We start from the raw sequence: 114,857 nt of genomic DNA, 5'->3' as shown, positions 1-114,857 counted from the left end.
ACCCTGTTGAGTTCTGAGGGATCGGAGGGACTGGGGGTGGCCGGGCTGATAATTTTAATTCCTGGTTGTGTGGAATTGGGCAGGAAAAATGCGGTCATGGTCAATAAAAACCTTCTCGATCAGATGCACAAAAATAGGGTTTGTTGAAGGCACAGAAAGAGTTTCAGAATGGAATCTTCTCCTCACGGAGCTGGTCTGAGAACTGAGTAATAATCATGGACGTGAGAGTTTGTATTTAATTAACCTCATTAGCATACACAAGATGTGTGTTTAAATATTGAAATAAACTTCAATGAGGCAAGAGTTATTTTTTATTTAGGTGATAACAGAGGTAAAGCTCTGCCTGCCCTCCCAGAGGACACTGGGACACGATGGGTGCTTTGGGGACAGCCAGCGTCGTTTGTCGCAGGGACTGGAACCGCGGGCATTGACAGGAGCCAGACCTTCCCTGCAAGGACTCGCGGCTGCCTTTGATCCTTTGATCTGCCGAGGGGACCGCGGTGACAAATTGGGCGCCGTGGGATGACACAGAGGCCAACACGCGTCCCTCCGGAGAGCGGTGGCACCCGCGGGGGGGACACCGGCCCTTCTGTGCGTGATGCAGCGAGTGCCACCTCTCTGCAGGGCAAGTGCGACAGGAGCAGAGCTGGTCACACCCCCAGGGACCCGGGATGAAGCTGAGGAGGAGGAGGCGGAGGAAGAGGAGGAGGAGGAGGCAGCGCTTCCCTGCCAAGGAGCGGTTCGGGATCCCGTTTCTCCTCGGGGTGATGAGCTCAGCACCGGCCGCTGCCGCGCTCGGTTTGCTGCGGGCTTGGCTGCTGACAGCTGTTCCTTCCAGAGCTGCTGTCCCTTCCAGAGCTGCTGTCCCTTCCAGAGCTGCTGTCCCTCCCAAAGCTGCTGTCCTCTCCCAAAGCTGCTATCCCCTCCAGGGCTGCTGTCCCCTCCAGGGCTGCTGTCCCTCCCAAAGCTGCTGTCCCCTCACCCAAATCTGCCACCTCCGGCCACCCCTTTCCAAGGAAATCTCCCTGCCATGGAGGTCCCGCTGCCGCTGTGGGTGCAGGACCCCCGAGGGACCCCCGGAGCAGGGCAAGGCGCTCCTGGTGAAGGTTCTGGAGTCACCTCCTGCAGCCAGCGCCACCAAGGTCCCATTCCCTCGGGGATCAGCTCTGCCTCTTCTCCGCTCTGCTCCATCTCCGCAGGACCTGGCACCACTGGAGGGGTTTGGTCCCAGCTCTGGCGAGCCCTCGGCATCCTCATCCTTCCTTCCTCGCCTCCGGAGCTGCGGAGCCGAGCCCTGCCCCGTCGCCCTCCGTGTTCCTCCTCGGCCGTGCCCGAGCTCCGGGCGGCGCCGCTCGAGTCACTCCCAGCTCGGGGACAGCTCGGGGTGGCTTTGGGGCATAGCAGCCCCCAACCCCCTGCTCGGGGTTCCCCCTGCCGGGCTGTCCCAGGCGCTGTTTTGTCCCAGCGAGCCGTGCCAGGACTTCATTGCCCTGGGATGAGGCCAAGCCTCCGGCTGGAGCAGATGCTGCACAGCCCTCCCCGCTCCCCCGCTGTCACCGCTGTCACCTCTGCCACCAGCGCTCCCCCCACCGCGACAATGCCACCCCTGCCACCCCCGAGCCCGCTGTCCCCAGCTCTGCCTGTCCCAGTCTGGCTCCCGTGCTCACAATGGATGAATCCTCCCCTCCACGGTGTCCCCCCGGTATCCCCCACCCACGGAGCCAAACCGGGGCTTTGTCCCGGTCCCTGTGTCCCAGTGAGGGGTCCTGGCTGTCCCTGGTGCCACAGCCCCTGTCCCCAGCCCCGCAGCCCTGCAGCTGCATTCCAAGCCTGCAAAACTTACTGGAAATCCTGTGGATGCAAATCCTGCCAGGAACTCGAGCTGCAGTCCCGAGAGGGCAGCAGGCTCCAAGCACAGAGGCCTCCCCCTCGCCATTCCCGGCCTCTGGAATCCTCTTTAAAGTCCCCTCAGTGCTGGGGACACGAGTGGCTCTGTGGGACCCCCAAAACCAGGCAGGTGTGGGGTAAAATCAGCAAACCCTGGGATGCCTTCCCAAAACCTCCCCCCATCTGAAGGATGGGTTGGTGCCATGTTGATTCAGACTGCCTGGCTCCATCCCAAAACCTCCCCAGCTCCCAGATCCATGGAGATTCCCAGGCTCTGGGCAGGTGACAAGGTGAGAATGCCGCCTGCCCACTGCCTGTGGTGACCCCCAGCCCCAGGAATATCCCAATTCCCACCTGCCCCTGGAACAACCAAGTCCTTTCCAGGTCACCTCAACCCTGCCCCCTCCGCAGCCCCGAGGTTTTAATCAATCCCAGGTGAAACTTAAACCTCCAGCGAGGGGAATGTGCTGCTCCAAAGGCAGCGGGATGAAGGTCAGGGTGCTCCTGCTGGAGCAGGGCCAGACCAGCTGGGGATGCTCTGGGATGCACTTTTTGGGGGTGATGCAGGAGTTAGGGATGCATGGAGGGGAGAATTTCCTTTGGATTTCCAGCGTTTCACCCTTATCCTGTCTGCCTGGGGTTTTTGTGGCATCCTTGGGGGGGAATTGTGGGTTTAACAGCACCATTTCCTCCAAGCCAATAAAATTGTCTATTTATTGTGTGCGATTGCCCAGAGCTCCCAAATCCCGCAGTGCTCACGAGGGCCCCGTGCTGTGCCAGGATCTCTGACTGCCACTAAATAATTCACTGCCCAAAGCCCTGAACTCCATCTCTGCTCCAGGAGGAGCTGGAGGGGTGGGGCGGGGGCGCTCGGATTCCCCAAAGGTGCGGGAGCACACGGACCCAGCTGGGATCCAGCTTGGAAAGGGAATTCCCAGTCCCCACCTCAGTTCCCCGCTGTGTTGGGGTGGAAGAGGAAAGGGTTGAACTTGGGGAACACTTGGAGCCCGGCTCGAGGCTGAGTCTGTGGAGGGTGGGAGGGGATGGGATGCTCCATCTCCTTCAGAGATGCTCCATCTCCTCCAGGGATGCCCCATCTCCTCCAAGGATGCTCCATCTCCTCCAGTGATGCTCCATCTCCTCCAAGGATGCTCCATCTTCTTCGGGGATGCTCCATCTCCTCCAAGGATGCTCCATCTCCTCCAGGGATGCTCCATCTCCTCCAGGGATGCTCCATCTCCTCAGTGATGCTCCATCTCCTCCAAGGATGCTCCAATTTCTCCTCCAGCGATGCTCCATCTCCTTCAGGGATGCTCTATTTCCTCCAAGGATGCTCCATTTCCTCCAGCGATGCTCCATCTCCTCCAGCGATGCTCCATCTCCTTCAGGGATGCTCCATTTCCTCCAGGGATGCTCCATTTCCTCCGGGGATGCTCCACACCCTCTGTTTGGGATGTGCTGTGGGATCCAGTTTGGGATGCAATTCGGGATGCAGTTTAGGAGGCAGTGACGTGGTTTGGGACGCGATTCGATTTGGGATGCGGTGCGGGGTGAAGCTGGGATGCGGTTTGGGATGTGACTCGGTGCAGGGCGCAGTTTGGGACGAGCTGCGGGATGTGGGTTGGGATGCGGCGCCCCAGGATGCCCCAGGGACTCTCCCCATGCCCAGCAGCGTCCCGGACCCACCGCGGCGGTGACAGCCGCCCACCCCCCGCCCCGCACGGCGCTTTCCCCGCCCGCCCCGTCCGGCGGAGCCCCGGGGGCGGGGGCCAGGTACGGCGGGCGGCCGGCCCGGCGGGGCGGCGGCGGGGGAGGCCCGCGGGCGGCGGCGGGCAGCTAAAGGCAGGTGCTGGCCCCGGGAGCGGCCCCGGGCTGGCTCGGGGGTCCCGCGGCGGCCGGGGCCATGCGGCGGGCGGCGGCCTGAGCGGGGCGGCCATGGCGGGGGCGGGCGGGGAGCGGCGGGCGGCGCTGACGGCGGTGCGGACCGAGGGCTCGGCGGGGACCCCCGGCCCGGGCAGCAGGACCCCCCGCCGCCGCCGCCGCCGCCGCCCCCCCCGCCGCCGGGGGCTGCTGGCGGGGCCGCGCCCCGGGGCCGCCCCCCGCCCCGCCGGGGCCCCGCGCTGCTGCCGCCGCCGCCTCCAGAACTGCCTCTACAACGTGCTGGAGCGGCCCCGCGGCTGGGCGTTCATCTACCACGTCTTCATGTGAGTACCGGGCACCGGGAGGGGGGCACGGGGAACCGCAGCCCAGGAGCACCGGGGGTACCGGGAGAGCCCCCCCCCGCTTCCACCGGGAAGTTTCTGCGGTGCCGCTCCTGCCCCGGAGCCGGTGCCGGGTCGGTGGCGGAGGGTCCCGGGCGAGGAGCTGAGCGCGGCCCCGGGGTGGCCCAGAGTCCCTTCCCGATGTCACCGCGTCACCGTCCCGCTCTGCCGGGGTCTCTGGGCGTGGGGGGACCCTCAAAGGCAGGGGGGTGACAGCTCTGGGTGGCAGCGGGGACACTGTGCTGTCCTGTACCTGTAGCACTGCTGGGACAAGGCAGAAGTGCCACCCTTGGGCTGCCATGGGGACAGCGGGGGTGATCCTGTCCCTGCTGTACCCCGAAAGCTGCGCCCATTCCTGGCTCACCGTGGATCCCCAGCACTGGAAATCTCTCTCCAGGGCCAGAGGGATGTTCTCGGGAGCGCACCTGCTCCTTCCCCTGCTCCGGGTGTTTTCCTGAGCTCTGCTCCAGCTTCCCTCGCTGGATCCGAGCATCCCACGGCTCCTGGCATGCGGGCTCAGCTCAGGGCTCAGAACAGCTTCACCCCTCGGGTTTGTTGCCCCGGGGGGTCTGGGACAGGGAGCTGGGGGGTCCCCAGCACACCCGGAGGCTGCAGAGACAGAGGGGGCTCCATTTTGGGAATTGTCCCAAGCCAGGAGCTGGTGGCACTGCTGGGGACAGTGCTGGGGACAGTGCCGGGACATCACAGCTGCAGCCCTGGGGCAGGACGTGTTTTCCCTCCTTGCCTGGCGTGTGCCAGGTGTGGGCACGGACCTTCTGTGAGGCCATGAGGGAAAATTTTGCCTCTTTCCCTCTCACCTGGAGCGGTGCCGCGGGGCTGCGTCGTTCCTGGGGTGCTGCGGGAGCCGGAGCTCGTTAAGAGGCAGGAAAATGGGTCTTGCCTAAGTTAGCACATCGAGCTGGCAGCGGGGATTTGTCACTGGAGGAAAGGGCACCTGGAGCTCCCCAGGGAGCCGGGACACGAGCCCGGGGCCCATTTGGAAACCACACCTCCAGAGCGGGCTCCCGCAGCCAGAATCCCTGCGTGGAAAATCCCACCTTGGGAAAAGCTTTTCCAGCAGGGAAAAGCAGCCAAAGCCCCTGCCAGGGCAGGCAGTGGGGATGGTTCGCACACACACCCCCATGGGATGCAGAAGAACTGCGCCCCTGCTCATCTCCCAGCTGGGACATCCACCCCTGAGCATCCTCCACCGGTCTGAGCCTGTTTTACCCCAAAAACAACCACGCGGGACAAGCGGCCCCGTTTGCAGAGCCCCCCCAAAGCCCCCCAGTGCCTCCCCTGCCACCCCAGCGTGCCTGGCCCCAGCTCCCCGGTGCTGGGCTTTGTTCCACAAGCTGTGCAGCCGCCGGCAGCAGCAGCCAAACGTCTCCAGCCTTTGCTGGGGAGGCTTTTTGTTCACTTGCTCGCTTAATTTTAGGCAGCTGCAGGGCAGAGTCCTGCCAGGGACCCCCCGAATCCTGTGGGAAGACGCCGCGGTGGGTGCAAGGTGCAGACATCTGTTCTGTGAAGCCTCTCCCGTAATGCTGCTCATTTCTGGCTCCTTCCAAGTTTTTTTTTGTTGGTTTTTTTCTCTCTCTCTCTCTCGCAGCAGATGGGAGCTGCGAAGCTGTTGCAGCGGCTCCGAAGTTGTCGGGGATGATTTGTGTGCCGCAATCCCCGGGTTTTAACAAAAGAGGAGGAAGGTGTTACCCCCTCCTCTTCCTCCCCAGAGGCACGGGAGGGGACGGAGCCCCCGGCCCGAGGTCGGGGCGGCGCTGGTGGCACAAACCGGTCCCCAGCGCTGCCTCCCCCGAGCGGGCTGGCTCCGGGACAGGGCTGGAAGCTGCTAAAATGGAAATACCCGCTGAGAAGTGACGCGCTTCCCTCCCGGAGCGGGGCCGAGCCCGTGGCGTTTATTGACCGACTTCAGCCTCTTTCTGTCTCGGCGAATTGATCCCAAATCTTATCCCAGCGCCTGCTCTGGGCTCAATGGTTTGGTGACTGAATCATTCCTGCAGCAGCTCTGTCCTGGCGGGCTGGGAGGGCTTGGAGGCGCTTTTGGGGTCTGGTGGATGTCCCCAAAGCCCCCCATGCTCCGGGAGGGGGGTGCTGAGGACATGGGAGCCCGTGCAGGTGGAAATGCGAGTCCCGAGGTGTCCCCCAGCCCCTCCAGCCCCTCCAGCCCCTCGCTGGCCATGCAGGGACGCTCTGGCCGGCCTCACCAAGCCGAGCCTCGCCCGCTTGGAATGAGAACTCCCAGCCCTGGAGCTTACGGAGCAAATCCGGGAGGGAGCCCAGAGCATTAAGCCAGAGAGGCTTTAGAGCCAGGAGGCAAAATAAGAACTTCCTTTTTGCAATCTCCTCCTCGTTAGCGGGCGGCAAGGCTCTTCCCTGCTCCCGGCAAAGCTGCTGCAGGCTTGGCACGGGCGCTGCTGCGTGCCCGTGGGCAGGGGCTGCCCTGCCAGGGGGTTTCTGCACCCTGGAGCTGCTCCATGTGGTTTTCCAGGTGCCCAATTCCATCTATTCCCATCGTGGTTTGTCCCTGCCCACCCTCCAGCGCCCCAAATTCCCGGCGGCTCCCGGGGTCTGCCGGTGCCCACGGTTATGAAACGGCTGCTGGGTGCACCAGCAGCTGGGCTCAGCACTTTTGCCGCTCCTGGAGGAGCAGTTCCATGCAGAACAGTTTCACCTGGAGCAAATTAGGGAAGCCTGAGCCAGCAGCAAGCACCAGGAACAGCCGCAATCCCCCGCCTGGAGCAGCATCCCCTGCGCCAGGCCCAGCTCCCTGCGCTGCTGGTGGGGCTCATTTCCCACCTGGGAGAGGAATTTCCCTGCTTGTTGGGGTTTATTTCCTATCTGGGAGAGGAGTTTCCCTGAGGGGACAGACGGGAGCCTTGTCCCTGCTGGGTATTTGGTGTCATTGTGGTGGCAGAGTCACAGGGCAGGCCTGGCACGGGGTGAGGGATGCCAGGCACGGGCTGTCCCTGCTCAGGATTGGCCTCCAGTGGGAAATCCCGGCTGGCTTGGGATGGTGGCAGTGGGATGCGTCCCCCTCCGGCCAGGGGACAGGGTGGTGGCAGTCTGTCCATCCCAAAGCATCCCTGAGCCTGGCTCCTGTTCCAGCCAGGTGTGGAGAGCAGGATGGGGCTGTCACTTCCCGACTGTGTCACGTCCCTCCTGCACTGTTGGAGAGCCAGAAAACCCCCCCAGTGCCACCACAACCAGTGCCCAGCCCTTGCCACCACCCCCAGGGCAATTCCTAGGCCTGGAGGCCGGGATGGATTGCAGGAAAATCCTTCCATCCCCGCTCAGCACTGACTCTCCACCGCTTGCTTGGAAAAACCTCTTGAATTTAACTCTTCAACCTCTCTCAAATTCTTGAGTTTGAATTTAACTCTTCAACCTCTCTCAAACTCTTGAGTTTGAATTTAACTCTTCAACCTCTCTCAAACTCCTGCATTCAACTCTCAACCCTTCCACCTCTTTGAATTTAGCTCGTTGGAGGTTTTTCACCTCTTGAATTTAACTCTTCAACCTCTCTCAAACTCTTGCATTTAACTCTCGACCCTTCCACCTCTGAATTTAGCTCGTTGGAGGTTTTTAGCTCCCTGTCACCGGTGTGTCCCCCAGCTGGCTGGTGGCATGGCCACACCACAGGGGCTCAGGCTGTGCCCTTCCAGCAGGGGTTGTGCCCCCAGGGCCACCTTCAGCCCGGGGCTGAAACGGGAGCTGCTCCAGGGGCAGTGCCAGCGGCAAGAGAAGCCGGCACAGCACTTTCCCCAGCCCCATGTGGTGTCACCGGGGCATAAAATTAAGCGACTTCGGCGCAACGTGAAACTGTGCATTGATTTTTCCTTCTGGTTTTTTTTTCCTTTTTCCCTCTTCCCGCTCCTGCCAGACCCCCCAGGTTGGCACAGGAGGTGCCAGTTTGGGTGTCCCAGTGGGTGATGCTGGGGAGTTTTTGCTTCTTTGTCCCCCTCAGTTCGATCCCAAACCTCCCCTCCACTCCTTGAGGGTCCCAGCTTTGGGGCCACTCACACCCCTGTGCCCCAAGTGTCCCCCCAGGCGCTGGCAGAGGGTGACAGCCCCGATCTCTCTCTCTGTGCTGGGGTGCCTCAGAAAACACTCTGGCTCCTTCCCCCCCTCTCCAGCCCGTTCCTTGCCAGATGATCCAAGAGCAAAACTATCCCGGCTGCTCCGTGTGAGCGCCTTGGCACGGCCGCAGGAGCCTTGTGACCGCGGGCACGGGGGGTGCTGCCTGCCCACGGGGGTGCCACCGGCAACGCTCTCCTCCCCAGACACCGAGATTTTAGGGCTTGCGTGCTCTGTGGGGTGTCACCCTGTGCGTGCTGCCGTGGGGTGGGGGAGAGGATTTGCATCCTGGGTCTGCTTCCAGCCTTCGCCAGGCTGCTGGGGACATCCCGTGCTCCCTCTTCCCTGGGGCTCTGAGAGAATCGTCCTCCTGATAACATCTCGGGGGACATCCCGTGCTCCCTCTCCTCTGGGGCTCTGAGAGCAGTACCTTCCTGATAACAGCTCTGATAACATCCCGTGCTGCCTTTTCCCTGGGGTTTTGGGAGCATCACCCTCCTGATAACAGCTCTGATAACATCCCGTGCTCCCTCTCCTCTGGGGCTGTGGGGCTCTGAGAGCAGCACCCTCCTGATAACATCTCGGGGGTCATCCCGTGCTCCCTCTTCCCTGGGGCTCTGGGAGCAGCACCCTCCTGATAACAGCTCTGATAACGCCTCGGGGCCGGGCTCTGAGCGTGTGCCGGGCTTTGCCGTGCCTCTGCCCGTGGGGAAACACTCCCGGAGCTTTTCTGCTTCTCTTCTGGGCGGCGTGGGACGCTCCGTGCCATGGTTACGGGCGCAAACAGGGCAGCCACAGCCCGGTTATTTATATCCCCCCGCTCCACCTCTCCTGGAGGGCTGCGGGGCCGAGGGACGGGGATTTGTGCCTTGTGCTGTTTATACAGCTGCACACCGAGCTGAACCTCACGGCCTGGGGAGCCGGGAGGGTGAAACGCCATCCCCATCCCCGCTGGAGCTGTGCGCGGGCAGTTTTGGGCCAAATCCCGGATTTCCAGCGGTGGCACAGCTGGAGGGTGCGGTTTAGGCGCTGTGATGGTGCCAGGGAAGGGATCGGTGCCTTCCCGAGCCGGTTTGCTCGCTCATCGCGCGGCGGAGCTGTTTGGGATGGTGTTTGCCTTGCGCTGAGTTATCGCTGCCTGTGCCCGTGCCCGGGGCATCCCCGCGGGGCGAAGGCAAAGCGGGACCGGGACAGGGCTGGTGCCACCCCCGTGCCAGTCACAGGGAGAAGGCAAAGTGGGACCAGGACAGCCCTGCCAGGGTCGGTGCCACCCCTGTGCCAGCCCCGGCGGTTTGGGGATGAATCCTGCCAGGGCTGAGCTGTCCCATCCCCATCCCACCCCACAAACCCCGAGGATCCCGCTCCTTTGTCTCGCCCCAGGCTGTTTTGGGGTGCAGCCCCTTTGCCCAGGGGTGTCTGGGGGGCACTGGGAGCCAAGTGGTGCCCGCCTGCCCATGCAGGGAGGCCGACTTGGCCCTGCTTCCCCCTGAGCTCAGCAGCTTTCCCGGCTCACCTGTTCCCGGGCCAGCCCGGGCAGCAGCAGATGGCAATGCCCACCTTAATGAAGATTAATTGAGGAGATTTCGCCTTCCCCGCCGGGTTTTCATTATTGTTTTGGGGAGGTTTCACTGCTGGGGCCGGGCTCTGCTCCCTGCTGGGTCCTGTCCCTGTGTCCGTGCTGGGAAAAAGGGGGGGGATCCTGCAGGGATGGGAAGTTTATTTGGGGAGGTGAAGAACCAGATCAGCCTTGCTCTGGGGATGCTCTGGAACTCCTGTTCCCCTCTCTCTGCCCCTTCCCATTCCCCTGCCAGCATTCCTGGGTTTTTCAGCTCCTCTGGAAAGGTGGGAAGAGCAGCAAACTGGGATGGGAGCCTGGCACTGCCGGTCCCACGGGGGGTTTGGGAAAGTGGGGACCAGGACAGCCCTGCCAGGGCCGGTGTCCCCCCAGGGATTTGGGAAACTGGGGACCAGGACAGCCCTGCCAGGGCCGGTGTCACCCCCAGGGATTTGGGAAACTGGGGACCAGGACAGCCCTGCCAGTGTCGGTGCAGGGCTGAGGGTGTAAAACCCCCCTGGGTGTTTGGTGGAGCGGAATTCCTGCCCGGCAGGGACGGGGGATGCCGGTTCCTGGCTCCCCTCGCTGCCTTCAGGCACCTGACCCTTCCCTAAGCCGCTTAAGCACCACCGGCAGCCGGGCCGGGGCGTTTGCCCAGGCTTTGCGAGTTAATTCCTAGCAGGTGACGCGTTCCCAGAAAGTTCCCTTCCCAGCCAGCCCCGTGGGGCCTCTCCTGCCTGTATCCTTCCCCAGATCCTACGGGATGCTGCCTGGGAGGTTTCCCCACCCCATCCCCGTGGTGCTCCAGAGCCAGGGACACCCACAGCAAAGTCCCCACGTGTGCCCAGGCTCTCTGCGTGAGGCGAGGGGCACAGATCTTTGCAGAAGGGGCACAGATCTTTGCAGCCTGGGAGGTTTCTGCCTTCTCCTCTGCTTCGTGCTTTGCTGCCCGTGTAATTGCCTGCTAAATCCTGCCTGGCTAGTCTTTTATTGCTGATGATGCACGAAGCCCTGAGCTCTGCCCTGGGCCGTGTTTTGCTCCTCAGCTCAGAGCCTGGCACCTCCTGCCCGTGCCACAGGGGTGCTGCCGTTCCCTGTGGGGTGTTCACTCCAGAATTGCTGTGCTGGAGGAAAAAAAACACCCAATTAATAATTCAGAGGGAGAAGGAGCTGGCTCCAACCTTCTGCCTTGCCTGGGAGAGCAGCAGCGCAGGGGGGACAGGGTGGTGACACGGCTGTGACACCCCTGGCTCCTGCTGTCCCTCCTCCCTGCTCTGCATCCAGCCCTTCTCCCATTCCCGAGGGTTTTTTGTTGTTAGTCCCACCTCCAGCAGCATTTTGGGGAAAAGGAGCCAGAAGAGGTCCCCTTTGGTGCCACCCTCATGGCCCTCATGCCAGGGCTGGGTTTGGGAGCCCCCAGTCCCACACGGGGCGGTGGGGTCAGTGGGGAGGGATCCCGGATGGTCCCACTGAGGGACAGAGCAATGAGCCCTCTCTGCTGTGTCCCCTGGTGCCTTCCCAGTGCCACTGGGACAGCTGGGACAGGAGTCACCCCTCTGATGGCCCAGGCAGCTGGTTCTGCCCAAAAATCCCACATCAACAACACAAAGAGGTGGGGACGTCCTCCTGGGGGAGGGGGCTGAGCCCCCCACAGCCCCTGGATGAGTTGAGGAGATTTCTCCTTCCCCACTTGGTTTTCGCTGTTGTTTTGGGGCGGTTCCATCCACCCCTGGTGGCCCCTGGGCATTGTCACCATGAGAACACAGCCATGGGGCTGAGATGGGGGCCACCAAGGTGCCAGGGCCACCAGGGCTCGGTGCCAGTGCCACCCAATGTGGTGTGCCCACGGTCCCCGGTGCCACCCAGCATGGTGTGCCCATGGTCCCCAGTGCCACCCAGCATGGTGTGCTCACTGTCCCCAGTGCCACCCAGCCTGGTGTGCCCAGGATCCCCAGTGCCATCCTGGAGTGGCAGTGACAGAGCAGCGAGTGGCCCTTTGTGTCACGTGGGCCGGTGGCACAAGCCCTCCGCTTTCCTTTTTTAGAATCGCTGGATCAGGGGAAAAAAATGTATTTTTGGAGGTTTCATTTGCTTCAGCTTCAGAGTCTACTTTCTTTTTTTCCTTTTCTTTTTCTTCTTTTTCTTTTCTTTTTTTTTAATTCCCCTCCTTACTTTAAATGGGCCAAAACCCCTCGTGCCTCAGAGCTGTTCCTGGGGACTTTTCCCCTGGGTTGACACTTTCCCAGGTGTAGCTGGCAGGTCCCCACGGTGGCAGCGATGCTGGGGACAGTCCTGGGGAGCTCTGGTGCCCTTCCTGCAGCACCAGAACCCTGCACAGCGCCGGGCCCACCGTGTCCCTCCGTGCCTTTAATGAAGAAGCTGCAGGGCTGCGCCAGAGCTGGCACCGAGCCCCACGGCAGCTCCTGGGCTCCCCAAAGGCTCCATGCCACCATCTAGAGGCAAAACGTGTCCCCAGTGGTCAGGCTGTGACCGGGGGTGGCACTGCGGGCTGGGGTCCCCTGGCTGTCCCTGTGCCCCCGCTGACACTTTGTCCTTCCAGATTCCTCCTTGTCTTCAGCTGCCTGGTGCTGTCGGTCTTCTCCACCATCCAGGAGCACCAGAAACTGGCCAACGAGTGCCTCTTCATCCTGGTGAGTGATGCAGGAGCGGGGCTGCTGCTGGGATCTCTTTTCCCCACTTTATATCCTAAAATAATTGGGCAAGAGCACGGACAGAACCCCTGTGACCTCATCACCAGTCACTGATGGCCCGATGGCACCGCGGGGGTGGCCTGGCCGTGGGTGTCACCAGGGCCCATCCCACCATTGTCTCTCCATCCCACCATTGTCCCCTCCGTGCGAAAACCGCTGGAACAGGCAGGGCACGAGGGGCTAAAAAAGGCAACTTTCCCCCAAACTGTCAGAAAGAGCTGACGCAGGGACTTCTCGCGAGTGACGGAGACTAAATTGGGAAGGTCCTTGTGACTTTCCTGCGAGTAAGCAGAACGGGGGCTTGTTTGTGCGAGAGGTAGGAGGACAATGCTGACAGAGGAGGAAAAGGACCCAGCTCGGGGTGAGGAGGAGAGCAGCAATTCCCTCAGAGCCCCGACAGCTCCGTCCCATCACCCTCATCTCCTGGGTGTTGCCGTGGCCACCCCGCGCCGCGCTCAGCCCAATTCACTTTTCCCCCATCAAATCTGAGCCCCTCTACTCTCCCTCCCCCCGTTTTTTCCCCCGGCAGGAGTTTGTGATGATCGTGGTGTTCGGCATGGAGTACATCATCCGCGTGTGGGCCGCCGGCTGCTGCTGCCGCTACCGCGGCTGGCGCGGGCGCTTCCGCTTCGCCAGGAAACCCTTCTGCGTGATAGGTACGGGCTGGCACGGGAAAACGACTCATTTCCATTGGGCTTGGGGGTCAGATTAAAGGTGGCACTTGGGCCTCTAAGGACTTGCAGGGCTCTAGTTCCTGGCAGCTTTAGTTTTGGAGAAATCCGGGAAAGTTGGCAACCTTCTAGCTTATTACCACATGGTCTGCCAGTGCGAGTGGCCACAAACAGAGGCCATTTTCCATGGGAAAAAGTGATTTCCCCAGGGTCTGGGTATCAGATTAAAATGTGGCCTTTGGGGCTCTAAGGACTTGCCGGGTCCTGGTTGCTGGCAGTTTTAGATTTGGAGAAATCCAGCAAAGTTTGCAGCTTTCTAGCTTGGCACCACACGGTCAGCCAGTGCAAGTAGCCACAAACAGAGGCCATTTCCCATGGGAAAAAGAAGTGATTTCCCCACAGTCTGGGTATCAGTTTGAAGATGACTTTTGGGGCTCTAAGGACTTGAAGGGCCCTGGTTGCTGGCAGCTTTAGTTTTGGAGAAATCCAGCAAAGTTTGCCAATTTCGAGCTTGGCACCGCACTGTCTTCCAGGGCAAGTAGCCACAAACAGAGGCCATTTTCCATGGGAAAAAGAAGTCATTTCCCCAGGATCTGGGTATCAGTTTGAAGATGACTTTTGGGGCTCTAAGGGCTTGCAGGGTCCTAGTTCCTGGCAGCTTTAGTTTTGGAGAAATCCAGCAAAGTTTGCAACTTTCTAGCTTGGCACCGCACTGTCTGCCAGTGCGACCAGCTCTCTCTGCTGCGGTATGGCAGGGTGGGAGAAATGCTGCAACTTTCTTTGAAGAGTCTCGTTCAGAAGCTGCTCAGGGTCAGGCCACCAGAACAGCCATTGCACACGCACACAGCATGGATAGCTCAGCAGAGGAAGGACAGGAAGGGTCTTTGTATGATGTATTCCAGTGAAGATTTATTCCAAAGCATGCTGAAGGGATCAGGGACAAAGAGAAAACCGTCTCTAATAATTAGCATTGACTCCATGATTCTCAGCAGGCTGATCAATCACTTTAATATACTATATTTATTGAAAACCCATCGCCCTTACAGACAGTCTGATACAGTTTTGATCTAATTGGTCCTTGAATCCAAACACCATCACCACTGGCCAATTAAGAAATCACCCTTTGGTGAACAAATCATAACACATTCCTCATGTGCACAACACCAGGTGCAGCAGGTTAGGATGAGAATTGTTCCTCGTTCTTTTCTCTGAGCTTCTCACAGCATTTCCCCTTGATCCTTCGCTGGTTGCCTGGGAAAAGAGATGGACTCCTGTGTCCTCACATTTCTTTTCAGCCAGTGGCAGAGTGCTAAGATCACCCCTGAACCTCCTTTTTTCCAGGCTACACAACCCCACCTCCCTCAGCTTCTCCTCACAGGACTTATGCTCAAACCCTTTACCAGCTAACACAACGACAAATTAACAATATAACGTATTAGTACAACATGACAAATTCACAATAATAAATTAACAATACAACACATTAGTACAGCACGACAACTTTGATTTTTATGGGCCGAATTCGGGACAACCCGCTTCACCAGCCAACACAACAATAAATTAACAACATAACACATTACTACAACATGACAATTTCACAGAGATAAAATAACAACGCAACACATTACTACACCATGACAACCTTGATTTTTATGGTGTGGGAATTCAGGATAACCCACGCTCCCCTGATCCTCTTTGTCCCCTCAGATTTCATCGTCTTCATCGCCTCGGTGGCCGTCATCGCCGCGGGCACGCAGGGCAACATCTTCGCCACGTCGGCGCTGCGCAGCATGCGCTTCCTGCAGATCCTGCGCATGGTGCGCATGGACCGCCGCGGCGGCACCTGGAAGCTGCTGGGCTCCGTCGTCTACGCCCACAGCAAGGTGAGAAAAGTTGTGAGATATTGTTGTTACCAATATTGTGGATGGGACGTGCCTTGGCTTGCCTGGCCCCTGTGTCTGAACCAAACAGCGGCACTGTGGTGTTTCACCCCACAGACACTTTTGGCCGGCCTGGGTGTGTGGTGTTTCACCCCACAGACACTTTGGGCTGGCTGGTGTGTGGTGTTTCACCCCACAGACACTTTGGGCTGGCTGGTGTGTGGTGTTTCACCCCACAGACACTTTGGGCTGCCTGGTGTGTGGTGTTTCACCCCACAGACACTTTTGGCTCTATGGGTGTGTGGTGTTTCACCCCACAGACACTTTGGGCTCTATGGGTGTGTGGTGTTTCACCCCACAGACACTTTGGGCTGGCTGGTGTGTGGTGTTTCACCCCACAGACACTTTGGGCTCTATGGGTGTGTGGTGTTTCACCCCACAGACACTTTGGGCTGGCTGGGTGCTGCTCTGAGCACTGCAGACAAGTCCAGGCCTGCAGGAGCTCTGGTGGTGCTGGGATGGAGCTTCCCCCCATACCAGGGGCTGCTCCTCAGGTTTCCCTGTGGCAGAGAAGCTTTAAGGCGATGGTGAAGGAAAGGAGTCGGTTCTGATGGGGGGTTTGGATCCAGAGCTTTATTCTGGCCCACAGGCCTCTGAATGCAGCACCAGCTCCAACAGAACTCCCTGAGCCCGTGGCTGCTGCTCCTTTGAACCCCGGGGAGAGGGGCAGGGAAGGGGCAGGGAGCCACCAAGCAGGGACAGGAGGGGAGGGACAAAGGGACAAAGGACACCTGGATGGCCCAATGCCCCCAGGGGTAGAGGGCATCCTTTGGATCTGCCAATCACTCCCTTCTGGAATTCCAGGATTGACAGACAGTGCTGGGAGGGGAAAGGAGAGGTGACTGACACGGCTGTGATATAACATAAACTTATAAACATAACAGAAAATTCAGTGCAATATAAAGACCGCTCAGCGCAAACCTCCAATCGCCCAGTGCAAAACAAAGAACCAAGTAACTATTTAGCACAATACAACAAAAACCCACCCAGGGACACCCCCTGAGCCTCACCATGCCCCGCAGGAGCTCATCACCGCCTGGTACATCGGCTTCCTGGTGCTCATCTTCGCCTCCTTCCTCGTCTACCTGGCCGAGAAGGACGCCAACGTGCAGTTCGCCACCTACGCCGATTCCCTGTGGTGGGGCACGGTAAGCTCGGTCCCCGCGGCTCCCCAGGGACAGGAGGGGACGGGGCCGTGCTGGGGGAGCGCCCTGCAGGCCCCCCGCTGCTGTGCCCCCGGGCAGGTCACCCTGACCACCATCGGCTACGGGGACAAGGCGCCGCAGACGTGGCTGGGCCGGACGCTGGCGGCCGGATTCGCCCTGCTCGGCATCTCCTTCTTCGCCCTGCCCGCCGTGAGTAGGGCTGGGAGAGCTTAAAATAGGGGGGGAAAGAGGTACAGCCCCCTCTGTGCGGGGTCCAGTCTGTGCTGGCACCCATGGCTCCGTCCCCTCCTGTCCCCAGGGGATCCTGGGCTCCGGTTTCGCCCTCAAGGTGCAGGAGCAGCATCGGCAGAAGCACTTTGAGAAGAGGAGGACTCCAGCAGCCAACCTGATCCAGGTGAGGCAGGGCTGGCCTGTCCCACCCGAGCGCTTCCCAGGAATGCTCTGCTGTCCCCTCCTCTGCTCTGCCCATCCAAACTCCCGGCCCCACATCCAGCACTGTGACCGTGTTCACGGGGGTCCGAGGATGAGGGAAGAGACGAGGATCTGACTCCATGTTTCAGAAGGCTTTTATTATTTATTATTTTATATTTTATATTTTATTATAAAAAATTTTTAATTATGTTATTATTTATTTATGTTTAATTATTTTATTATTTATTTATTTTATTATTTTATTATTTTATTATTTTATTATTTTATTATTATTTTATTATTTTATTATTTTATTATTTATTATTTTATTATTTATTTATTATTTTATTGTTTATTTATTTTAATTATTTTATTATTTATTTTATTATTTATTTATTATTTTATTATTTATTTCTTTTTAATATTTTTTTTATTTAGGGATTTATTTATTTTATGATATATATTATATTAAAAACTATACTAAAAGAATAGAAGAAAGGATTTCATCAGGAGGCTGGCTAAGAATAGAAAAAGAAGGAATGATAACAAAGGCTTGTGGCTCGGACAGAGAGTCTGAGACAGTTGGACTGTGATTGGCCATTAATTAGAAACAACCACATGAGACCAATCACAGATGCACCTGTTGCATTCCACAGCAGCAGATAATCATTGTTTACATTTTGTTCCTGAGGCCTCTCAGCTTCTCAGGAGGAAAAATCCTAAGGAAAGGATTTTTCAGAAACCACGTCTATGACTGAGCACCGACATCCTGTGGGTCGGTCGCTGCCACCTGCGGGGGCCAGGATGGATGGAGGGGTCTGGGAGGGTTCTCCCATCCCGAAGCATCCCGATTGCCGGGAATCTCTCTCCCTGCAGGCTGCCTGGCGCCTGTACTCCACGGATGCCAGCCGGGGGTACCTGACGGCCACCTGGTGTTACTACGACAGCCTCCTGCCCGCCTTCAGGTAGGCGGGAGGGGGTGAGTGAGGGCTGGGCAGCTCCCGGGGGTCCCCGTGGGGATGAACAGCCCGGGGAACCGGGAGGGACCTTGTGGAACCCCCAGGAGCTCGGTGGGGTCGAGCAGCGCCGACGCCTTCCCAGGATGGGAGTCTGCAGAAGGAGCCTCCTTCATCCTCGTCATCCTCACAGCGCCCATCCCATCCCCTCTCACTCCATCCATAGCGTTCCTCCAGCAGCACAGGGAATGGGGTGGTGCCTCGGGGACCCCACGGTTGTGGTGGTGGAGCTGCAGCCGGACAGGAGCTGGTTCCAGGTGTGGACACGAGGGGATCCAGTGGGAGCCCCATGTCCTGTTCCTTCATCGTGTCCCTCCTGTGATCCCTGGGATTTTGCCACTGTGTGTGGATCAAAGGCTTCCCAAAGGTTTTCCAGACCTCTTTTCCAGATCCTGAGGGTTTGCCACATCCCTGTGAGCAATCCCTGCCCTCCTGCCTGCCCTGCTCTGGCCGTGTGACAAATCCATCCCTCTGTCCCACTCTCAATTTTCCCAAAGGCAGAGCTTTCAACAGCCACAGCCCCGAGTCCCAGCTTCCCGAGCATCACTCCGGATCCTGGCAATCTCTGGGGGCTCTGCTGCCCCTCCAGCTGAGCCAGGAGCCGTGTTCCCCGCAGTGGAACTCACACAGAGCCAGATTCCACCCCTGCTGGGTCTGAGCTTTCCCCTTCTGGCTGGAGCCCAGCATCTGATGGTGACAGGTCCCCACGTCCCCACCCTGTCCCAGGTTTGTCCTTGCCTCATCCATCCCCCTCAGCACGTCCAACCCTTCCTTCTATAGAATCCTGCCCCAGGACCCTTCCCCAGCCCCACCACCCCCGGTTAAGAATCCATCTTTTGAACAAAAATGCTGATTTTTTTGTTTTGTTTTGCTGTGGTTTTGCTTTGGTTTGCACTCAGGACGACCCAGCGCTGCTCAGCCTCGCTTTGCTGGTTTTTGTTTGCTTTGGAAATTTTAATTTCTCCCCGTTTTTATTCCACCCCGACCTCAGAGAGCTGGTCCTTATGTTTGAGCATTTGCACCGGGTCCGCAACGGAGGATTTAGGAACTCAGAGGTGAAAAAATGGCCTGACAGAGCCCCACCACCCTATCACTGCTTCACCCCCGCCCAGAAAAGCTTCAGCCTGGCCGTGTGTTCAGGGGAAAGGTAGGAGGGGGCAGCCCCCGTGTTCTCCCTGCTCTCTGCTCTGTCTGCTCCTCTGTGCCCTCCTGAGCTGTCACTGTCACTGTCACTGCCAGGCCAGACCCGAGTGCCACCACCCCAAAGTGTCCCTGCTCCCCACTGGTGCTGGGCCAGCCCTGCTGCTCCTGCTGCTGCTCCCAGCCCTCGGGTTGTTGGTTGTTAATTGCTGCCCCGAGATGGGCAGGATGTCTCTGCTTCGAGAGACAAGAGTCTGGACTCTTCACTTTTCGGTCTTGAGGTTGTTTATTAATTTTATATAAAATTTTATATAAAATCTATAAAATTTTTTAAATCTATAAAATTTTCTTTCTGCCCAGCCGAGGTCTGCTCAGCAGGGCAGCCACAGGCACTCTGACCACCCCCGAGGTGGTGTCGTCCTTTTATCCTACAAACTACGTAGAACATATTTACACTTAATTCCCAATACCTATCACCTATGTTAGACAGTGCACTTCTACTCTAAACCAATCCCAAAGTGCCAGCATCACTGCAGAAAATGGAGATCAAGAAGAAGAAGAAGAAAGGCTGGACATGCACAAGTTCCTCCATCTTGTCCCCATAACCCCCATACCAAAAATCCTAAAATCTACATTTTCACCCTGTGATCATTTTATTATCACACTACTCAAACCTCTGTGACTTTCATGTCCTCATACAAAGCTGGTAACTTGCTCCAGGGGTCATAATCAAACCCCCAGGTGTCCTGGGCTGTGTGCCAGGGTCTCTGAGCCCCCTGACAGGGTCCTTGGCAGCTCTGGACACCCAGAGGGATGCACTGAGTTCTGACACCCAGCTCCATTCCAGCTCCAGAAGGGGCAGATTTGATCCCAGGGCACCCTCTGGGCTGTTGTACCTTCGTGAGGTCACCTCGCCGCCCTCTTCACGTGGCTGTGACCCCGGGATGCGGCACAGGAGTGGCAGGAACCCCCTTGGCAGGGGCAGTGCTGCCACCCCGGCAGCATGGAGCAGGATGAAGCCGCGGGGCCGCATTCCAGAGCCCGGGAAGGAGCAGATCCCAGAGCCTGGGGCTGGGAAGGGCTCCCGGAGCCCATGAGGAGAGAAGCGAGGGCTTGAGGCTGCCCTGCTGCTGCTGCTGCTGGCGGCCGCTCTGCGCCGTGCCCCTTGTCCCCTGTGCCTGAAGAGGAGACCCCAGCGTGCCACCAGCGCTGGCCACCCCCCAGGACAGCACCAGGGTTAGGTGGGGAGAGGCCCCGTGCCTCAGTTTCCCCCACATCAGCAGGGCTGAGCGTGCAGGTGTGGGGAGGAGCGGCACCTGCTCCCCCAGGTGAGTTGGGGGCTTGGGGGGCTCCTCCCTGGGCTCAGTGACCGACCAGGAACCGGCAGGGGAAGCACCGAACCCCCCTCGGGGGTCTGAGCCCGCCCATCTCCCCCCGCCAGCATCGCCTCTCATAACATCTCATCTTCTCTCTCTCCTCCCTCTCCCTCTCACCTTCCTCCTCCTCCTCCTCCTCCTCTCCATCCCTCCGCCCTCCCTCAAGCTGGAATGAGGAGGACGCGCAGCCCCACAGGTGTTTACGGCTCAGGTAACGCTCGCCCCCGGCCGCGGGCAGCCCCCACCGCGGTCCCTCTGCTCGGGGACTGTCCCCAAACCCTTCTGACGGCGCCCAGGTGTTTATGCAGGACCTACACAAGCATCCTGCCCTCGCAGCGGTGGCACCAGCGGTGGCACCGCGGGGACAGGCGGGCGGTGGCCCCGGGGCTGATTCTCTTTTCTCCTGTGTCTCTGCCCTGCCCCTCCAGCCCCATCTTTAGTGGTAAGAGGAGGCTCTTGCAGACGTGGGGCACGTGGAGAAGGAGGTACCGTGTGCTGCTGAGAGCCTCGGGATGCACGGGTGCACCCTCGGGATGCACGGATGCACCCCCTGCCTGCGTGCCTGCGGCATGGACGGGGCTGGGACCGAGGCACAGGGGGTGGAGGCTGGACTGGGGGGCCCTCTGAGGGCGGGGAGGTTGTGCATGGCCTGGGCTGAGCTGTGCCGCTGTCCCTCACTGCCTCAGTTTCCCCGTTGTAATGTGGATGAGAACGGGATGGTGCCAACCATCCCTTGGATAAATCCCATAAATCCCATAAATCCCAGCTGTGTGCTGCAGGCTGATTGCTGGGACACAGCCCTTCCCAGCCTGGGAATGTGTGGGATGTGTGGCAGCTCCCCCTGCCAGCACGGGGAAGGGCTGTGAGTCCTGTGCCCTGCCAGGACCCTGCCTGTTTCCCTGCCTGTATCTCTGCCAGGACCCTGCCTGTATCCCTGCCTGAATCCCTGCCTGTATCCCTGCCAGGACCTTGCCTGTATCCCTGCCTTGCCCTGCCTGTATCCCTGCCAGGACCTTGCCTGTATCCCTGCCTTGCCCTGCCTGTATCCCTGCCAGGACCTTGCCTGTATCCCTGCCTTGCCCTGCCTGAATCCCTGCCTGAGGAAATCCAGGAACGTCCCCAAACACCCGGGTTTCGCGGATCCTGTCCTGCAGAGGGTGTGGGATTCACTCCGTGCCCTCCCCACCTTTAGGGTCCTTCCCTGTGCGTCCCCTTGAGCTGCATTTGGGGTCTCTCATCGTGTAAAATATGGGGGTTTCGAGTAGGTCCTGCATAAACAATGCCTGGTGTTTCCCCCAACCCGAAATTGCAGCTGGGTTTGGGAGCAGAACTCGCGGTAGGGCAGGAGCAGAGCCTGGAGGAGGAGGAGGAGGAGGATGAAGCAGTTTGCCCGGGTTTGGAGGGATGGAGCAGAGCTCTGCTCAGCTCCGTGGTGGCTCTGCCGCGTGTCCCCTGCTGCTACGCCCATCTGTCCCCTCTCTGCCTGTCTGTCACCTCCTTTCTCTGCTCTTGGGACCCAAAAAAAGGGATTTAAAGAACAACCCCAGACCTGCCCCTGCAGGAACCACCTGGCTCCTGGCGCCCATCACCTGCCGGGGGCTCTCTGCGAGCTCACCACGGCCACCCCCACCTCAGACAGGGTCGCTGTCCCTGTCCCCACGGCCCTGACACCGCTGTCCCCGCGCAGCAACAAGATGGGCATCAAGGAGCGGATCCGGCTGAGCAGCTCGCAGCGCCAGGGCGGCCGCAGCCGGCAGCAGCAGCAGCACCTGGGGCCGCCCCTGCACCGCTCCCCCAGCCCCGAGGACACCCCCGAAGCCTCCAGCCCCACCAAGGTGCAGAAAAGCTGGAGCTTCAATGACCGCACCCGGTTCCGAGCATCGCTGAGGCTCAAACCGCGGACGCCCACCGAGGGTGAGTGTCTTGGTTTGGAAAAGCCAGGAGGCTGCTAAGGAAGGCAGGAGCCTCCCCTGAAATGGAGAATGTAAACCCTCCCCACCCCTCCGAATTGCTATAAATTTGAAATTAAGGGGCTCTCAGGCAAAAAAAAAGGGGAGCAGGAAATTACAGTTCTTTAATATGGAAGAAAATAAAATGATAAAATAAACAATGCAGTGAACTAAACCAACACTGGCAGAGTCAGAACCCAAGCTGACACCCTGTGGGTCAGGGTGCTGGCAGCAGTCCCATTGGAATTGTGGCTCAGCCCTCCTGCAGTGTCAGGGGTGGTTCTGCTGGAGCAGGGATCCTGGAGAAAGGTGCAGTCTCTGCCTCTGGAGATCCAGGGCAAGAGGCAGCTGCTGTTCCTCTGGGCAATCCAGTGCAGGAGCCGTGCTGGTGTTCCAGAATCTCCAGATTCTATCCGGGTAGGAATGCTTGGCTCCTCCCTCTGGGCTCCCATCTCCCAATGGGATGCTGTAGTTCTTATCAGCCATGCAGGGACATTCAATGGCTGTTATCAGATGTCCCCTCCTGAGGCAGGAGTTATTGTGGTCACTCAAAGAGGGAGATAAGGCAAACTGCCCACTTGACAAAGGTCATCTGCCATACAGAGGGTAATAGAACACATCTTGCATTGCAATCTTCAACAGTGAGCCCCTGGGGGGCTGCAGGGTTGGGGACAGCCCTGGGGCTCTGCCATCCTCCCCCTCTTGTCACCCACAGCTGACTGCCCAGCAGAGGACAGCGGCGAGGAGAGGAGCTCCCCCTGCGAGCTGACCTTCGAGGACGTCATGCCGGCAGTGAAGACCCTGATCCGGGCTGTCAGGTGGGACTGTCCCCTCCCGTGTCCCCCAGCGTGCTCAGAGCCCCCCACCCCGGGCACCCCCATTCGTGCCTCCAGCCCCGCTGTCCCTGCAGGATCCTGAAGTTCCTGGTGGCCAAGAGGAAGTTCAAGGAGACCTTGCGTCCCTACGACGTCAAGGATGTCATCGAGCAGTACTCGGCCGGACACCTGGACATGCTGGGCAGGATCAAGAGCCTGCAGACGCGGTGAGGGGCCCTGCAGGTGGCCCTGGGGCATTCCCTGGTGGGGTTCCAAGCCCTCGGGAGTGATGGGTGGGCTCTGCCACTTCCTTCCCGACCCTGGGGCATCCTCTGGTGCCATGGATGGGCTCTGCCCCCTCCTTCCCGATTTTGGGGCATTCCCTGGTGGAGTCTCGAGCCCTCAGGAGTGATGGGTGGGCTCTGCCACTTCCTTCACGACCCTGGCACATTCCCTGGTGGGGTCTCGGGAGCAATGGTTGGGTTCTGTCCCTTCCTTCCCGACCCTGGGGCATTCCCCCTGAGCCCTTGGGAGTGATGGGTGGGCTCTGCCCCTTCCTTCCCTCCCTGCCAGCGTGGACCAGATCGTGGGCAGGGATCGGGCGCTCCCGGCGGACAAGAAGGTTCGGGAGAAGGGGGAGAAGCTGGCGCTGGAGGCGGAGCTGGTGGACGAGCTCAGCATGATGGGGCGCGTGGTCAAAGTGGAGCGGCAGGTCAGGAGGGGACACCCGGCAGTGTCACCGTCCCTTGGGAGGGACAGCTGAGCCTCCCGCAGGGGTGGGCCCGGCTGAGCCGGGGGTCACTGAGGGGCTTCTGTAATCACAAACCTGTTCTAAGCCATCCCCTACACTGCACAAACACTAGTCGAATGAGCCTGAGGTGGGTTCTCTGTCGACAACCCTACACTAACTCGATTCTTTGCCCTTCATTTCCCCCTCCCATTCGTCATCGTAGGCCTCACACTCGTCCATCTCACCTTCCTCCACGAAACAGGCTCAAATAACCCACTAGGCATCCCCTCACACTGCAACAAAATCCCCTTCCACCCGTACTACACCATTAAAAACATTCTAGGGTTCATACTGAGAATTTCCCTACTCGTCTCCCTGGCCCTATTCTCCCCCAGCCTCTTGGGTCACCCAGCAAACTTTACACCAGCTAACCCACCGGTCACTCCTCCACACATCAAACCCGAATGATACTTCCCATTTGCCATCCTCCAATCCATTCCTGTCGCTATAGGACACGAGAGAACACAAGCTCACACCGCTGTTCTCAAGGTAAAAAGAAGGGAAGTTTATTTTTCTGACTCCAACATTTATAGTTTTCCAAGAGTGACAGTGGATTGGAGGGTGACAGCGCCACCTCTCCAATGACACTGGACAAACCAACAGTCCATCAACATTCTCCTCCTCTATAAAGGAATGCAAAACAATAAGTTATTTAGAGAAAGTGTGTGAGAAAGTTCACTACGAGAATGTCAACATCAGAAGGCTTAGAAAATCTTAAAAAACCAAGGTAACGATTCCAAACGAACCAGGAGGCGTGCTAGCCCTAGCTGCCTCACTCCTCATTCCTGCAGGTGCAATCCATCGAGCACAAGCTGGACCTGCTGCTCGGCCTCTACTCCCAGTGCCTGCGCAAGGGCTCCAGCAACTCCTTCAGCCTGGCCGCGGTGCGCGCGCCGCCCGGCGAGCCCGACGTCACCTCGGACTACCACAGCCCCGCAGAGCACGAGGACATCTCCGCGTCCGCACAGACCCTCAGCAGCTCCAGGTCGGCCAGCGCCAACATGGACTGAGCAGGAGGCAGCGGGATGGACCCGGGGCCATGGGGGAGGCGGGGCGCTGTCCCCTCGCTGTCCCCTCGCTGTCATTCACGGTGTTACTTGAACCGAGTCTTCCTCTGAGGGGACACGGCTGCAGCAGGGTGCCTGTGGCACTGTGGCACGGCCAGCCCAGGCTCCTGGGGTGCTCCTGGGATGTTCCTGGGACGTTCCTGGGACGTTCCTGGGGATGCTCCTGGGGATGTTCCTTAGATGTTCCTGGGATGTTTCTGAGATATTCCTGGGATGTTCCTGGGGACATTCCTGGGACGTTCCTGGGGTGCTCCTGGGACGTTCCTGGGATGCTCCTGGGATGCTCCTAGAATATTCCTGGGATGTTCCTGGAGCATCCTGGGGTGCTCCTGGCTTCCTGTAGGATGACGCCCCCCCAGCTCTGGGGTCCTGGGTGCTCCCCAGCCGTGGTGGGGATGCTCTGGGCTGGCCCCATTCCCTGGGGTTTGGGTTGAACCCCATCCCCAGCCCTCAGGACAGGTCCTGCCTGGTCCCCCAGAGCTGAGCCGGGGCCACCACCAGCTATGCAAGGTCCTATCTCACTTTTGTCACCAGTGCAGGAGTGTGGGGGCACGACCCAGGGTGGTTTTACCCGTGTCACTGGGGGTCCCCAGTGTGGGGAGCAGGGGACTGTCCCCCCCTGCCCAGGCTGCACCTCTCCAGAAGCACAGCAGAGCCTTCTGCCTGCCCGTGCATGCTCCCAGGGCAATATATATATAGATATTATATATATATATATATTTATGCAATAATGTCTTAATATGCAACACCCCTGGGAAGAGCAACCCGAGGGGCCATAGGCAATAAGAAACCCCCTGCCAGCTCCCAGGGCTGGACTGTGCTGCCCTGGAGGCCCTGAGGGCTCAGGCCAGGGGGAAATCTCCACCCCAGGGTGGCCCTGGAGCCAGGAAGCTGAGCAGGGGCTGTGGGGACAGCGCTGTCCCCAAGGTTTGTCCCCCTCCCTGTGTCCCAGCCCCTGCTTAGGGGATTCCCTCCCGGCTGGGTCCTGCGGTGCTCAGTTTGTCCCTGTCCCTGTCTCTGTCCCCTCTGTGGTCCGGGGAGCACGGGCCAGGCCTGGAGGGGACCTGCCACAGGGTGGTGTCCTTGCATGTCACCTACCGCAGCGCCACCGCGGCTCCCGCGCTGTCCCAGCCCCGGTAACGCTGAGGCTGTGCCAAAGCGGCCCCAGGGGGGCTCGGTGGTGACCCCACAGTGCCAGGATCTGTCCTGGGCTGCTCCCCCCGCTCCCCCTCTCTGGGTTTGGCACCGTGGGATTCGCTCCCCGTTCTCCCGTGCTCTGCTGCGGGCACTGGGGACCCCCGACCCCGCTCGTTCCCTCTCCCCATCAGCGCATGTGGCCAGCGCGGGCCGTGCCAGGGCTGCTCGAACCCCCCCGTGCCGGGGGTGCCCGGGCGGTGCCACAGCACGGGTGCATGTGACAGCTTTGCCCGCAGCTGCACGCAGGAATTTTAACCCTTTAGAACCCCCCCGTGCCGGGGCTGGCTGGTACCCGCAGATCCCCCAGAGCCAGCGGTAGTTACCTCACTTGATTAATTTATTAATTTATTTGTTTCATTAAAATTTGGAGTAGAGGCTGCCCGCCTGCTGCCGTCTGTCTCCCGAGAGGTGGCACTCGAGCCCTGTCACCGAGCCGCGGCCAGGGGACACAAATGTCCGGACAGGGACACAACACAAATGTCCGGACGGGGACACAAATGACCGGCTGGGGACACAAATGTCCAGCCAGGGATACAAATGTCCGGACGGGGACACAAATGACCGGCAGGGGACACAAATGTCCGGTCAGGGACACAAATGCCCAGCATGGAACACCAATGACTGGCAGGGGACACAAATGTCCAGCCAGGGATACAAATGTCCAGCAGGGGACACAAATGTCCAGCAGGGGACACAAATGACCGGCAGGGGACACAAATGTCCGGATGACCCCCTGACCCCTTAAAGCCACCGAGATGGGACGGAGAGCGCAGCTCCAGCTCCATCCTGTGCGTGGAGGAGTGCAGGGTTGGTGTCGCTGCAGAAGGACCCGTGCGCTGCTTTTTTGTCACCTCGCAGGGAAGGGTCGCAGCCTCGGGAAGGGCTCTGCCCCCCCGCCTGTTCAGTGTGTCCCCCCCAAATCGAGTGGCTGCGATGTCCCCAATGCCATCCCAGGGAGGTGAGGGTGCAGCCCGCTTCCCCAGGAGCCCCCAGACCCCTGTGGGGACAGCAGAGCTTCACCCTGGCAGTGAGCTGGCACCCCCGGGGGACAGCACGTCCTGCAGCGATGTCGGGGGGTTGAGGCGGCTCCTTCCCGTGCCGCTGGCCGGGGAGGAAGCCGGGGCCGGCCGCGGCTCAGTCCCTGCCTTTCCTGGCTGCCTCCTGCCAAGAAATTCTCTCCAGGATGGCCTCGGAGCCGAGCCCTGCAGGGGCAGCGCCGCTCACTGTGCCCGGGGGTGGAGCTCGGGGGGGCTCCAGCACCCCGGTTCTGCCCAGTGCCCGATGTGTGGGGTGCGATCCGTAGTGGGCTGGCTTTGGGGGGCACTGTACCGCCCACCAGAGGGGTGGGCGGCTTTCCCGGGTGGGTTTGGAGGGATTCATCCCTGCAGCAGTGGGATCTTCGCAGAGATCTTCACAGCCAGCCCGTTGTGGGGTCGGGGCTGCTGGCAGCTTGTCCCATCCGCAGCACGGCCGGGCACGGTGGCACAGGCCGGGCAGGAGGTGTGTGCCAGCCCTCGGCTCTGCCTCCCGCCCTCACACGGGCCCAAGGTGCCCCGGCAGGACTTTGTCCCCTTCCACCTTGGCTGCCCCACGTGTGCCGAGGCTGCCACTCCCCGCAGAGGGGACACACGGAGCGACACAGAGAGGGAGCTGTGACCTGGCAGGGCCAGCTGGCCGCGTCCCGCCGGAGCCCAGCCGCAGGAACGGGGTGAGGGGATGCTCCAAACACTTGGCCTGCGGCCGCTGCCGCCTCCGCGCAGCGCCGCTTTCTTATCAGCTGGCAGGGGGACAGGGTTGTGACGGGAACGCTCAGCTGCTCCCGCAGCACCCGCGGCGTCTCTGAGCTGTCAGCGAGCTGGCGGGGGCACAAGGACACAGAGCAGCGGCCGGGGATGTCCTTTGTGCCAGTGGCTTTGCTTTGTTCTCTGGGGGTCTTGGGGGAATTCGTGACTCACTGTGGATTCCTGCGAGTCCAGTCATGCTGGAGACGGACTGGGCTGGACTCAGTTCCTTCCTGCGCCGCTCCAGCTCCGCGTTGCGTGCGCTGCCCAAGGACGCGCTCACAGGAAAAGGCCCTTCCAAGAGCGCTTGGAGCGGGGGCTCCCTGCCCAGGGGGCTCCACAGGACCCTGGTTCAGGCACCCAGAGCACCCCGGGGAGCAGGCAGCCCCCGTGCCCGGCGGGATTTGGTGCTCCCCGTTTGCCCGGCATGAAGCCCACCCTGGCCGCGGCAACCCCGCCGTGGGCTCAGCCAGGAGCCCCTGGCCCACGCGTGGCCCGTGGCCGCCCAGGGAACGCCGCGGTGCTCCCGTCCTGGCTGCCGTGAGGCATCCTCGAGGAATCCTTTGGAGATGCTCCCGGCCGGGCGGGGACAGCAGGAGCCCCGCGTGGGCGGCCGAGCTCCCGCAGCAGGTGCTGGAGCCTGGGGGGCGGCCAGCACCCCCCTGTTGCGGTCCCTGAGTGCGTGGCTGGGCGCTGACAGCCGGGCTGGGTCCGAGCGACACCAACTCCGTGCCCTGGGCTGGCCTGGGGTGTCCCTGTCTGAGCTGGACCCCTGGAAGGGGCAGGAATGCAGCCCCCTCCCCTCCTCTCCGCGCACCTGGGCGATGGGGAAGCCCCCCAGGATGGGTCCCCCTGCATGGGGCAGGGGGTCCTGCCCCGATAGCCGGGACCCCCCATTTGGCGAGGGCAGCGCCGGGGGGCACCGGGAGGGGATCAGAAGCCGGGGACACCGCGGCCCCGCGGGGTCACAAGTTCGGGGCTCCTCTCTCCAGCCCCAGGCCCGACCCCCGCCCCGCCGCGCTCCGCCCCGGGCCGGTCGCGGCCGTCTCGGCGCCTCCCCGCGCCCCCCCGGCCGGGGCGCGGCTATAAGGAGCGGCGGGGCCGGCGGCGGGCGCGGGGCGGCGGAGCGGCGGGCGCGGCAGGTACGGCTCGGGCTCCGGGGGGACCGGGTGGGGCTGCGGGGGGGTGCCAGGCAGGAGGAGAAACGGGGGGTCCCGCCCCGTGAGCTCCGTGAGGGATCCCAGCACCGGACCCTCCGCTCCTCTCCAGGGGTCTCTGCGCGGCGGGCGCGGCAGGTACGGCCGGGAACGGGGAGGGGTCGCGCCCTTGGGATCCCCGTGGATTCTTGGGTCACCCTCCCCGCTTTATCGGGGTCCCGGGAGCCCCCACGCTGCAGGCGGGGTGGGCACGGCCGCGGGAGGGAGGCGGCAGGAGGGGCTCCTTCCCCGTGTACCCCCGGATTGTCCCCACCGGCCCTTTTTGGGGTCCCCATCACCCCCCTGGGCCCCGCGGGCTGAGACCTGGCAGCTCATGGCACTGCCCGCCGTGGGGACTGGGGGTTGCTCCCGTGCAGCCCCCCGAGTGTCCCGGGGAGCCCCTTCCCGTGGGGGTTTGGTTTTGGAGCCGGTGGCGAAGGGGTGAGCGGGCACGGGGCCCCTCCGAGGCCGGGATGTGTGGAGCTGGTGGGAAAAGGGTGTTTTGGAAAAGGGTGTTTTGGAAAAGGGTGTTTTGGAGCTTGAGCCGCGCGGTCACAAGGGCAGTTACAAAACCGGAATGTTCTGAGGAGCCTGGGGAGGGCAGGGTGGGAGCAGCGCCCACCCCGCCGTGCGCCCGGCGCGCCCTCACCGCCCTCCCTCCGCAGGTGTGGGGACATGGCCGGGGACATGCGGGCCCTGCTGTGCCTCTGGCTGGTGGCCCAGGTGGCCCGCGTGGCCGTGTCCTCGCGGGTCCGCACCCGCCGGGAGCTGGGTCCCGGGTTGTACCAGCACGGCGTCTACGACGCGGGCGGCTCCTACTGCCAGCGGGGGGACGTGTGCTGCCACGGCCGCGACGACGGCTGCACCGTGCCCTACCACGACACCCTCTGCTACTGCGACCTCTTCTGCAACCGCACCGTGTCCGACTGCTGCCCCGACTTCTGGGAGTACTGCCTGGGAATTCCAGCGCCCTTCCCCAAAGCCCCAGGTGAGCGCGCCCAGGTGCTGGGGTTCAGCCCTGGGGTGCCGCTGCTGCTCCTCGGGGTGATGGATGTGGCGCCCCACGGTGCTGCCCTCACTGCAGAGCTGCTCCGGACCCCTCAAAGCTGTGGGGATTCCTACAGAGTGTCCAGGGTGGGGATGGACTCCCTCAAAAAGAGGTGTGGGAGCAGCCTGTGACCCCAGAGCCCGTTCCCATCAGCGCCTGCAGGCAGAGCAAGGACGCGAGGGGACATGAGGGGACGCCATCCCAGCTTGCCCGGTCACGTCTGGGGCAGGCAGATGCTGGCCCTGGCTTAACCCTGGCGGCAGCTGGGGGCACGGGCAGCCCCCAGCTCGCAGCACAAGGCTCTCTCAGAAGTCCCAGCGGAGCAGAGCCAGCTCCCGGGCACAACTGGCCCCTTTATCCCTGTCCCGCCAGGCTGAGCACATTTAACCCTCCCGGCGCCGAGCCAGGCTCTCACCCTGCACCCACTGACCCCCAGCAGAAATTTGGGGGTGCCAAGGTGCAGCCTGGATTTAAGAACAGCTTTGATTTTCCCTTTGGTTTGCACTCCGAGAATTTGGAGGGCTGGTGGGACCCCAAACACTCACCAGGGGCTCTCCCATTCCCCTACAGGCTGTGCCCGTGCCGGACACAATTATCCCACGGGAGCCACGTACCGGGAGAACTGCAACTTGTGGTGAGTGCGGGCACCTGTGGCATGTCACCAGCATGTCACCAGAGGAAGGTGTCATGCTCCTGTAAACCTCAGAGAGCGAGGCCCGAGCTGGGTGGTGGGAGCTGCTGCCAAAATGCCTTTGCTCCAACAAATTCGGAGCCAAAAAGGGCCTTGAGCCTCTCCCAAGTTTCAGCGCATGCCTGCGTGGGAGCCGGCGCTGCCCAGGGGCGTTTTGGCCACGCTGGTCCCAGCCCAGCTTGCCCAAGCCTGACGGCGGTTCCGTGCCAGCTGTGCCTCCTGCTGGGCACTCGCGGAGCTCGGGGTTAACTGGGAATCCTGGTGTTCCTGTACTGGTATTGCTGGCATGCGGAGGTGGGGGACTGGGAGACGAGCATCGCAGCCCGAGGGGCGATGCTGCAGATAAGCGGAAATCAAAGGCAGCGCCTGGGGCGTGTGCGAGGGCAGGGGCACGTGTGGGAACATGTGTGAGCGCCGGGGCTGCAGGTGAAAAGCCAGCCCGAGCCTCCCCGCAGCTCTGGGGCAGCCCCGAGTTTCTGTGGGAGCACTCAGGGAGCGTGGAGGGTGTCCCCGTTCAATGTCAGTGTCCCCAAGTCATGCAGGTGGATGTCACCTATCTGCTGCTGGGGGAGCATCTCCGACCCATCTCTTCCCTTCCAAACCCTTCCAAACCCTCCTCCCCCACACTTGGTGCCTGGAGAAGAGGAATTTCTGCAGTGTCACCCCCACCTCTGTCCCTGGTGGGGTCCTGCTGAGGGGGTGGCAGGGGACAAAACCCATGGCGAGGTGGCACAAGGTGTGGGCACCCACCTGGTGGCACCCTGAGGTGCTCCCGAGTCCCCAGGTGTCGCACAGAGCGCCGGGAGAGCTCAGGGATGGATGGGGGAAGGCTGGAATCCAGGTGCTGCCGGCCGGGATTGGGATGGGGGTGTGTGGCGGGACACGGCCTCGCTCAGCTCCATAAAAGGGAAATGTGCCGGGATCTGAGCATGCCAAGCATTGCTCACTGCACGGGGGGAGCATGGTCCCGGGGCTCCCCAGGGGACCCACCACCCCCCAGAGCCCCCCCCTTGGCCCAAGTGTCCCCATGGAGTGCCCTGGTCACTGTGGGTCACCCATGGGGACAGCCAGCCCTGACCCCCAGCCCCGGGCCGCTGTCCAAGCCCCTCTCTGATGTCTGCAGCCCTGGCAGCTTTTCAGCTGATTTTCTGTCCCATGGCCTGCCTGCCCTCGGGGCTCTTGTGGGGGCTGGGGCAGGGGGGGACAGCTCCCAGGGCCACCCAGAGGCCACTCGGGGTCACCCAAAGGCCACTCGGGGTCACGCAAAGGCCACTCGGGGTCACCCAGAGGGCTGCCCATGGATTCATCCCGCTGCGAGGTGCCAAGCTCTGGTGACCCCTAACAAAAGTAGCCAGTCTGGGAGGGGCAGCGCCCGCTCAGTGTCCCCCTGGTCACCCTGGGGACATCACTTCTCACCGACTGTCCCCTCTGCAGCACCTGCGGGCCCGGCGGGCAGTGGCAGTGCGAGGACCACGCCTGCCTGATGGATGGGGAGCTCATCGATGCCATCAACAGGGGCAATTACGGGTAAGGGCCGGGCACAGGGATGCCGCACCCCTCGCTGCTTTTTGGGGTGACCCCTGAGCCGTGTCCCCTGTCCCCACGCAGCTGGAGAGCCGCCAACTACAGCCAGTTCTGGGGGATGACCCTGGAGGACGGGATCCGGCACCGCCTGGGCACCTTCCGTCCCTCTCCCACCGTCATGAACATGAACGAGATGCACGTGAGTGCCCCCGGGGAGGGAAACTGAGGCACGCCCGTGGCTGGGAAGGGGCTCCCAGAGCAGGGGGCAGGCAGGCCAGCCCTGGTGTTTGGAAGACAGCAGCTCAGCAAATTCCCCCGGACAATCCCCGGGCTGCCAGTGTTGTTTTTTCCCCCTCTCCTCCGCGCTGGTTTCCCATCGGAACGCCGGCCCCGCCGCTGCTGACTCAGCAGAGCTGCCTCTCTTTGCCTCTGCCCGCACCCAAACCCGGGCTGGGCATCCCCGGGGGTCCCTGGGGTGCTGGCAGGGCTCGGTGCGCCCCCAGCCCAGCGCTCCGGAGCACGAGGTTTAATTTTAGAGACGTTTCCTGCGGGAACTTGTGGCCGTGGCCTCCCCAGGAAGGCCGGGGCGGGGGCACGGTCCCTGCTCCAGGGAGGAAAGGCAGGGCCAGAGGCCACCCCGAGGGGCTGTGTCACCCTGGGCTGTCCCCTCGGGGCGGCCACCGAGGGCCTGGCTGGGCTCTGGGATGGGACACTCGGTGCTGGTGTGCTCTAAGGAGCTGCTGGGGCTGTGGAGCCCAAATTTAGGGGAAATTGAGGGGTTTGGCCTTTCTGGGATAATGAGGAACCCAAATCTTTGTCGCTCAGGGTGATGTCCCTGTCCTGAGGGGTCCCACAGTGGAGCTGGGGACACTAAAGCTGGTTGGGGACCATCTCAGAGGATGGCTGGGGTGGCAGGAGGAGGACATGGGGTACCACAGTGGGGCTGGGGGACACTAAATCTGGCTGGGGACCATCTCAGAGGATGACTGGGGTGGCAGGAGGAGCTGGGGGGGTCCCGCTGTGCTGAGCCCCCCCACCTCTGCCCCACAGATGAACATGGACTCCAACGAGGTGCTGCCGCGTCACTTCGATGCCGCCGAGAAGTGGCCCGGGATGATCCACGAGCCCCTGGACCAGGGAACTGGCCGCTCCCCCCTCGGGCCGTGAGGGGAACTGCAGGGACGGACCGGCTCCTGGGCCTTCTCCACGGGACGGGACCGCCTCCCCGTGAGCTGCGGGGACAGAGGGGACAGCGGGGACAGGGATGGGACCGCCTCCCCCTGGGAAAGAGGGGACAGGGATGGGACACTGGGATGCGGGGACAGAGGGGACAGCGGGGACAGGGACGGAGCCGCCTCCCCGCCCTGAGCCGCGGCCCCTCCCCAGCCGTGGCCTCGGACCGCATCTCCATCCACTCCATGGGCCACATGACCCCCGCGCTGTCCCCGCAAAACCTCCTGTCCTGTGACACCCGCAACCAGCGCGGCTGCAGCGGGGGGCGCCTGGACGGAGCCTGGTGGTACCTGCGCAGGAGGGGGTGAGTGGGAGAGTGGGGTAACGGGATAATGGGATAATGGGATGGGAATAGGAGAGAATAAGAGGGGATGGTACAGGATGGGATGGGGCAGGAGGGGATGGCACCAAACAGGATGGAATGGGTTAGGATGGGATAGGAAAGCTGTGGGATGGGATGGGAAGGGAGTGGGACGGGACAGGACAGGATAGGATGGGGCAGGGTGTTTTGGGACAAGATGAAATGGGAATGGGATGGGATAGGGATGGGATGGAATGGGACAGGATGGGATGGAATGGGATGGGACAAGATGAAATGGGGATGGAAGAGAATTGGATGGGGTGGAACACAAAGGGATGGGATGGGGTTGGGGGGGTGGAGGACAGGGGCTGCTCTGGGATAAAGGAGGTTTGGGGCTGTGGTCATCTGGGGAGGGCCCAAGAGATCCCCGTGCTCATCCTGTGCCTTGGACAGCTGGGGAATGAGGGCAGGATGGACAGTAGGGTTTGGGATTGGGATGGGGCTGGAGATGGGAGTGGGGTTTGGAGTGAAGATGGAAGTGGGGATTGGGATGGGGATGAGAGTGGGTTTTGGGGTGGAAATGGAAGAGGGATTTGGTGTGAGGATGAAGAGTAGGATTGCTACGGGGATGGGATTGGGATGGGACTGGAAGTTCGGTTTGGGATGGGGATGGCAGTGGGGTTTGGGATGGGGATGGAGCCGGTCCTTCCCCTCCTGCATCCCAGCGTGGTGACAGACGAGTGCTACCCGTTCACGAGCCAGCAGAGCCAGCCCGCGGCTCCGCCCTGCATGATGCACAGCCGCTCCACGGGCCGGGGCAAGCGACAGGCGACAGCGCGCTGCCCCAACCCCCAGACCCACTCCAACGAGATCTACCAGTCCACGCCCGCCTACCGCCTCTCCTCCAGCGTGAGCGCCGGGCCCGGGGGCGGAGCGGGAGCCCTCGGGAGCGGGAGGGGGCTTGGCTGGGGCTGCTTTACCTGGGAAAACCGAGGTCGGGAATGCGGCTGGGAAAACCCCGCTTGGGGAGCGGCTCCTCCACAGCGAACGCCTGTGGGTGCTGGAGCTGCTCTGCTGCATCCCTGCGGGTGGGGAGGGCAGTGCCGGGGGTCCCGGCCTCGCTGCCACCGGTGCCACCCGGTGCCACCCTGTTCTGTGCTTGCAGGAGAAGGAGATCATGAAGGAGCTGCTGGAGAACGGTCCCGTGCAAGGTACGGGGGAGGCAGGGGAGCCCCTCTGTGCACCCCAAAAGGTTGGGGGAACAAAATAGGGGAGGGAAAACCTCTCTGTCGGGGCTGGGGGAGCTGTTTTGGCAGCCAGAACCCCCCTGAGCTGCTCCCCCTGCGTGCCCGGGCAGTGCTGCCCCAGTGCCCGTCACGCTGCCCACCCCAGCGGGCACTGGGTTGCTCATTAACTCCTGAGATTTAATCACCGCCTTGGCATGGCAGCTGCGTTTGTTTAACTTTATTTGTGCTTTTTGAAACCTCCCGGGAGTGTTGTTGCAATGCCCCAGGGAGGCTCCGGCTGCTGCCTCCCAATCCCGTTTGGAATTCGATGCCCCCGCGCCCCTCTGTGCCCAAATCCCCCACCCAGGGGGACACAGATCCCTTCCCTCGGGACAGTGGCAGTGTCCCCAAGCCCTCTGGCCATCCCCACAGCCATCCTGGAGGTGCATGAGGATTTCTTCATGTACAAGAGCGGGATCTATCGGCACACGCCCGTGGCCGAGGGGAAGGGGCCGAAGCACCAGAGGCACGGGACGCACTCGGTGAAAATCACTGGGTAGGTCTGGGGGTGGCCTGGGGGGGCTCACAGGGGGGGGAGCCATCCCATCCCATCCTCACTCCTTTGTGTTCCACCCCATCCAATTCTCTTCCATTCCCATTTCATCTTGTCCCATATCGTCCCACCCCATCCTGTCCAATTCTGTCCCATTCCTGTTTCATCTTGTCCCAAAACACCCTGCCCCATCCCATCCTGTCCTGTCCCATCCCACCCCACAACTTTCCCATCCCATCCTATCCCATTCCCCATCCCATTCAGGGTGGCAAAACTGTTCCCTTTGGGTGTCCCCGAGCTGGGAAAGGAGGCAGGGAGGGGATTGGTGGCACAAGTGACACGAGTGCGGTGCTCTGCACCCTGGAAGAGGGGGGCTTTGGAGGTGCAGACCCCCGGGGTGGGGATGGATCTGCCCTGTGTCCGTGTTTCCTTCCTCCTGCCGTGGCTAAATATTCCTGCCCCTATTCCTGGAGCGGATGTCCCAACCTCAGCCTGGCCCTGGGGAGGTGCCGGGGGCAGGAAATGAGCAGGGTCAGCCCCCCGTGCCCCAATCCCACCACGGTGCTGGGTGGGGGGACCCCACGGTCTGGGGTGATTGGGGGGACCTCAAAGTCTGGGGGTGCTTGGGGACCCCACGGTCTGGGGGTGCTTGGGGGGACCCCCCCTCACCCTCCTGTCCCTCTGCAGGTGGGGAGAGGAGCAGCTGCCCGATGGCCAGACCCAAAAATACTGGGTGAGTTTGGGGAGGGGGGCTCAGCCATGGGGTGCTGCCGTTTCCCTGCACCCATGTGGGATCCGGCTTGGCTTTTTTGGGGGGTGGGGGGGTCACCGCGCTGAGCGTGCGCCCTCATCCCCTCTGCAGACGGCGGCCAACTCGTGGGGCACGGCGTGGGGCGAGGGCGGCCGCTTTCGCATCGCCCGCGGCGTCAACGAGTGCGAGGTGGAGACTTTCGTCGTGGGGGTTTGGGGCCGCGTCAGCATGGAGGACATGCCCCACAAGTGAGCCCCGCCATGTCCCCGATGTCCCCAGCGCGGCCCCGCCCTGCTCACAGCGTGCTGGGCAGGGGGCTGTCCCCCGTGTCCCCTGGAGGAGGCTGGCGCTGTCCTTTGGAAGGGGCTGGCGCTGTCCCCCGTGTCCCCTGGGGAGGGGGCTGGCGCTGTCCCCCTGTCCCCTGGAGGGGGCTGCGTGTCCCCGCAGTGCTGACACAGCGGCTGGGGGCAGCGGGGCGTGCGAGGGGGTTGCCCCGGGGGCTGCTCCCGTCTCCCATGGGATTTACCCGCTAATCCCCCCTGCCCCGGGGCTCGGCTGGGCTGCGGTGGTGGCGGGGGGCTCTTCAAAGGCAGCTGCACCCCACCAAATCCCGGCTGGGGCTGTGGGATTTCTCCTCCCTTTTCTCTCCCATATTCCTGCCCCTCCCGTCCTGGCCCCAGCAGCTCCACTCCTCCCAGCAGGGCAGCGCTGGAGTTTGGGGGAAAAATAACCCAGCAAGGGGATCCCCTGAGCCCCCAGGGCTGGGTGTCGCCAGGATGGGGTCCCCACCATCCCCCCAGCCCGTCCCTATGGTGCTATGGCCCTGCCACCCCCCTGGGGGACAGCAGGGACAAGGGAGGGCTCAGCCCCGTGGTGTCCCCGTGTCCTGGGGGGGGCCACGCAGCCAGCACAGCCCGGGACCTCCCCCCTTCCACCCCAAACCAAGGGCTGTACTTTTAAGACATTTTTTTGTATTTATTTTGCTTTTTATTGTTTGTAAATAAAGTTATGGAAGCCTCATTGCCCAGAGGGTGCGCTCAGTGCTCCGAGGGGGACACGTGGCCCCTGTCACCCCCGTCTGGGGGGCCCAGCGTGGCCTCGGGAAGGGCTGGGGGGGTGAGATAAGGCCCCGCTCATTGTTCACCTTCCGGCCCCGCCGCTCCGGTCACCGCGGCCAGCGCTGGCCACGCCGCGGGCACGCGCAGCCACTCGGGCCACCGCGGCCACCTATGTCACCGCGGCCACCTGTGCCACCACGGCCACCTGTGCCACCGCACCCAGCTGTGCCACCACGGCCGGGTATTGCCACCACGGCCACCGTGCACAGCTGGGTGTGCCACCGCGGCCAAATGTGCCACCCCAAGTGCCACCACAGTGAGATGTGCCACCACATCCACGCTGTCCCCAGAGCCTCCGTGTCCCCGCGGCCACCCCGCGCCATGCCTGGGGTGGCGCTGGGGCTGTTGTCGCCTTTTCCAGAGGCCTGCGTTGCTGGCGGTCCCTGTCCCTGTCCGTGTCCCCTCCCTCGGTCACCCCCGGGTCCCCCCGCAGGGGACACGCACAGGGTGGAGGGCGGTGCCACCTGGTGGTGGCTGCGTGCAACTGCAGGATGGGTGCGAATATATTTATATATTTTAGAAATATGTAAAAATATCTCTATTACGTATAGGTAGAGATATAGATGTGTCTGTATATATATCTATACAGGTGCCTGTTTGTGTTCAGACGTGAACACCCCCCCTTAGATCGATTATCTATCTATCTATCTATCTATCTATCTATCTATCTATCTATCTATCTATATATATATATATATATATATACTATGTATATACATCTTTCTCCGTGTATATATACCTGTATATTTATATATATGCAAAAAAACACCCTGTATATATTTTTATATGTGTATATATGTACATGTAACCACACCCATATAATATATAATATATAATATATAATATATAATATATAATATATAATATATAATATATAATATATAATATATATAATATATAATATATAATATATAATATATAATTAATATATAATATATATTATGTATATACTATATACTATATAATATATACTATATAATATATAATATATAATATATAATATATAATATATAATATATAATATATATAACATATATAGTATGTAGTATATAATATATATAATGTATATTATATAAGATATAAAATTACATATATATTATATGTAATTTATAATATATACAATATATTATATATAAAACATGTGAGTGTCTATGTATTTACATATACACATGTGTATATATATAAACACATGCCTTTATATAGATTTACATGTGTATACATACAAATAAACAGGTTTTTATATGTTTATGTGTATCTATATATGTACATGTATATATATTTTTTAAAAGTCTGTATATATATTTATATGTGAAAATATGCATGTACACACACCTATTTATATATATATATATGTACACCAGTGTATATATACATATGTACCTATACACCTGTATGTGTGTATATATGTAAATATATATACATATATAACATGCAGGTATGTATTTTTAAATATATTTATATGTATTTTATATATTTTTACATATATGTATTTTATATATGTATATATAGCATATAAAATATATTAAAATACATATATGCATGTATAAAAGATGTATGATACATCTATGAAATTGTAGATTTATATTTTTATAAATGTATGTGTACGTATAAATATATTTATATGTATTTACAACCCCTCTGCCTCAAGCCCAAGCAGGGCTGAGCTCTGACTCAAGAGAAATATTGGAAATGCTCAGGGGAAAATATCCTTGGAATGCTCAGGGATGGTTGGGAACAGCCAGTCCTGCCCGGGGCTGGAAAACACCGAGGTCACAGAAAACCCCGAGCCTGGGCTCTTCCTGCTCATCTCAGACCTTTGAACCTTTTATTCCCTAAGAATTCCTCCAAATCTCTTGGAGATTCCTCAGGGTAAATTCCAGGCTCATCACACGGGAAGAAAACTCCGGCATTGATGGGATTTTTCTGTGCCTCAGGAGCTCCCCCCTCCCAGTTCTTTATTTTCCATATTTGGACATGAAATTCCTAAGAATTGATTTTAGGGAATGGTGTCCAACCCTGGGATGTGTCCCCTGCTGCCACCACAGGGGACAGGAGGCACCTGACATCCCCTGGAGCCCCCCCTGGACACAGAGACCACAGAGCAGCCGGAGCACAACACATTTTATTCCAAAGCTGGAAAAACTGGGCTCTGAACCTTGTCTGGATTTGGCTTCAGGATTGGCAACAGCGAGGGAACGATCCCATGGGGCTGCAGCAGCACATCCCATTCCAGCAGCCCCTGGGGAAAACAGGGATGAGACCCCCAGGGAAGCATTCCCAGGGTGGGACGTGCTCCCAGGACACTCAGGGAGGGAAGGAAGGAGCTTTGTCCTCACTTTTCCCCTTTCCTGCTTCTTCCAAACCCAAGGCTCAGCTTTTCCTCCCCGAACCGGGGATGTTCTGCTGCAGGCACCTCGGGATGAAGCTGGAATTTGGGGCTGGCACGGGATCTAAGCTGCTTTGGCTCTCCCAGTTTGGCATGGGATTCACCCTGACTCCCAAAAAATGGCCACAAGGAATCCAAGCCAGGAAAACCCCAGCAGGATTTGGGGTGGATCAAGCTGGAAATTTGGCCCCAGGGGGGGAACTCTCAGAGAGGCTCAGCATCATCCAACAGGGAAGATGAGGATGGCTGAAGCTTCTGAAGAGTTCCAGCCTTTGGAGTGGGGATGTCAGAGCATCCGTGTCACCACCATGGTGAGGAAATCCTCGTAGCCGAGCCGAACATTCCCCGCCATGGCCGTGTCCTTCTCCCGGAAGGCGTCGGTGAGGCTCTGCAGCTGCATGCAGATGTGGATGAACCGGTCCAGCTGGATACTGGGATTGGGATTGGGGGAACGCTGCGCGTACCGGGCCAGCAGCAGCTGGCTGAACTGGGGGCTCAGGTTGTAACCCATCTGGGAGAAAGCTGGGAGGAAGGAAAACTCGGATTGAACCTTCCCAAATGGAGGGGGAGCGGCTGTGTCCTCATCCCCCATGCCCCGCACACCCCATCTCCCACTCCCACCACCCTTCCCACACTTCCCACTCAGGGTGTGCACGGGCAGGGCTCTCCAGAGGAATCAACCCACAAATTCCAGGCATTTTTCCCTTTTACACACACCCAAGAGCTCCTCCCCAAAAACCAGGCTCCGGCCACTCATCGTTGAGGGGGAATTCTGAGCTTCCTGAAGGAACTTTTTGCCCCACCCCTGCTGCAGCTCATCACCTCCTGTTCCCTGAGAACCTCCTGCTTTATCCCATGGACAATCCCCAAGGAAACCTCCCAGGAGCTCAGAGCCCTCCAGCCCGGCCGCGGGGACCACTCCAGCAGGAATTCCAGTTTCCAGCTGGGAACAGAGCCTGGCAGTGGTTATAGAGGGGGTCAGGATGGGCCAGGCTGGTGGCTGTGGCCCTCACCCACCTTGCTGGAGCTCGCTGAAGCTGATGGAGCCGGACTGGTCCCGGTCATACTGCTGGAAGAGGCTCCTCCACTGCTGGATGAAGCGCAGCAGGGCTGAGAAGCCGTAGACGTCGATGCGCCCCGACCGCGTCTTGTCAAACATGTCTGGGCAGGGAGGAGCAGGAACAGGGCAGGGAGGAAGGAGTGGAAAAGCTGCAGAAACTTCCAGGGAGCTCAGGATCCACGCCGTGGCTCCCTGGAATCCTGCTCTGATCCCAAAAATCCCCCTCGCCAGGACTGAGATCCACTGGGACCATTCAACCCCCACGGCTGGTAAGAAATGGCACCAAAAGCTGAGTTTGGGGCGAGCTTTGGGCGAATCTCTGCATTTTTGGGGCTTTCCTCCCTTTCCTCCCTGTTTTTCTGGGATCTGGGGTTTGTGCAGAGCTGGGATTTCCTTTCCCAAGGAGGATTTTGGGTCCTTCACCTGTGTCCTGCATCACTGGGAGCTGCTTGGTTTGCCCAGGGAAAAGGGGAATTCTGCCAGGATGGGCTTCACCCCAAATCCAACCAAACCCGATGAGAAGAGGGGAAGGAGATCCCAAACTCACTGATCATGAGCAGACAGGTCTCATCGTTGAACGAGGACCAGTTGTTGTTGACCAGAGCCTGTTTCAGCTCCTTGACGGAGATGAACCCGCTGTGATCCGTATCCACCGACTGGAACCAGGAAAACGCCTCGGGATCCACCCCTGGGGGGGCACTCCCTGCGTGGGGAGAGGCCATCGGAGCTGTCACCTTCCCCTCGGACAGGCCACGGGCTGGGCTGGCCGCGGGGGTGGCTCCCAGGGCCGGGCAGAGCTTCTCCTCCCCCTCCCACGGGATTTCCAGCCCGGTAAAATCCCGGGAGAACGGAGCAGGACGGGCTGGGATGGGCACGGAGCGGCTGGAGCCGGGAATGGGCTGGGAACCGGAGCCTGGTGGAGCTCTGGGGTGGAGAGGGAGCCACGGTGCTGCCCCACAAAGCCGGCAGCACCGGGAGACGGGTGTGGGGTGAAAGTTTTAGGGCTGCCTGGCACTTCCTCTTCCTCCCCTTTCTCTTTTTCCTCCTCCTCTTTCTCCTCTCCCTCCTCCTCTTCCTTCTCCTCCCTCTCCTCCTCCTCCTCCTCCAGGATTTCAAAATAATAAACCGGGACACCCAATTTCATCCTCGTGGTGGCTTCTGCTGAGCTGGGGACACCCTAAACCCCCACCCGGCCACCGGATTGGGGACTCCCCAGCCCCGCGACCCCGCACCGGGCTGGGGACCCCATCGCTCCCCGCCTTGTCCCGGGTACCGCGGCCGGGAGACCCCCGGACTCACCTCCCGGGGCCGGCCCGCCGTAGGGACCGGGCTGGGGGCTGCCGTAGGGGCCGCCGTAGGGACCCCCGGGCGGGGGATGCCCGTAGGGCCCCGGGGGTGGCCCCCCGCCGTACGGAGCCCCCGGTGGGGGCTGCCCGTAGGGTCCCGGGGGTGGCCCCCCGCCGTACGGAGCCCCGGGGTAGGCCCCACCGGGGGGGGCTGTCCTGCGCCGGGGTAGCCCTGGGGAGGGGACAGAGCCGGTGTGAGGCACCGGGCACCGGGATGGGCACGGGGACGGAGCTGGTGTCGCTCACCCTGGAGCCCCTGCGCGCCTCCCGTGGCCCCGACCCCCGGACCGGTTCGACCCCCGCGCCGGTCACACCCCGATCCCGGTCACATCCCGATCCCCGTCACGGTCTGGATCCCGGTCACGGTCCCGATCCCCGTCACAGTCACGGTCCCGATCCCGGTCACGGTCACAGTCCCCATCCCGGTCATAGTCCCGCTCCCGGTCACGGTCCCGATCCCGGTCATAGTTCCGCTCCCGGCCCCTGGTCCCCAGCGCCGCTCCGGGTTCCGATCCCGCTCCCCGGTCCCACTCTCCGCTGCCTCTCCAGTTCCCCTCCCCGGTTTCCAGGCCCCGCCCCCCGGTCCCGGTAAGGCTCCCTGCCGCCCCTCCCATTCCGGTCCCGGTCCCGGTCCCGATTTCGATCCCGCACCTGCCCCGGGTACGCCATAGCGGGTTTTCCGCCCCGGCCACGCCCCGATGACGTCACAGAAACGACCTGCACTCATTGGCTATGCTGGCAGTGACCACGCCCCTGGGCGGGGCGGAGGCAGAGCGGTGACGCGCGGGAAGCGCGCGCCCGAGGGAGGCCTTAAAGCGGCAACGGCGCCTGGGCGGTGTGGGGTCCACCGGGCGGTATAGCGCCAGGAGCTCCCCGGGAGCGGGGCCGGAATTCCCCGGGAGCTCAGCCGGGATCTGCCCAGGAATGGGGCTGGCGACCCCACAAAATGAGGGCTGGGATTCCCCTGGCAGCAAGACCGAGGTCACTCCAGGAGCAGGGCTGGGATGGCGGTCTGGGATTCCCAGGAATTCCAGGCACGATCCAAGAGCGGGATCTCTCCAGGAACCGCGCTGGGACACCCCCAAATCACAGCTGGGATTGCCCTGAGACAGCGCCAGGATCCCCTGGCATCAGGACTGGCACTCCCCCATCCATCCCAGGGAGCTCAGGGTCACCGTGTCCCCAACAAGAGTGAGCTCAGAACCAGCCTGAGCAGCATCCCTCGGTGACAGGATGGGGACAGGACTGGGGACAGGCAGGGGAGGACACACAGACCCACCCGTGTCCACTCACAGGTGTATTTTTGGGGCAGGATCCACCTGCCATTGCCACGGAGCTGTACAAACGCCCTGAGCCCCCCGCCCTGGGCACGGCCCCGGCACAGCGGGGGAACAACAGGAACAATATTAACAGCAAATCTGGGGGGGCTCGGGGGGCACGGGGGGCTCAGCCAAAGGGACCCTTGACGTTCTTGGGCTGGAAGAGCGGCTGCTCCATGGGCATGGCCCCCAGGCAGTCGGCAGGGCTGCAGTGCCCCGTCTTGCCCGGCTGCCCCGTGGCACCGGGAGGGCCGGGATGCCGGGGATGCCCTGCTGCCCCACGGGGCCCGGGGGACCCATCTTGCCGTAGCCTGGTGGCCCTTGGGGACCTGGAAGAGATGGAGTGAAAGAAAAGCGGGGTGACATGGTGAGGGGGTGGCGGCAAAGGTCAGGGTGGGGCTGGGGGCCAGGCAGAGGGGAGGGGGCTCACCTGGGGGTCCCGGGGGGCCGCTGTCCCCCATCAGCCCCACTCCTTTCTCGCCTTTCTCTCCTTTGGCGCCCGGCTCACCTGGGGCAGAGGTGCAGGGAGAGGAGGGGTGAGAACCTGGCACAGCCACAGCATCCCGGTGCCAGGGACACTGGGAACGAACTGGGGACACTGGGAATGAACTGGGGACACTGGGAACAGCCCAGGGACACTGGGCATGAACTGGGGACACTGGGAATGAACTGGGGACACTGGGCATGAACTGGGGACACTGGGAATGTCCTGGGGACACTGGGAACATCCTGGGGACACAGGGAATGAACTGGGAACACTGGGAATGAACTGGGGACACTGGGAATGAACTGGGAACACTGTGAGCAGCCCTGGGACACCAGGAACATCCCGGGGACACCAGGAACACTGCAGGGACACCGGGAACATCCCGAGGACACCGGGAACACCCCAGGGACACCAGGAACATCCTGGGGACACCAGGAACATCCTGGGGACACTGGGAACATCCTGGGGACACCAGGAACACTGCAGGGACACCGGGAACATCCCAGGGACACCAGGAACACCCCAGGGACACCAAGAACATCCTGGGGACACCAGGAACACTGCAGGGACACTGGCAACGTCCTGGGGACACTGGGAACATCCCGGGGACACCGGGAACATCCTAGGGACACCGAGAACACCCTGGGGATCCCGGTTACGCCCCGGGGAGCAGCAGCACGTACCCCGCATGCCCGGCACGCCCTGCCGCCCCTCTCTGCCGATCTGGCCCGGCAGCCCCGGGGAGCCGGGGGGGCCCGGCCGGCCGGGCAGCCCGTCCTTGCCGGGGGGACCGGGCCTGCCCGGGGACGCCACCATCTCCAGCGGGAAGTGCAGCCGGGAGGTGTAATACGCCATCCGCTCTGCGGGGACACGGGGACAAAAACGGAGCTCAGCCGGCGGGGACAGGGTGGGGACACGGGGAGGGTCCCCAGGCCTTGTCACCACGCTCAGTTACCGTCGAACATCTTGTTCAGCTCCTGGCGGATGAAGCGCTTGATCTCGTCGTAATTCACCACATCTCCCTGTGGGGACACGAGGGCACACAGGAGGGACACAGGAGGGGACACGGAGGGGACACGGAGGGGACACACAAGGGACACGCAGGGGACATGAGGGGACACACGAGAGGACACACGAAGGGACACAGGAGGGGACACCCAAGGGGACACACGATTGGACACTCGAGGGGACACGGCCACCACAAGGACATCATCCTGCCCCCCGCCAGGGCCACCCACTGTCCTTACCACCATGCCCGGGGGTCCCGGCAGGCCGGGGCTGCCCGCGGGGCCGGGCGAGCCCGGGGGTCCCCTCTCTCCTGCGGGGCCCCGCGGCCCCACCAGCCCCATGGAGCCGCTTTTGCCCGGCCCGCCCGGCATCCCAGCTCTGCCCTTCTCGCCGGGGTAGCCGCGCTCGCCGGGGGCTCCAGCGTCACCCTGTGGATGGGAAAGGTCAGCCCTGGTGTGCTGGGACAGCGTGGTGGCCGTGGTGGCACTGGCAGCTGGCACAGCCTCACCTTCTGTCCGGCCGGGCCCGCAATGCCCGGTTTTCCTGGGGGTCCCTGGAAAACAGGAGCAGTGTGACAGGGATGTCGCCCCACCCAGGCCAGGGCGTGACAAAATCTGCGTCCAGCAGGGCAGGAAAGCTCCGGAGAACCCTGCTCACCTCCTTCCCAACGGGTCCGTCCGGTCCCTGCTCTCCCTATGGGGACAAAAGGGACAGTGTGAGGTGGTGACACCACGGGGCCACCCCCGAGGTCCCCACGCTCCGGGGTGCAGGGTCCTGCTGTGCTCACCGGTGGTCCTGGGTGTCCTGGGGGTCCCGGCTGTCCTGGCATTCCCGGCAGACCCCGCTCGCCCACGGAGCCACGCTCACCCTTCAGCCCCTGCGGGGAGAAGGGACCGGGAGCACCGGGAGCACCGGGATCAGGGGATCCCAAATCCCCAAATCCTCACCCCAAAGCCCCTGTGGGGATGAGGAACTGGGAGCACTGGGAGCACCGGGATCAGGCCATCCCAAATCCCCAAATCCCCACCCCAAAGCCCCTGCGGGGAGGAGGGACTGGGAGCACCGGGAGCACCAGGATCAGGCGATCCCAAACCCCCAAATCCCCAAATTCCCACCCCAAATCCTCACCCCAAAGCCCCTGTGGGGATGAGGAACTGGGAGCACTGGGAGCACTGGGAGCACCGGGATCAGGCGATCCCAAACCCCCAAATCCCCACCCCAAAGCCCCTGCAGGGAGGAGGAACCAGGAGCACCGGGAGCATCAGGATCAGGTGATCCCAAACCCCCAAACCCCAAATCCCCACTCCAAAGCCCCTGTGGGGAGGAGGGACCGGGAGCACCGGGATCAGGGGATCCCAAACCCCCAAATCCCCACCCCAAAGCCCCAGCCCTGGCAGTACTCACCACCCCAGCCAGGCCAGCAGGGCCTGGCTGTCCTGGGCTGCCAGGGGGACCCTGGGGACAGAGACAGGGCGGTCAGCTGGGGAGTCAACGCTGGTGTCCCCACCCCCTGCCCCCAAGGGATCCCCACTGGGATCCCCCCGTTGTGGGGGCAGCAACTCACGATGAGCCCTGGGGGTCCCTGCCGGCCTTGGGGTCCCATGGGTCCGGGGTCACCCTGAGGAAGGCAAGGTGAGGAGGAGGAGGATGAGGAAGGCAGGGTGGTGACGAGGGGGTGCCCAGGGGTCACCCAGCCCTCGCTCACCTCAGCTCCTGGCCGGCCCGTGCTGCCCGGGGGGCCGGGTTTGCCACAGTCGCCCTAAAAGGAGGAAGGGACAGTGAGGGGAGTCCTGGCCAGGCCCTGGGGATGTCACCAGGCAGTGTCACCACGGCTCACCTTCGGTCCTGGCAGCCCTGGGTGTCCTGTCTTGCCCTTGAAGCCCTGGGGAGAGAAAAGAGCTGGGTGGGGGTCCCGGGGTGATGCCAGGTGACCCTGACCCTGCAGTGCTGGTCCAGGGCCACCACCCTCAGCTCGGTGTCACCAGGAGCGCGTGAGGGGACAGTCCTGGCTCAGGGGAGCCCGGCTTGGCTGCCAGGCACAGAGCACGAGGGAGGGGTGACAAGGAGGGCTGGCACTCACCGGAGGACCCATCATCCCTGGTGGCCCGGGGGGACCGGGGTCACCCTGGGGACAGAGAGAGACAGGGCTTGGGGGTGTCCTGGGGGGTGCAGGGTGGCTGCCCCCCGCCAAAATCCAGCCTCACCCTCAGCCCTGGCTTGCCGTCCTTGCCATCCAGTCCTTCCAAGCCAGCAGGGCCCTGCGGGGACAAGGTGACAGTGACAGAGGGAGGGCGGCATTGGGGAGCACTGGGGGTGCCTGAGGGACTTGCTCAGGGCACCCCAGACCATGGGAACAGATCCTTGAGAATGGGAACAGATCCCTGGGAATGGGGAACGGGTCCTTGGGAATGGGAACAGACCCCAGGGGATGGGAACAGATCATTGGGAATGGGAACAGATCCCTGCAAATGGGAACAGATCATTGGGAATGGGAACAGACCCCAGGGGATGGGAACAGCCAGTGGAGCTCCCAGGAGCACCCAAGGGTGACACGTGGCGGGTCATACCTGGATTCCGGGGGGTCCAGGGGGCCCGGGGGGCCCTGGCATCCCCGTGGGGCCCCGCATGCCCTCACTGCCCTGCAAGAGCCACAGGAGGTGACACACACGGCAGGGCCACCAGACCCGGCCTCAGCCCGGGGGACAGGCAGGCACAGCGCGGAGCCACTGCCCCGTGGCACCGGTGGCACTCACCTTCTCTGAAGGTGGCACTCACCTTCTCTGCCACGGGCCCTGGCGGCCCGGCTGGACCAACCTTTCCTGGGAAACCAGGAGGGCCCTAAAGAGGAGAGGGGTGCTGAGTGAAGGGGGATCCCAGCCCATAAATCCCACTCTTTCCCAGCTTGGTTTAATGGGATTGATCCAGGGCTGCTCCCTGCTCCTCACCCCACTCGTGTCCCCCTTGTGGAACCCCCTGTCCTGTGGGGACATGGGCACACAGAGCCAGGAATGGGGTCCAGCTCCCAGGGTGCTGGAATTCCCGGTGGGATTTACTCAGAATTCCCAGTGGGTTTTAGTCAGAATTCCCAGCAGGATGTACTCAGAATTCCCAGTGGGATTTACTTGGAATTCCCAGTGGGATTTATTCAGAATTCCCAGTGGGATTTACTCAGAATTCCTGGTGGAATTTAATCAGAATTCCCGGTGGAATTTACTCAGAATTCCCAGTGGGATTTACTCAGACTTCCCGGTGGAATTTAATCAGAATTTCTAATGGGTTTAATCAGAATTCCCGGTGGGTTTTACTCAGAATTCCCGGTGGGATTTACTCACCGGTGGTCCCGGGAAGCCAGGCTGGCCCTGGAAACCCTGAGGAGAGACAGGAGCTGAGCTGGACCCCACAGCCCATGGGATGGGGGGTCCTGGGGGTCCTGTCCCCTTTGGGGACACTCACCTGGTCCCCCTTCTCTCCGGCGCTTCCCGGGAGCCCACGCTCGCCCCTGGGACCCTGCAGAGAGACGGAACGGGGTGGTGGGAGCACCCCAAACCCCCCCAGCCACCCCCTCCCTCCCCACAGCCCCCAGGGTGGGCACCTACCGCTGGCCCCATGGGGCCGGGCAGCCCGTCCACGCCGGGGGGACCCTGGGAAGGACAGAATAGGGTCAGGTGGAGGCGGATGGACGGTGCCAGCCCCGGTGCCCATGGAGAGGGGGCACCTGGGGCAGCCCCCAGCCCCACTGCCCCCGGAGCGGGGCTCTGAGGGACTCACCAGCTCCCCTTTCTCTCCGGGGGGACCCACGTAGCCTCGCTCGCCTTTGATGCCCTGGGGAGGGAGGGACAGGGTGGGGATGTGGGGCACGGGTGGGATTTGGGGCAGGGATGGGATATGGGGCACGGGTGGGATTGGGGCATGGGTGGGATATGGGGCAGGGATGGGATTTGGGGCACAGGTGGGATTTGGGCACGGGGGGATTTGGGGCATGGGTAGGATTTGGGGCAGGAATGGGATTTGGGGCAGTGATGGGATTTGGGGCAGGAATGGGATTTGGGGCAGGGATGGGATTTAGGGTACGGGTCGGACAGGGGGCATTGGATGGGATATGGGGAATGGGTGGGATATAGGGAATGGATGAGATTTGGGGCATGGGGATGGAATTTGGGGTACAGGTGGGATATGAGGTACAGGTGGGATATGGGGTACAGGTGGGATATGGGGTACAGGTGGGATTTGGAGCATGGGTAAGATTCAGGGTACAGGTGGCATATGGGGCATTGGATGGGTTATGGGGCAGGAATGGGATTTGGGGCAGGGATGGGATTTGGGGTATGGGTAGGACATGGGGTATGGGTAGGACTTGGCACAGGGCTGGGATTTGGGGCATGGGTGGGACATAGGGCATGGATAGGACATGGCACAGGGCTGGGATTTGGGGCAGGGATGGGATTTGGGGGCTGGGTAGGGGCTAGCCTGGGCCCCAGGGCTGGGATTTGGGGCAGGGATGGGATTTGGGGGCTCGGTGGGACATGGGGTATGGAGGGTCTCCTGGCCAGGGCTGGGATTTGGGTCAGGGAGGGATTGGTGCCATTTGGGGCCAGCTGCAGGGGGGCTGGCAGGGGCTGCCTGGTTCCCCCCAGTACTCACAGGAAGGCCGGGGGGCCCCGTGGCCCCGGGGTATCCAGGTTGTCCTGGGGGTCCCTGTGTGTGAGGATGATACCATTGAACCACCTGCAGCGCCCCAGCCAGGTGCCACCCGCACGGGCCACCAGCCTCCCCTGTCCCCTGGTCCCACAGCACTCACCGGCTCCCCCCTTGCAGACCCTTGGTGGGGCGACGCCCCTGCAGACCCTTGTGGGAGAAGAGGAGATGCAGGAGGGACCCCCAGAGCCCGTCGCGGGGCTGTGCCCACCTGGCAGCAGGAGCTGGGCACAGCCTGTGGGCTCTGTGAGCTCTGCCAGCCCGCTGGGACCTGCCCGGGCTCCCTGCACCCCTGCAGGCGCCGGGGTCGGTGCCCAGGCCTGGTGGGGGTGATCAAACCCTGGTGCCACGGAAATGCCAGCCCTGCGGGGGCGGCGTGGGGTGCCCAGCTCTGGCACCCTCAGCTCCAGCCTGGTGCCCCCCGTCCTCCCAGGGCGACACGGGGACAGCCTGGAGCGCCACGCGGCGGGTTAGTGGGGCGATGTGGCACCGAGGTGACAGAGAAGGACAGGACACGCTGGCACACCGCAGAGCACGGCCCACAGAGAGCCCCAGAGAGCCCCAGAGAGGCCCTGGGGGTGACGGTGACATTAGTGGATGAGGGGACACGAGCAGGAGCGCGGGATCCTCCGGGAGGCGCCGGCACAGCCCCACCACCAGCTCCTGTGGGGAGCGAGCAGGGGGCAGCAGGAGGGTGGAGATGGAGGTGGAGGTGAGGATGAGGATGGAGATGGAGGTGGAGATGGAGATGGAGATGGAGGTGGAAATGGAGATGGAGATGGAGATGGAGATGGAGATGGAGATGGAGGTGAGGATGAAGATGGAGATGAAGATGGAGATGGAGGTGAGGATGAAGATGGAGATGGTGGTGGAGATGGGGGTGGAGGTGAGGATGAAGATGGAGATGGAGGTGAGGATGAAGATGGAGATGGTGGTGGAGATGGGGGTGGAGGTGAGGATGAAGATGGAGATGGAGGTGAGGATGAAGATGGAGATGGTGGTGGAGGTGAGGATGAAGACGGAGATGAAGTTGGAGATGGAGGTGGAGGTGAGGATGAGGATGAAGATGCAGGTGGAGATGGAGGTGAGATGAAGATGGAGGATGAAGATGGAGATGAAGATGGAGGTGAGGATGAAGATGGAGATGAAGATGGAGATGGAGGTGAGGATGAAGATGGAGATGAAGATGGAGGTGCAGGTGAGGATGAAGATGGAGATGAAGATGGAGGTGAGGATGAAGATGGAGATGAGGATGAAGATGGCTCCCTGGAGCCACACCAGCTCCCGCGGCACCAAGGGGACCCAGCAGGTGGCGAGTGCCACCACCAGGCCCCCGAGCTGAGGAAGATCATCCCCAAATAAATCTGGGTCCGCTGGGACCCCCTGCTTTGGGATGGAGGAGCGAGAATGGTGGGATGGAGATGGAATGGAAGGGTCGGGGCTGCTGTGCTGGGCTGTCCCCAGCAGGGACAGGGACAGGGGACACAGCCAAACCAAGCGGCAGCGACACAAGGGGCACAGAGCGGAGCCGTGCTGGGTTCTTACGGGCAGTCCGGGGGCGCCCGGCGTTCCAGGGAAGCCTGGGGGGCCCTGAGGGGAGAAACAGGGAGGTCACAGCTTGGAAAAGGCGCTGGGGAGCCTGGCCTGAGCCCTGGGGGTGCCACAGAGCTCCTGCTCCGCCTCCGGGCTGGCAGCGGCGTCACCTCCTTCTCCAGCCTCCCTGGGGACATCCGTGGGGACATCCATGGGGACATCCGTGCCACATCACACCTGTGCCTCAGCATGGCCCTCTGCCCATCACCACAGCCTCAGGACAGGGCGCCAGGCCGCTTTGGCAACCTGCTTTGAGGGGCTGCGAGCCCCCCAGACCCCCCCAGCCCGGGCAGGGGTACTCACGATGGGTCCGGGTGGTCCTGGGGGTCCGCGCAGCCCTGGGGAGCCCTGGGAGGGGGATGGAGGTGCCAGGTGTGACCCCCGAGGTGCAGACAGCACCACGGTGCCCAGCAAGGGCTGGGGTGGCAGGGTTGGATGGGTTGGGGCTCGCCCACCTGCTCTCCTGGCATCCCCGGCGCTCCCGGCAGCCCGGGCTGCCCCGCGCAGTCAGGGCTGTCACCCTGCGGGCAGTGGGGACACATCAGGACACCGAGGTGGCACTGCCACCCACGCGGAGCCATGCCAAGCCTCCCCAAAGCCCCCGCAGTCCCGGGTGCCCAGCAGGGGCCATCCCTGGGCGCCAGGACGGTGCGTCACTCACCCGAGCCTCCTCCGCTCGCGGGAACTGCGCAAGGCACTGCAAGAGAGCCCCGGAGTCACCCAGCTGTGACAAAGGACCAACTGTCCCACCCTGGGATCCCCACTGGGGCTGTGACTGCATTCCCAGAGGGGCCAGTGTCCCCAGAGGGTGGCACTTCCCCCAAATCCCACCCAATCCAATTCCCCGGTGTTGCAGACATGTTTTACGAAAAATCTTTTTGCGGGGATTTTTTATTCCTGAGAAGCTGAGAGGCCTCAGGAACAAAATGTAAACATTGATTATCTGCTGCTGTGGAATGCAACAGGTGCATCTGTGATTGGTCTCATGTGGTTGTTTCTAATTAATGGCCAATCACAGTCCGGCTGGCTTGGACTCTCTGGTCAGTCACAAGATTTTATTATCATTCCTTTCCATTCCTTGCCAGCCTTCTGATGAAATCCTTTCTTGTATTCTTTTAGTATAGTTTTAATATAACATATATCATAAAATAATAAATCAGCCTTCTGAAACATGGAGTCAAGATTCTCGTCTCTTCCCTCATCCTGGGACCCCTGAGAACACCACCACACCCCGGGACTGGGGAGAGACTCGGGAGCACCTCAATCCCATCCCTGCATGTCCAGGGAGTGTTGGGCACCCAAATCCCCACCCAGAGCTGTGGGAAAACTCACCCTGGCACAGCTCTCGCTGCCAGGGGCGCCTGGCATGCCCCCATCCTCCTTCTCCCCCTCCACTCCCTCGGGAGCTTCCAGGGCTGCCTGCAGCTGGGCACAGTCCCCGCAGAGAGTCTGGAAAATGGGGGGAAAGGGGAGTCAGGGGTGTCCTGAGGGGTCCCCAGGGCCGGAGGGTGACCCCATCCCCACCCTCTCACCTTCAGCACCTCGATGTTCCTCTCAGCCATGACGGCCAGAGGTCCCTGGAAGAGAGGGAGGAATGGAGGGAGGGATTGTCCCCTCCATGGGGACAGGGGACATTGCCACGGGAATTGGCACCACCTACCAGGTCTCCAGCTGGTCCAGGCAGTCCGGGCAGGCCGTTGTGTCCTGGCATTCCCTAAATCCCAGAGGAAAATTCAAACCCTGCCCTGAAAGCTCAGGATGGGACACCTCCCCTCTCCTAGCGCTCACCTGGCGACCGGGGGCACCGGGCGGCCCAGGGGGACCAGGAGCTCCAGGGGGACCCTGAAAGACCCCAAAACACAATCAGAGAGGGGTGAGGGTGAGGGTGAGGGGGTGACAGGGGTGGCACCGACCTGTGGGCCAGGCTGGGGCTGCCAGGACATCCCAGTCCATAATCCTGGTGCTCCCTGGGGGTGAGAGAACCCCAGAGGGTAGAACAGGGCTGGGGGTGCCCATGAGGGTGGCACAGTGCCAGGGGGGTGACACTCACCGGCATGCCGTTGTAGCTGGGGTCCTGGCGGGGGCTGGAGGGGCAGGAGCACTCGCCAGGGTCTCCCTGTGGGCACAGGGGGTGAGGGCAGGGCGGGTTTGGTGTGGCACGGGGGGCACGGCTCCACCCGGACACCCCCACTCACCTTCTCTCCCTGGGCACCCTTCTCGCCCTGCCGGAGGAAAACAGAGATGGGTGTTAGGGCACTCCCAGCGCCCTGCTGTCGCAGATGCGTTTTATGAAAAATCCTTTCCTTAGGATTTTTCCTCCTGAGAAGCTGAGAGGCCTCAGGAACAAAATGTAAACAATGATTATCTGCTGCTGTGGAATGCAACAGGTGCATCTGTGATCGGTCTCATGTGGTTGTTTCTAATTGATGGCCAACCACAGTCCAGCTGGCTCGGACTCTGAGACACAAGCCTTTGTTATCATTCTTTCTTTTTCTATTCTTAGCCAGCCTTCTGATGAAATCCTTTCTTCTATTCTTTTAGTATAGTTTTAATATAATATATTATATAATTTTTAATATATAAAAATATATATTATTTATATATTATAATACATTATTTATGTTTTATATAAATATATTATCTATATATTATAATATATTTATACATTATAATACATTATTTATAATATATTATATATTTAATATAATATATTAAATATGTATTATATCTATAAATTATATATAATATATATAATTATATAATATTACTATATAATTATATATATTATTTTATGTATATTATAATATATATTATATATTATACTTAATATATTAATATATATTATATAATATGTTATATATAATATATTATATATATTAGATATTTAATGTATTTATATATAATATATATTAGATATATTATATAATATATTATATATAAAATATTATATATCTATTTAATATAATATATATCATAAAATAATAAATCAAGCCTTCTGAAACACGGAGTCAGATCCTCGTCTCTTCCCTCATCCTCGGACCCCTGTGAACACCGTCACACCCCCCACCCACTGAGTGCCCCCCACACCCCTGGCACCCCCTCCTGGCACCCCCCTCACCTACCGGCTGCCCGCTGGAGCCGGGGAGCCCCCGCTGCCCCTCGGGGCCCTGCGAGGAAGAGGAGGGTGAGGGAAGTGCCTGGTTCCACCAGGATCAAGGTGCCAGCAGGGTGGCACTGCCCACCCACCAGGGCAGGACCTACCGGTGGCCCTGTGACGCTGCTCCCTGGTGGCCCAGGGGGTCCCGTGGCTCCTTTGGGGCCCGGAGAGCCCTGCAGAGGAAGGACAGCAGGAATGGGGAGCACGGGTGTTGAAGGTTGCAATGCAAGATGTGTTGTATTACCATCTGAATGGCAGATGACCTTTGTCAAGTGGGCAGTTTGCCTTATTTCCCTCTTTGAGTGACCACAGTCACACCTCCCTAGGAGGGGACACTGCTGATAACAGCCATTGAATGTCCCTGCATGGCTGATAAGAACTACAGCATCCCACTGGGAGATGTGAGCCCAGAGGGAGGAGCCAAGCATTCCTACCCGGATAGAATCTGGAGATTCTGGAACACCAGCACGGCTCCTGCACTGGATTGCCCAGAGGAACAGCAGCTGCCTCTTGCCCTGGATCTCCAGAGGCAGAGACTGCACCTTTCTCCAGGATCCCTGCTCCAGCAGAACCACCCCTGACACTGCAGGAGGGCTGAGCCACAATTCCAATGGGACTGCTGCCAGCACCCTGACCCACAGGGTGTCAGCTTGGGTTCTGACTCTGCCAGTGTTGGTTTCATTCACTGCATTGTTTATTTTATCATTTTATTTTCTTCCCTATTAAAGAGCTGTAAATTCCTGCTCCCATATTTTTTTTGCCTGAGAGCCCCTTAATTTCAAATTTATAGCAATTCAGAGGGGTGGGGAGGGTTTACATTCTCCCTTTCAGGGGAGGCTCCTGCCTTCCTTAGCAGCCTCCTGGCTTTTCCAAACCAAGACAACGTGGCACACCGAGGGCTGGGGGACGCTCCCTTACCTTGGCACCTTTCTCTGCTGCCATCCCCGGCGGTCCCTGTGGTCCTGGGGGGCCCTGGGGGCAGGACAGGGTGTTGGTTCCCCCCCAAAGAGGGGACAGTGCTGTCCCCAGAGCCACCACAGAGGGCTGGCAGGGGTGTGACCCCATCAGCCATGGCTGGGCGCCCCAAAAGCTCACCCCAAACCCTACTCACAGGGGGTCCGGGGGGTCCGGGGCTCCCGGGGTCTCCCTGGGGAAAGCAGAGGGTGTGAACGGCACCAGAGCCACCTGGCAGGGGACAGCAGGGGACAACACAGGCACCCCAAAACCCACCTGTGGTCCTGGCTGGCCGATCCCCCGTGGTCCTGGCTCACCCTATGGACACAGAGGGGCAGGGAGGTGTCCCAAGGACCCCACTGGGGACACAGAGGGGCACTGAGCTGTCCCCAGGACCCCACACCCCACTCACCTGCAGCCCCTTGGGCCCGGCAGGACCCCGCACCCCCGGCAGCCCCGGCTTGCCCTGAAACACAGCAGGGTCACCCCGAGGGCACAGTGCCAGCGGGGCTGTGGCCTTGGGGAGGGGGCACTCACCGCTCTGCCAGGCTGCCCGATGCCCGGCGGGCCCTGCTCCCCTTTGGGCCCAGCTTTTCCCGGGATGCCCACGGCTTTTCCCGGGATGCCCTCGGTGTCTGGGAGGTGCCCGAGCATGGCGGGGTGAGGCTCACACGGCTCTCCCTGCACGGAGGGGATGGACAGGTGGGTGACGCTGCAGGGACAGGGTTCAGCTGCCCAGAATGTGGGGCTGTCCTCACCTTGTCACCTTTGGGGCCGGCTGGTCCCCTGATGCCAGGCTCACCCGCCAGCCCCGGACACCGGCCATGCCCGGCGTGCCAGGGTCCCCCGGGCTGCCAGCGTCGCCCTGGCAAAGAGAGGGCACAAAGGTGGCACAGGGAGGGAGGGGACACACGGCACAGAGAGGTCACAGTGCCCTCTGTCGCCACTGAGCCACCCCGAGCCCCTCTGCTCACCTTCTGTCCCTTGTCACCAGCCTCGCCGGGTCTGCCCTGGGGAAACGCAGCAAGGGGTCAGGGTGGGGCATCCCTCCCAAAACAGGCACGGGGGGCACGGGGGGCACTCACCGCTCTGCCCGGGGGGCCAGCAGGACCCCTCTCACCCGATGGCCCCGGCACTGCCACCACTGTCGCTGTCCCTTGGAGGGCTTGAGGGGTGGGAGGGCACTGCCCACACTGGTCACCCTGCGGGGGGACATCCCGGCTGGGAGGTGGCTTTGGGGACCTGGACATGGCCCCCTGACCTCCTCAGCCCAGATCTCAGCAGGGACAGGGCAGGGACAGGGCAGGGACAGGGCAGGGGACAAGGCAGGGACAGGGCAGGGACAGGAGTGTCCCCAGTGCTGCACCCACCTTCTCTCCCTTGAGCCCCCTCACACCTGGGTCTCCCTTCTCTCCCGGCACTCCCTGCACGGAGAATCCACAACGCAGGTGACACCACGGTCCCCAAAAATCGTCTCTGGACCCCCCTGAGCCCCCAGACCCCCCCTCACAGTGTCCCCACTCACCGGTCTGCCCGTGGGTCCCACATGGCCAGTGTCCCCCTGAAACAGAGCAGCGCCAGGATCAGAATTAGGCTCAGGGTCAGCCAAGCCTGGGATGTCCAGATGGGACAGGGGTCACTCACCTTGTCACCCTTGATCCCGGCCAGCTCGGACAGCCCCTCCTGGCCCTGCTGGACACACCTGTGGTCACTGTCCCGGCACTCAGAGCATCCCAGGGTGTCACCCCGCCCCGGTACAGGGGGTCCCGCCCCGCCACTCACCGGCAGCCCCGGCTCCCCCTCGAGGCGCAGCGCGGCGAGGACGCGGAGATGATCGCAGGGCTGGCACGAGTCCCCCTGGTGGGGACAGCAGGGGACCGCTCAGGGGCTGCAGGGGCTGAGCGAGGGGTGGCATGGAGGGTCACACACTCACCTTGTCGCCTTTCATCCCCTGGATGCCGGGATCGCCCTGGCAGGGAAAAGCAGGAGGTGAGCGCTGCTCGGGGTCCCCCAGCTGGAGATGGGGACAAGCCAGCCCGGGCCGTGTCACCTACCCTGTCCCCTTTGGGTCCTGCGGGGCCGGGTGTGTCCTGGGAAGGGGGAAACAGAGCGAACATCAGGGATGCTGAGGTGACACCGCTCTGACCCCCATCCCCGGGTTCAGACTCACCGAGATCCCGTCCCTGCCGGGCGCTCCGGGCTCCCCCCGCGGCCCCGGCTGGCCGGGAATTCCGGGAATTCCGATGGCACCGAGCGTCCCCTGGGTGGGACACGCCTGGCACGGCTCGCCCTGCCCGGTGACAGCAGTGACACAGAGCCTGGGCTCTGTGTGGTGGCCCCCAGGATGTCCCAGGGCCGGGGGATGTGACCATGGCCACTCCAGGCCACCGTGTCACCGCACCCACCGTGTCACTGCACCCACCTTGTCTCCTTTCGGCCCCAGCACTCCAGGGAGACCCTGCGGGGGCAAAGTGGGGACGGGGCTGCTTCAGGGAGGCCACGCTGTGCCCCAGCAGTGCCACCCAGCACCCTCAGCTGGCCACCAGCCCCGTCACAGGGTGATCCCAGCCCTGAGCGATGCTCCCGCTTTTCCAAAGCTCCCGGCTTTTCCCAAAGCCCTCTCAGCTCCTCTTTTCCCAAATCCCTCTCAGCTCCCGGGCTCGGATCCCGGCCCCTCTCCGGCCAAGCAGCCCCGACCCCGAGCCAAAAACCCGGCCCTGACCCCGGCTTTGGCTCCTGCCTCTGCTACTCACGGGTGTCCCAGGCGATCCTCCGGGTCCAGGAGCTCCCGGGCTGCCCTGGAGCCAGAGATGGGAAACCCTGAGCTCAGCCAGGGGGACACCACAGCCCTGGGTGTGACACCCCTGTCCCCCCGGGGATGACACCACAGCCCTGGGTGTGACACCCCTGTCCCCCTGGGGGTGTCCTGCCCCCCAGGCCAGCTCCTTGGGCCACCCAGAGTGGCTGAGGCTGCAGCTCAGCCCCGGCGGATCCAGCTCTGGATGGGGTTCCCAGCACTGGGGGGCACCTGGGACCCCTCTCCCTGCACTCACCTTCTCTCCCTTCGCACCTGGCGGGCCACCAGGGTCACCCTGGAAGGGACAAAAGGCTCTGCTGTTAACCCTGCTGGGGTGCCCTGGCCAGCCAGCTCTGGCTGTGGGGTGGCACCTTGCCCCTGCCACGGCAATGCCCACCGTGGGGACACCACCTTGGCACAGGGCTCCTCACCGGCTTCCCTGGCATGCCAACCCCTGGAGAGCCCGGCTTGCCCGGGGGTCCTGGTTCACCGGCCAAGCCCTCCGGTCCCACGGGGCCGGGGTCACCCTGGAGGACAATGAGGGGAGGGTGGCAGCGCTGGCAGTGCCACCAGGTGCCCCATGTGCCACCTGTCACCCCCAAGCCCCCCAGGTACCTTCTGTCCCTTGGGTCCCACCACGCAGATCTCTCCAGGCCGGCCCTGCCAGGAGGGGAGGGGGTGTGAAGGTTCCTGTGGCCAGACCCCCCTGGCCTGGGGGGTGCCCAGGGGGTGCCCAGGGGGTGCCCAGGGACCCCCCAGCACTACTCACATCACGCCCAGGGCGCCCTGGCTTGCCCTGCAGGCCCCCATCGCCCTTCTCACCCTTCTGGCCCTGCAGCACAGACAGATGTCACCTGTGGTGTCACTCGTGGTGTCACCCAAGGTTGGTACAGGCAGGTCCTGGCGCCTCTGCCACCATCCCAGGTGTCCCTGCTGCCGTGCCAGGTGGGCTGGACTCACCTTCTGCCCTTCAGTGCCAGCTGGGCCCGGGAGTCCCTGCACGGGAAAAAGGGGACAAAGAGGGTGCCCAGGTGGGCTCATGAGGGTGCCCAGGTGAGCTTGTGAGGGTGCCCAGGTGGGCTTGGGTGGGTGCCCAGATGGGCTCATGCAGGGTCCCTAATTGGGCTCATGCAGGTGCCCAGGTGGGCTCGTGCAGAGTCACCTCCTGCTCCTTTCATGCCCACACAGACCTGGACCTGCAGAGCTGGACCCCCCACCCCAGCCCAGGGCAGGGGGACCCCCTCAGTGTCCCCACAGTGTCCCCAAAGTGTCACTTACCACCTGCCCACGCTGCCCCTTCTCACCCCGCGTCCCCTTGGCACACTGGGAGGAAGAGGAGGAGGAGGTGAGAGGGGAGGCAGGGATGGGGAGGGGGCTTTGGGGAGGGTTTGGGGGGTCTCACCTGCACGGGGCCATCGGGGTGGGTGCGCACACAGTCCATGCCCTGCGGAGGGGGAGGTGGCTCAGGAACAGGGGGGGTTTGGGGGGGACAGGGGCACCCCCAGGACATCCCTGGGTGCCAGGGAGCCAGCAGGAGGGGACGGGCAGGGCAGGGACACCAGGGACACTCACACGGTCACCCTTCTCCCCTTTGCCACCCGCCATGCCAGGGAGGCCCCGCTCGCCCTTGGCGCCCTGCAAGAGAGGGAGGGAGGGTGAAAAACGGGCACGGGGAGGGTGAAAAACGGGCACGGGGAGGGGGAAAAATTGGCACAGGGTGGGTGAAAAACGGGCACAGGGTGGGTGACAAATGGGCACAAGGTGGGGGACAAACGGACACAGGGACAGTGACAAGTGGGCACAGGGCGGGTTAAAAATGGGCACAGGGAGGGGGACAAACAGGTACAGAATGGGTGACAAATGGGCACAGGGAGGGTGACAAGTGGGCACAGGGTGGGCGGCAAAGGGACACAAGGTGGGTGACAGACAAAGGTTGGGTGAAAAACGGGCACAGCGTGGGTTAAAAATGGGCACAGGGTGGGTGACAAATGGGCGCAGGGTGGGTGACAAATGGGCAGAGAATGGGTGACAAATGGGCACAGGATGGGTGACAGACACAGGGTGAGTGAAAAAGAGACACAGAGTGGGTGACAAACGGGCACAGGGAGGGTGACAGACACAGGGTGTCCCCACGTCCCCATGTGTGCCCACAGCTCCAGCACAGCATTCCCACATTCCTGCTGGAGCTCTGCGTGTCCTGGGGGGTGACAAACCAACCTTTGGACCTTGGGGACCGAGGGTGACCTGTGGACACAGGACAAAGGTGTCCCCCAAGGTGGCAGCAGCAGAGCCCTGAGCCCACCACAGTCCCCAGTGTCCCAGCACTCTGTCCCCAAGCGCCACCATGGGGCATGAGGTGTCCCAATGGCTGCCGCCCCCCTGACATCCCCCCACACACCCCAGCCAGCTGTTGCTGTAGGAATGGGGCCACATCTGGAAAAGATCAAGGCCCTTCCAGATGTTGCAGGGCCAGGAGGAACTGTGGGGTCGTGGGGGGTTGGTGACAGCGCCCCGGTGGCTTTTGGCACCCCCAGGTCACAGCCCAGCCCGGCCAGCTCGGGGTGCCCATGCCCGGTGCCACACTCACATTTCCTGATGCCGCCTGGGGAGAGCAGGGAGGGCACTGGAAGAGATGGGGGTGGGAGCTTGGAGCAGCTGCACGCACTGCCCGTGGCACCCCAAACACCGGGGCACCCAAAAACCCCACAGCACCCAAAAGCCCCACAACAATCCAAACCCCACATCACCTCCAAACCCAGAGCACCCCAAACACCACAGCACCCAAAACCCCACAGCGCTCCCAAATCCCACAGAACCCAAAATCCCAGAGCACCCAAAACCCCACAGCATCCAAAACATCACAGCACCCCCAAACTCCACAGCACCCAAACCCAGAGCACCCCAAACCCCACAATGCCCCAAACCCCCGAGCATCCAAAAACCCAGAGCACCCCTAAGCCCCACAGCACTCCAAACCCCACAGCACCCCCAAACCCCACAGCACTCCCCAAACCCCTGAGCACCAAAGGGGCTTATTGCTTTTGTGAGGTGTTTCACCAGGAGCAAGAACCTTTTGCACCTGGCTGGGTTTTTCTCTGTAAAGAATTTTGCCATTTTGCCTTTTACTAAAACCCTTTTGTTTCCGCCACTGAAACAGAAGCCACCCTGCTGATTTTACACCTTCTAAGGCAGCTGAGCTATCTTGGGTGTGATATAAATCTCCAAGAGGTTATGAGACCATGTATCACCCCCCACCCCAATCTGCACCCCAGGACATCCCCGTGGTGGGATGAGGGATCCCAGAAACATTCAGGGATGAGGAACAGGAGCTCTGGAGATCCGCACCCACCCCAATCTGCACCCTGGGACACCCCCGTGGCGGGATGAGGGATCCCAGAGATGTTCAGGGATGAGGAACAGGAGCTCTGGAGACATTTCCCAGCTCTGGCAGCGCTCCGGAGCCGCTCGGAGGGAACAAAGAGGCCCTTGGCCAGGGCTGGGATGGCTCCAGCAGCAGCACGGAGCCAGTGAGGCCTCAATCCCTGCTCAGGGGAGCAGAGCAGCCGCTCCTGCAGCGCTGGGAGATCCCAAATTGGCAGGGACAGAGGCAGCCGGGGTGTGGGGCAGTGTTGGCACCCTGGGGTGGCACTGGAAGGGGAGCAGGGATGGCACACGCTCACCTTGTCCTTTGGATCATCCCTCAAGCTGGTCCTTCCCGAGGTTCTGCCCGGCTCCTGCAGGGAGGGAGGAGCTGGTGGGAAGAACCTGGAGCATCCCAGCCCTGGGTGCTCCCTGTCCCTGAATCCTGGGCTGGTCCTGTCCGGGCACCCAGGGAGGAGGAGGAAGAGGCAGCGGTGGCACCTTCCTGTCCCTCATCATCCCCTTGGGTCACAGACACCGCCCTGCCCAGGTGCGACCTCCCTGCCCAGGTGGGACCTTCCTGCCCAGGTGGGACCTTCCTGTCCCTCGTCCCCTCGGGTCACAGACGCTACCCTGCCCAGGTGGGACCTTCCTGCCCAGGTGGGACCTTCCTGTCCCTCATCATCCCCTCGGGTCAGAGACACTACCCTGCCCAGGTGGGACCTTCCTGCCCAGGTGGGACCTTCCTGTCCCTCATCATCCCCTTGGGTCACAGACACTACCCTGCCCAGGTGGGACCTTCCTGTCCCTCGTCCCCTTGGGTCACAGACACCTCCCTCTCTCCTGAGCCTCATACTGGGTGGAAAAAGTGAGGAAGGGATTTTCCAGGGGCTGGAGCAAAGTGCACCAGGCCAGGTATGGGATGGGACTGGGATGGGATGGGGATGGGGATGGGGATGGGATGGGATGGGATGGGATGGGATGGGATGGGATGGGATGGGATGGGGATGGGGATGGGAATGGGATGGGATGGGATGGGATGGGATGGGATGGGATGGGATGGGATGGGATGGGATGGGATGGGATGGGATGGGATGGGATGGGATGGGATGGACTGGGATGGGGATGGGGACTGGGATGGGGACTGGGATGAGAATGGGGATGGAGATGAAGATGGGCTCAGGGACAGGCACAGGATGGGGATCCAGGATGGGGATGGAGATGGGAACAGGGACTGGCACAGTGTGGGGATGGAGACGGGGACGGGGCCGGGCTGGGGCAGCACTGCCGGAGCTCACGGTGCCCAGCGGCTCCTCCAGGCAGAAGCAGCGGGTGAACACCCTGCCCTTGGGCTGCGGCACCATCTCGATCAGGTTGCTGCTCTGCATCAGCTCCGCTTGCCGGCGGGTCTTGGGCGTTTCCGTCTGGCACTGCAGGGAGACAGCGGGGTCAAGGGGAGGCTGCCAGGGGACAGCCGGGGCCGTGGGGACGGGCAACACAAGGCAGTGACACAAAGGGGACAGACCTGCCCTCACTGTGCCTCAGTTTCCCCTGGGGGGAAAATCCTGATAGTGCACAGGGCGGTTCCAGGGTCCGGGGTTGGGGTGGGGGCACTCAGGGGCACTCAGGGCACTCACCCCGCTGGCCGAGATCTCGCAGCACCCCTCCTGCCTGGCCAGCTCGGCGTCGCAGTAGATCTGAGCTTGCTGGATGTCAAACTGCAGTGGGACACGGGTGACAGGTCAGGGGTGGCCCTGACACCGCAGGCAGAGCCAGGGGCACCCATTGGCACTCATTGGCACTCAGGGGCACTCACTGGCACTCAGGGGCACTCATTGGCACTCACTGGCACTCATTGGCACTCATTGGCACTCAGGGGCACTCATTGGCACTCAGGGACACTCACTAGCACTCAGGGGCACTCAGTGACACTCAGGGGCACCCATTGGCACTCACTGGCACTCACTGGCACTCACTGGCACGGACCCCTCCGACTCACCCTGACCGGGGTGCCACGCACAGCGTCCAGCCCCAGGAAGGCGTTGCCCTCGGGCGCCAGCGCCCGGCGCGGCCCCAGCGGCTTGGAGGAGATGGAGGCGCAGTCCAGGTGCACGGACACGGCGTGGCCCTGCACGGCCACCACCACCTTGTGCCAACGCCCGTCGAACAGCGACGCCACCGCCCTGCCCGCGAAGGTGGCGCTGGAGAAGGTGGCACCCGGTGCCCGCGCCTGGAACTCCAGGCTTCTCTCGGGGCCGTGCACGGACAGGGAGAGCTGGGCACACAGGGGACAGCGGCACGCTCAGGGACGGCTCCTGGACGTTCCTGGGGTGTCCCCACCACGTCCCCGGGGTGTACCTGGGGGTATCCCTGGCGGTCGGTGACCTGGAAGAGGTACCAGTGCTCCCCGGTGCTGTTCTTCTTCAGCAGCAAGGTGAGGACCAGGGTGAAGGTGGGGGGCAGCCCTCGGGGGAACACCTGCCTGTGGGGACAGCTCTTGGGGTGCTCTGGGGATGGAGCTGGCACCGAGGAGGGTGGCATCCATCCATAGGGGTGGCTGGGGCCTATAGGGTGCTCTGGGGATGGAGCTGGCACTGAGGAGGGTGGCACCCATCCGTAGGACACTTTCAGGTGGCAGCACCACCCCAACAACCCCCAATGGGTCCTGCCATGAGCTGTCCCCACTGGTGGCACCCCGGGTGGCATCACAGTGGGTTCTGCCCCACACTGTCACCCCTGCTGGTGTGGCTGCAGCTCTTATCCCAGAATTTTGTCCCAGGGCAGCCAGGAAATGCATCCATCATCCCCAGGGAGGCTCCGGCAGCCTTTCCCAGCTCACCCACAGCCCATTCAAGCACTGGAAATATTCGCTCCGGGCTCTGCTCCGCTCCCAGCCTTGGCTCCACACCCGCGGCTTTCCAAGCCACTGCTCTGGAGCTGGACCAAGGGATGGGCACTGGGACAAGGCCAGCGGTGCCCTCTGCCCTCCGTGGGGCACAGGGACACCCTGACAGGGCGCTGAGTTGGGTGGGCACCCATAGGACCTCACAGCCTGGGCTGTGCCCATCTCCAGACTCCCCAAAGCTGAATTTGGGGTGCCCCAGCCAAGAGCAACACCAGCCTGGATTCTCCACCATCCATCCCAAAACCATCCAAGGATTTGGCTGCCCAGGCTGGCTCTCCCGGCCCTCTGGAGAGCCCCATGCCCAGCACAGCTCCGTGCCAGCCCCGGGGCGATGTGGGGACACGCCGCAGCCATTTCCTGCAGGACGTGGATCTGCTCCCACCCTGCCACGCTGCAGTGTCCCTGCCAGCCCTGGAACTGTGGGCACTGAGGGGACAAGGGCCAGGCCCCGTGTGCCCCCCAGCAGCCCCCCACACACCCAGCAGTGCCTCTGGAGCTCGTCTGGACCCCGCGGGCTCTGCCAAGAGCAGCCACAGAGCTCTGCTTGCGCAAGGTTTGGCCACCAGCCAGCAGAGCTGAGCCAGCCTTTCGAGGAGAAAGGTGTTGGGGCAGCCACAGGGTCCCCAGTGTCCCCACAGGTGACACGGAGCTGCCTGGCATCCCTGGCAAAGCCCACCCAGTGTCACGGATATGTTTTATGAAAAATCCTTTCCTTTAGGATTTTTCCTCCTGAGAAGCTGAGAGGCCTCAGGAACAAAATGTAAACATTGATTATCTGCTGCTGTGGAATGCAACAGGTGCATCTGTGATTGGTCTCATGTGGTTGTTTCTAATTAATGGCCAATCACAGCCCAGATGGCTCAGACTCTCTGTCCAAGACACAAGCCTTTGTTATTCATTCCTTCTTTTTCTATTCTTAGCTAGTCTTCTGATGAAATCCTTTCTTCTATTCTTTTAGTATAGTTTTAATATAATATATATCATAAAATAATAAATCAGCCTTCTGAAACACGGAGTCAGATCCTCGTCTCTTCCCTCATCCCCCTGCAAACACCATCACAACCCAGCTGCACCCAGAGCCCAAATTTACACCCTGGAGGAGCTTTGGGTCACCTGAGGGTCACTCAGGGCCACCTCACAGGTCACCCAAGGCCACCTCAGAGGTCACCCAGGGTCACTCACTGCGTGGGCTGGACCAGGGGCACGGTGCCCAGGCGCAGCACCACCGGCCCCCGCGCGCTGCGGATCTTCTTGACCGACGAGATCTTGAGCAGGTCGAACCTTTTAACCAGGTTAAAACCTGCAGGGCAGAGCAGGGCGCATGAGACCCGGCCCTGCGACAGGTGGCAGTCCCCAGGCAGGTCACAGAGCCCATCCTGGGGTGTCAGGGGATCCCTGAGAGGGTCTTTCCTTGCCTGTGACATTCTCGTACTTGTCCCCAAGCAGATCCTCGTCCCAGAGCCGCGGGCACAGCTCCCCTGTGGGGCAAACCAGCACATCACTGTCACTGCGGTGTCCCCAGGCGCGGTGGGACACTCAGGGGGGCACCACACAGAGCTCCCCAAGCCCAGGAGGGTCTGGGGGTGCTGCCAGGAGCCAGCCCCAGCCCCCCGAGGCAGCGCAGACCAAGCAAACCCCACTTCAGAGGGGACAGAGCTTTGGAAGGGACAGAGATTGGGAAGGGGACAGAGCTTCAGAGGGGACAGATTGGGAGGGGACAGAGCTTAGGAGGGGACAGAGCTTAGGAGGGGATAGAGATTGGGAGGGGACAGAGATTGGGAGGGGACAGAGCTTGGGAGGGGACAGAGCTTTGGAAGGGACAGAGCTTAGGAGGGGACAGAGATTGGGAGGGGACAGAGCTTGGGAGGGGACAGAGGTTGGGAGGGGACAGAGCTGGCGCTGCTGCCTCCCGCAGGTGAAATGCTCTCCCAGCTCTGGCTGCTTTCCCTGCAGACAGCCCCGCGGCTGCCATCAGCATCAGGAGACCGGGACGGCTGCCAGGGACACCCACAGCGCCACGGACATCTGTCCCTTCCTGGCCCTTCCCGAGCCGGTGGCGCTCGGGGACAGGCGTGAGGGTCCAGCCCGAGGCCGAGGAGCAGGAAATGCCGTGTCAGGAGCGGTCACGGGGGTGCTGCTGCTGCTTGCAGGGATAAATCACAGCCCCGGCAGCACCGAGCCACCTCCAGATGCGCCAGATGTTGGGAGGTGCGAGATAAAGGAGTAAACAAGAGGGGAGGGAGGGATTGGTTTCGTCTCCGTGCAAAGCGGCCCTGGAGCAGGAGGGGCACCAAAAGATTCTCCCACCCCTTCCCTGGATGTTCCTGGGGGTCTCTGCCCCTCCAGACCCTCCCCACCTCTGTCAAGAGCTTGGCACCACCGTGTTTGTGGAGTGGGGACATGCCTGGGCCAATGTCACAGCCGTAAATGTCACAGCCAGGACAGTGTCCCCTACCCTCAGCAGGGCAGGGGGCACCAGGGAGCATAAATCACCCCAGTGCCATCCCTCTGGAGCCTCTCCCAGCCCTGGGAAGGGAAAATCCCGCCTGTCCAACCCTCAGTCCCTTAGGAAAGGCCGGGACACACGAGGCCATGCGGTGCTGGGCAGCGGGAGCAGGTGACAGTGACAGTGACAGTGACAGGGTCCCCTCCCGGACAAACCCCCCAGGCCGAGCCACCACTCCACCCCCACCGAGCCTGATGCAACCCCGGTGTCGCTTCCAGCGGCTCCTCCTCCGGGGCCCGGGGCTCATCCCACACCGGGACCCATCTCTGTTCCCCGTCCCTGTTCCTTATCCCTGTCCCCATCCCTGTTCCCCCATCTCTTTTCCCAATCCTCATTTCCCCATCCCTGTTCCTCCATCCCTGTTTCCTGTTCCCTGTTCCCATCTCTGTTCCCCGTCCCTGTTCCTTGTCCCTGTCCCCATCCGTGTTCCCATCCTCAGCCATTGTCCCCGTGTCCCCAGCTGCACCAGGACACCCCCAGCTCTCCACCATGGTGTGGGTCATGGCCAAACCTCTTTCCGACTCGCAGCTGGAGGCCAAACCTCCCCCGGGAGCTCCGTGCATCTTCACCCTGCCCTGTCCTGGCTCACCTGCCCCGCCCGGACCCGGCCCAGCTGCGCTGTCCCGGCTGTCACCAAATGTCCCCAAACCCCATGGGTCCCTATGCCAGGGGGCGGTGTCGGGGTGTCCCGGCCTCGCTCGGCTCTGCTCTCCCTGGCGCCCTGCCCGCGGGGGATGCTGAGCAAAGCCCTGGAGCTCACTCTGGAGCCGCCACTCCGGTGCTGGCACAGCTCACTGCGGTCACCCTGTGTCACCCCGGGGCTGACCCAGCTGTGACAGGGACAGAGGGAGGTGGCTCCCAAGCCCCTGGTGCTCCTTACCTTCTGCTGGCAGCAGCTCCCTGCCCTGGCAGGCGCTGATGAGCCCGGCAAGCAGCAGGGCCCAGAGACCCCTCATGGTGCCCGTGGCAGAGGCTCAGGGCCCTCACGGCCACCTGCAAGGGAGACCACCCGAGATGGGCACCTGGTGGCCCATGAGGTTGCCCACACCAGGAAAGCCACCAGCATGGAGTGGCACTGACCCTCCTGGCCTCGGCTCGGTGATGTTTTGGGGGGTCAGTGTGGCCCCCATCCATCTGCTCCACACCCACCCCAAGCCTCAGCATCCCAGCATCCCTGGGTGTCAAAGGCCAGCACCAGAATTTACACCAAACATTTGGAAATGCAATGATCGGAGTTCCCCAGAGTGGCACTGGGCACCTCCTGCGTGCACCCGCCCGGGAAGGTCTCAGCACCTCCCGTTCCATCTCCCGGTCCCGTGTGGATCCCGGGGAGATGAAACCAGGTCGGGGTGTCCCCGCAGGTCACCCCGACCTGGCCTCCCTCCTGCTTCCTGCCACGAGGCAAGCTGGGGCTGCCGGCAGGGCCGGGAGCCGGCACAGACAGACGGACACGCTCGGCTCCGGGGCTGCTGCCAGAGCGGGACATCCTTCTGTCCTTCTACCCCCGCACAGCCAGCACACCCCAGCTCTTCTTCCCAACCCCTCTGTCCCCCCACAGCCCCTTCACGGGTTGTCCCCTGCGCTGCCACCCGGCTCCTCTGGCCCGTGCCGCCCCTTCTGCCACCCCCGCGCCCCGCGCAGCTCCCCCCGCCCGCTCCCCGCCTTCCCCGCGCCGCACCCTGCGCACCGGCGGGTCCCCGCGGCCCCGGGGCGTGATTAACGCCGGGGATTAACGGGGAATCCCCTCGTCCCGTCCCGTCCCGTCCCGTCCCGCCGCAGGGCCGCGCTCCGCCGCTGCGGGGCTGCCCGGGGCTCACCTGCGCGGGGCTCGGCGGGGACAGGGGGTGCGGGACACCGGGACACCGGGAACTCCGCCGCGGGACACCGGGAGCCGCCGCGCCGCCCCCGCCGCCTTCCCCGCCTCCCTCCGGGGGGGGCCCGAGCCGCCCCCCAAGCGCTGCCCGCCCCCCGCACCACCCCCCCCCCCAACCCGGGGGGAGCCGCCTTCGCATCCCCGCCCTCCTCCTCCTCCTCCTCCTCCTCCTCCTCCTCCTCCTCCTCCGGGCGCCTCCTCCGGCAGCGCCTCCGCTCCCTCCCCATCCTCCTTCCCCTCTCCGGGCCAAACGAGGGGAACTCCAATCCCGGGTGGGGGGGATCCCATTCCCTGTCTGCCCCCGCTGTGGAGCGGCTCTTCCTCCCACAGGGAGCTGGTGGCACCGCTGGTGGCACCGCTGGCCAGAATCTGTCCCCAAGGAAGGACGGTGTCCCTCTAGGGTGCGACTCCACGGGCTCCCCGAGGCTCGGGGACAGCCCAGGCCGCTGTGTGACACGGAGCTGCTGTCTGTCCCCTCCCTGCGCCTCGGGGGTGCCTTGGGGACAGTCTGGCTCAGGGTGAGGTGCCCGGGGTCAGGCGATGAGACGGGACGGCTGCCACCATCCCTGCCGCTGGCACCGCCGCCGCTCCTGCGTCCTGCTGATTTCCCAGAGCCCTGCCAAGCCCTGGAGGGATCCGCGCCCATCCCAGCCGGGGTGTGCCAGCCTGGAATGCTGCCCCGGGGCCTGGCTGTTCCATCCTCCCGTTCTTGTGTATGCCAGGCCGCCCTGAACTCCCCAAACCAGGCAGGGAACGAGCCCAGCTCGTGTAATTTTAGGTCTGGAGGGTGCAAAGCATCACCATGGCTGTGGATGGGGTGGCACAGGGACCCTCAGGATGGCCCAGCTGCGTTTTCTCCCAAATTGTGATGGATCTATTCAGGCTGCAGCTTTAGAGACGCGTGAGGGACGCATGGATCTCAATAAAGTCGCTAATTAACAACTGCTGCTTGTGCAGAGGCAGTAAATAAGCTGTCGCGGGCAACCCCGGCCAGTCCCGGCGTGGTGACAACGCTCCCGCGAGGTGCCTGCTGAGGTAATTAAGGGTAATTAAAGCAAGTGGGAACGAAAACACAGCGAATTTTCCTCGTTCTCTCGTTTGGGATGATTGTTCTCCTCGAGCTGTTCTTTGTTTGGGGACACCCGGCAGCGATGAACTCGGGTTTGTGCGTCCTGTGGGTGCGGGGCACGGCCCCAAAACTGGGCCCACATCCCACCCCAACCCCAGAGCAGAGCAGGGATGAAGGGCAGCCTCGTCCCACCCTCTGCATCTCCCAGGACCCTCAATTCATCCGCAAAACACTTCGGAGGGTGTACAATTGAGTTTCCCTCACTTCCCCTGGGTTCGTTGTCCCCAACCCAGCAACACAAAGCGACCCCGACATCCCCAAAGGTGGCAGCATGGAAATCCCCGCTCCGTGCAGCTCCTGCTTCCCTTTGCTGTTCCAGAACACGGGATCGGCATTTCCAGAGGGAGAAAGAAGCCGGATCCCGCCTCCCCAGAACTCTGGCTTGGAGCGGCGCCCAGCGGGGGGATGGAAAGCAGGATCCTGCAGCAGCCCACCCTCCATCCCATCATGGAAAAAGCAGAGGCACGCTGTGCTTCCAAGAAACTGCCGCGCCGCCTGCCAAAAAACACGAGCCGGAGCAGAGCCCGATAATTTTGGGGCTGGAGACAATTTTGCCTCCGAGCAACGCGGCGCTTGTGTTACCCTGGGGCTCCCCACGTCTCATCCCTCCCCCCAAAAGGCTCCCCAAATCCAGGGAATCAGGGTTGGGATGACGCCGGCTGGACCACGCTGGCTCAGAGGCCGCTGGACAAGGCACAGGAGGGAATTCCTGCGGTGAGGATTTCAGCGGCTCAGCATTAATTTCTGCTCCAATCCAGGCAAAATTCCCCCCTTCCCCTCCCCGCCTAATTCCAGCCAGGAAGGAAAGCGCCTGCAGGAATTCTTTCCAGCTTCCCTGGGCCGTTTGTAGCCGCCGTGCTAGAACAGCACTTTTTGCCTCTTTTTGGTGAAGTTTCTTTCGCGGGGAGCGGAGAGAGAAGCTCCGATGGGAGCTCCCGTTCCCCGCGCAGCCTCGGAGCCGCTCCTCCATCATTTCCGCCCCCCCAAAATTCACATTTTTGGCACTGGGGGGACTCAGCCTGGCTCCGATGGGAGCTGCAGATGGAAAACGGCTCCAGAGCTCTGGGATCTGCTCTGAACCACCCCGTACCCCCCGTCTGGCAGGACTGGGGGCTGTCCCTTGTCCCCTTATGCTGGGACACTCCACGAGCCTGTGCCTCTGGCCCGGGCTCCGTTCCCTCGCCCCATCTGGCGTCTCCATGAGTAATAAAAGCTGCTAATTGCCAACAGATGCCCCAGGAAAGCCTGACGCTGCCTCTCGCCGCTGTGTTTGGCTGGGAAAAGAGAGGAGGGGAGCTGGAGCAGGCCCCGGATCCCCCAGAGCAGGGAGGGCGGGGGGGATCCCAGTGCGTGGCAGCTCCGAGAAACCAGAGCTGGAGGATGTGGCTGCAGAATTCCAGCAGAATTTTCCAGCAGAATTAGGGACCAGCGGGGGGACACCTCAAGGAGGGGATGGTGCTCCTGACCCACACCCTCCATGGGGCTGGGAGCCCCATGGCAGCCCCTGGTTGTGCCAGGATCTGTCACCCACGGTCCTGACCCCTGGCATCGGCAGCCAAAACCCTTGTGCTCATCCTGCTGAGCTGGATCCCCCTTAGGAGGTGGCAATGGAATAATTTGGCTCCTTCCACCCCCTCCTCGTCACTCCCATCACCACGCTGGAGCACAAATGGCTTCTTCCAGTGCCCCAAACCTGAACTGGGCGCTGCTGGGATGAACTGGGCTATGAAATTGGGACTTCCATTCCCTGGGGGGGCTGGGGAGAGGCTCCCCCACTCCGAGGATCGCATCCTGTCCCGGTGTCCCAGTGCTGGGGCTGGGAGCAGCATCGCCTGTCCTGTCCGAACTGGGCAGGGGCCACCAGCCCAAGCTGGGCCGTGTCCTTTGCTCTTCCCAAGCCTGTCCTGTCCAAGGGAAGCCCTCAGGAAGCTCAGGAGGCTTTTCCCAGAGGGAAAAGGATCTGCTCCCACCACGGCACAGCCACGGCACTCACAGCAGGAGGGTTTTGGTGCCGCGATCCCACCATGGATCCAAATCTCTCATCCCAGATGTGCCCAGAGCCACCAGCAGAGATGCCCTCTCCTCCAGCACCGCTGTCCTGACCCAGCTCCTGCTCTGGGCGTTCCTACCCACAGCTGCTGCTCCTGCTGCCCCACCTCCATCTCTGGAGACCACATCCCCCATTTCTGGATGCCGGGATGCTCCGGCAGTGTCGGGCAGCCCACGTGGTGATGACCTCCAAGATTCCTAATTTACTCACAGATTAATTACTCTATAATTACCTTTCCTGGCTCCCGCGATCAGATGCTCATTGGCAGCGTGTGGGTGCAGGATCAGCCCTGCTCGGGGGGATTTTTGGGCAGGGGGGTGCAGGATGTGACACTGAGTGACACTGGTGACAGCCACCCCCAGGCCAAGCACGAGGCGGCGGCCGCGGCCCCACGGCACCACAGAGAGTGAACTTTTATTTCCAACAACGACAGCACCTGCCCCGTGGGGTGGGGAACGGTGGGGAGGGCTGGGAGGGGGCGGCCGCGGGGCTCCCGGGGTTTTTTGGGGGGGGTCCCGGGGGGCGGCCGCGCGCGTGCACACGGTGCACGGCGTGAAGAAACATCCCGGTAGAAAAGAACAAAGGTCTGAGGGCCTCCACGGGCCGGTCCTGCCCCGGGGGTTGGGGTGCAGGCGTGAGCGTGGGTGAGCATTTTGGGGAGAGGGGGTGGAGACGGCGCGGGTCCCCTCCACACCCGCGTCCTGGGGGTGGCAGGAGGAGGAACCGCGCGAGGACGAGCGGGAGGCGGCTCTCCCGGGGGACAGGGACCCCCCGGCTGCCCCGGAGCTCGGAGCAAACCCAGCGGGGCCGCCGTGCACGGGGCGGCGGCGGCGGCGGCGGGCGCGGGGCTCACACCTCCGGGGCTCACACCTCCGTCTGGAAATCGCCGTCGGCAGCGTCCAGGCCGGCGCAGGGGCTGTCCCAGTCTGCCCTGCACAGCTCCAGCCGGTCCCGCTGGGCGCTGGGCAGCGAGCCCAGCGTCATCGCCTTGAACGTGCTCCATGGCTTGGGCGGTGCGGCCGGAGCCTTCGGCCGCTGCTCCTCGGGGCTGGTCACATCCTGCAGGGTGAGCGGCAGCGGTGGGCAGGCTCTGTCCCACAGCCACCTCCTGCCCTCTCCACAACACCCCCAGGGGGAGTCAGCACTTACGTTGGCCGTGCTCTTGTCCCCGCCGCCCGAGGAGACGCTCCACCGCTTTTCTCGCTGCGGAAAAACCCCAGCGCTCAGCCCCGGCGGCGCCCCTGGGTGCCCTGAGTCTCCCCGGGGTGCCACAGTCCATGCAGGAGGAGGAAAAGGCTGGCAGGGTGCACACCAGGGCAGGACGGGGCCTCCAGGACCTCACCTTGGAGGAGCCGGTGGACGGAGCCCGGTACCGGTCCAGCGTGTGGAATTTCTGGTTGAGCTCGTGGTAGAGCTCGGAGTGGCGTTTCCGTGTGTGCATCACCTTCTGCGGGGGCAGAGCAGGGCCTGTGGCCATCGGCTCTGCCCGCTGTCCCTCGGCACTGTCCCCAGCCCTGTCCCCAGCCCTGTCCCCATCCCTGCCTTCCTGGGGCATCCCAGACCCACAGAGCCCACTCCACGCTCATCATCGGTGTTTTAACCCAGAGCCAACGCTTGGTACTGCCTGGTCTAAACCCCTCAGAGCTCAGGAGCTGCCAGCAGGGCAAAGGGAGTGGGGACAACCTGGATCAGTCCCCCACGATGGCACCGGTGCCACCTCCATGGCAGGGCTTACCTCGAAGTCCAGGTCAGAGTACCGCAACCTCTTCCTCTGGCAGGGGGACGGGCAGGAGCAGGGGAGGAGATGGAGAAGAAAAGGGAAAGTTCTTTGCGGGGCCAGGATGAGGGGGAACAGGGTTTAGGGGCTCATGCCAGCCCTAATCCATGCCCAGCTGGGGACAAGGAGCTCATCCCGTCCAGGCTGGGATGGCCAGGGGGGAACACGGGGGGAATTCATGCAACCCTACAAGTGCACTCGTGTCCTGGGCACACAGATCCCTCCCCACACAGGCACCAGCCCCCCGCTCACCTCCAGGGACCCCACTTTCATGGCAGAGCCGGGCACGGTGCGGGGCATGGTGCGGCTGCGCTCCGACAGCTCCGAGGCCAGGATCTGCCTCACTGTGGGGTGCTGCTTGAACTGGAGGCCGTAGGGCGCCTTCACCGTGGCGTAGGGCTGGTTGAGGTTCACATTGACGTGATCCACGGCCACAAAGCCGGGGTAGGCTTCCCCTTCGGCCGCCGGGCGCCCCGTCCCGCCGGGCACCGCCTCCTCCGCGCCAGGACCGAGCGTTCCCTCCTCCCGGGGCTTGAAGGGCTTGAGGCTGCCGGTGCGCCGGGGCAGCATCATGTAATCGCTCTCTCGGGGGGGCTCGGGAGCCCGGATCCAGCCGTATTCCAGGGGCCTCAGGCTGCTCTCGGTGCACAGGTAAACGGGACCCGGCGCCTCCAGGCTGAGCTGCTGTGCCGGCGGCTCGCCCAGCTCGGTCAGACCCGCCACCACATTCGGTGTCATCTTGGGCACCTGCACCAGGATGCTGGCGGGCGGGATGTTCCCGGGCAGGCTGGAGAAGCCCAGGCCGCCCTCCGAGCTGGTGTTGAGCTTGGGGTCTTCGTCTCCGTCCAGGGAGATGCGGGACAAGGTGCCCGTGATGGTGGCGGGGTTGCAGGTGTTCACCTCTTTGAACAGCACTGTGGGCAGGGAGCGGGGTCAGAGCCGGCCCTGAGGGTCCCACCGAGGGTGGGGGACACAGGAGAGACCCCCCCTGGCTCGTGCTGCCTGTCCCCCCCAGGTGTGGCGCGGTGGCAACAGAGCTCACCTGTCTGACATGCCAGGTCAACGTCCTTTTCAAAATCTGTCTATAAAAATCCAGAAAGAAGGGAGAGAGCGAGACAGAGAGGAGAGAAAGAGAAGGGAGAGACACGGGGAAATGAAGCACCATGGCCGGGCACGGGCAGCGGCGGGGGTCTCCAGGGGGGGACCCACTCACCAGGATCTGCACCTGCCCGTTCTTGCAGGAGTCGGGCGAGTTCTCATTCTCCTCGCTCCTGCACCCCCCCATCTGACACTTGACCACGTCCTGGACCTGCGGGGACAGAGCCGGTCACGGCCCCGCGGCCAGGGCTGTCCCCCGGCGCCCCTCCGGCGCCGCCCCCACCTCTCGGCGCAGGAAGCCGTGCACGGTGATGATGACGAAGCCCTGGACGGAGTTGAAGACGGCGAAGAGGACCTGGAAGAGGATGGAGCGCCGGTCGGTCATGGCGAGCACGGCCGACATCCAGGTCAGCGCCAGCAGAGGCAGGACCACGCAGGAGCTCCACAGCGATGCCCTGGCGCAGGGAGAGAGGGGCCGGGGTGAGCCCGCGGGGTGGGGCTGCCCCGGGACAGCCCCCCGAGCATCGCCCGCCTCCCCACAGCAGCCCCCCGAGCTCTGCCCCGCGCCCCACAAGCACGGCCGGGGCTGTGTGACACAGCTGTCCCCTCCTCCTCGGCGTCCCCAAGCCAGCGCTGGCTGGGAACTGAGGCCTGAGGGGACCTGTGGGCTCCAGCCCCCCAGGTGTGTCCCTGTCCCCACACAGCCACAAGGTGCTGGGGGGACGCGGGGACACCGCCACCCTCCCACGGCCACCGGAACAGCAGAGAGGGGATTTTTTGGATTTTTCTCTTTTTATTTTAGCAGCGAATTTTGGGGCTGCCTCTGTTGCGACCAAACCCCCATGAGCGGGGACCTCGGCAGCCACACTCCAGGAGGAGGATCCCGAGGGTCCCCCTCCCGAGGCCAGACGAGCCCCCCAACCCCAGCGATGAGGTGACCTGCCATGGGAAGCCATGCCATGCAGACGTGATGGGACACCCCGCCCCGAGCACACAGCGTCACCCTTCCTTCCTTCCTTCCCCTCGGGGACCCCCAGCCCACCCCATAAGATGCCCAGAGCCCCCTCCCCGGGCTGTGCTCAGGGCGGGGGGCGCGGGACGGGCACTAACATGGCACTGCTGGCGGTGGCGGAGGTCATGGCCGCGCTGGACACCACGCCGCACTTGGTGCATTTCAGCAGCAGGCTGCCGCACGGGGGGGGCTTGGAGCTACGAGCCCAGCGCCCCCCCGGCGCCCCGCGGCCAGGACCGGGCCACGCGGGGTGGGCAGGGGGATGCAGGCACGGGGAGAGGGCAGGGAGCAAGGCAGGAGGGCGGGGAGGATGGACAGATGGATGGAGGGATGGATGGATGGGTGGACGGACACAGGCAAGAAGCAAATGGGAGGAGGAGAAGAAAGAGAGAGAGAGAGAGAGAGAGAAAGAGAGCGTCGGGTTAGTCGAGGGCGGCGGCTGTTAATGGCGAGGGGGGGTGGCCAAGCGGCAGGGGAGGGGGCGGGCACGGAGGGGGGCTGCGGCCTGCGGACCCCCCTTTCCCGGGGGGGCTGCCCCCCAAATTCTGCCCCTCCAGCGGCCCCCAACGAGGGGCTGTGCTCACCCCCGGCTTGGCCCCCGCCGCCCACTGATGCAGTGAAATCTGCCCCACCCCGAGCCCGCTGCTTGGGCACCCCGTGCCCAGCCCCCGGCAGGGTGTGGGGGTCGGGGGGCAGCCCCGGGGACCCCCCCACGGGGCGCAGGGCACTTACCCAGCTCGCTGCTTTTTGGACTTATCTGAAATGCCGTCGCGGGACATGAGCTTGTTGAAGACGATGATGCCCACCAGCATGTTCACCTGCGGGAGGGTGGGCTCAGCGCTGGCACCGAGCCCCCTGCCCGCGGCAGCAGCTGCCACCAGCCCCCCCAGCGCGGGGTTTGGGGGGTGCAGGGCTCACCAGCACGATGACAGCAGCGGGTCCCACGAAGGCGTAGAGCAAACCGCCCTCCAGCGAGAGCCAGCAGCTGCAGGGGACACAGGGTGGCAGGTCAGGGGACAGCCCTGTGGTTGTCCCCTGCTCCCAGCCAGCTGGCAGCAGCCACCGTACCCCGCCCCGTGTCCCCTGTGCCCACCGCCCCGTGTCCCCTGTCCCCACGTACTAGCTCGCTGTCCCGTAGCCTTTGGTCCGTGTGAAGCCAACGGAGACGGCGACCACGAGCGCTGGCAACCCTGGAGAGGGGACACGGCGCTGGAGGAGCTGGAGGAAGGTGGCACTGTCCCCCTCCCGTGCCAGCTCCAGGGGTGGGGACAGCGATGGAGCTCCTCTGACAGCTCCCCACGGCCACCACCGAGACACCTGGGTCTGCTTTCCTCTGCTGTGCCTCAGTTTCCCCTCTGATGTGTCGCAGACATGTTTTAGGAAAAATCCTTTCCTTAGGATTTTTCCTCCTGCAGAAGCTGAGAGGCCTCAGGAACAAAATGTAAACATTGATTATCTGCTGCTGTGGAATGCAACAGGGGGATCTGCGATCGGTCTCATGTGGTTGTTTCTAATTAATGGCCAATCACAGCCCAGCTGGCTCGGACTCTCTGAGACACAAACCTTTGTTATCATTCTTTCTTTTTATATTCTTAGCCAGCCTTCTGATGAAATCCTTTCTTCTATTCTTTTAGTCTAGTTTTAATATAATATAGATCATAAAATAACAAATCAAGCCTTCTGAAACACCAAGTCAGAGCCTCGTCTCTTCCCTCACCCTCAGACCCCTGTGAGCACCCCTGTCACACTGATGAGCCTGGGGGGTACCAGGGAAGGGGGAGGGGTGCCCCCCTGCCAGCCAGGCCGGGCTCTTACCCCATCCCAAGCACAGGAAGCGTTTCCTGACCAGGCGTGTCCGGATCCGGCCGATCACCGCCAGGTAGGACTGCCAGGCCTCGGTCAGCACCCAGCAGAAGGACGAGAGGAAGAAGAAGTGGAGGAAGGCGGCGGTCATGGTGCACACGCCCTGCGGGGGACACGGGGACATCACGGGGACATCAGCGTCTGGCACCGTGGTGGTTAAACCCCCACGCCCGGCGAGGTTTGTGTCAAAGCCAGGGGCGGGCGCGGGGGATTTAATCCCGGGATCGAGTTAATCCAAATCCAATCTGCAGCTGGGAGCCAGCAGGGGACCAGGCGAGTGGCCGAGGGTGGCAGGGTGGTGGCAGGGTGGTGGCAGGGTGGTGGCACCCACCTTGCTGAGCATCTGGGACTGGCCCACGAGGATGAGGATGTTGGAAGCCAGGATGGAGACGCAGAAGTTGAGCAGGATGATGGAGCGCTCCGACTTGATGAACCTGCGGCAGGAGTGGCGTGGGACCAGCCTGTCCCTTGTCCTATGTCCCCGTCCCTGTCCCTGTCCCATGTCCTTGTCCCTGTCCCTGTCCCTGTCCCCCATCCCCTGTCCCTGTTCCTGTCCCATGTCCCCTGTCCCATGTCCCTGTCTCATGTCCCTGTCCCTGTCCCATGTCCCCATCCCCTGTCCCTTGCTGCCACAGGATGGGCATTCTCCTGTGGTGGGGACAGCCCCTGGCATCTTCTCCCACCCAGGTTTTCCATTCCCATTAATCCAATTGATGTTGAGCCTTCCCCAGTGCCCTGTCCCCCTTTGTCACCCCCTCCCCACACAGCCCCACGCCCCAGGAGCCCCCCATGTCCCCATGTCCCCTGGGGTCACCTCCAGAAGGCGGCGTAGATCACCAGCAGGGTCAGCAGGGCCATGCAGGACACGGCGCAGCCGATCATCAGTGGCACCGACGGTGTCCCCGAGGGGTCCATGGCCTGGGGGGACACCGGGGGGACAGGCTGAGCCCAGCCCCCTCCCCACTGCTCCCTGACAGCCTCTCTGGGCCCTCCAGGTGCCAGAAGGGGTCGGTGGCAGAGGTGGCACAGCCAAAGGGGACTCTGTGCCAACAGGGAATGGCAATGGGGTGCCCCCGCCCCTCCTGGCACACTGCAGCCCCTGTATTGAGCTCTAGGGACCATGGCAGCCCCTGCCCACACAAACCCACCCTGCTGGGGGTGCTGGGGGTGCCAGGGGGTGCTGGGGGTGCTGGGACCCTTCCCCTGGCTGCTGGGGACACCCCAAGCCTCCAGTGCCCACCTCACCCTAGAGATGTTCCGTGCCCATCTGGTGCCCACCTCATCCTAGAGATGCTCCATACCCACCCAGTGCCCACCTCATCCCAGAAATGCTCCATACCCCACCTCACCAGAGCCCCCCCCCCCAGTGCCCACCTCATCCCAGAAACGCTCCGTGCCCATCCAGTGCCCACCTCATCCTAGAGATGCTCCATACCCATCCAGTGCCCACCTCATCCCGGAAATGCTCCGTGCCCATCCAGTGCCCACCTCATCCCAGAAATGCTCCGTGCCCATCCAGTGCCCACCTCATCCTAGAAATGCTCCATACCCATCCAGTGCCCACCTCATCCTGGAAATGCTCCGTGCCCATCCAGTGCCCACCTCATCCTGGAAATGCTCCAGCCCACCTCATCCTGGAAATGCTCCATGCCCATCCCCACCTTCCCTCAGGACCGCCCCTGCCCAGCCCGGGGCTCACCCCTCACCCCCATCCCGTGTCCCCAGCGGGCTGGTGGCTGTCCCCAGGCTGTCCCTGTCCCCTACCAGGTCTCTGGGCAGCTGGGCAAGCACGGCGAAGGTGGCGAGCTGGCGGCACTGGCACTTGGTGTGCGCCGGGAGGGTCTCCAGGGTTTGGCAGCTCTCCGTGTCCCAGTTTCCCAAGCCAGCATCCCTGATTAATGGCAAGAGAGAGCGGAGGGAGAGCAATTTGAAATGATCAAACACGCGGCAGCCCCTCACGCCTCTCTGGAGTTAACCCCTTCCTGGCCTTGCCCGGTGGGAGGCACAAAGGGGGCACTGCCAGGGGAGCCCCCCGAGTCTGGGGACAGGGGTGAAGCCATCCCTGCACTGGAAGGCCTCGGGTTTAATCATCCCACAGAGATTTGGGAGGCAAGAAACACCACGGAGAGGGGCAGGGCAGTGCCAGGACAGGCAGGAACAGCCCCAAGAGCCCCCTGGCCCCTGTGTCCCCTCCCAGGGGGGTGCAATGATTCCCTCTCTCCATGGGGTCCTCATTATGAGAACCCCTCTGTCCCTCATTATGGGGACCCCTCTGTCCCTCATTATGGGGACCCCTCTGTCTTCGGGATCCCTCATTATGAGGAGCCCTCATTATGGGGACCCCTCTGTCCTTGGAACCCCTCTTGCCCTTGGGGAGCCCTCCCGCCCTTGGGGATCCTTCTGTCATGGGGCCTCTCCTGTTAGAAGGATCTCTCCACCATGGGGACCCCTCCTTTTATGGGAACCCCCCTTTTACGGGCACCCACCCCCTTGGGGACCCTCCTGCCATGGGGACCCTTTGTATTAAAGGGATTTCCCCACCCTGGGGACCCTTCCTGTCACAGGGACCCCTCCTGCCAGGGGATGCCCCCAGTGAGGGGGCAGAGAGTGGGGTGGCACTGCCACGCCCAGGGAGAGCAGCCAGAGCCCCCAGCGCATCAGGAAAACCGGGAACTGGGTCTGTGGGACAGCTGGGGACTGTCCCTGGGGCAGGGCTGAGACCTGCCATGCTCATCACAGCCAACACCTCCCCCCGGTTTGGGGGATGAATGGAACCAGTGACCCCAAACCGGGGGGTTCCCGCGGCTACCTGGGCAGGGGGGTTGGCAGTGCCCACCCCAGCCCGCAGTGCTGCCCGCCCCCCTTCCTGCCCTACTTTCCCTCGTTCCTGCCAGCGCTAACAAATCACATCTGGCAGCCTGGCAGCGGCTCCGGGGCCGCATCGATCCCGGGGGAGCTCAATTCACCCGTGCCAGTGGGGCTGGCATGTGGGAAGGGATGGTCCTGGCTCCTCATCCCTGTTCCCATTCCTGCTCCACCCCAGCCCTCCCATCCCTGTTCCCATCCCTGTTCCCATATCCCTGTTCCCCCATCTCTGTTCCATCCCAGCCCTCCCACCCCTGTTCCCTGTCTCTGCTCCCATGCCTGTTCCCTGTTCCCTGTCCCCATCCCTGTCCCCATCCCTGTCCCCATCCCTGTCCCCATCCCTGCTCCCTGTCCCTGTTCCCTGTCCCTGTTTCCATCCCTGTTCCCCCATCCCTGTTCCTTGTCCCTGTCCCCCATCCCTGTCCCCACCCCTGCTCCACTCCCCTCCAGCAGCTCCCTGGCACTGCCAGCCCCACCCCATCACCAGAGTGTCCCCGTGTCCCCGTGCCCCTGCCCCTCACTCACGTCCTCGAGTAGTCCCAGGTGACACACTGCGGGTGGGACGTGCCCTGCGGACACAGGGACAGGTTAGAGCTGCCCCCAGCCCTGTCCCCACCCCACGAGGGACGTGCCACCCCTTGGGGACATTCCCCGGGTGTCCCAGGGGTGGCACGTCCCCATGGTGGGCACAGGGACCATGCCATGAATTGGGAACTGCTGGTGACAGGGACCCACATGGGACTGGGAGGGGACACGGTGATGGGACAGTGATGGGACAGCGGGGTGACACATGGGTGGCGTGGGAGGGGACACTCATGGTGGGGATGAAGGAACTCATTGATGACACAGGAGGGTTGACGATGAGGAAGGGCAACGCCACGGGAGGGGACAGTCACGATGACAATGTGGGACAAGGGACACTTGTGGATGACACAGAGGGGGACGCTCACAGTGACGTGGGAAGGGGACACAGTGATGATGAGGGACATGAACAGTCACGTAGACATGGCAGGGGGGACACAGGCTGGTGACACAGGGAGGGGACACTGATGACATTGGAGGGGGACACAGGTTGATGTCATGGGAGGAGACACATTGGCGATGTGGGAAGGGACATTCATGGTGACACAGGAGAGGGACACACACTGGTGACATGGGAAGGGGCACATTCATGTTGATGACGTGGGAAGGGACATTCACAGTGACATGGGAAAGGGACACTCACTCTGGTGACATGGGAAGGGACATTGCTGATGCCAAGGGAGGGGACACTCAAGGGAGGGGACACTCACATTGATAATGTGGGAAGGGACATCCCCGGTGACATGGGAGGGGACACTCACGTTGATGATGTGGGACAGCTCCACCAGCACGAGCGGCTCCGCGGGCCGGGTGGGCGGGCGCACCGTCACCGTCAGCACCTTGGAGGTGACGGCCAGGGGGCTCCTGCGGGAAGGGACACGGGCTGTGACAGGCCGGGGGACAGCGGGGGACACGGCGGGCGGCGCCACTCACCTGGGCGGGGGCAGGATGAGCCCCAGCGTGCGGTACAGCACCGCCCCGATGACAAAGTGTGACGATTCCTCGGCTTCTGCAGAGAGAGAGAGGCACGGGCTGGGTGACACAAAGTGGGGGACATGCAGGGCAGGCCAGATGTGTGCCCAGATGTGTGGGGCACACTGCTCAAGGGCGCACGTGGTCACCTGCACACGCCTGCAGGGTGCTGCTCACGTGTGTGTGAATGGGAGCCAGATGTGAGCCCACATCTGTAACAGGTGTGCGCTCGTGGACAACTCCAGATGGGCACGCTCATGTGTGTACACACCTGTACAGTCCCAGATGTGCAGGCTCACACATGTGTGCATGTCCAGATGTGCAGGAGCATGTTCACATTCACACCTGTTTGCACACACCTGCACGCTCCCAGATGTGCACGCTCCCAGCGTGCACACCTCCAGATGTGCAGGCTCACACACGTGTGCACATCCAGATGTGCACTCACATGTGCATGTTCACACCTGTGTGCACACCTGCACACTCCCAACATGCACAGCTCCAGATGTGCAGGCTCACACACCTGCGCACACCCAGATGTTCACGTTCACACCCGTGCACACACCTGCACGCTCCCAGATGTGCACACTCATTGATCTCCAGATGTGCAAGCACACACCAGTGCGCTATCCCAGACATGCAGCAACATTCAGGCGGACACACGCCCACCTCCAGCTGTGCACACCCCCGCCAGATGTGCCCACAGCTGGGCTCTCCCCGCTCACCTGCCGAGGCGAGGCTCAGCACCTCCCTGGGGATGAAGAGCTTGTCCTCGGAGCTGCGGGCCCAGTCCTTCATGCCCCGCCGGCCCCGCATGGGGAAGTTGATGTCGCTGGACACGGCGGACACGGGCTCCCGCTGGATGCTGGTCACTGTCAGGGGACACCGGTGTCACCTCCCCGCTCCTGGGTGCCCTCAGGTCCCCACACTCGTGTGGTGGTGGTCCCAGGATGAGGGAAGAGATAAGAATGTTGACTCCATGTTTCAGAAGGCTTGATTTATTATTTTTATATATATATATAATATATACATTATATATATAAAATATATACATTATATATATAATATATACATTATATATATAATATATTATATTATATCTATTTGATTTATATACATAAATTAAATTTATAATATATTATATATTTTATATATTATATATAATATATTATATATAATATATTATCTATTTATTATACAAATATATATAAGTCTATAAAATATATAAATATATAAATATATAAATGTTATATAAATATATATATTTATTATTTTATTATATATATTATATTAAAACTATACTAAAAGAATAGAAGAAAGGATTTCATCATAAGGCTGGCTAAGAATAGAAAAGACTGATAATAAAATCTTGTGACTGACCAGACAGTCCAAGGCAGCTGGGCTGTGATTGGCCATTAATTAGAAACAACCACATGAGACCCATCACAGATGCACCTGTTGCATTCCACAGCAGCAGATAATCATTGTTTAGATTTTGTTCCCGAACTTCTCAAGAAAAATAATCCTAAGGAAAGGATTTTTCATAAAATATCATGGCTCCACACTCGCCCTGCTGTCGCAGACATCTTTTATAAAAAATCTTTTCCTTAGGATTTTTCCTCCTGAGAAGCTGAGAGGCCTCAGGAACAAAATGTAAACAATGATTTTCTGCTGCTGTGGAATGCAACAGGTGCATCTGTGATTGGTCTCGTGTGGTTGTTTCTAATTAATGGCCAATCACAGCCCAGCTGCCTTGGACAGAGAGTCCAAGACACAAGCCTTTGTTATTCATTCCTTCTTTTTCTATTCTTAGCCAGCCTTCTGATGAAATCCTTTCTTCTATTCTTTTAGTATAGTTTTAATATAATATATATCATAAAATAAGAAATCAAGCCTTCTGAAACATGGAGTCAGATCCTCGTCTCTTCCCTCTTCCTCAGACCCCTGTGAACCCGGTCACACTCTGCCACTCACCCAGGTTGTCAGTGACAATGAGGGAGCTCTGGAAAGCCTTCAGCGCGTTCCCCACCAGGTGGATGAAGTCTTCCACCACCTTCATCAGGTGCACGGAGCCGGGAGAGACCTGTGGGACATGGGAGCAGCTCCGGAACCGCCGGGATTTGTCACCACAGTGGGGACACCCGCAGGGTGGGGACACCCCAGCTGCCACCACCACACCCCCCGCGCCACTCACCTGCTGGGCATCCTCCCACTTCTCACGATTCTCAGCGTCCACCATGTAGCTCACCACCTGGAAGAAGCGCTGCGGGGACGGGGCTCAGCGGGGCTGGGGACAAGACCGACGGACAAACCGCCACCTCCCCGGGGATTGGGGGACCCTCTCCATCCCCCTGGCCGCTACCTGCACGTCCTCGGAGGACGGGATGTAGGTGGCCCTCTTGAAGGTGTCGGTGACGTTGCGCAGGATGTCCACGGAGAAGAGCAGGTCCCCGCTGTAGTAGCTCTTGCGGGCCATGAGCTCCAGCAGGCTCCGCACCACCTGGGACATGCCCTCCCCTGCCAGCACCCGCTGGCCCTTGGCCAGGTGCTCCCGCAGCTGGCACGGGGAGGGGACAGCCGTGTCACCTCGCTGCCACCACCCCACAGCGGTGCTGAGCGCCCCTTATTGCCCCCAGAGCCCAGGGGACACCGCGGAGTTAATTAAGGCAGATGCGGGATGAGGGAGTCCGCAGGGGTTTGGGGACATCCAGGGTGGTCTGGGGACATTCACAGGGGTTTGGGGACATCCAGGGTGGTCTGGGGACATCCAGTGGGTCTGGGGTCATCCTCCACATCCCAAAAGCCTTTTCCCAAACACTGGGAACGCAACTCAAACACGCCAGCTCTGGGATTGGGATATTTTTCCAGGCACACAGAGGTCTGTGGGTGGTCACAGGACTCTGGGGACATCCAGAGAGGTCTGGGGACATCCAGGGAGGTCAGGGGACATCCATGGGGGTCAGGGGGCATCCTGTCCATCCCAGAAACCTCTTCCCAAACACACAGGAACACAACTCCAACCAGAACCCCCCCTCCAGCTCTGGGATGGGATCCCTCTTCCCACCCCACAGGGGATTCCATGGGGGATCTTCCCATCCCAAGAGCCATTTCCCCCTTTTCCCGCCCACCCACGGACCCGTGCCTCAGTTTCCCCATGCCAACGAGGTCAAGGATGGGACAGAGCCCCAGGGACAGGGACAGGGGACAGAAGGGGCCGTGCCAGAGCGGGCACCTACTGAGAGATGCAAGTATCTGTACTCGTGGGACACGCAGCGGGCGAAGCTGGGCACGCCCCAATAGGCGACCCCATGAGGGCTCAGCAGGCACCGGCGGCTGGCAGTCCCTGTGACGGAGATTTGGGGTTGGGGCTGGCGCTGCCATCCCTTCCTGGCACCCCCATGCCACCCACAGCCCCCTGTGCAACTCCAGGGCCAGGGGATTTAGGGGCGCTTGACCCCAATATCACCAACAGACCCCTGTGCAACTCCAGGGCCAGGGAATTTAGGGGCGCTTGACCCCAATATCACCCGCAGACCCCTGTGCAACTCCAGGGCCAGGGGATTTAGGGGTGCTTGACCCCAATGTCACCTACCTCCCCCTGCCCTGCTCCAGATGCCATGACCCCAATGCCACCCCCTGCCCCCAGATCTTTGGGGTGGCTCAACCCAAATGCCACCCACACCCTCTACTCCAGGTCAGAGGGGTTTGGGCCAATTATCCCTCATGCCACCCACTGCCCTTGGGGTTTGGGGTGGTCAATCCTCCACCACTCCCTGCCCTGCTCCAGATGCCTTGACCCCAATGCCACCCCTGTCTCTTTGGGGTGGCTTTGGGGTGGTTCAACCCAAATGCCACCCACACCCTCTACCCTGCTCCAGCCCACAGAAGTTTGGGCCGTTTGTCCCTCATCCCACCCACTGCCTTTGGGGTTTGGGGTGCCCAACCAGCCACCACCACCCTGCCCTGTGCCAGCCCCGGGGACATCTGGGGTCACCTGTGGCGTTGGGGGGACATTTGTTGTAGATGATCTCCCCTGCAGCCGTCTTCTTCCAGGTCATCAGCATCACGTACTCGTCCTTGCACATCTCGTGGTAGGCTGGGTGGGGAAGGGGGGATCAGCAAGGCCCAGATTTGGGGGCGAGGGGCGCTGTGGGGTGGGGGGCACCCCATACCTGGGCATTTCTTCTCGTTGCAGGTCTTCACCTCCTCGCCGGTGCCCTCGCAGGGGTAGCCCTGCATGCCCGAGCCCTCGCACATGCGGAAGCGCCGCTGCCAGCCGGTGTCGCAGGTCTTGGAGCAGAGGCTCCAGTGGTTCCAAGGGCCCCACTTGCTGTCTGCTGTGGGGATGGGGACACTGTGGGACACCTGGCTCTGTGCACGGACAGTGACACCCGCGGGGACGGGGACAGGCCACCCTCGGCGCTGCCCCGCGCGCTGTGAGCCGAAACGCCACAGGGTGTGAAATGCGTGGGTCGGTGATTGAAATCTCTTTTAGAGCAGACTGACATCCTGCTGTGGATGCCATCCTGCTGCAGATGATGCCCATCCTGCTGCAGATGCCCATCCTGCTGCAGATGCCACCCTGCTGCAGATGCCCATCCTGCTGCAGATGATGCCCATCCTGCTGCAGATGCCACCCTGCTGCAGATGATGCCATCCTGCTGCAGATGATGCCCATCCTGCTGCAGATGATGCCATCCTGCTGCAGATGCCCATCCTGCTGCAGGTGCCCATCCTGCTGCAGATGATGCCATCCTGCTGCAGATGATGCCCATCCTGCTGCGGATGATGCCCATCCTGCTGCAGGTGCCCCTCACTCCCTGCCACCATCCACGGGAAGAGCAGAGGTACATTCCCTGTTATTTGGCTTTTTCTCCATTTCCCTTTGTTTGGGCAAGGCCGCTCGAACTTGTAAACTCCAGAGCACGAATTTAGCTGAAGACGCATTCCCAGGCTTTCCCAAGGTTATCAATTCATGCCCTACTTTGTCCCAAAATTGAATATTGTGGAGAAATTTGTGGGAAGTGTAGAAAAAGCCACCTAATACAGCCACCACCTCCCTCTGTGGCTGCCACCGGTGCCACCACTTCTCCTACAAATAAGGAGCAGCTCGAAGGACAGGATGAGGACCCCATGGTCCATCCTCTGCCCGGTGTCCCCACGCCCAGAGCTGTCCCCAGCCCCGTGTGCACAGTGACATCTCCCTCGTGCTTGTGCGCCCAAAGCACGGCGGGACCCGCCGCCGCCTGGCACCGACGGGTCCCCAACGCGACCGGGACAAGGACAGTGCCAACCCCCGGCTCCTCCAGCTGAGACATGCCCGGTGATCCCTGGCATCACCGAAATTCCCAGCAGTCCCGAAATTCCCAGTATTCCCAGTTCAGGAGGCACAGGGACATTTATTGAGGCGTGACACCGCGAGGACACCGCGGGGACACCTCAAGGCCCAGCCGGGACCTCCCAGCCCGCGGGGACCCCCCGATTCCCGAAAAATTCCCAAGGAATTCCCGGGGGGTGGGACGGGCCCCTGGCCCCGAGTTGGTAGTGCTGGGAGGGACGGGGACACCGCGGGGACACTGTGGGGACGCTGTGGGGTGGCACTGCAGTCCCTGTCCCCGTCCTGGGGGTGGCACTGGGACCCTCCTGTCCCAGTTCCTGTCCTTGTCCCCGTGTCCCCCTCCCGGGGGTGGCAGTGCCATCCCCCCGTGCCCATCCCCGGGGGTGTCCCTCTGTCCCTGTCCCATTGTTGCTGCCCCTGTCACCCTGTGTGACACACGTCCGTGTCCCCCTGTCGCTGTCCCCATCCCAGAGGTGGCACTGCTCTCCACCTGTCCCTGTCCGTGTCCTCTGTCCCTGTGTCGCTGTCCCTGTCCTGGACATGGCATTGCCGTCCCCCTGTCCGTGTTACCGTCCCTTGCCCCTGTCCTCCTCTCCATGTCCCTGTCCCCGTCCTTGTCCCTATTCCCCTGTCGCTGTCCCTGTCCGTGTCCCTATTCCCCTGTTGCTGTCCCTGTCTGTGTCCCCATTACCCTGCCCCTGTCCTCCTCTCCATGTCCCTATCCCCATCCGTGTCCCTGTCCCCGTCCATGTCCCTGTTCCCCTGTACCCATCCCCTGTCCGTGTCCCTGTTCCCCTGTGTCTGTTCCCATCTGTGTCCCTGTTCCCCTGCCCCTGTCCCCGTCCGTGTCCCTGTTCCCCTGTCCTCCTCTCCATGTCCCTGTTCCCCTGTCCTCCTCTCCGTGTCTCTGTTCCCCAGTTGCTGTCCCCTCTCCATGTCCCTGTTCCCCTGTCCCCATCCCCTGTCCATGTCCCTGCTCCCCTGTCCTCCTCTCCATGTCCCTGTTCCCCTGTCCCCATCCCCTGTCCGTGTCCCTGTTCCCCTGTCCTCCTCTCCATGTCCCTGTTCCCCTGTCCCCATCCCCTGTCCATGTCCCTGTTCCCCTGTCCTCCTCTCCGTGTCCCTGTTCCCCTGTCCCCATCCCCTGTCCGTGTCCCGCGCTGGGTGCGCGGTGCCGTCCCCCCTCTCCCGGCGCGCGGGGCCTTACTGGGACAGGTGGGGTTGGAGCACTCCCGGGCGTCGGCGTGGGCCCCCCGGCACTCGGCCCAGCCCTGGGGGGCCGAGACGCTGCACCTGCGCGTCCGCTGCTGGGTGCCGTTGGCACAGGTGACGGAGCAGCGGCTCCAGGCGCCCCACGGCAGCCACTGCCCTTCCACTGCGGGGACAAGGAGAGCGGCGTCTGTAGCCGCGGTTCTCTTCACAGAGAAAAGCAAGGCACAACGTCCCCAGAATGTTTTCGGGAATTCGCTTTCTCTTCGCGGAGAAAAGCAAGGCACACCTTCCCCAGAATGTTTTTGGGGATTCGCTTTCTCTTCGCGGAGAAAAGCAAGGCACACCTTCCCCAGAATGTTTTCGGGGATTCGCTTTCTCTTCACGGAGAAAAGCAAGGCACACCTGCCCCAGAATGTTTTCGGGGATTCGCTTTCTCTTCGCGGAGAAAAGCAAGGCACACCTTCCCACTGGGATTCACATTTGTCGCAGACATCTTTTCATGAAAACTCCTTTCCTTAGGATTTTTCCTCCTGAGAAGCTGAGAGGCCTCAGGAACAAAAAGTAAACATGGATTATCTGCTGCTGTGGAATGCAACAGGGGGATCTGTGATTGGCCCATCTTAGATGTTTATAATTAATGGCCAATCACAGCCCAGCTGGCTCGGACACAGTCCGAGACCGCTGCCTTTGTTATCATTCATTCCTTTCTATTCTATTCTTAGCCAGCCTTCTGATGAAATCTTTTCTTCTATTCTTTTAGTATGGTTTTAATGTAATATACATCATAAAATAATAAATCAAGCCTTCTGAAACATGGAGTCAGATCCTCGTCTCTTCCCTCATCCTCAGACCCCTGTGAGCACCGTCACAGACAATCACGAGATTTTGGGCAGTTGAGTGGAGTTGAGTGCTTGGCAGATTCAGTGTAATACAATGTATTATATAATAGAACAATATAGCATAATAAAGTAATTAATTAGCCTTCTGATATCAGCGGAGTCAGATGCATCATTTCCTGCCTTGTTTTCTGATAGGCATCAGCTCCCACTGCACACTCGGGCTCACCAGGCAACGGGTCCAACATACGGATGTGCCAGCTGGTCCTGGACAGGCGGTGCTGGGAGGGGGGATTGTCACTGGGACTGGTCCCTGCACCGGCTGGGACACAAGGGACACGCTCAGGATGGGGACCTTGGTGTTGCTCACGCTGAACTTAGCGTTTCTGGTATTGCTTCCAAACAAACCCAGAATCCCTGGCATCACTTCCAAGCAAGCCCAGAATCCCTGGCATCACTTCCAACCAAACCAAGAATCCCTGGCATCACTTCTGGCCAAATCCAGCATCCCTGGCATTGGTTTTTACCAAATCGAGCATCCCTGGCATCGCTTCCAAACAAACCCAGAATCCCTGGCATCACTTCCAACCAAACCCAGAATCCCTGGCATCACTTCTGGCCAAATCCAGCATCCCTGGCATCGCTTCTAACCAAATCCAGAATCCCTGGCATTGCTTCTATCCAAACCCAGAATCCCTGGCATCACTTCTGGCCAAATCCAGAATCCCTGGCATCACTTCCAACCACACCCAGAGTCCCTGGCATCGCTTCCAAACAAATCCAGCATCCCTGGCATTGCTTTTTACCAAATCCAGCATCCCTGGCATCACTTCCAACCAAATCCAGCATCCCTGGCATCGTTTCTTGCCAAGCTCAAGGCTCCAGCAGCATCTCACAGGGCAGCCCTGGCCAAAGCCGTGTGCCATGGGTGCCACATCCCTGTCAGAGCTGCTGCAGGAGCAGCTCCCGCACTCCCTCCTGCTCCAGCTGCCCCACGTCACACATGGTGTCCCCATAGGGACAACACCTGAGACATGGCATCCCTGCCCGTCACCACAGAAACCCCACAGCCACCACCACGGCCACTCCTGGCACGCAGGAGGAAGGGACAGCTGTGCCACTGCCACCTGTGCGCAGAGAGACCCTGCGCGCCGCAAGGTCCCTGTGCCACCCCAGTGCCAGGCACAGCAGAGGAGAGGCAAGGAGCCGCCTCCTCCGTGATCCCCTGCCCATGATGGGGTCGTGAGACCCCGGCACGGCCAACAGCACCAAATTTCCTCCTGGATCTCCAGCAGGGACAGGGCAGCGCACCCAGTGTCACAGCACCCGTGCGTCCCAGGTGCCACCCATCCGTCCCAGCACCAGGAGCAGCCCTGGCACTCAGCTGGCACCATCTCCTGACATTCCCAGCAGGAAGAAAAAGCGTGGGGAGAGGGAGGGAGGTACTGACCAGGGCAGGTCTGGATATTGCAGGGCTTGGCCTGCAGCTGGGGGCCCTCGCAGGCCTTCCCTGGGCGCCGCGGGGCCGCGCAGCGCCGCGTCCTGGTCCTGGCGCCTCGCCCGCAGGTCACCGAGCACAGGCTCCACGGGGACCACGGCTCCCACGCGCCAGCAGCTGCAACACAGCACAGCCCGGGGGGGGGGTTGCTGTTTGTGGGCGGTTTGGGAGCTTGGTTTGGTGTTTGAGGGTGTTTTGGGAGCAGGATTTGGTGTTTGAGGGAAGTCTGAGAGCAGGGTTTGCTGTTTGAGGATGGTTTTGGAGCAAGATTTGCTGTTTGAGGGTGATTTTGGAGCAGGATTTGGTGTTTGAGGGCAGTTTGGGAGCAGGATTTGCTGTTTGAGGGTGAGGAAGAGCATCCCCCGTGCCGTGCCAAGTGCTCGGCATCCCCAGCCCACGGCTGGGCGGAGACCTCAGCGATTTTGGAATCAACCTGTGCCATGGCATCCGGCCCTGTGGCCACCTCCTGAATGTCCCCTGATGTCCCCAGGGCTGTCCCTTTGCCACCGCAGCCCCTCCAGCCTCTGGGGGGCCCTGGCACAGCCGACCCCTCATGCCCTGCCCAGGGCTCAGCTGGGCACAGCTCCCGAATTTGTTATCCCAAATCCCTGAGCTGGCAGCGGTGCTCCAGCCTCCCTTGTGGGGTGCTGGCAGTAGCGGCGCACGTCCCCCCAAAGCCACACATGGGTGACCCCAATCCCTGTCAGCACACCCAGCACGATCTGCCCCTCACGTCCACAGGAAAGGATCAGGGACCATCCTAAAGGATGTTCCTCCTCAAGCTCTGATATCCTCGGGGTGCCAGGACAGGGCTGCACTCCCCAGTATGGACACTGCATGTCCTGGGGGTGAAAATCCCTTGAAACACCCCAGATTAGGACAGGGCAGTGTGGCTGCCACTGGGGCACCCTGAGGTCCCTCCAGTGTCCCACGTGAGACACACGGACACCACCACGGACAGACAGGAGATCCTCAGCATCCTGCTCGAGTCGCTGTGCCCCATGTCAGGGGAAACCCCTCGGAATGCCAGGCTCCAAATCCCCCAGGCTCCAGCACAAAGCCTCGGGGACACCCAGGAGCTCACCAGGAGAGAGGATGGAAAGGAGATCCCGAGGCAAACCCCCGGCAGCAGCACCGCTGACAGGGCACAGCGTGCAGGGCACCCATTCCAAGAGAGGATGGAGGGATGCCAACAGCACTCGGAGCACCCCAGCACAGGGCGGGCACCACAACCACGCCAAGCCACCTTTCTCATCCACCACGGCACCCTGAGGACACCCCAGAGACATCCCAGCAACGCATTCTCCCTGTCCCCACCCACCCGCGAGGAGCCGGCAGCTCAGCCCCGCGCTGTCCCCGCGCTGTCCCCTCTGTCCCCCGTACCTGGGCAGGTGGCGGTGTTGTTGCAGGTGCGGGTCTCCCGGAGCAACCCGCTGCACAGCGTCCCGTAGGGAGAGGAGACGCAGGAGCGCGTCCGCACCTGGGAGCCCTGGCCGCACGTCAGCGAGCACACGCTCCACTGCGACCACTCCTCCGCCGCGGGGTCCCCTGAGGGAGACAGCCAGCCTGAGAGCCCGCGGGGGACAGGGGACAGGGGACATGCCAGCAGGGACAGGGAGGTGGCACCGGGGAGCGCAGGGGGTGTGGGTGGCGCTGAGGGTGTCAGTGAGGTGAGGCTGCAGATAGGGGTGGGGAAGGGATTGGGGCACGGGATGGCAGCTGGTGTGAGGGACAGGGTCTGTCCTGGGAGGGGATGGCAGCGCAGGCAGGGTGGGCAGGGTGGGTAGTGGGCAGCAGGGACAGGGTGAGTGGGGTGGGCAGGGTGGGCAGTGGGCAGCACAGCAGGGTGGGCAGGGTGAGCAGGGTGGTCAGTGGGCAGCACGGGCGGAACAGACAGGATGAGCAGGGTGGTCAGTGGGCAACGTGGGTAGGGTGGGCAGCACGGGCAGAACGGGCAGGGTGAGCAAGGTGGGCAGGGTGGGCAGGATGGGCAGAATGGACAGAGTGGGCAGGGGACAACATGGGCAGCATGGGCAGGGTGGGCAGGGTGGGCAGGGTGGGCAGAATGGACAGAGTGGGCAGCATGGGCAGGGTGGGCAGGGTGGGCAGGATGAGCAGTGGGCAGCACGGACAGCCCTCCGCAGCTCCCTCTCCCCACCCCGTCACACGCTGACATTTACAACAACCGGCTCTTATTAAGGTTGATGATGTCTCTGAGGCTCTTGGACAGCCCAGCAGCAGAGCCCATCCGTTTAAATTAAACAGGGATAGATGGGGGAGGGCTCCAGAGGGGACCGTTTGTCCTGGAGACAAGCGGAACGTGGGCTCCGCATCACCCACGGCGGTGACAACGTGCTGGGGCTGCTCCCTGTCACACGGGGACCCCGAGACTGGACAGGGCCACCACTGGGGTCACCCAGGAGCTGCCAGTGGGGCAGAAACCCCGTGAGCAGCCGATTGTGGTGGGAATTCTGCATCTGTAGCAGAGCTGGGGCTCATCCATCTCCCCGCTCGCCTCCGAGCTCTCTGACCATAAATCAGGGAGGCTGGGGAGAGGGGAGCAGCACGTTCAAATTACCCAGATGGATTTGCCAAATAAATACGTTTGAACGAAACAATTAATAGATTTTTTTTTTTCTCCCCGCTTTTGCTGTACAACCCTCGGAGGAAAGTGCAGAGGAAAAAATATATAAATGGAGCAAATTAAGGCAGTCCGTGGGCAGGAAGCTAAAGGGAGTCGCTCCATCTCTGTCACCCCTGCCCAGGTGCACGAGCCTGATGTCACCAGTGTCCCCCTGCCTGTTCCTGGTACCTGTCTGGGCCATGTAGACCCCGGGTTCATCCGCTGACCGTGGCCACTGGGTCTTCACCTTCTGGTTCTCCTCGACCGCATTGCCTAGGAGAGAGAAATGCCCAGATGAGAGTGGGCAGGGGACTGAGGTGGGGACAGGGATGAGGACAGGGATGGGGACAGGTCAGTGCAGGACATTTCAGGTGAATACAGGTGTGCCTGGCCCCATGCTGACACCCCTGAGAGCAAGACCTGGGTGCAGCATGCTCCCAGCACCCCAAACGTGTCACAGCTACCCCAAAATGTCCCAGGCACGGCAGCTGGACCCCAGCCCGGGGTGCCACGTCCCTGGCGCAGGCAGGGTGCCCGTGTCCCCACCATGCCAGGCGGAGGTGCTCTCCTGTCCCCACTTATCAGCTCGCTGCAGTGAGGTGGCACAAATTTATGGCTCGGCTCACCAAAAATAACAAGTGATCCATCAAGGGCGCTTGGCGTGAAATTAACTGGCATGTGCGGGGCCCGGCGGGGGACGCGGCTGCAGGCACAGGGGGACACCTCCCTCGGCCTCCCCCGCACCCCCAGGCCACCTCCCTGTCCTCCAGAGGGACTCCTGTCCCCAAATCTGCGCCCTGGAGCTCCTGTGGGTTCATCCCAGCTGGATGTGCCGTGGGGGACAGAGGGACAGCGCCATCGGTGCCACCCCAGCGATGTCACCCCCAAAACTGCTGTGGTCACTGCTCTGCTGTGGCAGCCAGGAGAGCAGCCAGGCATGGCACAGGCACCTGCCAGCCAAACAGAGCGGTGTCCCCAAAGGATGGAGGGGAGGTGGCATGGGGACACCTGGCACTGGCAGAGTGCTTTGGGCGCATGGTGGCACCCACTGGGACACAGAGCAGGGACACCCAGCCCCAGGCAGGGAGCACAGCCTGCTCTGGCACTGCTTGTGCTGTCAAAAAGACCCGAATTTATCATGTTTTCCTTAAATTGGGGCAACCCTTCAGGGCTCCCTGCTGGCACCCTTAGATCTTGTGCTTGGGCATCCCACTCCAGAATTCCCAGGGGAATGGGAGACACAGGGGGACACTGAGGCGATGCCCAGAGGGGTCTGTGGGGCCACCAGGGCTGAATTCCCCACGGGGCCACCCCCCCTCTGGAAGCACCACAGCGGAATTACACACGGTGCGGCAAGAGCCTGGGGAAAACCATAAATCCCGAGGATATACGAGGGCGTTCTCCCTGGCTGTGTTCGACAGAGACACCAAATTCAATTTCCTTCGGAGAGCACTAAATCCTTGCCTGTCACCACCAGGAGGCTGCAGCCAACCCCAGCACCGCACCCCAGCCTGCCCAGGGGTCCCCCGGCACCCCAGCACAGCACAGCTGGTGGGGGCAAGGATGGGAGGCAATTTTGGGGACATCTGAGGTGTTTTTTGGGGACATCAAGGTGAATCCCAAGGCTGGCTGTGTCCTTGTCCCAGCAGCACCTCGCTGGGGGTTGGTTTCTGAGCAGGGGTGGGTTTGGGGTGAGAGAAACCCAAAATTGGAGCTGCTGGGCCTTGACACAGCAAAAAGAGGGGGGTCATACCTTTGGGGGTCCAACACATCCAAAGTCACCCCACAAAACTCCAATCCACCCACGTGGGAACAAGTGAGGAATGCAAGGTAGGGATTAAGGAATGAAGGAAGGGATTGAGGAATTGGAGATGGGGGTTCTCTGTGTTGCTTTGCTTCCTCTCAGGTTGGAGCATGGAGCCCTTCAGATGGTTTGAACATCACAGAAATCTCCAAAGGACGAGGGCCCAACGTCACGGACTCGCTGAGCAACAGATCTCTGATTGTCACCACGGTGCTGGTAGGGGACTGCCAGCCTGTCACTGTCCTTCCCCACAACCCCAGGGAGATCCCAGGGATCCCCGATGGCTCTGAAAGCTCACAGCACCCCAGTGCCTTTTAAAAGGATGGGACTCGATATAGCATGGATTTGTATCATAAAAGGAATGGGGCCAAGGTGCCCAGAGGGGAACACACACACAGGGGACACTTGGTCTCGGGCAGAAGGGCTGGAACCATTCTTGTATCCCTCAGCAAGGGGTTAGCAGGGCGGAAGCTGAACATAAGCCCTGAACCCCCCTGGTGGAACGGGGATGATGTGGGCACCAGGCTCCCGGGGTCAGGGTGTCGAACACACCCAAAGTCACCCCACAAACCTCCAACCCACCCACGTGGCTCCAACCTCATCCCCGACTCCCCCTGGGGCACCAGGCTCCCCGGGGTCAGGGCATCAAACACACCCAAAGTCACCCCACAAACCTCCAACCCACCACGTGGCTCCAACCTCATCCCTGACTCCCCTGGAAGAGCAAGGATGATGTGGGCACTGGGGACCCCAGGCTCAGGATGTCGAACACACCCAAAGTCACCCCACAAGCCTCCAACCCACCCACGTGGCTCCAACCTCATCCCCGACTCCCCCTGGCAGAGCGAGGATGACGCTGGCACCGGGGACCCCGGGGTCAGGGCTGTGGGGAGGCTCTGGGCGGGTGCCAGCCCCGCGTCGCTGCGGCGCAGGAGCCGCTGAGATCAGTGCTGGGCGCCCGCCAAGCCTCGGCTCACAGGCGCCATTCAGCCCCCCGGCCCTGCGTGCCACCATCCATCCCCCTCAAAGGGGACCATTCTCCACCCCGGGGGGCTGGGGGGAGGCCAGGTGGGAGCTGGGACCCCCCCCCAGCTGCATGAAGGGCGCTCTGTGATGCGGCTCGGCGCGGTGACACGCGGGGGGGACGGTGGCAGCGGCGTGGCACCAGGGGTGGCCGTGGCAGCGCGTCACCCCCGTGGCTCTGGCACTGCAATAACACTGAGCCTCCGGGCGCTCCAGCCTTTAATTGAATGTCAAATGTAATTTGGAGAAGGAGCCGGAGTTTGCGGCCGTCGCAGCCGGAGAGGCGGAATGTGGCACTGAGCCCTGCCAGCGCTGCAGGGACCCCCCAGGCCAGTGCCCTGTGCCAGGCTCGGGGGGAATAACTCCACTGAGCCACCCCTGGGGATGTGCTGGGTCCCCTGGAGGAGCAACCCGCTTCTCTGTCCCATCCTGCATCCCACTTTTCCATCCCATTCTGGATCACAACTCTCCATCACATCCTGCATCCCAGTTCTCCATCGTGGATCCCAATTCTTCATCCCATCCTGCATCCTAAATCTCAATCCCATTCTGGATCCCTCTTCTCCATCCCATCCTGCATCCCAATTCCCAATCCCATCCTGGATCCCACCATCCTGAATCCCAATTCTCAATCCCATCATGGATCCCAATTCTCCATTGTGGATCCCAGTTCCCAATCCAATCCTGGATCCCACCATCCTGGAACCCAATTCCCAATCCCATCCTGGATTCCCACCATCCTGGATCCTAATTCTCCATCCCACCCTGAATCCCAATTCTCAATCTCATCATGGATCCCCCTTTTCCATCCTGGATCCTAATTCTCAATCCCATCCTGGATCTCCCTTCTCCATCGTGGATCCCAGTTCCCAATCCCACCCTGGATCCCACCATCCTGGATCCCAATTCTCCATCCCATCATCGATCCCAATTCTCCATTGTGGATCCCAGTTCCCAATCCAATCCTGGATCCCACAATCCTGGGACCCGATTCCCAATCCCATCCTGGATCCTGCTTCTCCATCCCATCCTACATCCCAATTCTCCATCCCATCCTGCATTCCAATTCTCAATCCCATCCTGGATCCCCCTTCTCCACCGTGGATCCCAATTCTCCATCCCATCCTGGATCCCCCTTATTCATCATGGATCCCAGTTCCCAATCCCATCCTGGATCCCCCTTCTCCGCAGGCAGCCCCAGCCACTGCAGGTGTCACCCCTGGGGCACAGGGTCAGCCAGGCTGACCTTGGGGCTGGCACCTGACCCCGGCTCTGAGCTCTTAATCACCCACGGGGAGTGGCTTTTAAAGGGGGGAAAATAAAACAAAACAGGAAAAAAAAACCCCATAAAATGCAATCAGCTCAAGCAGCTCCCCTCGGGATGAGGCGATTTAGAGCCCTGCAGCTGTAAGGGACCGGGGATTTAGTGGGGGATCTGCCCGTAATGACATTTAGCTCCTGAAATAAATGCTAAAGCCCAATGAAATTATCTCTACACCCACCCCCGGCCCGGCCCTGCCACCTAATCTGCCGGATAAAGACCCCACACAGCCCAGCCAGGGATTGCTCCTGCCCACACATCACCCTGAGGCTGCTGAAGGGAAAACATCTGGCCACATGTGTCCCAAAATCCCCTCATCACCTTGCTGAGTTTGGCACGAGCAGCACCCCAGTGTCGCAGACATCTTTTATGAAAAACCTTTATTTTTTAGGATTTTTCCTCCTGAGAAGGTGAAAGGCTTCAAGAACAAAATGTAAACAATGGTTATCGGCTGCTGTGGAATGCAACAGGTGCATCTGTGATTGGTCTCGTGTGGTTGTTTCTAATTAATGGCCAATCACAGTCCAGCTGTCTCGGACAGAGAGTCCAAGACAGAACTTTCGTTATCATTCTTTCTTATTCTATTCTTATCCAGCCTTCTGATGAAATCCTTTCTTCTATTCTTTTAGTATAGTTTTAATGTAATGTATATGATAAAATAATCAATCAAGCCTTCTGAAACACGGAGTCAGATCCTCGTCTCTTCCCTCATCCCCTGTGAACACCATCACACCCCAGGGCAAGGCGGATCCCGGAGCCGGCTCCTTTATCCTCAGCCGTTCCTACAATCCCGGAACGAGCAAATGGCCTCATTCCGCCTGGTTAATAGCCCGGCCGCCGTGCCGTGACACCCTGCCTGGAATAACAAGCGCCCGGACTGCAGCAGTCAAGGGTAATTTGCCACGGCAAAGGGTCATTTTACCTGCAAATTGTTTTCCACGTCTCCAGCAGGGCAGAGCGCGTTGGCTCCTGCTCCTGCCCCGTGCCAGGGATGTGCCAGAGCAGCCGTGGCATCAGCCCTGGCAGTGCTGGGGTCACCGTGGTGTTCCCAGGGATGGCTAGGCCGTGGCAAGGGCAGAGCGAGCTGCAGCTCCAGGGATTTGAACTTTGTATGGATTCCCTGCTCCATGCTCTGTGTCCCACTGGAAAGTTCCAGCCCTAAGGGAGCGCTGCTCAGGCAGCATTCATCCATGGATTTCTTGCTCCATGCACAGCTCCCTCCTGCCCTGAGGAGTGTGCTCAGGCAGGACTCATCCATCCCATGGATTCTCCATGCCCCAGCTTTCCTGCTCCATGCAGAGCACCCAGCTGCACCCTCCAGCCCTATGGAGCATGCATGGGAATGGTTCACCCATGGCATGACTTCCTTGCTCCATGCCCAGCATCCAGCTGGCACCAATCCTCCCCCCGGAGGGTGCATGGGTGGGATCCATCCATGTCACCATTCCCTGCTCCATTACCAGTGCCCCACTGCCCTACTGGCACTTCCAGCCCCAGGATCCATCCATTGCACCATTCCCAGTGCCCTACTGGCACTTCCAGCCCCAGGATCCATCCATGTCACCATTCCCTGCCCCACTGGCACCTCCAGCCCCAGGATCCATCCATGTCACCGTTCCCTGCACCATTCCCTGCCCCACTGGCACATCCAGCCCCAGGATCCATCCATGTCACCATTCCCTGCCCCACTGGCACATCCAGCTCCAGGATCCATCCATGTCACCATTCCCTGCCCCACTGGCACTTCCAGCCCCAGGATCCATCCACTGCACCATTCCCTACCCCACTGGCACATCCAGCCCCAGGATCCATCCACTGCACCATTCCCAGTGCCCCGCTGGCACCTCCAGCCCCAGGATCCATCCACTGCACCATTCCCTACCCCATTCCCATTTCCCATCTGGCACATCCCAGCCCCACAGAGCTCACACAAGCAGGACCCACCCACTGCACAACTCCCACCCTCCCCATTCCCCGTGGACCCCGCACGGGCAGAACCCACCCATTCCTCCAGCACTGGCATCACCCAGAGACCCCCATCCCCGCACGGGGAGCCCATCCCCGCTCCCCACTCACCATGTGGCACCTCGGGCAGCTCGAGCTCGTTGGCATTGGCAGGATGCAGCTCGGTGGGGCAGCAGTCGGGCTCGGCAGGTGCCGGGGTGGGCACGGGGGGCGCCGGGGGCCGGGTGCCGTTGCGCCGTGGCGCCGGGGGGCTCTCGGCCTGGCAGCTGCAGCCGGCGTGGGTGAAGCCGCAGCGGCGGGCACCGGGGGCCTGCAGGCACTCCTCGAGCCAGCGGCACAGCACGCTGCAGGTGAACTGGCTGGAGTTGTTGTTGTTGATGAGCAGCACCTCCACGAAGCGGAATTCCAGCGCCTGCGGCTCCAGCAGCCGCGGGGCCGCCTCGGGCTCGGCTGCCAGGCACAGCTGCACGAAGTTCTTGTCAAAGTGCAGGAAAGTGAACGGTCCTGTGCCCTCGCACAGCTCCAGCTCGGCTTCCTCGTCCTCCTCCTCCTCCTGCTGCTGCTCTGGGTGCTGGGCGGTGGGCACAGGGCTGGCCTCGCCCCGGGGGTCGCAGGTGTAGTTGGCCAGGTAGTGGTCGAGCGGCAGCACCATGGGCGAGAAGTGGGTGCAGACCTGCTCCTCCCGGTTGAAGCGGAGGTAGAGCGAGTACTTGGTGGGGTCGGGGTTCTCCAGGGTCCAGGAGCAGCCGGAGGAGATGGTGGGGAACAGGTCCTTGAGGGAGAAGGAGCCGTAGAGGACACCAGAGGCCAGGGCGGAGCAGGCGCTGGGAGCCGGGTCGAAGCCCCGCGTGAGCCACAGGACAGACGAAATCACAGCCAGTAAGAGGGGACCAGCAGCGGTCATCCTATGGCATTTGCCCTGCAGACAGACAGATGGACACACGGACAGAGGCTTACGCGGAGGTTTGAGTGCTGTGGAGCTGGGCTGGGGGTCAGCGCCCTGCCCTGAGCCTGGCTGGTGTGCGAGCAGCATCCACATGTCCCCTCCTGGTTCTTGTCCCCGCCTGGTCCCTGTCCTCATCTGCCACCTTGCAGGGTTACAGGGGACTCCTTGCTGTGCCAATGAGTGCCCAGATTGGGGACAGTGCAGCACAGAGCGAGGACTTCACCCCAAAACCACCAGAGCAGAGCCCCAGCCCTGCAGGTCCCCCTTGCAATGACCCACCCACCCTTGGCTCACCCCTGGCCAAGCACAGCCTGGACATGGAACCACCAAACAACTTCTGACAGGGCTGCAAAAAGCCCTTGGAGCTCATGCTGGTGCCCTGGAGCATGGTGGGGACAGGCTGGCAGCTCGGGGTGATGTGCTGGGGGTGCACGGTGACACCCCAGCAGCATGGTGTCCCCACATCTGTCCTGAGAACCGAGCACAGGGTGAGCAGTCACTGCTCAGTACAGATTTCTTGGATGCCTCTCTGGGAATGCAGAGCATGGCCATGAACAGCTTTTTAATACCTCATTAATAAAATAATGCACGCCGCGGCCTCATTAAGTGAGCCCGGAGCGCGGCTCTACAGAGGCCGAGGCCGCCGCGCACGTGTCAGCATCACTCAGCCCGTGCCCGGGGCAGCAGTGGCAAAGGGACAGCCCTGGGGACATCAGGGGACATTCAGGAGGTGGCCACAGGGCCGGATGCCAGGGCACAGGTTGATTCCAAAATCGCTGAGGTCTCCGCCCAGCCGTGGGCTGGGGATGCCGAGCACTTGGCACGGCACGGGGGATGCTCTTCCTCACCCTCAAACAGCAAATCCTGCTACAAAACTGCCCTCAAACAGCAAATCCTGCTCCTTAAACACCCTCAAACACCAAATCCTGCTCCCAAACTGCCCTCAAACACCAAATCCTGCTCCCAAACTGACCTCAAACACCAAATCCTGCTCCCAAACTGACCTCAAACACCAAATCCTGCTCCCAAAACATCCTCAAATAACAAAACCTGATCCCAAACCACCCTCAAACACCAAATCCTGCCCCCAAACTGCCCTCAAACAGCAAAACCTGATCCCAAACCACCCTGAAACAGCAAATCCTGCTCCCGAGCCATCCCTGGCCGAGGTGCTGGTACTGGGGCATCCCCCAGCTCATCGGGAGGGACACTTGGCCGAGCCTGCGCTGGAGCCACTCCGGGGACATCAGAGAGCTAAAAATATCCCGATTCTCATGCAACAGGCTGGCGCTGGCTCCGGCAGCACGGAGGGGAGGGCTCGGTGCTGGCATTCCCCCCCAGCACGGGGAGAGGGGCTGGGATGGAGCAGACCGGGCTGGATCTCCCCGATGCAAGCAAGGGGATCTGGGGCGAAAGAAAACCTCATTTTCCCGGAGTAAAACCCTCCTGTCCCTCTGGTCTCCAGCCAGAGCCCCCAGGAAATGCAACAGGAGAGACCCAAAAGCGCCGAATTCCAACTGCAGCCGGAGCGGGGCATCCCCCACCGGCGCAACTCGAGCGGCCACCAAGGACCTGGGGTCCCCCCGAGAGTCGCAGCCCCCTCGGCTGCTCCGGGAGTGGGGGCAGGGAGGAGGAGGAAGAGGAGGGAGAGGAGGAGGAGGGAGAGGGAGAGGAGGAGGAGGTCAGGCAGGGACACGCTGCTGCTCTGCAGCGAGCTGCTGGGGCTCCCGCAGCCTGGCAGGGACACAAGATGGTGCTTGCTTCCCTTGCCCAGCGAGCAGGGACGGTCCGGCAGCACCATCCATCCATCCATCCATCCATCCATCCATCCATCCATCCATCCATCCATCCATCCATCCATCCATCCATCCATCCATCCATCCATCCATCCATCCATCCATCCATCCATCCATCCATCCTCCATCCACCCATCCCGCCCGCTGCAAGGCTCGGGGATGGACGCAACCCAAACCTCACCTCTCCAGGCACGCATGATCCAGCTGTTCTGGGATATGAGGAGCTTCCTCCCGGCCCCAAAACCTCTTGGTTGCCGCTGCCGGGAGCTCGGCACCGCGCAGAGCCACGGCTGGGGCTGAACCGGAGCTGCCGGAGCTCACTCGGCACCAGCTCCGCTCCCTGCAGCGCCCGAGCCGCCGCCGCTGCTGCCGCTGCTGCCGCTGCTGCAGTGAAAATATTTCGCTGATCTGCGAGGGGGCCGAGGAGATTTTTAACATCTGTGCCACGGAGTCACCCGGCTGGAGCTGCCCAGGGGTCACCATCACCCCCAGCCATCAGCTCGGCGGGGACCCGGCGCCCTGCAGCGTCACCGTCTGCGCTCCCCGGCTCGGGAGAGCCCAGCCCGGCCGCGGTGCCAGGGCACGGCCGCGCTGGCATCACCCCCGCTGCCCCCAGAGCCGCCTGGTTCCGTTCGCGATGAATCACCCGGGTCCCTGGGGGCAGCTGGCGACCACCCAGGGACCCCCCCCCTTGCACCCCGCTGGGAGTGGCTGGCGCTCCTTGGGGACAGCGATGTCACCCGGAGCGCGGCGGGCACAGCCTGGCACGCTCGCCCGCTCCAGCCCCTTCCATCCGCCTTTGTTCCCGCCCGGGCGCAGGGAAGGGGGTGGGTTTAAAGCTTTAATTAAAGCTTTTAAAGAGCCATCGCAGAGCTGGGAAGCGGCCGGGCGGGCGGAAGCGACAGCCCGGGCTCCCCGTGCTCTTAGCGAGGTTTCTCTCCATCCCTGCTGGAATATCGCTCCGGGAAAAGCAGGATCCGAGCGCGGCGCGGCTCTCCCCGGCCACGGCACGGCACTGCTCCCCACGCACGAACAGGTTGTTTCCCTGAGGATGTTTTGCCTGGATTTTGGTTGGATCTCGGTCCAGCTCCATCATCCCGGCCCGGCAGGAGCGCAGATCGTGATCAGGAAAAGCCAGGGACAACCGACCAGTCCTCAAAAAAGTGATAAAAGGGCAGCACTAAAGCCCTCGGCAGCAATAATCTGAGAAACGATTAAAGGAGATTTGGGGGTGGAGGGATGTGGTTTTTAACCCAACCGTTCTTTTAACAGGCTGTAGAAAATACAAAATCCATGGGAAAAAAAAAATACCTGATCCAGGAAAATTCCTAACATGAACACTGCTTAGGATAAAGGAATAAAAAGTGAGGAAAGGCTGGGGCACCCTGGGTGGTTGATCCAGCATGGAACAGCCTCTCTTCCCTGCCAAAAGGAACAGGCACTGCCCAGATGTGGGGCTTCCATCGCATGGGATGCCATCCCTGCCCACCAGAGGTGACAGTGACAAAGGCAGCGCCACAAATTCCCAACCCCCGGCATTCAAAGGCATCCAGGGACTCCAAAGCTGCCCCTAGGCACCTCCATGGGGTGTCCTGAGCCTTCCCAGCCCCTCCACCAACACACCAGCACCATTTCTGGGAAAAGCTCCTCTGATATCCCATCCTCCAGCCCAAAAACACGGATCCCTGCTCGGCACACGCTTGCACACGGTGGTGCACACAGACACCCAGTGGGCACAGCGATCTCCCAGCTGCTTCCACCCACTCTGGCAGCGGGGCTCCATCCCATGGGATGCCATCCCTGCCCACCAGAGGTGACAGTGACAAAGGCAGCGCCACAAATTCCCACCGCCCTCCAAGCCCCAGCATTCCAAGGCATCCAGGGACTCTAAAGCTCCCTAGGCACCTCCATGGGGGTCCTAGTTCAGCATCAACACACCAGATATTTCTGGTAAAACCTTCACCCCGAAAACGCGGATCCCTAGTCGGCACACGGTTCCACACGCGTGTGCGCACACAGACACCCAGCGGGCGCAGCGATCTCCCAGCTGCTTCCACCCGCTCTGGCACAATTCCCTCAGCATCCAGGAGCACGTTTCCCCTCCCTTCCATGATTCCACGTCTCCCTTGTCCCTCCAGCTCCCCGGCGTGCTGCCACGGCCCCTCCTGGAGCCGGCAGGCTGGCAGCGGTGCCGAGCTGTAATTAATGGTGCCGCTCTGCCAATCCCTGGCGCGGCCTCGCGAGCACTGGCAGGCACAGGCCTCTTTATTTATTTTACTTAACTGCTGTTGGTAAAACTCCACTCCAAAAAGCAAGGCCGGGAGACAGCACAGAGAAATCTCCGCCGGGATTGGGGATTTGCTCTGCCAGGGAACGGCGTGTGCTGCCTCCCTCCTCCTGCCCTGCACAGCTGGGGGGTCCCTGGAGTCACAGCCCCCCCTCAGCCGCAGCGGCCACAGCTTCTTCCAAGGAGTTTCTTCTACATCCTTTGCATGTGAGTCCTTCTTTTCCATCAGCTCCATTCTGGAGACCCAGCAATGCTCCAAAGAGGGGTTCAGAGTTCCAGCGCTGGCAACAGGATCTGTTCTCACCCCAAAAAGGGATTTTTTTTTTTTTGTACCCATCATCTCATGCAGACCCAGCCCCACCATGAGCCTCCGAGGTGCTCCAGGGACAGAAGGGGCCTGGCTCCATCCTGCTCTTGGAGGACATCAAGAAGGAACAGACAGGAGCAGAGCAGGGGGGACACGATGGCCCTGGTGAGCAGCAAGGAGCTGAAGAGCTTCTGACATTTGGCAACCGAGCCAGGTGGCCCCAAGCCAGCCCTGTCCCCATTAGAGGACGGGCCCGTGGTAGGAAATGAGTTTGCAGGGCCTCAATCCAAATTCCCATGGAGAAGCGTTGAGGCATCACAGCAGCACAGGGCTGGAGCGAGGCTGGAGCATGATCTTCCTTCAGGAAATGGGGAATCCATCCTGCAGCTCTCATCCCATCTGAAAATCCCCGTGGGATGTGGGGATGTGGCAGCAATGGGGACACCCTGGCTGGTGGAAATCCCATCTAATCCCACAGCGGTGAGCTTGGTGCAGGGCAGAGCTCTCCACCAGCGGGGAGAGCCCAGCACCCCCGGTGCCATCTCCAGCATGGCAGGGAGCGACTCCAGGCAGAAAATTCCGCTGCCAAAGGTCCTTGGAGGTGTTGAGAAGAACCAGAAGGAGCTGGGAAGAGCTGGCAGCGTGTCCCAGCCAGCTCTGGAGCCCCTCTGCCACACGGCTCCCAGTTGGAGGGCGAGCTCCTGCTGTGCCCGCTCCGTGTCCGTTTTCTCTCCAGCAAAGCCCAAATTTGTAGGATCCTGGCTCCTTGGATCAAAGCTGGGGCCGGTGACAAGGCTTGACAGGCAACTGGGCAGGCCCGGGAGAGGAGCTGCTGCCAGGCTCCGTGCTCTGGCACAGCAGGGCTGGCACTGCCACACGGCCAGCTCCACATCCACCGCCACCGTGCCATCCCCAAGGAGCCCTGCTGGGAGCGGGGAGCAGACCCTCCCTGCTGAGGGCGGCTGGAGAGCAGCCAGGTGACAGTGACGGTGACAGTGACAACAGCTGCGCCACCCCTCTCCTCCCCATGCGAGCCCACGGAGCCGGGTGCCTCCCCACGACCCCCCTCAGCTCAGCCACGGCCTTCAAAGGAGGGACAAAGCTGTCCCCAGCCCCTGGGAGCAACCCCAGTGGCACAGCTCGGAGCCAGCCCCGTGCCACCGGCTCCACGTGCGCCCCGCACTGAACCCCCGGCCGGGCCACCCCGGGGCCACCTCCCCGCGTCACGGGCGGCCCCGGCTGCCAGGCGGCAGCCAGCACAGCCGGCAGTGACATGACCTAGAAAAGGGAAGGGTTGTTCACACGCCGCGCTGCCGCCAGTCCCCCCGCGCCGGCTGCGCAAAAAACCTCCCCCGTCCTCAACAAGTGACCGGCGCGGGCACACGCGGGAGGCACACCTGGCACCGCTCCGTGCCACCACTCCCGGGGCTCGCAGGTCTCGCCCGGCTCCCCCCAAGCCCCGGCTGCCACCTGCCTGCCGCACGTGCCCACGCTGGCACACGCCGGGTGCCCACGTGTGCCCTCCCGCACGCCCACGGGCCCCGGGTGCCGTGGCACGGCAGCCCCCCACGCTGGCACCGAACGGGGGAGGGATGAGAACCCACCCACGAGCCCACCCACTGCCGGGGCTTCGCTCACGCAGCCCCCGGTGCGTGGGGAGCCCCCAGGGCCCTGCCCGAGGGGTGACAACGCGGGGTGACCAACCCTGCCGAGCTCCCACGCTGGTCAGGCTGGCACAATCCACGCGTGTGCCCACGGCGGGGATGCCAGCAGGGAGCCCTGCGCCCACCCGTGGCCTTGCTGTGTGACACGCGCCGCGGTGCCACACGTGTGCCCGGGAACACACATGTGCCCGCGGACACGCGTGCGGCCCCTCCGCCGTGGGGCGGCCGGAGCCGGGCACGGTTTTAACGGGAGGGATTGGCACCCCGCGGGAGGGAACGGCTCCTCGAGGGGGGCACGGGGGTCCTGAGGGGCACCGGGACCCACCGGGGAACCGGCGGAGCCGAGGGGAGAACCGGCAGAGGGGGAGAGCAGCGGGAACCACCGGGAAGGGGGGATCGGCAGAGCGGGAGGAGGAGATCGCAGCCCCGGGAGAGCGGGGGAGCGGCAGCCCCGCGGGAAGGAGCGGCAGCCCCGGGCACGCCGCGGCTCTCAGCCAGCCCCGGTGCCGAGCCCTCCGCGCCGCCGCAGCCCCGCGCAACTTCCCGGCAGGGCCGGGGCCGCCTCGGGGATGCCGCTGCCCGCCCCGAGCACCGGGCACGGGGCACCCGCGGTGTGCCGGCGCGGCCGCAACTCCCGTTCCCGCAGCCCCGCCGCCGCCGGGGCAGGAAAGTTGGGGTGGGAGCCCGGGGGGTCCCCGGTGGAACCGGGGCTCTGCCAAGCGGCAGCACCGGCCGCCGCAGCCCGCATCGCCGGCGAGCTGCCGCCCCGCTGCGCCGCGCCGGGGGGAGCGGAGCCGCCGCACCGGGGAAGAGATGGAGGGGGGTTCACCGATAACGGGGGTGCCGGTTCACCGGAACGGGGGGAGATACCGGATTGTGGCCGCCCTTACCTGCGCTCCGTTAGCAGCGCGTGTAGCCCCGGCGCGGCGCGGCGAGCAGCGGGCTGGCCATCCCCGAGCGGCGGCGGCGGCGGCAGCCGGTGCCCGGGCGCGCCCGGGGGAGCGCGGCGGCGGCGGCAGCGCGCGGGGCCGGGAGCGGGCGCGGGGCCGGGAGCGGGGCCGGGAGCGGGCGCGCAGCGCGCCGGGCCCCGGTGGCGGCGGCGGCAGCGGATGCGGTGGGGAGGGGAAGGGAGGGGGGGGGCTGGGGGAGCGGGGGGCGCGGGGGCGGCGGCGGCGCGCGCCGCTCGGGCACTTGCTGCATGCGCCGGGCGCGGGGCGGTGTGTGACAGCACCGGGCACGGTGTGCGACAGCACCGGGCACGGCGGGGATCCCCCCTCTCCTCCGTCCCCGCTCCGCCGCCCCCGCCGTGTGTGTGCGGGGGGAGGTGACCCCCGGGTTCTGCCGCCGCTGCTGCTGCTGCTGCAGCGCTGGGGGGGCGGGGGTGAGCGGTGCACACGCACACGGGGATGGGGGGGGGTTGGCCTGTCCCCAACCCCCCCACCCCAGCCGTGTCACACGCGTGGAGTGGGTCGTGCACGGGCACAGGGGGGTTGTGCCTGCGTGTGCATGGCTGGGGGGGTGTGAACGCTGGGTGGGCTCTGCCGTGGAGGTGCGGGTTTGCACACGCGTGTGCAAGGCACGCAGGGGTCTCTGTGTGTGTGTGTGTGTGTCCCCACACGTGTGCAGGCCTCGGGGAGTTCTGCAGGGGGGTGTGGGGCGCAGGGATGCTGAGAAAGGGGGCTGTCACAACCACAAGTGTGGCACATGTGGGGGTCACACGGAGGCTGCCGGACCCCCAGGACCTCGGGGGGCTGCAGAGCTGAGGTTTCACACCCAGAGGGGAAGCACGGGCAGGATAAACTTGAGGATCTTGGTGGTCCGTGGACGACCGAGCCACTGGCACAGAGGCTCCACTGCAGCTCCAGGAGCTCTGGCTGGCAGGGGATGGGGTGTCAGGGCCACGGAGCCCCAAGCGTGCAGGAGGAGCTCAGCAGGATGCGGCAGGGCCTGGCTGCCACGCTGCGGGAGCAGCGCAGCTGGAAATGCAGCACATTCCCTCTGCTGCCTGTCCACCTCTGCCGGACACATCCTGCCCAGCACTGCTGCTGCCAGCGCTGCTCTCAGCTGTCTCAGCTCGCAGCTGTGCCCTGTCCCCTCCATCCCGGCTGGACACCACGGATGGACAGGACAGCAGGCAGCTCTAGGACAACTGTGCAGCACTCTGGGGATCTGTGGCTCAGCACCAGCTCCGATCCAGCTTGGTGCTGCTGGAAGTGCAGGATCACATCCATTCCAGAGCTTCATGCAGCTCAGCTCCTTCCCTTCCTGGCATTCCTATGCCAGTGCTGCTCTCAGCTGTCTCAGCTCACAGCTGTCCCCTGTCCCCTCCATCCAGGCTGGACACCACGGATAGAAAGCCCAGGAGGCAGTTCTAGGACAACTGCTCAGCACCCTGGGGATCAGCACCAGCTCTGATCCAGCTCGGTGCTGCTGGAAGTGCAGGATCACATCCATCCCAGAGCTTCATGCAGCTCAGCTCCCTCCCTTCCTGGCATTCCCTATTCCCAGCAGCTTCCCTGCAGTCCCTGGGTGCCTGACCCAGCGTCCCCAGACAGACACTCGTGCCCTGCAGGTCAAGGCTGGGAGGAAGCAAACCAGCTTTTCAGGCTGGTCTTTATCCCGAGGAGAAAAGCAGCATTAGCTCTGCTGCAGCTGGAGGATATTCCCGACCCTGGCTCTGTAAATACAGCTCAGCACAGCTCCGTGGATGAACAACCCCAAAACCACGGCTCCCTGAGCCATTCCCGGCTTCCCACGAGGTGTTTGCTCCCTCAGCCAAGCAGCCCAGCATGGGTGAGGGAATTGGGGATTTCCAAAGGGATCTCCTGAACCGGCAGCCACTGCCCTGCGAGGAGCGTGGGACGCAGCATGGGATGCAGGATGCAATGTGGGATTGGTGTGGGATGCAGGATGCAATGTGAGATTGATGTGGGATGAAGGATGCAATGTGGCATTGATATGGGATGCAGGAAGCAACATGGGATGCACTGCAGAATGCAACACGAGATGCAGTGTGGGATGCAGGATGCAGTGTGGGACTGGTGTGGGATGCAGGATGCAACGTGGGATTGGTGTGGAATTTATGTGGGATGCAGAATGCAACACGAGATGCAGTGTGGGATGCAAGATGCAATAATGGATGCAACAGTGGATGCAACACAGCCTGTGGTGCAGGATGATGTGACATGGGGTATGACGCCCATGGGGACTCCCCCAAAGCAGTGGCACGTCCTGGCTCGTGTCACCCTGTCCCACAAAGCCACCATCCCCTGCTGCTCCCTGTCCAGCCCGGGAGTCACTCCTGTCCTCCCCTCCCCTCCCTGCCAAGCCCCCTCTGCCCCAGGAGGGCAAAGAGGAGCTGGGGGGGCTCCGGCTCTGGGGGGGCTGAGCCGTGGGAGCGGGAGGCACCCACTGTTACCAGGACAACTGGGTGCTGCTCTCCGGAGCTGCTTGTGCTGCTGCTGCTGCATCCCTGCAAACCTCCCCAGCACCGCCGCTGCCACCAAACCCTCAACCAGGGGGGTGCTCATCCCCTCCAGCCCCCCAGGAACAGCTTGGAAAAGCACTGGAGACCCCCCCAGGGTGAGGGGTCCGAGCCTTCATCCTCCTCCTCACCCTCATGAGCTGCTGGGATGTGGGGAAACGCCGATCGGGGCCCGAAGGATTGGGATTGGGGGGCTGGGCTGAGCAGAGCTCCTCGCAGGGTGTCATTAGAGCAGCGCGCGGAGCTGGTGACACCGGGGCTTTATGGCTCGCTGGGAATCAGAGCCGTCCATTAGGGCCATGACAACCCCGCCAGGCTGACACGAGGTCCCCGGTGCCACCACCGTCATTAGCGGCCTCCAGCGCCGCGGGGACCGGGCACACCGCGACAGCCGAGCAGGGCAGGGGCTCCCCAGGCACCCGGCGCTGCTGCTTCCAGCACAGAGCTCTCGTTTCCCCTTCATTTGGCACAGAAATCAGGGCCAGGGAGAGTCACCGAGGTGGCAGCTGCTCTGTGCCCCGTGAGGATTCGGGGAAGAGTTGGGAGCTCCTGGCCGCGGGGGTGGGGATGCTCATCCTGCTCTCTCTGGGCTCCATCCCCAGGGATTGGCTCCCCTGAGCGGACGCTTTTCGGGAAGGTTCATCAGGAGCACCTCGGCTGGGAGAAGTGGTGAAGCAGGAGGGGATGCAGCCCCCGAGCAGCCGGTAACGACAGCCGCTTGTCGGAATCGCTTCCCGTAAGCTGGGCGGCGAATTGCTCCAGCGGGAAAACAAAACCAGCCGTAAACAGGCGAGTTTGGGGCTGCTGGATAATATAATCCGCTCTGATGGGAGCCCTCACCGCGGTGAGGGACCTGCCCTGCCCAGAGATCTTCACGTGGAGTTTTCTCCCGCTGGTGTCAGGGAGAAAAGCCCAGGAAATACGAGCGAGGTGATGAGAAGCAGAGGAAGGACAAGGCATGGAATAAATTTCATTTTGTGCTTGTTCCAGACTGTGGGCACAGCCAAAAACCCTTCCCAAGTGGCTCCCGGGCCTCTGGATGTGTTGCTGTGCCCATGGATTCCAGGTCAGCATACCTATCTTGGTATTCCAGGCTCTTTGTTCAGTCAGGGGTGGATCAGAGCTGCTCCTTGCCCATCTGTGCCAGGTGATGCTGTGGCACAGGGCAGGGCACCAGGAAGGACCCGAGGTGCCAGGCTGGGCGCGCTGGGGAGAGATTTTGGGGGAAAATGGGAGGAATTTCAGCCAGATAAGGTGCTGAGCTCGTTGCTAGGCTGGTAGGACTGAGCCATGAGCACAACACCAGTGGGACAACTGTGGGATTTTCACCTCCAGCTGCTCCAGATCCTCCCTGGCCCAGAGCAGCCTGGCAAGGAGCAATGCCACGCTCAGCCCCTTTTGCACCGGAGCCATGTCGCTGCCCAGCCCGGCAGATCACGCCTGCACTCGAGCAGCCGCTCCAGAAGCTGGAGGAACTTTGCATAAATATTCATGGCGATTAATAAACATGAGGGCTGCAGAAAGGCCGGCTGCAGCGGCTGCTCAGCCTGGCAGGAAGGAGCTCAACCCCGACACCTGATGGGTTTTTGCACAGCGGGAAAACCCAGAGGCTGGATGTTGGGAAAGCGCTCAGCCACGTCCTTTGTCACCTTGTTAGCGAGGAGGTGGCATCTCCCCAGGGGCTGGAGCTGGATGGGACCTAAATGGGGACACTGGGAGCCAAGGGAAGGTGTCCTGGTTTGTGAGAACCCCACAGAGGCACGGGGACAGCAGGCAGGCCCAGTCCCCTCTGGGTGTGGATCTGGAATAGCCCCAAACCCCCCATGACACCAGAGGCAACATTCAGCTTTGAGCAGTGCCAATCCTGCACAAAGCCACGGCAGTGAGGACAGGGACAGCACAGGTGACAGCCCCACAGTGCTGGTGACAGCTGGCACCGAGGCTGTGGTGCCAGCGCTCCCCACCCCAGGGGATGGATCCAGGTATTCCCAGCTCCTGTGGGGGAAACTGAGGCACAGGGGCAGCGCCAGGGCAGTGGGAGGTGGCAGAGGCAGAGCTCAGAGCCAGGTGACGCGCGGTGACACCTGCGGGACGCTGCCTTTGTCACTCCGCCAGCAACCCGGGGCATAAACAAGTGCCTGACATTTCCACGCCGCCGCCGGGCCCTCGGATTAAAGCAGAACATAATTAGCAAATTAATCAGCAGACAATAGCCGGGGATCTGAGGCTGCCGAGCTGTCACCGGCTCCGCACGGAGCTGACCCCGGGCATGTTCGGGGCAATGGCCACGGCTCGATGTCTCCGTGTCCCTTCCCTTGGATTTTCCCATCGGGGCAGGGGTTAACCGGGATTCCCTGTCCCGTCAGGAGTGAATTTCCAAAGGTTTTTCCCGTCGGGGCAGGGGTTAACCGGGATTCCCTGTCCCGTCAGGAGTGGATTTCCAAAGGGCAGCACCTCGGCGTGGCTCAGCGGGACGCACAGAAGCCGAGGAGCAGGGGGGAATTTGCATTCCGCCTATTAGGCACCCTGCAAATACGGGCGAACCTCGTTCAAACACATTTGGGTGATAAAACGATATTGACTCTGAGTAATTAAAAATCATTTCCATATTCAAACACGCCTGATTGAGGAGAAATAGCTTCCCTTTAACTGCCTGCAGGGGAGAGGAGCAACTTTCGGAGCGTGCAGCCCCGGTAAATGGTAAATGCATCCTCGCTTGGCAGCGTGTGAATGGCCCGGGGAGGAGGAGGAGGAGGAAGAGGAGGTGGAGGAAGAGGAGGAGGCACGGAGGGTGAAGGTGTGACCCTGCCACCCTCGAGAGGCTCTTCCCTCTCTTGTCCCCAAGGATCAATCCCAGAACAAGGCTCTCCTTCCTCCCCCTCATCCAGGGCTATTCCCAGCAAAATGCCCCCAGGAATCCAGGCTCGGCGTTGCAGGGACAGCCCCCAAAATCCTTGTGCCTCAGGAAGGGATCCTCTGGCTCATCACGGGTGGGGACAGCCCCAAATTCCCCCTTCCAACCCCCCCAACCTGCCACCAGCGCCTTCCCGAGTGCCGCCACACTGTCACTGTCACAGTGTCCCCGCCGCAGCGCTGGGACAGCGAGGTGCAGAGCTCTCGCAGCCTCCTTCTGGAGCCCCTCCAGCGCTTCCCTGCGGGATTTTGGGCTCTGCTTGGTTTCCTAGGGAAACGGGGCTGCAGCTCGGCTCAGCCCCCGCGCACGGGGGTGTGCAGGGAAATGTGGGTGTGCAAGGGAAATGTGGGTGTGCAGGGAAATGTGGGTGTACAAGGGAAATGTGGGTGTGCAGGGGGGCCATGGGTGTGCAGGGGGGGATGTGGGTGCCCTGCACCCTCTATCCAGCTCTCTCTGGAGCCTCCCAAACCCCTCAGGAAGGGATTGGAGCAGAGTCCCCACTCCTGGGTGTCCCCTGGGCATGGATCTCTGGGGACAATGCAGATCCTGGATCCCTAAGGATGCTCCCGTGTGCAGGGGGGGATGTGGGTGTGCAGGAGGCATGTGGGTGCCCTGCACCCTCTGTCTCCTCTCCCAGCTCTCCTTGGAGCCTCCCAAACCCCTCAGGAAGGGATTGGAGCAGAGTCCCCACTCCTGGGTGTCCCCCGGGCATGGATCTCTGGGGACAATGCAGATCCTGCACCCCTGAGGATGCTCCGGTGTGCAACGGAAATGTGGGTGTGCAGGGCTGACCCTTCTCCCTTTTCCCCTCACCGTTCTCCCGCCTTCCTCTCTTCCCTGTTCCCACCATCCTGGCACCCCAAGGTGTTGCAGAGCCGCTCCTGACGCTGGGCGCGTGCCCGTGGGGGTGTCCTGTGTGTCCCCTGCAGCCGGTGACACGGGACAGCGCAGTCCCTGTCCCCAGGGAGCGAGTGCTGCCTCCAGGCCCGGGGGGATGGATCCATGGGAGCAAAGCTGAGGCGCTTCCCGATCTGTTCCAGGACAATGGAGCGTGAAAACGGCCCTGCCCGAGGGGCCAGCCCCTCCTGCCTCTCTCCAGCCCCAGGATGGCCGGGCCGGCCTCTGAGAGGCACCGGAGCATCCTCAGGGATGCATTGTCCGCAGGGATCCCTGCTCAGGGGACACCCGGGAGTGGGGACTCTGCTCTGTCACCACCATCAGCCTGGCCAAAAGATCATCACAGCCTGGCCAAAAGGTGCCACCACCATCAGCCTGGCCAAAAGGTGCCACTGCCATCTGCCTGGCCAAAAGGCCATCACAGCCTGGCCAAAAAGTGTCGCCACCATCTTCCTGGCCAAAAGGCCATCACAGCCTGGCCCAAAGCTGCCCCTCAGGGGCCTGCCAGCAGCGAGGTGCTCCCTCTGGGACCAGACCATGGAGGAATGGACAGGAGAGTCTCCTCCAAGAGCCCCGGCTGGGCTCCCATGGATCAGGAGGAGGTGGAGCAGGCAGGGATTGGGAATCAGCTCCAGAACGGCCTCTGTGCCTCCTCCAGCTCGCAGGTCAGCCCTGGAGCTCC

General features: G+C 61.7%; 5 protein-coding genes across 12 annotated transcripts; 2 read left to right on the top strand and 3 right to left on the bottom strand.

Annotated features, from left to right (window-relative positions):
* Positions 1-598: 598 nt before the first annotated feature.
* On the top strand, positions 599-25,024 carry KCNQ4 (potassium voltage-gated channel subfamily Q member 4). Its single transcript, XM_030964367.1, has 15 exons — positions 599-798; positions 3,750-4,091; positions 12,356-12,446; positions 13,036-13,162; positions 14,885-15,060; positions 16,140-16,265; positions 16,335-16,472; positions 16,582-16,677; positions 17,571-17,659; positions 18,702-18,857; positions 21,914-22,140; positions 22,891-22,993; positions 23,086-23,217; positions 23,564-23,702; positions 24,572-25,024. The coding sequence occupies exons 1-15, from the start codon at positions 599-601 to the stop codon at positions 24,788-24,790; spliced, it is 2,361 nt and encodes a 786-aa protein (XP_030820227.1). The 3' UTR covers positions 24,791-25,024.
* Positions 25,025-28,950: 3,926 nt separating this feature from the next.
* On the top strand, positions 28,951-37,362 carry TINAGL1 (tubulointerstitial nephritis antigen like 1). Its single transcript, XM_030964454.1, is given in 12 exon segments — positions 28,951-28,967; positions 29,687-30,009; positions 30,640-30,703; positions 32,195-32,287; positions 32,369-32,483; positions 33,335-33,494; positions 33,668-33,821; positions 34,544-34,727; positions 34,984-35,029; positions 35,477-35,600; positions 36,285-36,330; positions 36,460-37,362. Coding segments are annotated over 11 exon segments (1,440 nt in total). The 5' UTR covers positions 28,951-28,967; positions 29,687-29,696; the 3' UTR covers positions 36,601-37,362.
* Positions 37,363-39,569: 2,207 nt separating this feature from the next.
* On the bottom strand, positions 39,570-43,047 carry PEF1 (penta-EF-hand domain containing 1). Of its 2 annotated transcripts, XM_030964433.1 has the most exons (6): positions 42,910-42,927; positions 42,391-42,430; positions 42,212-42,337; positions 41,460-41,615; positions 40,870-41,013; positions 39,570-40,374 (listed from the first exon to the last, which is right to left on the bottom strand). In XM_030964433.1, the coding sequence occupies exons 1-6, from the start codon at positions 42,925-42,927 to the stop codon at positions 40,139-40,141; spliced, it is 720 nt and encodes a 239-aa protein (XP_030820293.1). In that variant the 3' UTR covers positions 39,570-40,138. The 2 variants fall into 2 exon arrangements, with proteins under 2 accessions (XP_030820293.1, XP_030820292.1); XM_030964432.1 differs by having other exon boundaries at positions 42,212-42,430; positions 42,910-43,047.
* A 489-nt stretch (positions 43,048-43,536) lies between these two features.
* On the bottom strand, positions 43,537-68,949 carry COL16A1 (collagen type XVI alpha 1 chain). Its single transcript, XM_030964366.1, is given in 72 exon segments — positions 43,537-43,835; positions 43,838-43,906; positions 44,008-44,085; positions 44,748-44,924; positions 45,020-45,086; positions 45,312-45,500; positions 45,581-45,625; positions 45,730-45,765; positions 45,860-45,949; positions 46,477-46,527; positions 46,637-46,690; positions 46,778-46,831; positions 46,910-46,954; positions 47,153-47,197; positions 47,277-47,330; positions 47,640-47,711; positions 47,848-47,910; positions 48,405-48,440; positions 48,526-48,579; positions 48,669-48,713; positions 48,841-48,894; positions 49,714-49,767; positions 50,788-51,357; positions 51,664-51,708; positions 51,816-51,881; positions 52,022-52,057; positions 52,693-52,809; positions 52,893-52,937; positions 53,021-53,074; positions 53,149-53,202; positions 53,274-53,327; positions 53,411-53,476; positions 53,556-53,582; positions 54,483-54,527; positions 54,622-54,690; positions 55,436-55,489; positions 55,629-55,664; positions 55,748-55,789; positions 55,884-55,937; positions 56,009-56,152; positions 56,230-56,288; positions 56,291-56,336; positions 56,446-56,481; positions 56,557-56,673; positions 56,842-56,895; positions 56,997-57,032; positions 57,116-57,163; positions 57,254-57,328; positions 57,405-57,440; positions 57,526-57,561; positions 57,642-57,761; positions 57,894-57,929; positions 58,225-58,269; positions 58,525-58,563; positions 58,700-58,795; positions 58,884-58,928; positions 59,038-59,100; positions 59,229-59,264; positions 59,547-59,591; positions 59,671-59,712; positions 59,841-59,903; positions 60,486-60,512; positions 60,856-60,891; positions 61,949-62,002; positions 62,927-63,058; positions 63,266-63,346; positions 63,628-63,903; positions 63,987-64,110; positions 65,716-65,833; positions 65,949-66,011; positions 67,920-68,032; positions 68,857-68,949. Coding segments are annotated over 71 exon segments (5,301 nt in total). The 5' UTR covers positions 67,996-68,032; positions 68,857-68,949; the 3' UTR covers positions 43,537-43,704.
* Positions 68,950-72,545: 3,596 nt separating this feature from the next.
* Positions 72,546-107,864, bottom strand: ADGRB2 (adhesion G protein-coupled receptor B2). 7 transcript variants are annotated; one of them, XM_030964380.1, is made up of 32 exons: positions 102,804-103,045; positions 99,992-100,799; positions 93,957-94,040; positions 92,528-92,692; positions 91,097-91,261; positions 88,806-88,973; positions 86,433-86,597; positions 86,255-86,356; positions 85,497-85,603; positions 84,623-84,817; positions 84,455-84,523; positions 84,235-84,343; positions 82,986-83,132; positions 82,222-82,297; positions 82,050-82,152; positions 81,232-81,275; positions 79,606-79,732; positions 78,656-78,759; positions 78,173-78,275; positions 77,794-77,944; positions 77,099-77,168; positions 76,897-76,963; positions 76,711-76,796; positions 76,077-76,175; positions 75,250-75,421; positions 75,082-75,177; positions 74,911-74,950; positions 74,121-74,782; positions 73,827-73,862; positions 73,434-73,538; positions 73,241-73,294; positions 72,546-73,150 (listed from the first exon to the last, which is right to left on the bottom strand). In XM_030964380.1, exons 2-32 carry the CDS (start codon positions 100,782-100,784, stop codon positions 72,956-72,958), a joined length of 4,659 nt encoding a protein of 1,552 aa, XP_030820240.1. In that variant the 5' UTR covers positions 100,785-100,799; positions 102,804-103,045; the 3' UTR covers positions 72,546-72,955. The 7 variants fall into 7 exon arrangements, with proteins under 7 accessions (XP_030820240.1, XP_030820235.1, XP_030820234.1 ...); XM_030964375.1 differs by lacking the exons at positions 91,097-91,261; positions 102,804-103,045 and adding an exon at positions 107,771-107,864; XM_030964374.1 differs by lacking the exon at positions 91,097-91,261 and having other exon boundaries at positions 102,804-103,075.
* Positions 107,865-114,857: the final 6,993 nt, after the last annotated feature.

This window comes from Camarhynchus parvulus, chromosome 23 (assembly GCF_901933205.1).
Source record: "Camarhynchus parvulus chromosome 23, STF_HiC, whole genome shotgun sequence".
Taxonomy (NCBI): Eukaryota; Metazoa; Chordata; class Aves; order Passeriformes; family Thraupidae; genus Camarhynchus; species Camarhynchus parvulus.
This window is presented reverse-complemented; position numbering and strand designations above follow the sequence as displayed.

Bases quoted from the DNA above. Each gene is read 5' to 3' on its own strand.
- KCNQ4 (XM_030964367.1), top strand. From the start codon at position 599: ATGCAGCGAGTGCCACCTCTCTGCAGGGCAAGTGCGACAGGAGCAGAG. The intron at 16,266-16,334 runs GTAAGCTCGGTC...AGCGCCCTGCAG, and splicing joins ATTCCCTGTGGTGGGGCACG to GCCCCCCGCTGCTGTGCCCC. The intron at 16,678-17,570 runs GTGAGGCAGGGC...CTCTCCCTGCAG, and splicing joins CAGCAGCCAACCTGATCCAG to GCTGCCTGGCGCCTGTACTC.
- PEF1 (XM_030964432.1), bottom strand. From the start codon at position 42,985: ATGAGTGCAGGTCGTTTCTGTGACGTCATCGGGGCGTGGCCGGGGCGG. The intron at 41,014-41,459 runs GTGAGTTTGGGA...CTCCCTGCCCAG, and splicing joins GACCTGTCTGCTCATGATCA to ACATGTTTGACAAGACGCGG. The intron at 40,375-40,869 runs GTGGGTGAGGGC...CCTTCCTCCCAG, and splicing joins CTTCAGCGAGCTCCAGCAAG to CTTTCTCCCAGATGGGTTAC.
- ADGRB2 (XM_030964380.1), bottom strand. From the start codon at position 100,784: ATGACCGCTGCTGGTCCCCTCTTACTGGCTGTGATTTCGTCTGTCCTG. The intron at 83,133-84,234 runs GTGAGTGGCAGA...GTCCCCTGACAG, and splicing joins CATTGTCACTGACAACCTGG to TGACCAGCATCCAGCGGGAG. The intron at 79,733-81,231 runs GTGAGTGAGGGG...GCCATTAATCAG, and splicing joins ACCTGGGACTACTCGAGGAC to GGATGCTGGCTTGGGAAACT.